General features: G+C 34.9%; 3 protein-coding genes across 3 annotated transcripts; 2 read left to right on the forward strand and 1 right to left on the reverse strand.

Annotated features, from left to right (window-relative positions):
- Positions 1–17,859: 17,859 nt before the first annotated feature.
- Positions 17,860–72,151, reverse strand: LOC113228418 (homeobox protein unc-4-like). The gene is made up of 4 exons (XM_026461716.1): positions 71,935–72,151; positions 34,962–35,134; positions 19,312–19,451; positions 17,860–18,966 (listed from the first exon to the last, which is right to left on the reverse strand). Exons 1-4 carry the CDS (start codon positions 72,149–72,151, stop codon positions 18,453–18,455), a joined length of 1,044 nt encoding a protein of 347 aa, XP_026317501.1. The 3' UTR covers positions 17,860–18,452.
- A 17,768-nt stretch (positions 72,152–89,919) lies between these two features.
- LOC113228625 lies at positions 89,920–90,339 on the forward strand. The gene has a single exon (XM_026461978.1). It carries the CDS (start codon positions 89,920–89,922, stop codon positions 90,337–90,339), a length of 420 nt encoding a protein of 139 aa, XP_026317763.1.
- A 36,808-nt stretch (positions 90,340–127,147) lies between these two features.
- On the forward strand, positions 127,148–130,852 carry LOC113228630 (V-type proton ATPase subunit e-like). The gene is made up of 5 exons (XM_026461985.1): positions 127,148–127,191; positions 127,294–127,403; positions 128,511–128,558; positions 128,874–128,961; positions 130,547–130,852. The coding sequence occupies exons 2-5, from the start codon at positions 127,300–127,302 to the stop codon at positions 130,571–130,573; spliced, it is 267 nt and encodes an 88-aa protein (XP_026317770.1). The 5' UTR covers positions 127,148–127,191; positions 127,294–127,299; the 3' UTR covers positions 130,574–130,852.
- Positions 130,853–144,179: the final 13,327 nt, after the last annotated feature.

The following is a 144,179-nucleotide window of genomic DNA, read 5'->3' on the forward strand; positions in this document are numbered from 1 at the left end:
CTACAGATCGTAAATATATTTTGTGCTTTTAAATGTATTTTACACCTTTTTTATGCACTCAGACACTTTTTTGTGCGTTGAAATTTGAGTTCAGATTAGTTGCATTTCCCCTGGGCCCCAATTCTGTTTTCTTGAAATCACTACACTGGTCATTGTAATTCCAGTGAGACTCCACCGAGGTTATATGCAATATAAGTATAATAAAAAAAATAAAAAATATATAAATATAATAAAAAAATTATGACAATATTTGTTATTCTGCTTATTATCAATAGCTGCCGTTCGCTAGCTAAAACGCGGCTAAATGACTAAATAATTCTTTGATATATCATAAAAATCCATAACCCAGTTTTAGAATATTGAAATTGTTTAATGATATTTCAGTATCATTAGGGTAAAGTCCGATAAGTCGAATACGTTAACTAATTTTAACAGTCTTTAAAAGAGATTTTTGTGCTCTACTTTTTGCTGTTTAAAACGGATATTTGACCATTTGTCACTTGGCCGCGTTTTAGATAATGGAAGGCAGATAGAGTGTCAGTGGAATGGCAGTGATGACATTCGTTCATTTCATCACATGCCTTACTAAAACTACGATGAAAATTACTATTAAATAGCGTAATTTTCATCTCGTTTAATCATATCAATTTAGTCATAACCAATTTAGTCTTCAAATGAAATATATTATAATGTTTGTAGTCTATGTCATCGACGTGCCACCGACTCGCCATTAAGTAGCAGAATACTAAAAAAATACAACTGCAGTTGAATAGTAATAGAAAGTGGAATTATCACATGTTGAGTCTCTGAGCTAGCGGAGTAGGCAAGTAAGTAAGACCCGGTGAATTTGCCGTGTCGGTAAAACTGCAGGGAAAGGCTGATGGCTGTACAGTTTATATGAAGCTATTTACATTACGCCGGAACCGGCAAGAATGCCGAGCACGGCATTGTTGTCCGGCAACACTGTCGCGTTTGTCACTGCGGACCGCCGGCAGAACGCCCGGATCGGAGTAATGTGAATAACGACGATAGTCCCAATAAATCATCAAAAGAGAATGCTGTCATTCGAAAATAATTGAAGAACTTAGACTCGCCACTTCTCAGTTGGCCCATTAAAAAACTTTCCCGTAAAATAGGATGTACCCAATGTTTTTTTTTACTCTATTAAGCCTTCTAAGATACCACCACAACATAGTAGCTAGATAGCTAGCCAATGACCGTCCAATATTCTTAACCTCCTCCTGCCATTGACATTCTAACGACACAAAACTGAGATTATTTAAAATGAGCAGACTTGGGACCCTGAACATTACACGGTATTTTAATGTGGAACAGAGATTCTATCTACGACTTTGTTCAATGTGTTGTGTAAATGCTGAGTTTAATGCAAATATTTTTTAATTGTGCTTTTCACTTTATGTTGTCATCAACGTGGCTGGGAACTTAATTGTATTTGAGTTAGTGAGGGATGTCCCTTATATTCTATTTCAATTAAAAGCAGCTTTTTTAAATCTATTCATGAGTAGGTTTCTTCTAGGGCTTTTTTTTTATAATGGTTTTCTTGAAGCCATTGTATCAATGATTTCAAACTGTTATTTATTAATTTTATTTCGTTTATGTAAGTGTACAGTAGACTGAATAGAGCACCGTTGAGTGATGAAATGCTTTACATATGTCATTACAAGAAAATCATGAAAATAATACGGACTACGTGAAACAAATTAAGCAATGTGAAATTTTATAACTATTCTAATTAAGCATAATAAAGTTAAGCACTAATTTCGTCGAATCTTTAATTCTTTCTCCTCAAAAGTTGTAATTTTGCAAATGTGGCTTTGTTACATCAAAGTTACGATATATAAAGATGAGTAATTGGTCACAAAATAACTGTCTTGCGGGATATTATACAGTATTACGTATTATCAGACTTATATTCTTAGTTTCGGTTTTTATTTTAATGTTGTTTCTATTTTTAACCGACTTTAAAATAAAGGAATAGAATAGAATTAGAAAAGAATAGAATAGAGAGGATTTTTCTAATATTGACTGGTCTGCACTGATTGAGGCTAACACGGTAAATGAGAAGATCAACATTTTTAACAATCTGTTAATAAAGCTGTATGACTCTCATGCCCCACTCAGACCAGTGCGCGTTAAGCATCTGCCTGCGCCTTGGCTTACACCATCAATAAAGAAAATCATGAAACGTAGGGACAAGGCCAAGTCAATCCTTAGGAGGTTTCCAGGTGACGATAATTTGCTTTCCTATAAACGGCTGCGTAATCTCTGCAACAGACTGTGTCGTGACGCCAAACGGCGTTACATCCATTCGTCGATAGAGGGCTTGTCTATGGGTCAAACCTGGAAGTTCTTGAGATCACTTGGTGTGGGTAGAGATCGTGACTGTACTGTTGACTTACCTGATCTTAATTCACTCAACAAATACTGTACCAACTCACCATTTACAGTTGCTGACTCTATCAAGACTTCCACACTCACCTCTCTGGGCACTGTTGCACGTCCTGCTTATGAGCCTTTTTCTTTTCGCGAAGTCACTGAGGGGGAAGTTAAGAAGAGTATCCTATCCATTACTTCCAAGGCCGTGGGTGAAGATGGTATTTGCCGTGACATGCTGATACCTATCCTGGATGACGTTACATCCATTATCACACACATTATGAATTGTTCACTTGCAACTGGCGTCTTTCCTAGCGACTGGAAGTTAGCCCACGTTATTCCCATCCCTAAATCCGCTACTCCCACGGCTTTCTCCCAATTTCGTCCTATCTCCATCCTACCATTCCTGTCCAAGGTCCTTGAAGGCACTGTTCATAAACAACTTTTCTCATTTGTCTCTCGTTATAATCTTATAAGTCCATATCAATCCGGTTTTCGTCCTGGTCATAGCACAGTAACTGCCTTACTTAACGTCACGGATGATATTCGCCACGTCATGGATAACCGATTGTTTACCATTATTGTGTTACTGGACTTCAGCAGTGCTTTCAACTCTGTCAACTATGACATCCTTCTTGCCATTCTCTGCTCTCTTAACTTCTCCCCTGCTGCAATCGCTTGGTTTTCAGACTATCTCCGCAATCGCCTTCAAAGGATCAAGCATGATGACACTTATTCTGAATGGTCTCCTTTGACTTCAGGGGTACCTCAGGGTGGTGTACTTTCACCTCTTCTCTTCTCGCTGTTCATAAATGAACTCAGAAAAGTAATAACTCCTCCGTTCCACTTATACGCTGAGGACGTGCAAATTTATAGACACTTTGATGTAGCTAATACCCTTTCTGCCATTGATGCTATTAATAAAGATCTTCTTGTGGTGAAGTCTTGGGCTGATGCGTTTGGTTTGCTTATAAACCCAATGAAATCACAGGCAATAATCGTAGGTAGCAACAGACTTTACTGTAGGTTGGACATTAATAATCTCGTCAAGGTTTCGTATAATGGAGCGAGTCTTGCATATGCTGATAATACAAAGAACCTGGGTCTGATAATCGATCATACACTGTCTTGGAGACCGCAGGTAAATGAGGTTAGTCGACGCATGCATTTTTCCTACCATTCTCTCAAGCGGCTTCAATTCTTCTTGTCATTCAATACCAAGGTTATGCTTGCTCAGTCTTTACTACTTCCTCTTCTCGACTATGCCGATGTTTGTTATTTGGATGCTACTGAGGAGCTGCTTAACAAACTGGAGCGCCTACAAAATCTGGCAATCCGTTTAATATTCGGTTTACGGAAATATGACCGTGTCTCGGAATTTCGAACTAAGTTGAAATGGCTACCAATCCGACTTCGCCGAGATATGCACGTTCTTTGTCTCCTTTATAAAATTCTACATAACCCCCAGCTTCCTCATTATCTGTGTTCCCGTTTTTCTCCCTTATCCCCCAGTTCCCGCCCAAAACGTACCTGTGACACTAGATCACTAATAAATCCCCAATCCAACTCGAAATTCTTCCACAACTCTTTCACGGTAAGCGCAACTCGTATGTGGAATAGACTGCCTGCTAGCATTCGTGACAGTCCATCGGTGGCACCTTTCAAACATAAATTAAAAGAGCACTACCTGTCGAACGCGTTAGATAGCTAATAGGTAACATATATTATAAAGTAGTAATTTGTTTAGATTATAATATATATTCTGCTTATGTTTGTATTTATGTATATAAAGTTCATGTAGGTGTGTGTGTCTGTCATAATGTATATATTATCATCCTTTATATGTACATATATATTATTTATATTTATATATATATTTTAATTAATTTATTTTTTTCACTCACATTTGAATTTTAATTTTATTGTACAATAATTAGTCCCGCAGACTTCATTTCTCACTTAGGCTAGGGTTGGCTGGAAGAGATCTCTTCTAGAGATAAGCTCACCTTTGTATATGTCCTTTATAACTTGTGTTTCATGTATTTTTTCTTTGTGCAATAAAGAGTTATTATTATTATTAATAGGTTCTCAATTCGAATTTTGAAATTTTTTTATGTATGTTACACGATTTGTGAACTGATTTTGATAATTCTTTTTTTCTTGGAAAGAGGATGCTTCAATATTGGTCCCATTTAAACTTGAAGAAAATATTGCACCTCTAAGGGTGGCAAACTAGGGGTTGACTCTAGTTTCGCGCATTTTCCGGAAACCAATTTCAATAAAACTTGGCAAATAGATATCATTCCACGAACTTTTGAGGTCGGTTTGTTTTATAAAAAAGCTGTAACCTTTCATCAATGTATGACTTTATAATTATTACGTGGGTTCCCCTTATTTCAAACGGATAACATTTGTTAAGTAAGATTTCGCGATATTCAAAATATTAATTTCGGTAATATTTAATCGCATTTTAGCAAAATTTCCATTACCTTAAGCGGGTAGCGCGAGTGGAACATCAAGCGAGGTGGTATAATCACTTCATTATGCCGCCGCTCGCCGCACGCACCCTGTATTGTAACCATGATCACGGTAATGTGAAGACGAATTCATCGTTATGCAGCCTGTTAAAAAAATGTAAGCTACACAAGTGTAGGTATAATAACAAGTCTTGAATGTGCCAAAAGAAATCAAGAAACGTTTAAGAACGAATACGTAATTGTTAAGTGTTATGTATAGAATCACATAGTGCTACAGTGTTCAGAAAAATTGCACATGTATTGGCACTACAAACTTATTACAATTTGCATAAGGAAAATAAAGTAATATTTTAATGAATATAAAAAAAACTTAACATTCTTAAAAACCCGTGCTTTTTTGTCTTTACTCCTTGATAATTATTTGAATTTTAATTATTGACACTTTATTTATATCACTTTTTTCTTGTATTTTTGTTCTTGTTCTATGCGATATGATTTGAGAACGCATTATTTGATCATCAGTACCTACTATGCAAGAACAAACTGGATTTATTTGAAATAAAAAAGCGGCAAGTAAATAAATTTATTGATTGATTGTTTGCCTTGATACGTTTACTACAGGTCTTGTGTGCCGTCAATGTTCACGTTTTTTTATGAACACGACGAATACTCGAAAAATATTTTTTTTGTTAATTTCGAGTTATATTATTATTCAAGATATTTAAAACAAAAAAAGTGAATGTTGGTCTCAATGTTTTCAGATTAATGTTCGCCCTACAATAGACCGGTAGTGTTAGAATAGAAATTGTGAAAAATTACTCCTTGTTAAGTCCACTAGCAGCGATCGCTTGCGAGATACAACAGCGAATTCACTACACGACCATTCCGGGGTTTTCCTACGAAAATTACTTAATTTTATCGTAAGTAAAACTAAGTTAATACATTACTCTTTTCATAATAGCGAGTAATGGCGCCAAAAATAGCACATTTTTTGTAAGTTACGTGTTCCATAATAGTTTCCAAATGCTAGCTTTCTTTAGGAAAATAAAGTAAGTACACAAAAATTATGAGTTGTATTTTTGTGGCTTTATATCTTTTTGTTATTCAGACTTACCACACTTTATGTTGTTTATTAAACAACAATAAATAACAAAAATGGCTTAGAGCATCATTACTGTTTTACTAACTTCCTCCAACATTGTTATGAAACATAGCTACAAGAAAATAACTTTCAAAATATTACTATTTTTATTATTTAATTAATTAAATATCACAGGTAAAATAAACAAGATTTTCTTCATTTTGGAATGAAACTATTTCTTCAGATCTAAATCGCGTATCATATTTATTTTCTCAAACAAACCAAAGTTACAAAAACTAATTTTTCTATATTGTTCCGGGTCTGGGTGTTTGTGGTACCATCGTTGTTTTCGGTTTGCGTAACACAAGTGCTTTACTTATTTATTTACTTATGGGATCAAAGTAACGTATGTCACGTTGTCTAATATTTATTTATTACTTTATTTACTTCCAATGCGTAGCAGCTAAAACTCAAGAACTCTTTTCTTCACCTTTTCAATGTGGTTACAAAACCGTTTCTTCTGACGTTTTATTTCCGGTGAAAACAGAAGTTTAATTTACTATAATGTAATATGCCTCATAAAGCGTAATATTTTTACTTTTCATATTGAATTTTTTATTTATTTTTTTAACACAAAATACGCATTTGTCCTCCAACTCACCTGATGGAAATTGACGATGAGGACGACGATGGAGCACATTTGACAATAGTAAAAAGTTAACTGCTAATATTAACAATTTACTGCAATTTTTTGTATAGTTTGGTAAACTATTATGTTTATTATATTTTTTTGTAATAAGCTATAATATAAAAGTGTATTAGAAGGCGAATAAGGTAACTAATTGTGTCTGAAAAGCCGTTTTCTCTTCGCTCTTGTAATTGGTTCGCTATGACGTCTCAGTAGCGTGTCATAAAAGCACCGGAGGCGTTGCTCCTTGCGCACGCGACGCTGAAATTGATTCGGCAACATTTCATTACGAGGCTAGTTTTATGTAGCTTTAAATGTTACTTTGGGTACTGAAATTATTGCGCAATACCTGCCTGCTTGCGGAAAGTTCCAATGGCAGAAAGGTTCTAAAAATGTTATTCGTTGAACTTTTAGACCAATATCAAAAACTGTTTTTTTTATTTCTCTTTTTTATTAATCACATTAAAATTTCTAATAAACGTTTTGATTGATTAAATGTATGGTTACAATAAGCAGTAAGCGTAAATGAAAACTTTGCACACCTTGCTACAAGCTGTGTTCTTTCTCTTCTGCTTATTGAAGAGCTTGGCTCTCAATTAAGTTATTTTTTAACTTGGGAATCAATAGAGTAATCACCAACTATCTCTGTTCAGCATTCCAACCAAGGTTGTTGCTGATGCAGATTTCTTACATATCAGCGGATGCGGTTGCAGAAGCTGATTTTTTAAATTTAGCATGGGCAAATGCTGATGCAAATGCTGATTTTATTTATTTAAAGACAAAATCGTGAAAAATTTTAAAGATCTTTATTGAATCTACATGAAAGAGATTTTTTAATGATTTTGTGATATGTGTTATAAAAAAAGGAACTTGCATAATATCAATCAGCTTGCCTACCTTAGTATGATTAGCAAATTTTCTCAAAGACGACTCAGCTATTTTTGGACTTGTAGTCTGTTTCTGAATATCCGCAATGGACATTAGCATCAATCAATGCGGAAGCTGATGTCGATGCGGATATTTTAATTTATGCGCATTATCCGCGGATGCGGATGCAGATGCTCATATTCGTAACAACCTTGATCCTAACTATGAGTTCCTGATACGACATGATATTAATTTTTTCGCTATAAATTAAGGACAGTTAATTTCTCATTGCAAAATCTCGAAGGCCACAAAAGATAATAATATAAATCACTAAATTCTCCTCTGGTCGCTCGTTAACAAACTACTAAAACGTCAATAAATATTTTTTAAATATCTTATAAGGTTGTATATAGTTCAAATACATTTACATAGAAATGACTAGGGTAAATTTATCAAAAGCCTATTACTGTTATGGCAACACATTAGTGTATTATAATTTTTATGAAATGTACAATTGTCCATAGCATTCAAAAGCGTCATTATAATAAAAAACTTTCCTAATGTAATGCTGAGCACGGTATCTGAATCAGATAAGGGCAAGTTCATATGGCGAGCAGGGCGATCCTGCAATTATAAAGGAATTAGCCCAAAAATTGCGCCTTGAATGGGCACAAATTGATATAATAAAAACTAGGCACGGTTAACGCTTGCTTGTGAGGGAATAGGGGTGTTAAAATGCTTGTATTTTGGGTCTAGTTGTGGTCAGAGTCAGGTTAGGTGCTCGTATAAGATATTTTTCTTAAAAATATATGTCTAACGAAATATGACTTGAGTTATTAATTATTACTTGTATTCGTACAAACTGATGTACATAAGATTAACTCAAAAATTAAATTTGAACAGTGTTAAACACAACATGCAAACTAACAAACATTTTCTTGCCAAGAATTATGCAGGCAGTATAGGTGCGAAACCTGTCACTAAAATTGTGCATCATTATTGCATACCATCAAACATACATTACTTAATAATAAGTATTGTTGCAGATTTAATTTACATAAAGAGGTTTACGTAAAGTGTACTATTGACGATTTTAGACAGCCCTAAAGTGAGGTGTCGCCCAATAATTAAGTGATTACGCCGGAGCGCGTGTCGGTGCGATTTGTATCACTGTGGGGCAATCATTAGTGGCAGAGAATGGCCCACGCTTGCCCCCCTCGCGCTTGCCGTTGCTCACAGGGATGGAATTTATTCCTTTCAATTTTCGCTAACATTTTCCTTTTTCTTTGAATAAATTTAGCACTTTCCCCGTAAACGATACATGCAATGAAAAGGCAATTTCCTTCTACATAGAAGGTCTCAATAAAATCTTGCATTTGTTACTTTTTGTTTCAAGAACATATTTTCTTATAGTTTGAAGCTCGTATAAGTTTGAAAAATAAACCTCAAATCTCCAAACATCTTGAATAAGCCTTAAGCGTATCTCATTATGACTGTTCGCAAGATGGCATGATTGTCGGGCGGCTTCGTAATATCGCCGAATTGAATCATTTGGATATGAACCGCTCATTTGAATACTCTATAATTACTTTATAATTTATGTCTTCCTAGTAACATAGGTGTCAAATTATTACATTTCCATATATACATAAATTGGGTACGTAGATAAATCATTTATTTGAATAATGCTAAAAATACATTCACTTTAAGTATACTGGAAAAAAGTTACATAATTTAAAATCAAGGAAATTTATATCTTGTTAATTTGACGTAAAGGTGATATTCGCCAACTCGCCATCTATATCAGTTGTAGCTAAGAAGAAGGAGCACGGATATAGCCTGGAAATACCTGCACATGGATAGGTACTGGTGTTACTATGAAAGTCTGTATTATGGAAATTACACAGTCTGTGTATTTATTACCTGCGTAACTGTTTGTTACACAGTCATGCCCATTGAATTTTACAATTTTACATATCTATTTACAAATAAGACGGATTCTTATTTACTTATCGCTCCGTAGACGAAGGCATATTAATTTAATTTGACTATACAATTATAAATGGAAATCACTAGATTTATGTATTTGTAATGAATGCTTTTACACATATGTCCATTTGGTTCGTTCTACGTTTCTTTGTTCTTGGTCATTTAAATAAAAATGAATGGTCGATGATATAATTTTAGTTTAATTACTTACTATCTCTATGATTTTTGTGTTAATGTGGATTTTTAATTATACACGTAATTGAGGGAGAGATAGAACAGATAGAACATGATTTGTTCGATTATTCACAGCTTTATGTTAGTTTGATCAAAATCGAAATTAAGTAATTTAGTACTACCATGTTCACTAATACGTAATGTGAGCATAGGTACAAAGTAAAGCGAGTATAAATTAAATACGCAAAATTGAGTCCCAGTGATGAGGAGCCTAATATACTAGATGCGTTTCATTTTTCTATAGCTATACTAATACGATGAGTAAAACTCTTAAGAAAAGGGACTGGGACTCCATGTGCCTTTTCTTACATCGAGGTCGGTTAAGAAAAGGTACTAGAACTCCATGGGCCAAGGGTATACGAATTCGAAGAGTCCGAATAAATAATTGAATTCGAGGCTTTTTAATCTTTCCACCAGCTCAACTGAGGAGCCAGCTCACTTGCTAGTATTTTGGAGGTGGGACAATGCCAGTAGCTGATCTCAAGTCCAGGGAATGAGAGTCATGCTGTCAGGCTAAGTGACTAAGGCCTAGCGGATGATGTCGTTGATAGCTAAATGCCGCGCGGTACGGCCGGCGGGGGATTAAGTGGCAGGAAAGACCGTGGCACTTAAGTCTTTGCTGCAGAAACAACAATTAAGGAAGCAAACAGTGACAACATGGCAGAGGACTGCATATGGTCTCGGCGCTCAGGAAATAACTATCTCAAAGGAAAGCGTGTCTATGGCCTGATTTCCATCTCGATGCATGGTCTAGTGAGGTACCTACTGTGAACGATCAATAAGTTTCTCTTCCATACAATATATTAAAAATTCGGCATCTACATCATACAATAAGGGAGTCACCACATTTATCGGCACGGTATCGTCTTAAGCAAGCAAATATGGGGACTCCCTAATTCGTTTATTGAGATTGTTTTTGTTATAGGTTGTTTTTGTTACTTTTTATTTTGCGTTGATGTTGGTCCAGCAATGTTACAATACATGAGTTGAAGGTAGGTACGCCAGTCAGGATTGTTGCAGCGTATCCAATGTAAGCGCGTTAATAATTTTAAATGTGGCAAATTATTCGCCTAATGAGTCTACCGCGTCGCCGTCGGTGCACTTTGACATACGAGAGCGAAGTAACGACACGTATTTATTTGACCAATAAAAACAAAAACAAAAGCAAAAAGGAAACGAAAACGAGTTTTACAAAGAATATTTATCGAAAATTAAATAATATTGAACTCAAATTTGAAATGCTGGAATTTAAATAAAGTGCTACTTAATGCATTACTTTTATCAAGTTTGGTATTAGAGGCCAAATGAAATTAAACCCCAATTTATACAATTCAAATATAGAAAGTATTTTTGAGTGCGTTAAATATTTATATGTCCCGAATTATACGCCCAATGCTTGCGGTATGCCGGTGCGCTTTGATACACGAGCCCCGTGTAATGTCGTCTCGATCCACCGTGACATTTGTCGTTTCGGAGTAATTAGTCAATATTTCTGTATTTTATGCAAATTTCGCAATGTTGTACAGTAATTTCACTCATTTTATTGTACACGTTCAAGGGATAAATTCCAGGTTTATTAAATAACGCGATAAAAAAGCGTCACATTTGCTAGGTTTCTTCCTCAAAACGTGTAAAGTTTAAACAAAGCACAATCTAAGCTTTGTTACGTGTTTATTATTCCTTGGTTCATTCTAATCTTCAATAGTCTAGAACAGTATCGTCCGTCTATTTTTCCAATCATTCGTGGAGAATGAAGAGGATACACTACTGTATCACGGCTAGCACGATAAGGCGCGACTTGAGCGAGAGAACCTAATAAAGTGCGAGATGTCTATGCGAGAATAGCAGTATCTCGCGCTTTGTCGCTCTCGCGCTAGTCGCATCCTATCGTGCTAGCTGTACAGAAGAGGTGTGTGGATCTTAAGTTTTTTCATAGCCAGTAAAGGTTAAAATTGACCCTGGACGGGTAAGCCGTTTAACGTGCGTATGGAAAATTTTTCAGGAGAGCGATTTAAAGTAATTTTTACGTAACTCTAATATCGATTTCTTAGGTTTTCGCGATTGTTACACATAGGAAATGAAACTATTTTATTTCCTATGTGTAACTAATGTGTAATGTTCCAATATATCAGTCAACCGTGACCATGGGACCTGTAAAGGGCCCGAAACGTTGGTTTGTTTGAAAAAACAAATATACGCGATTTAAATCCGGAAAAATAGTTTCATTTCTCATATCATAACTCTAATTTTATTTATTTAATGGAAAACTAGGATGTTTCAGTTTTCAGATTTTTTTCCTTAACGTGTTTACAACGCAGCTTTGTTTTTGTAGCTACGACTATTGTCATTTAAATTTCAACAATAACGCCATACAATTTAATCAATATTAAATGTGATTAATCAATATACAATTTAATCAATATCAAACTGCTTCCGTGGTCAAACGATTATCAAGCTGGTCTGACACGCAGAGGTCCCGGGTTCGAATCCTGGGCCGAGATATGTGTATGGCTTACATTTAATTCTCTCGTTAGTTTTCGTGTATTTTGTGAGCTTTATTATTTTGTGATAAAGCTTCTACGACAGAGCTTTTTTTAAATCCTTCTAGCCGCAAGCTCACCACCAGCTATGTTGTGTCAGTTATAAATTCATGGCAAATCTGTTGATTTGCAATACATTTTCGTGTTCATAACCAAACACACAATGTCAAGGTCTTTCTAATTTTATTTTAGTATATTAATTTATATATTTATTTTCTTGTGTGGTTTAGTTTATATTACTTTTTGTTTTATTTGCTTTCAGAGTTTGTGTATGTTGTTCGTCCCCTCACTTGAAAAAAAAAAAATGTAGAGGACGCTGCAATGTTAGTCAAGTTAAAACAATTTCATAAAAAAAGATTATAATAGTCTAGTGTCAATTTGAAATACTTGTAGCTAAGTCTTGGCGGTTGCGTTACACAAGACACCACATTGAAATGTCTTAAACAGAGATGGGCAAGCGCCCGGGTTTTAAACCGACACTTTGTTAACGCCAGGCTTAAATCCCAGTCAGAACCCATTAACGCACGAAATCGAGTTCAAGAACTATTTACAACGATATATTTGTCGTAAATCGTGTTATGTTCCAATGTAAGAATGATATTATTACAAAATGTTCATTCTGTTAAATCGATACTCTTGGAAATCGCAATGAAATAAATCGATGCAAAAAATCGTTAGATCGTATGCACTTGAATCGATTTTCATTTGAAAATCGAATCGTAATGTGCATCCTTATAACAATACATCCCTAAAGTAGTGAGAATCCACAAGATTAAATAGTGGATATTGTGTGGAGTTGCGTCTTTTTCGTCAAAAAAAAAATTTTACATCGAAATTTGTAACAGTTATGGAATTATATCAAATTCCGTGTTAGTTTCTTTACGACCATGATTTTCGGCAGAAATAGACTATAAACTTTGCTTATAAGCTTTGGGTAAAATCCGGGCTAAACCATCTTTGGTCTTAAACGATTTAACATAAAATCTGACTCCCTTATCCAGTTTAAAGTAGGGCAGTATATATACGTACGTAACGTAATAAGAGAAACAAGAAAACAGCCGTGTCTTACGTACATATTTCCCAGAATCATAACCAGGACTATCGGACTTTTTTTTTCTACTATCGGACATTATTTATTTCGTAAAAATTGACAAATTATTCTGAGCTCGTGTCACTAACTCATAACCATTCTTTTTTTATAATAAAATAAGTGTGCGTTTGACGTCCATCTCACCTGATGGAAAGTGACGATGAGGTGTCGACCTCATGCATTGATAGTGCATGCACGTCTAAATGATGCATATTCATTCACTCCTTGAAAAGAATCAAGTTACAGATTCAGGGAATTACCTTGCAGGCAAGGACTTCCATAGCCGTTCGCCATATAAATGTGGAAACGTAATGCTTTGTGTGTATCTTTGGAATACCCACAACAGGGGGGTGGAACCTCAGCTTACGTCTACTCCTCCGATGATGAAGGTGAAGGCGGAATAAAATCGTGAATTCCATCGCATACTTTTCATCTTGTAAAATATAGTGTAGTAAATTCCATATCTACGACGACGTACTTTCTAACTCGCTAGTTATACATTCTATCAGAATATCTCTAACTAGCACTTGTAGCGAGGCGCCAAACGTTTTGCAAATTGTTGCCATCGTTATCCATCCATCTTTGTGCGCAGGAAGGGAATAATTCAGATCAGAACGAGCGCTGACGGTGGCGCGGCGAATCTGTAATCGGCTTTTATCGCTCACATCTCAGAATGCCTGTTTTAACGGCTTTATGAGTTGGTATACTAGAGTGTGGTAAATATCTATCTTGTAATCTTCGATTTCGACTAAGCAAAGACGAAGATCTAGGGTTATCGAATTTACAAAACGTACTTTGCCTGAATTTAAGCGAGAAGCTAAATTAAATTTTGAGTTTACTTAAACAAAGTTCGTTTTGTAAATACCAAAAACACGCTTAGCTCGCCATCTCAGCTTAGTCGAAATTAAAGTTCGTTTTATAAATCTCAACCTTAATGCGGTGGTAGAGCGGGGTAGGTATAAACGTAAATTATATTCGGTGTTACTCATTATTGATGATTGATTATAGCGATAAATTTCCAAAATATATAGTTTTGTTAATCAACAGCTAGTAACTGTATAATTAGGACAAAATCAAAAGTTCAAGAAGTTTTTCTGTGCTCTAAAGTTTATGGTATAACATCACAGACCTTGGATATCTGGTGTGTGTATAACATATAAAACGAGGTCAACTAGTTACTTAAAGTGACGGTATTTCTGTAATCCTCAGAAACGTAGCATTGATTTTTGTCCATAGAACGATTTTTAGGTTTTTTGATTCCCTACATCCTCCAAATAAAAGGAATAAAAGTGTGCATAACATATATTTTTTATAATAACAAGTGACGAGGCGAACAAGTCATATGCCTGGTGGTAAACGACACGCCTATCCTATATAACAGTTGCAGTGCCACTCAGAGCCTTAAATCGCAGTGGCTCTGCCACTGCGTCCGACACCCTGAGACATAAATTTAAAAGTCCCATGTGCCTGTAATTTCACCAGAAGGCTTACACTTCCAAACTGGAACGCTGTAATGCTCACATTACTGTTTGGCGGCAGAAATAGGTAAGGTTGAAAAAACGCGACTTTTAATGTAGGTGACAAAAATGAATTGCTAAGAATTAAATTATTAGCCTATAGTGAATACTACGTGAACTATAAACTAGTTCATTTAGATAATTTTTAGATATGAATCAAATCATTAAAAACCTCGAATAATATAATGCACCTATATAATATACATGGAATTAATCAGGCAAAATAAATATATATTCCATATAATATATATGGAATTAAACAGGCAAAATAAATTTAAGTAACACCAGCACTGTATTTTTTTGTATTTTATTTTATAATTTATTTATTTTTAATGCGGCTATGGCAAAGGTAAAAAGTTTCATGCTTTTCACCAAAATCGAAGGCAATAAAATAAAACAAACACAGCTCGCTTTTAATGATGTTATATTCTGATTCAATAAGTTACTCACATAACATACTTTTTACATCTTACACAATGCGATATTAATTTACAAATATTTATCACATCCCGTCTTCTGCATATAAATTAACTTAATTATTTTGTACCTATTAAATATTGTTTTCGACTACAATGTACATTTTAGGGTATTTACGTAATTATGTTACTATGCTTTCAGTAGACGTGTTAAGTCTTTATTATAATTTAGTACAACTTCAAGAACATGTTGTTTGCAGCATTAACTGTAAAATATCTAAATAGTAATAGGCGTGAAGACGATTGTTGAAATAGAACTGATGCGATTACTCGACTTTAATCAAAGTATAGCATTGTCATTGTGAATTCTTCTTGTGTTTGCGTCCAAGTAATGAGCTTTCTATGTCTGCACTGTATACAAAACCAAGTAAAGACCCTTATAGTGATCAACTTATGACTATATCATTAACGAAATGATTTTGTATCATTACGTTTCAATCATGTTCAACTTCAATATTAATTAATTCTATCAGTTGATAATAATGAGGTGAAATTAAAATGCTCTTTTACATATATATAGAAGTTTATTTATATAAATGGAAGTCGTCTAATCAGTGGTATATAGAACAGTTAAAAACAATATGTATAGTCTAAGTAGGCTTTGATTTTTTTTATTTTGTCTAAGTAGGTTCGTTTACTAGGTAGGTACATACGTTTATTAGAATTTTAATTTCACATGAATTTCAAGGAGCTTAATTATTAATGAAAAATCGGGAAATTGTAGACAATATCCATGACTAATCAAAGTTGCTGGACGTTGTAGATCCTAAAACAATTCAAAGTATGTAGTACATATTTTGATTTATGGGAGAGTGCAATAACTACAGAACTTTTGACTTGGAAACAAATGAACTTAGGTATTTAATTAAATGCACAAATTACATCATCCGAATGACGACGCGAGCCAAGTAAATTATAGGCTGACCAAAACATTCATGAAAGTTATTATTATTACCGATCGAGTTCTTAGGTTTTCAGTATTGTTAAATATAGGAAATAAAACTTTTTTTAGGATCTAAATTGCTATTTGTTTTTTCAAACAAACCAACGTTTCAGGTTCTTTTCAGGTCAGCTGACTGTGATGGTAAAGTCATCAATCAGTTTTGTCTAATATTAACTATATCTTTAAGTATACCTATTGAAAAATAGGGTGGTTTGCATTAATATTAGACATAACTGGGTGATGACTTGAACATCTCAGTCAGCCGTGATTATGGGACCTGTTAAGGGGCCGAAATGTTGGTTTGTTTGGAAAAAACAAATATACGCGATTTAGAAAAATAGTTTCAATTCCTAAAGTTATTACCTACTCAAATTTTTATGTATGACTGTACACTTTGTGGTAAATATGGTACGGTCAAACTCATAAATCGACACGACCATGCTCGGCTAATTGCGGCCTTATCGCTTCGCATTATGCGTTCATTAATTGTTGCAGTTTTAATGGTTTACGATTCCAACGAACTCCTTTAATTTATACGCCAATTGTTATATTTCTCATTTATTTTCCAATCAACGTTTCAGCCTATTATTTCTAACTACGATTTGCATTACAATTGTTTCATAAACTTTTATTGCTTCTTATTTATTTAGTTTACTAAAATAAAGTAATATGAATGAACGGCATACGTTTTTGTACAGAAACTGTCGTGGGAAAGTGGATTTAGGTACCTTACTTATAGTTTTTCCGTTTTGTTGCTCACTGAATCCGAACTTAAGTTGGTTAATATTTCATTTTCGTAATGGATGTTAAAGAGACTGTTACAAACAATGATATAGTTTTTAAGTTTTCAATAATATTATTTTTTCCGTTTGATATAAACATCGCAGAAAGTCACAAAATATATTTACACGTATGTTTCCATTCATTTAGTAGTTTTAGATAAACTATGTTGTGTTTTTGTTCTTCGGTAATCTTTATGTTTACGTATCAACTGTTATTATGTTTTTGTAAATTAAAAATATTAATGTTAACTAACAGCCAAGTTAAGAAAACAATACACATGCTTTACGGAGATAATTTGAATTTAAACAGAATTTTAAATAAAAAAATATATCAGACCATATTTGAACAGCAGACATAAGATATGAACTTCTCTCTGACCTGATAAATTCTAATGAGTAGTTATTAAAACTCAATGCAGTAAACACTACTTAAGAACTGTAATTATGAATATGGATGTACTAAGTTTCTTTTATATTTCTTACGAGTGTTCTTAAGCTACGCTACCAGCTGGTGCTGGTAGCGAAACTTGGTTTAAATAAGGCCAATGCAATATTTTTTAATACTTCCTGACGAAACCTCAGGAAAAATGATTAAATGGCTGATTTTAGACCCATTATGATTGAACAGACAGTTCTATTTTTCTGAAGAAAATTCCTCCAAGATTCTTATTTTAGGAATATTTTCGTAACAGCATTGTGAAATGTACCCGATTATTATAATTTTGATGTAATTACCTTTTTAGCAAATTTATGTACTCGTAATCAGTTGTATTGGTCAAGGTTATTGCTTTTAATGTTTTGGTCGATCTGTTGTCAACAATAAAAATCTAAAAATAGCAAAGAAAATAAAATACGACACGATCAACAAACAAAGAATTAAATTATTGCCCCGAATCGAATAAAGAAAAATATATTATTTTATAACATCCATGAAAAAAATAAATAAGAAGACAATCTATATACACTAGAATCTATATAATACAATCCTAAGCCTAATATTCACACTGGATATGTTAACTGGTACCTATGAAGTCTTTACTGAAGCTGATTACAACTAATGATAATTCATTAATATTAAAGCAAAGGAACATTTTACAAAATGCCTGTTTAAAGTCCGTCCTGACACTTTATCGATATATAAATAATACATTATATCCCATTGGTCCAACCAACACACTGAAATCCGAGTTTATCGTTACTAACATTTCATTCACATATACCTTTACACTTTAGGGTGTGATCGAAACCTTATTCTTCACATTCTCGAACAGGGCATTCTCTGGTTGTACCAGGACGTAATATAGTAATTCACTGTTGTTAGACACAAACGATCTAAGAGCCTCTATAGTCAATCTATCTAAAAAGTCACTTTCACGTGTTAAGCAGTGATTCTATACTGAAAGGATTATGTTTTCTTGTTCCCCCGTTTTTGGACAAATCCTGCTCGGTCGATGTGCCTCCGCCACTTAGGTCTAAAGAGACGGCCCTGCCAGAATCAAAGTCGAACTTTTCGAAATTTCCGGCAGAAGTTCCGAATTGTTTGAAGAATGATGATTGGGGATCGGGTATGGGGCTGAAATTGCGTCCGGAATGTGCATCTGATGTTGAACTGTCAGAATTGTTTATTCCGTCAGCTCCAGATGGTGCTCGTAGTCTCCCTTGCAGAGAAAAGTCTTCAGGCGCTGAGTCCGGACAAGAGTCGCCACCTACAACGTCGATCATATCCTCTCCATCCCCATCATCCGAGTCAGAATATACTCCGGTATTCCTGTGCTGAGCAAGGTACTCCGCTTTCAAAGCTTCCAAGTCAACAGCAATGCCTTTCGCTCGCAGCTTTCTTGCTTGGCGTTCCAATGCTTTTGCCAGCTTCTTTCTTCTTCTCGCCCTGTTGGAAAAACCAATAGGGCCTAATTAGTAAGAACCTTATAAAACAGTCATAAAACAGACTGTACGTATGTACGAACGTATAATTTTGTAGAATACTACAAAAATGGGACGTAATAAAATAGTTCTTTGTAAATTTTTGTACCCATGATGCAACCCTATGTCTATCTATGGATACAACCGATGTTTAATAACAAAACCTATTTCGAGCGGTGCTATAGTCATGGTTTATATTTAAATAGTACCTATGCCCTTGGCTGTTACGTTGTAAAATATCAATAATACTGAAAATACTGAGTAAAGTGTTAGAAGTTGAAGTGTAAAATGTGGCTTGTAAGCTGCTCACCTCTCTCTAGCTCTAAGCTCGTGCGGTGGGATTGGTTCACCGGAGCAGGATTGCGGGTGCGCATTGTGCGCCGGCCGCCCCGGGCCTTTCTTTGTATGCTCTTTCTTGCGCCACTTTGCTCGACGGTTTTGGAACCAAACCTGATGGAAAAGAAATACATTTATTTAGAAGCGGATATGCGAACAATTTTGTCTAGACTGTAGTATCAACCATAAAACACGGCGATGACAGCATAATGGTCTAGAACGGATTCAGGACTTCGCGAAATGTTTGTGTGTGAAACCGATAACTCCATAAAATATATTAATATATTTATAACATAACATCGTGCTGGAGTGGCCTATCCAGTCTCCGGACCTGCACACTATATAAAATTTTGGGGTTTGTATAAAGTACAAAGTCTAGCGCCACACAAACACCAAGTAAGAACTAAAACGTCACCTGCATCAAGAATGGTACGCTAAACACTAAAAAGCTTGTCAGTTCTCTACCCGAAAAAATTCTGCCTTAATTAAGGCTTACCTATCAAATCTAGATTTAAAAAAAAAAAGAAATGAAACTATTTTTCCGGATTTAAATCGCGTATATTTGTTTTTTCAAACAAACCGACGTTTCGGGCCCTTTACAGGTCCCATGGTCACGCTTGACTGAGGTGGTACGGTCTTCAACCAGTTATGTCTAATATTGATGCAAACCACCCTATTTTTTCACTATAGTTACAATAGTTATTAATTAAATACCTTATTTTTAATTTTACAAACAAAACATTACAATTTACGCTATATTAAGTTTTACAAATTATTTTATTGAATGTATTTTCGAATGAAAAAAATTTTTTTAAAGAATAAATATTAGTATCAATGTGTACAAATTGTTTCAATTTGATTTTCCCCATGAAACTGAAACTTATCGTGGGTGCTCAATACTTTTAGGTTATATGTTTGTTTTTGAAAGTTGAGTAGCTACGGTACCTATTATAGATATTATGTCTTTCTCAATGATCATAAAAATATCAGATACGTTAGTGAGGAGGACGATATACTGTGTTTTTTTTTTAACTGGGACAGTATGGGTTAAACTTAACTACATATCACATTGGGCAGTTTAACTACATAATGCAACATATATTAGATAAACATACAAACAACACTAATTTTTCGTATATGTGCAATTAATATTTAGTGCAAGTTTTAATTAAAACCTTATACAATATATCTTATACCATATTTATGCTCATCTAAAATTACACACATAGGTACTGTGCAAATGTTTAAACATATTCAATAAAAATGAACTTTGTTGTACTGTACTAGTCTCTGTGATACATGTAGTGCAGATGTATAGAGTACGCAAAATGTATATATAACAAACTATAAAGTTTGTAATGTTATGTCAAAGCGTGCAATATCTTGTGAATGGAAAAACTGATGTACAGTCGATGCCTTAAGATACAACATCCTAACTATCTATTTGGTTCTGAGTAGTTAAGTGTGAAGAAGTGTTTAGTAAACTTAACCTTTAACTTGTGAGCCGTAAAATTCTTTTCGATATAACTACCTTGTTGTATCATTAGTGTATGACATTTTGAAATACTTTTTGAGCCAATTTGATTTTTAATTAGATATAAATACAATTTTTATCGAAAAAACTGGAATTCCTTTACACTTTTCTGTCGAAAGCATAAGAAGGCTTTTAGAACCAAAAGGTGGGCTAGGGGGTCAGATATCTTAGGGTACCGACTGTACATACTTATGTCCTTTGACATTTTTGTTGGATTTGTAAATGAATGTCTGGTGATTGATAATAATGATATCAGATAACTTTGTGACATTTCAATTGTAACCAGTATCTTGCATTCCACCTTTTTATATTACGTTTTATATCACCAATATTACATAATTTAAAAAAATTAGCTTTCTTTTTTCATACAATAAATCACATTGTATTGAAGTGTTGTGTCTTCACCGCAAATCAATGAATCGGCGTTTCATGCACAGCGTGTATATGAACGTCGTATCCAATACGCTAGTACATAGATATTGATATTTTTATGTAATTATTTTTCTAGGGTACAGGGTAATTACAAGGACTTCAGAAACAGCGGAAAGAAAATCATCATTTTGCGTCATATTTTCATTGTTTACGTAATGTAACATTAGTGTTGCAAAAGGGTTAAATAATACTCAATAATATCATGAAAGAATTTGACACCCTTATACTTAATCATCAAAAATATTGAAATATAAAACAGTGTCAATGACATCAAGTCAATGAAATTATATATTTAAAAAAGGCAGATAAGTTACTCTATCTGCCTGCAAGTCCTAGTACAGTGTTTTTTTGTAATTTCGTTAGAAGAATGTTTTGGCTATAATAACAGCAAAATAAATTTATTCGTTTTTCAATAGCAATAGCTAATTTCGCAAAAACAATTATGATTGGATAGAATTTTTCAATGTCAAAGGTAAAAAGTAAGATAAACATAAAACACATAACATATTGTTAACCTGAAAAATTACAAAAAAGACGAAAATATTCGAAAGCTAGACAAAGTGCAATCAGTCTGCATCGAGCAAAGGAACGAACCTGATATTTGTAAAATTGCGTAATTTTATTGAAATTTGAAGAAAAATACCATCGTGTGTATTTAGAAAATTAAGAAGACATGAACTGTAAACATTTTTTTCTTCCTAGAACAACGTCAACAATTCCCTGCCATGTCTCAAGCTTCTAACAGGTGTCTTGCTGCTTGAGGTACAGCAGTACATCGCAAAAATATTAGAGTTCAATTAAAAAGACATCAAGACATAGGCGGTACGATTGAGCATCTTTTATGGGCCATAATTAAGACATATACATTAAAGAAATCCATCAAGAGAGTCGTCCTTTTGTAGCACACCACACGTCTAGGTGCAATTATACGTTTAAGGGCATCATAAAGCCTTTAGGTGCCGCATCTTGTTTAGTGCACAAAGGTGCGCTTGCGCCGGCCGAGCATCAATTGAGACATTAAATCTGAATGCAGCGGTGCGCATTTTCATGTAAATTAGATAAGAGCACAAGTATATGCAACCCAGTCTGCATCACGTGCTCTCTAATTAAAATTTATGGAATTATATAGCTAACGTCCCAGTGAAAGTAAACAGGATATCGTACAAACTTTATTTCCTTTTCGTGGTACAATGATGAATGACTCCGAATCAATAACTTTCCTACTGATGACTATACGTTTCTAAAAGGTAACATTCAATGACTTTTGACTAAGTATAAAATTTTTCATGTAAGTAGTTTACAAATGAATATTAATGTTAACCAAATACAATGTGCCTGAACGTTGAAACATTCTATTAGTGTAATCTGTTACAGGTAGGCTACCCTTCATTGAAAAAATACCGTTAGAAGCACATGTGCAGGTTAAGTGGAGCATGTGCCGTCCAATTTTACGAGCGACCCATCGCGTTTTATGGCAACCGGGTCCCGGATTAATTTGGATTAATTTAATAAAATTAAACCAACGTTTTCGCACGACGTCGACGTCATAATTATAATCTGTCAGGGTAAGCGCGCTCCATTATTGTGATCTCCTTGTTTATCGCCAATGTATTACTGGAATGAGCAGAAAAGGACGATTTTACAAATGCAATAGGGGTTTGTTTTTGTATTGGTTTGCATTTTCGATTACCGCAGGAAGGTGACCGTTGGATCGATCTATTTTTTTTTTGGGATTACCACGCTTGAGGAGTTGCTATTTAACTCTGTATATAACACGAATGCGACTACTTGACTGAAATATATGTAATTATTATAAAACTATGATAGGTATAGATTATATAATAAGTACTCAATAATTTTAAGTACCTATAAGTGTTGCAATTTTTTCTGGCAATTATTTTATGTTAGTAATAAAGAATTGTATTTACCATTTAGTTAAACTTTCTATTCGCATTTAAAGGTAATCGTTGAAAGTTATAATACCTCACTAATTAGTAGTTTTATTATTGTGACTGTGGTTAAATTAATGTTCTTATACGTGAGCCTGTCTAATCCTAAAGGCCAATTAAAAGTACTGCTTTTTATATAACAATAGAATTAAAATTAACAAGACTAAATAATTTAAAAGCAAAAATATATGCGCTTTTCGTATAGAAAATTTAGATAGTTTAACATTGGAACTGACCTGGATCAAGTGTCGCTTACAAGTAATATAAATTAAAGATATCAGGCGTCACACCTATTGATTACATTGTTTAGAAAAGTTCCTTTACTACTAGGAACAAAATTTATTGTGGGATTCATTGTCCATGACACCCTGACCAGAATCAATTCAGAGAAGATATTTTTGTGAACTGGTTCTACCAGGTATGAAAGCCAAGAGGCTTGAGATTCGATGGTTGGAATATAAAACTTCAACTCGCTATTGTTTAGCTAATTACGCAGTATAATTAATTATACTAGTGCCAAAGGTAATTAATTTTACGTAAAAAAAATCATTTCAATGTAAACATGCTTAAAACATTTCCGAGCATAACATTACTCTGTTAAAATCCAGTTAATCTAGATGCAATACTGTAAAAACAAGGCTATCTAAATGGTAGTAAATTTACTATATATATATTTTATTGATCGTTATTGCGTATCACAAAAATGTCCATGTTTGCGTAAACATTCCCATGCTGTTTTAAATCATTTACTTGGCTCATATAATAAAGCCAACATGTTTCTGTTGTTTGTGGAGAGTACGAGCCCCACCTACTGTGGGGTCGGCCTCGGCATGAGGCGCGTGATCGGACTTAGATTACGGGGCGTGTTTACGCTGCGGGATACGCCATACACGGAGCTCGACCAGCCGGCAGTAATGAATAGTATATTCAAGAAGTGGAAGAAATCTCAACTTTAACAATTGAAATAACGTATCATTTAGCGTATTGTATGGCAGCCATATTGAAAATTGCGAAAAATAAATTTTGTCCGTACAGATAAGACGTAGGTAACTACTTATTCAGTAATATTCCATTAGCATTTTTCAAAATGGACGCTGTACATGCGTTTTTAGGCGACAGATAAAAATTTGCTCTAATCCGACTGAAAATTGGTATGTATGGCGGCCGTATTGAAAAATGGCGAAAACCTAATGGAATATTATTATTATAGGAATCTCTTCAAGACTGAATAAGTAGTAGTAGTACTTACGTCTCATATGTATGTAGTCTGAGACCACAAATATAAGAATATTGTCATTGCATTTACAAAGTATTTACATCCGACTTTGGTATATAAGAAACTAACCTAACGTTTTAATCAAACCTTCCCCGGGTCTAATCGAAATACATTGATTACGGGATTGGCTTGGAGCGGTAATAGTCGACCTGCTCCCTCTCTAATGAGTCAACCGCATTTCTCCTTGCCCTCCCTTAGTCATTAATAGTGGCTGAGGGAGGTGTGTGATTATCTCTCTTTTACTTGGAGAAGGAAAATTGGTTTTTATATTGGGAAAGTGGGAGCTGTTTATTCTTATTCAGGCTTTGTTACTTTTGTAAGGAAAAATCAATATTCATTTAGGTGTTTATTTACTTATTCCACATAGAAAACAATATACAACACACACACATACTTGATGAAATAAGTAAATTCTGATGTTTTAATTATGTTTTCTCACTCATGCCCGGAAATGTATGCATTACTTTCAAAAAACGAACACGGAAAGTTTATCATTTATGGACCGTGGGACATCTTCCCGGTCAAGGTCTGCAAAGTAAGTATGAAAATCCATTACTGTCCCCTTCTCTAAGCTTTTAAATCTACCTACTAATAATGAACTATGTAAACAGACAAAACAAAAACTCATACAGCCAACTGCCCAATGTTTATAATTGCGAGAATTAAAAATACCAACTGTACCGCTTACTTAAAAAAAGAAATGGCGGTAACGTTTAAACTAAAGTGTTTTGGTATTCTTTTGTTTTTTCGTCTTTTTTCTATTTTGGTCGCGAAAATGAGTGCTACTAAGAAGAGCGATAACGACAATACAGTAGATATACATTCAAATACATCATCCGAAGTTCAGCAGACTACTATTAATTTGCCTGGAAAAACAATAACATTTTGTTTTAACAATTGAATTATTTAAATTTTAATGTCAATTAATATTTTTTACTTCATCTATTATACATCTTCCTCTCTGTAGTCTTTTATTATTTCCTCACATTGTTTGAGAAAACTTCTATATATGCATCGGCGGGAACGGGGATTGCTTGACCCATATAAATACAAGACCTCGCAGGCGCTCATCCTTGTAACTCATACTCGTCCAACAATCCTTTACTTCCCGGCCTCTGCAATAATGTACTATACACAGCTATTGTAACAGAGTCAAAATAAATATAGATGTACATCCAAATTTTGTAAGTATATGTACCGATACCAAATAAAATGATATGTACCGATACCAAATAAAATGATATGTACCGATACCAAATAATAATAATAATAATAATAATAATAATAATGTTTATTTCCTCACCAACAACCAAAATAATAACAGTATTACTTAAGCTAATGTATACAAGAAATCTGGTTGTGGATCGCTGGTGCCTGTGATAGGTAATAAAATTACCTGTGTTACTGGTCACCAGGGTTCCACTCGGAAGCTATGTAACGTGCTTATTGCTCAGTAACAGCAAAACTGACTATTTTAACAATTTCTATTGGTTGATGTTAGTACTTACTTAGGAAATAGTGTTACTTAGAAAATAATGTGTGTGTGTGTGTGTGTGTGTGTGTGTGTGTGTGTGTGTGTGTGTTATGTGTGTGTGTGTGTGGGTATGGATTACTTTAATACTTCTAAAATTTTTTCCGTGTCAGAGTATGTTTGCTTGAGCAGCCATGCTTGCAGTGTCATTTTACACTTGTATGTGTTAAGATTGTAAAGCGATAAGATTTTGTGTAATTTATTATAAATGTGAGGTCCAAGAAAAGCGAAGAATCTACGGCCAAATGATGTCCTGATGCGTAGGGATGTTGCTACGAGATGATTGCGGCGGATGTCTTCCTGTCTGTACTGTGTAATAGAGTGTTGTCTAACAGCAGAATCACTAATAAATAGTTGCCTGACTGTCATCACCTGGCAGTATTCGTATAGATCAGTTGTGGGAAAAAGGCGTGGCTTAAAACAACACACCTTCAGCACTGCTCTCTGAGCGCGTTCCAGTAAAATGAGATGTGTTCCAGCAGCACCCCCCCACGATGTGATGCAATAACTCAGTAAAGACTGACACAGCGCTAGATAGACCATCTTCATAACATTCGGTTCAGCAGCTTGACGTAATTGTTTGAAAATATAAATGAGTTTGCGTATGCGGCTAGCGATATAGTCGATATGTGATTTAAATGTTAGGTTATGGTCGAGTACAACGCCGAGATATTTTATTGATGTCACTTTTTCAATAATATATTGGTTGTTATGTAAGGGTGGGGTGTCGATTGGTTTAGCAGTAATTTGTAAAGTTTCATTATCAGGTATTATATAATTGCGGATGGTAAAATGAACTACTTTGGTTTTAGTTAGATTTAAAGTTAGAAGGCTGTTGTTAAGCCATTGTCTTACAGAGTCAAACCCAATTTGGGCAAGACGGTACGTATCGGACATGGTTAAATAAAATGAATTACTGTTAAAATTGATTTTATTGAATATCATGACGTTTTCAACATGAAGCCACCCACGACGTCCCACTGTTGGGCACGGGTCTCTTCTCAGGCGAGAGTTTAGGCATAGTCCATCACTCTGGCTCAATGCTGGTTGGGGTCTACACACGGTTTCCAAAGGTTGTGAACCTTGAGGAAAAGCTCATGGTAAATTTCAAATTAAATTTCGCAAATCAATTCTGAAAACCTTATAGGTGCGAGCCCGGATCTTTTTCTGTGTTTGGGAGGCGGTAGGTAAAACCATTAGAAAAAAAATGCCCATGTTCATGACATTCATTTATATTTTGTGAAATTACTCTTAAAAAAAACCTTTGATCTCATAGTACTCAAAACCGCATCTGTTTGCCAAACTAGGGCCACCGCTCTACCACCTGAGCTTCAGATCGAGTCAGCGATATCTTATTATTAGAATTTATACATGTCTTTCAATTATAATGTAAAGGCAAGGAGAAGTGATTTAAGTTAACTAAAAGTGTGCTTAATGCACGTAGGGGAATCAATTCAGGTGAATTGACTTAACGCAATGTTATTACTTTCTAGCCATACCTAAGTGCAGATAACGTTTCAAAAACACGCTCACATACACAAGCATCCCCCTATGCCGTTACAATGTTGTTCGTTTTCTCGAAACAGTTGACTATCGGCGTTCTTACCTATTATCGACACTCGAAAAGACCGGCATCAACAAATAAATCCCTTGCGAATTGCCTACTTACAAGTCGAAAAACGACATTCATACGGAAACCATTTGTGGAAATCACATTGTGGTTGCGTTCGACCCCTTAGTTGGTGTAAATAAGTCGTCCCTTCTCGAGACATTGACTTCTATTTAGAAAGAGGGGTCTTAGAAATAGAGACATAAAAAGCGATTTATATTTTTTTCCCACTTTTGTAGAATACCAGACACGATAATTGGCAGACTGAAAGTTTTTTGCTATCGTATATAAGCTAGTATTTAGTAGCGGAAGGTTGGAAGAAGGAAAATGTCTTGGCTTCGTAACATCAGGGAGTGGACCGACATCAAGACCCTGGAACAACTGTTCAGGCTAGCTCTGGACAAAGAAAGATATAGAAAACTGACTGCCGACCTTCTATAATGGAGAGGCACTTGAAGAAGAATATAAGCTATTATACAGACAGTGAAAAATGTAATAAAATAGTCTAAGAAAAAATTGATGACGGTGTAATAAAAGTAAATATATGTAATTTCTGTTAACTATAGCATATAATATGTTTACTTATTATACTTAGTTTATGATCACGGGTCCAGAAAAGTTCTCTGGTCACGGTGCTGGCTGAATTCATTATTGTGTTGAATTCAAAGAATATAAACCTTTTAAAATTAGATAGTTTGACTATATGACTTTGATAGATAGATCTGTTAGTAAGAAAATAATTTGAGAAAAGTTACTATTAAGAAAATATTCTTTATATTATTGAAAATGCACTCTTTTTAAATCTTCCACAGCTATAATTTCTAAAACATTTTCAGTCCAGATCAGCATATTTCTAACAAGCATTTACTTTGACAAGAAAATCAAATTATAAATGAGCTTATTCAAAATACGAATGTTAGTTATTTATTAACTTGAATGACTTCGACCAAGCATTTCAATTTATATATAAACGAGTTGATCACTAAACTCAGTTGCACACGCGTGAGATGCTACGTGAGTGTAGATGATGTGTGCGTAAATAACATAAGTTAGGCAGATGACAAGGTGCTGTTGGCTCCGTCACCCAGCACGTTTAGGAAACTTGTTGCTGTCTGCGAGTCCTATGCCGCGTCACATGGTTTGGTATATAACGCAAAGAAGTCAGAGGTCATGGTGTTTCCGGCAGGAAATAAATGTCCTACTGTTGTACCACCGATTACATTGAAAGGGGTAGCTCTTAACAGATTGTTTAAATTTAAATATATAGGACATTTAATTAAGCCTGATCTCAGTGAGGATGATGATATGGAGAGGGAGTGGAGAGCTTTGTCAGTAAAGGCCAATATGTTGGTTCACAGGTTTGCTCGATGTTCTGTTGCAGCAAAGACAACCGTTTTCAAGGCTTACTGTTCTTCTTTTTACGCGGGTAGCCTGTGGAATCGACATACATAAAAATCGAACAATTCTCTACGCACTCAATACAAAAATAACTTTAGGATGTTGTTGCGGCTGAAGAAGTTTTGTAGCGCGTCTGCAATGTTTGCGGAAGCGAAGACAGACTCCTTTTCTGCCATACTACGGAAGAAAATCGCTTCTCTTTTAAAAAGACTTCGCAACAGTAGCAACAGCATCCTGATAATGATTGCTAAGAAAGTGGAGGGACCTCTCATAAGGCCCCTCATAAATTTTACGCGATCTTTGTTTAAAATAATTTACTAACATTTATAAGTCTATTTACTAATTTAATATGGATTTACGTTGTCCGAAAATAAATAGATTTTTATTATATTATTATTAAACTACCGAAAACTTTTGTGCAAATAAAAACATGGAAAAAACCGAATGCAATAACTGAAAATTCGGAAACATTTTGCTGACGTAATACTATCCTACCAACTGAATTTATATTTTACCGAAAACTATTGTTGGCCATTTTTATCGTAAAGTAAAAATTTGAAAGCGACCTACTAAGGTCGCTTTGTGTACTAACACATGTGTACTAACACATTTTATAAATTTTGGTGTTGGTTAAATTATTTCATTATAAGAAATGCCATTATGAGTGACAGCGTTTCCCATAAAGATCCAATGGTCTATTAATACTTAATAATTATTATACTTAGTTAACCGAAAAGTTGTATAAGAAGAGAACTATGGGCGTCGTAGAAATTCGTCAGAAGCCGATATCCTTAGGGCATCTAATAAAAATTCACAAGTTGTGGTAGGGAAGGGCCGTGTGGTCACCTGTCGTTTCATGCTCGATTAATTTTTGACCTTGTTCACTCGTCCAGCCATGATGTTTGGCAAAATACCCAATTTTGATACTGAATAACTTATGAAGATAAACGTTGTTGAAGTAGCATTGAATCAAATTCGTGCTTTTTTCTATCTTGGACTGAAGTTTGTGCCTTTGAAACGCCGTAACTGTAACGTTGAAAATAGCACTGCAAGCAACTGAAAAGCCAGCACAACAATGTAACAATTTGTAAACTGTTTCACTCGAGGATTGCGAAACACATTTTTGCAACTTTATTTCATGGTGTTGTCGTCTCTTTTGTCGCTAAACCTCACAAATTGATATTCGAACGGTGTGATAGAGACAGACATAAATTTCACACGTCCTGCGAGATCGCTACGTGCAAACTCAGCATTATTTCAGTAGGGCTGTCATATTATTACAATTTTTAAACGTAGGGAGAGTTAATTTTGGCATTTGTCATACATAACGGTCTACGGTGTACTTATATTTACATTTAAATTCAGTATTTGATTATTTCAATGGGACGCTAAATTTACTAATTACATAATTAGGTCACTTAGAAGAACCGCCATTTATGAATTAATGGTGTGGACTGAGACGTTTTTAGGAAATCGTACGGAGATAGTGGTACACAACCATTCACTGATTGCTCTCAGAGATTTTAAATGATTACGCTGACCTCTTTTTAGTGAATGTGAGAGCAGATTCTATTCTTATGTAGGTTAGTATGGTACGATAATCCGCGGCCACAAACTTCTTATTTCGTATTTATTAGCTGTATGGACTGCTCAGTAAGCTTAAATCCCATAGAGCATGTTTGGTACGCGCTAGAGAGATTTTAGATTTAGTTAGTTAGACAACGCTAATGGAAGTATTGTTAAAATCTTTTTGAAAATTTGAAAATTAATAGAATGCCACATTATCTTAATTAAGTTACCTAAATAAAAAGAAAGACACGTTTGTGGGCAAAACTACGATACGTTATTTTTTAATAACAAGTTGTAAATTTTTTTTAATATATTTTTTAATTTTAATATGAAACAGAATATGAAAAATATTACATTACATAGAATTAATTACACGAATCAATCTCATGCATTTCCTTAAATTTAAATGGGTCACTTAAAACAGTGATACATAAGGACCCGTTATTTCGCATACCTACGTAATCTACCTGAACAAGTCCTATTCAATTTTAAGTGTTTCATGTAATTATTTCGTACTGTACTTACGTATATATATTAATGAAATGATATATCCGTACCATAATATCTATCTATTCATCTGCAAAGATATTAATAGGGAACCACGTCATAAATCAACAGTTACTTATCATTCACACACCGTCAATAATTGCCACACTAGGTCGAATGGTTTATATAAACATGAAACATAGTATCTCATTAAGAGCAGTAATTACATTAAATCACTTTGATACGTAGCTTGTCTCGTTTGCCACTTGCTAGTGAGAAAATTATTCATGACTGATAATTTGGCGCCTCGGGACAGCCCTATGAACATGCTTCGTGTCTATCTTTTACCGCTAAGCCTAGGGCGGTGAACGCGGCTCAACTTCGATAGCGACGCACCGAGAGAGACAACACTAAGCGGAAAACTCAAGCTAAAGATAAGGACGCAACAATCTCCTTAAATTTTATATTCTATCCGCATTTTGTCGCCTAAGCGTTCCATTTAGTGTTCCATATTTAAACCTCGCGCCGTTCTTTTTTCTTCTCGACTGAGCGGAGAATGTAGGCGATTTTCTATTTTATTTTTTATTTTTGGGGGTGTACCCAGCCAGCGGTGAATGTGTGCAGAATACTGATGTGTGCGTGCGACCGCCGACGCCCTGTTAGGGAATGAAATTGGCATATAAATGTAAATTTTATGCTATGAATTTTAAAATGAAGTCGATATTTCCACGCTCTCTGTACACCAAGAGGCTCTTTCGCAAGTTTTAAATAGAAGAAATTAGATTATAAAAGCCATTTTTGGCTAAAAATGAGCTTTAAGCGATTTTTTTAACGCACATTGGATGATTATTTTTCTCTATGACTCTCTATGTCTCATGGTTACCATTTTTCAACATTTACTACAACAATTACAATGTTACGAAGGGTTCAAACTTTTACAAAAGCTAAGTCAAAAACTGTTTGTTCTTTGCTTACAGTATGAACTGTCTCCTGATAATGAGCCATTCCACAACGTAAAAAAAATCACAGTAACTTTAAGACAACGTGAAATATACGAGTATTTCCTGCTAAAATGGAAATGCTTTGGGGAAAGAAATAGGAATCAAAGAAGAGGAAAAAATCCACTTTAGAGACGCAAACAAGTCACTTTAACTTTATTGAGCTGTAATCGAATTGTGACGTCCCTGCGAGCCGAAGCGCGCTCGAGGTCGGAGCGTCGGGATCTGCAGCCATCCTTATCTGACCTGCCCATTTAAATCTATGCTATTCAATCGTGCCGTCTCACTCGTGTCCCAGGGGTGCCGGCGAGATTGCAATCTTTTGATTTATACCAACTATTAGGAGTGGTGCGGGATAGTCTGTCTCTCGGAACGAGATCCGCTGTGATAGCGCTGGATAGTACTGATTATAGAAATGAATTTACTTCCAACTTATCTCGGAAGAAAAAGTTATATTTTCATTTATGGCCTTCATGAATTGATAACTTGATACTATCTAAGCTATAAAATCTAATATTCTGTTGTTATTCTTAGTCGCTGCTTCTGAACAGGCTTTATGGATTTGCCTTTTGCCAAAAACACTTCTTAAATTAAATTCAAAGTAAACGATATGTTTACGTTCGATTTAGTTTTGCATTATCCGCATCTCCCAGATTTTCCGGAAAACAGAATTTATGAAAAAATATATTATCTCAGGTTGGGTATTACTTGGGCTCCTAAAGGTTGCATAAAAAGCTGCGGCCGGTGGGCAGGTCCCCGAAGGCCGCTTAGCCTGGCAGGCCCGGGAAAAATAAGGTAAATCGTTCCTCATTTATATTGAACAGAAACCTTCAGCTTTGTACGCCTGGTGCGCACGATAAGTATAATAGAATTTATATTTCCAAAATATTTTTTTTACAATTTAGAACTCCCGTATGCAAAACGCATAAGTGTTTGGTAAGTATATTGACATTTTGTTTACAACCTTTTCGGTTGGAAGTGATTACGTCACCAAAGTATCTAGACATAATATTCATCATCATGACTTGAACTATCATGTATATCCCACAGCTGGGAACAGGTCGTAACTAATGATAATGAAAGGTGTCATTCGCAAGTTTTTTAAAGGTTTTAGGCCCTTTCGACATTCAGGTTTTATCACGCAGGTCTTATTTCAGACGCATTGCACGAATCATTTACGATTTTATTTAAAAATGTCCTCGTTGGCCCAATGGTTCCCATTACGGGTGCTGGTCCCGGGTTCGATTCCCGGTTGGACATATTTGGGAAATGAAATTTTCTAAATTGGTGCTTGTGAATTCTTGTGTGGTGAATTCTTTTTTTTATGATTTCAAGTGACGGGGAGGGCAAGTCGTGTGCTTGGTGGTAAGCGACACGCCTGTCTGAATATAGGTTTTTATTGGCGCCAATATTTCAAAATTGCAAAAATATATTTTGACCGCAAATTATTATTAAATGCCGATTTTCAGTCGAATTAGAGCAAATTTTTATCTGCCGCTGCATACAAGCGTTTATGAGTAATATTACGCCATTGCCATCCATACCCATTGTTAAAAATATAGAATAGGTTGAAAGTTAGTAATACATATTAATCCTTTTTATATACTGGATACAAATATATATTACAATTACAACAATTTATCATTAATAAAATGAAATCACAAATAGGAATAACAAATATTCACAAGAACTTAAACATAACTTTCATCGTGTTCACTTCCTACGAGCAGCTAATTCGCCGCAGGCAGTTAATATAGGATATATTAAGCCCCTCGTAAAAGTGGTCTTACAAAGGAAATTAAGACGTTAAGTGTGAAGGCGCAGTGAAGCATCTTCATGTGTTCCTAATAACAATATTTAATATCCGCCAACTTCACAAAGGCTTTGTTTAACTGCTGACAATAAAATGATGGTCATTTTCTTAGAGTCGTTTTGTGACTATGCATTTCCTCTTGCTTGTTGTTAAATTATATGTTAAAGTCGTTATAGCAAGTATGGGATACCGTACACATGGGCGTACTCATATATAGATTTTATACGAGTAAATTATTGTTAAAAAGATTACTTAATCAAAAACTACTCACGTATTAATGTGAGATCTAATTTTATACTGTAGAACTGTTTGCGGCTTACGTTAAACAGTAACATGAAAAGTGTAACAAAAAATCCTATATACACAGAAATAATATCTACCCTATGAAATATTTACACTATGACAAATTAGCACCTACGAGAAACTGTGACCGATTGGCCACGGAACTAACCGGCGGCATTGCGGATTGATCTTTACTCTCGCTAAAATAGAAGCTTACGACGGCGAGCGTTTACCTCTGACTGTCGTAAAGGCTAATTTTGACTCTGGGTTTCGAGGATAAATTTAATCGATTACGAAGTGGATTACTTTTAATATTGTTCGCATATTAAATTTACCATTTATAAAAGTTACGTTCACTAAAATACCAGACCAACAATAAATGGATGAAATTAGCTCCCTGTGGTAGGGTTCATATGCTAAGATAGTTGCCGGTCTTGGCTTAGTATCACTGCTTTCTTTTGCGATTACACGTTATTGAATTTTAATAGCAGTAGAACTCCTTGTGAAACAGTTCGTCCAGGAAAGTTATATCACCTAACCTACTTTTTTACCTTTGCACCCTTACCCTTCCAAACCGGAGCTCAGTAATGCTCATATTACTTCTTGGCGGCAGAAATAGGTAAGGTAGTACTTCCCTGACGAACTCTTTCACAAGGAGCTCTACTGCTCTAAAACATTTCTTCTTCCTTATGTTTGTAGAATCATTATATACTATATACACATTGTAGTTAATGCAGGAGTACTTACAGCTACTCTGCTCTCTTTGAGGTCGAGTCGCATCGCCAGTGCTTCTCTCATGAACACGTCAGGGTAATGCGAGGCGAGAAAGGCTCGTTCCAGCTCCTCTAGTTGCCAGGAATTGAAGTTAGTGCGTGACCGACGTCTCTTGCCACTGTCACCGTCGTCATCGCCTACACCACCTACAGAGAAAAAAAAGAGAAATATAGCGCTGTTTTATAAACCAAGTCAACAGACATGCAGTCAGTCAGACTATAAAATGACAATCTACAAAAATTAGTTTTCAACTCTCCAGCAATAAAGAATCAAATGAAGGTTTATATTCTCCCAACTTTAAACATTTCCAATCGGCAATCACCCACCTTTGTTGAGCCACAAGATTGAAATGAATAAGACATAATCATAAAAGACACCGGCAGCTAACAAAGTCAATTTGGACAATTCCTGAGCCGTTAAAACAAAGCCGCGACCAGGGGCTCATAAAAAAGAGATAATCTCCGACAAAGCGTCGGAACAAGTTTTTGAAAATAGAATATAATTTCTAATTTTCTCTCGGTGATTTTAATTAAAAATGGTCCCGGGAGAGAGACGGCTACATGGAGCCGAGCCCGGGGTTGGAAAGGGACAGCTATAAATTACTCGGTCTACCCTCATAGGGGCTAAATAAATTAGAAGTAATTAAGAGGAGCCCGCTTCTGTTTTTTGAATATACATATACCGGTGGTTTGTAACTTTGATGATATTGTGATTTGCTTTTAAGAACCTTTGACATTAATCATTCTATCATAATTTTAATAATTACTGCGTATCTATAACTTGTAGAGGTAATAGACGTCCAAACTACATTTTTAAGTTTTTGACGTGGCATCTAAACGAGCTTATTAACATTGCAGACTGTAAAATTTCGAATGACACTAACAATGGTTCGTTTATACGAAGTTAATTTATAGCTCAGAGCTTGTTATTGTTCCGTTATGATAGATGTGATGCGATGTCGCCTTAAGAGGAGTCGTAAATTACGTGGGTGCGAGGAGGACAGATATAGGCGTCTAATGAGGGGAGTGAAAGAGATGAGTACGGTTATTGTATTAAAACAAACGACCGCCTTGGGCCCGCAGACAACAGTTTTGGCGCGCTTTAATTTAGTCTGTTCAATGTTTTAATGCCACAAGGGAGACGCGGGGTAGTGGGACGGGGGTGAAGGGGTGGCGGGACTTACTAAGTATCTATTTGAGGGCTGTATAGGGCGGTTAATAAATTCGTACAGTTAATAATTCTACTCCGTTCTGGCTGTTTTATTATGACGGCGCTAGAGATAACAGTTGGTTGTCAAACTAAATGAAAATAAAAATGATTTTCTGTCGTAGACGGGTTACCTCATTTATAGTAGAACCACGTGCTTGGAAGCAAAACTACGCTTTGGCATAAAATGCATTTGTTGGATCGAGCTTACATTCAAATAAAATTATAGATTCAAATAAACATTTATTTACAATTATTTAAATTATCCATTTGAAAATTCACTCAAGGATGTAGAACAACAAAGCTATATCAACAATTTTATTGGTTACGAAAATATTTACTGAAACTTTACAAACTCTATACTTGCCTTGCCATTGAAAAAAACAGAAACTCAGAACAAAACTCCCGTCCACATATGTATTGTCTGTAGCCACTACATTGCAAACCAAATCAGACAATATGAGACAAAAGAAAAACCTTTAGCGCAACGTGGTGATAGTAACTACTACTGCACTATCCCGCATTCGAGGGAAGATAATATTTTTATTTTATTCATAGAGAGACTATCGCACATATCCAGTCTGATTAAATGCTCTTTTATTCAATAAATTCAATTTTATTTGCTACGCCTTTTACATTTCTATTAAGGAGTAGAAATGGGGAGTTATTATGGGTACATAGAGTTCTGTTTCAAACTAATATTGTAAATGCGAAAGTAATACTGTTTATTACGTTTTCACGCCTAAATCGCTGAACCAATGTTGATGAATTTTAGAATAGAGATAAATGGGACCTTGGAGAAGAACTTATTACAAAAATAGATCTTAAAGGGTTTCAAATAGGGGACGAAACTTTGTATGGAGGACCAATAAAACTATGAAAATTAGTATTATACAGTAAGTCACTCGGAGTATTTATTCTAGGCAGACGACGTCGCGGGCACCAGCTCGTACACAATAACATGTAAAGCATATTGAGACGCTGTTATTATTAATTAATAACAATAACGCACACATTTATAGCCCCGCACTTATAATCCTGTATCGAGGGTGCCAAGGACTGGATACAAATATAGACAACCACAAATTACACCCAAATTCACGAAAGAAATGAATGTAGGCCATGCAAATATTTCTCCCGGCCCGGGAATTGGATACGGGACCTCTGCGTTTCAGTCCAGCATGGTAACCGTTCGGCCACAGAGGCAGTTGAATTAATTTAATTGTTTACGAATACCAACTAGCGCAAGTTTGGATAAGCAAACATTTTTCGCCTGTCCTGCTATCAAAGTAATGTAATGTATCAAACCAATGAAGCAATTAGTTTAAAACTTTTCCTACCACTCTCACGGCTTATAAAGTCTAAATATTAAGAAGCGAAAATAAACTCTATTAATAGAAATATTTCTATAATAAAAAATTCTAACTCGAATTCTTTTGTATAGGTTTTTGTAAGTAGGATCGTAAAATTCCCGTCCCTGTCTTCTTGTTGCAAACAATCACGAAGTACACCAGTGTTGCCAATTGCCATCTCGTATCGAAATATAAGTCATAGGACAATTTATTTATAGCGAATATTCAGAGATGCTATCTAAATGTGCATTTTGTTGCATTGTCTTTTCCGAACTTTGGCAAAACAGTTGAATTATGAACAGTATCTTTCAACGTATGAACCAAAATATATCTCTCTATGTTTATTGTACTATCTAGTCAAAATACTATACATATTAACTGTGTACTGGTAGTAATAATAAGGTTTGACCATATTTGCAGCTAAGGATCGTTAATATGATTTTTTTTTGCATAGGTAGCAATAAATTTTAAGATCCTAGTAAAGATTATTCTTTGCATAGATTTTGTAAAGGGCAGTAAAAATATTTTTGGATTTGTTTTTTGAATATTATCAAGTACGAGTACGATAATGCCTTATATATATATATACGCAAAAAATATTGTATTTATACAGGTGTAACAAAAAGGTTGGACCATATTTTAGTTGAGGGGGTCCAACCTTTTTGTTACACCTGTACAAAATACAATATTTTTTGCGTACATATATAAGGCATTTTAGTAGACGTTCATTGTTGATTAAAATGTTAATTCTTCGATTTAAACAGCATACTACGTTTCAGTAAATATGGTACTTCAAGAAGGGCTTAAATAATTATATCGTAACACTGGTCGTAACTTGCAAATGATATCGACTCAATTACAAGAAAAGTCGTATCCAGGGCATCGCATGAAAATCGCTGCGTAATCAAAATATTGGCAGACCAACGTATTGCTTTATAATTTCATTATTCTGAGAATCAATTGATCGCCGATCGGGGGACGGACTCGGGTGTAAAGTTTTGTATATTTCCTCGTAATAAGATACCATTGTAACGACCTATTTGAAGCCAGTGAAATACGACGCTTCGTAATTTCGGCTCTACCTAAATTTTCACACCACTTAATAAGTCGGTCGACAGTCAACTGTCATTTTCCAGAAATAAATTAAATACGTAGATGGTTCTCAGCGAAAGTGTAAAGATTGGTTTATTGGAAATGAATTATTGGTGTGATTATTATTGATACCGTGGTGGTATAAGTGTGATGACTACATGTAAATTTGAGACAACAATGTCTCGGAGCCAAAACTGTATAAGGCTCGTTTTACATTAAAGTCACTTTGAATAAGTGCTTTTTGTATGGTTTTATAACACATTTTTTATGAGTTTATTACGAAAAGTTATTGAAATGTTAATTGTAACATCATTTATCAGTAACCGGTGGGTTGGCAAGCCTCTTTGAATAACAAAACCGCAGCCTGGAGGCAGGTCGGCACGAACACGAAATGCCTAGACGTGCCGTCAATTAGTCCACTCGGTCCGCTCGTCCCTATAGGTGCGTTTCATTATAAATAAACTTTGTAAAGTACAAAGTACATACTTTGTAAAGTAGGTGCGGAAATAGTATTACGAAATTTCGAAATTGGTAAATAAAAACTAGGCAATGGAGCTAAACTATACTGCTGAAGTACCACCTACTTATAAATACTTTAAACCGAGACGTACCCAAGTACACATTTATGTATAAATGTAATTTGTATAATTAATTTCCTTTTGCGAGATTTAAACGAATACAAACATAAAAACTGTATAAAAATTCCCAACATGACACTCCGTGCGTTCCTTTAGGCTGGCTGTCTCGACGCGGCCCGTGTCGGTCCCCGCCTATAATTTCGCTCGATCCCTGGAAATTAATTTCCGAAATCACTGGCAATAATAAAGTTATAATTTTGAACTCAATAGGTACATACCTGCCCGCGAGGACAGGCACGAGTGACAGGGACGGATTTGGGAAGGCCAAGCGATCAAGTTTTCTTGCACCAAAAATAATATATTTTTTAAAGGTTTTGATATTTAAACAGTTTTGTAACTGTAGGGCTCTTTGTGAAAGAGTTCGTTCAAGGCAGACTGCCATGTTACGCATAAATTACAGGCTCAAGGGGCTTGTCAACTTCAGTCTCTGGATGGCGGGTGTTGTGCAGTACCTCTCAGATCTTTTCGATATAAAGCTCTGTGCGGCACTGCAACTGTTACAGACAAGAGTATTGCTTACTAACAGGTGCACAACTTGTCCGTCATGTCACTTGGTATCGTAAAAAAAAACCTATATTACTTTTACAGTAAAGAAGGGTCGTGTGGTTATCGTATATCTATATCTGAATCAACATTTACGTTCCGCTCTTGGGTTCGAATTTATTCATAGGAGAGACTGTTAGTATCTCAAACCTGGCCCGACACAGACCGAAAGCCGCATTATGTCTTCGAATGTTGATCCTTTAGCCCGTTAACTAATCTTTAGAACTTAATATTGGCCAAAAACTTTTGTAACTTATAATTGAATCGAGTGCGCCCCTGTAAGACTGGATGAAGACATCTTGTCTCGGAAAGTGGCTCCATTAAACGCGGAGACGCGGTCGATTCTGCGAACCGAACTTGCGATGCATTATTGAATTTTGTACTGCCTTTATGTTTATCAAATTATACTTTACATTACCCTGTATTACACAGAAAGTGATAGGAGAGGAGTTGCTTCATACATATTTTGTTAATCTCCAGCAAAAGTAAGACTTTTATTACAGTTAATATTGTGACCAAAACAATTTTTTTGTTTTATGGATACAACCAAAGACAAGGCAGCTGGTATGTGACCTATGCACGGATCTAAATTTTTTATTATCAATTTGCAAAAAAGAAAAATTGTATATGCACTGTTAGCTATATTTAGGTGTAATATTATAGATAATTTCGTATTGAAAAAGTTAGTTAATGTTTTTTCCAGGATGCAGATACTTAATCTCAATATTTAGGGTCCTAACTAACAACCAGTGCTGGGAACGCATTGCGTTTTCCAACAAATGCAGAATTAGTGACCCTTTTGTTACCGCGACTGGTAACACAAATTATTTTTGTCCTTGTTTATGTGAAGTGTTTGTTTAAATTTAATTCTATATTCCTTTTTTTATTTTTTTGTGTTTTTTTGGTTTTCTTTTGTTTTCGTTTCGTATTTTTTTATTTATGTTTTATTCTTGAATGTTTTGATTGTTTTTTGTGTCCTTTTAATTTTTTTTGTGGTAAACGAATAAATTGGTTTTCTTTCCTTCTATATACTTTCTGTCTAATCAGTAGCTTTTCTCGCAAAGCTCGTTAGGTCCCTCTGCAACCTATTCTACTAATAGACTTTTCTATTTCAGATTATCAGTGAGCAAAACCAATGGCTCAGAATAGCGTTCTAAGCTCAATAATTGCTATCTACCGAGCGGCGGGTTATTAGCGTATCGGCATTATTAGTAATATACATATCATTTCAGCCTCATTAGAGCAACAATTACCCACATATACAGCATTTTACTGCGCGCTTACAAACTCTGTGGTTTACTATAGACTGTTAAGGTAAACGATGGCTTAATATCTCCTTTATATAGACATAATGTTTACATAAATACCGTATTGGAAAAATGTAATTATAGTCTTTTGTTAGCTATTGCATTTATTGATCATCCATAGTTTGTTGGAAACGCCAATATTGTTTAGAATTCATAATTCTTGGTATCTTTGAAGTAAATTTCAGTTCAAAACTTGAACTAAAATTATAAAATTATTAAAAAAAAATTTAAGGTATTGAAGTACGATTTAGAAAGAGTTCGGTTAGAGAAGTACCTTGTATATTTCTGTCGCCAAGCAGTAATGTAAGCATTAGGTACTGTGTTCCGGTTCTGAAGGTTAAGGGTGCTGGTGAAATTACAGGCACATGGGACTTGTCAACTTATGTCTCAGGATTACAAGCGCAGTAGCAGTGCACCTCAGATGCTTACGATTTAAAGCTCTGAGTGTCACTGCAATTGTTATGGACAGGTGTATCGCTTGCCACCAGGCGCACGACTTTTTCGCCCCATCACGTATTATCATATAAAAACAGGAATTTATTTTGAAAGTAAGAAATTAGTAAGTAAGTTCAAAGTCTGTATTTTAACTAAATGGTTGTTGGTATTGCAGCCGTAACCCGATCGACTGATAAAATCCGCTCAAACAAGCCCTATTTTTAACATAACGCCAACAAAAAATATGAATAGAATACGCCTATTTTTCATATAAATCCTTGACGTGTAATATTTTGTGCGGCCCATCTCAGTTCGGGATCGAATCGCCCGCGGCCGCGCTCCGCATTGGAAGATTGAAACATGATAAATCGGTACTACTATACCTCCACATTATTATACTATACCGATCATTTTAACGGCAATTTTATGCCCGTGAAAATAAGGTGTAATAAAATTTTAATATTCTACGAAAACAATATTGATTGGTCTGCCCTTGAAAGACACATGATGAAAGGTAAATGTTATGTTTCGGATATTGCGCCTTTTGTATAAGGTCAAGATGATTAAGAAAATAGTTTCATTGTCGAATCGTATGGACATAATTTTTGTTATAACCGATTCCCGAAGTAGGTATTGATTAAATTGTATTATTTAAAATACATTATATATTTCAGAGCGCACAGATAGCATTATGTTTAAAAAACTTTTTCTTATAATCTCAAGAGACGGGACGAACAAGTCGTATTGTGCCACCACAACACGACTTGCGGCACGTTTGTCCATGACAGTTGCAGTGCCATTCAGAGCTTTAAATCACAAAGATTTGACGGGACGCCACTGCACCCGTCACCTTGAGACTTAAGTTGACAAGTCCCTTGTGCCTTACCCTTCAAAACTGAAAAGCAGTAATGCTTGATTACTACTTGGCGGCAGAAATAGGTGAAGCGGCAGTATTTCCCCGGATTAAGTTTTTTCTATACATATAGGTATTACTATTTTATAAGGACTCTGCAGTGATGACGCCAATAATGCCAATCAAGAATCAATTATTAGAAATTTAAATCCTAAAACCATATCGCAACATAGCGAGGGTGACAAGCCTAATAATTTCTTAATAATATGTACTCCTCAATCGATTTTTGATGTATAACAATCAGTTGGTCTTTTCTTACGAGAGTGAGCGATTCGGCCAATATTATTATAAGGACAGTATGCGATACGTGCTACTTTGTAAGCGAATACTCCATTTTTTAAATATAAATTAATGAATTATAATTACACTGTTATTTCTAATGTAAATTTAATTTAATTTAATTCTTAATTATTTACTTCATTAAAAATAATAATTTAACGTTAGTAAAACTCAATTTAATTGTTATGTAATGTAACAAGTATAGTAAAATTTATTAATGGGTGTATAACTAAATAAAGAAACATCTTCATTTTTTATCTCTACAATGACAATAACTTGCAATATACCGTAAACATTGTCACCGTCATTGGAAGTGGCTGTTTACCGATTTAAGAGGCAATTGTGTTACCTATTATTTACTAAGTGTATACTGCTTGTGAGACCAGTCAATCATGGAAGTTTCGACCTTATGGCAAGCACGATAAGAGTTATGCCAACTAACATAAACATTTTAATATAAAATGTAAGTGGTGTTGTTAGAGTCGCCAGTTTGCACTTTGTAATATAAAACGGCACATATTCATAACTTGGTACTCGTATTTATAATTATTAGGGTTGTTTTAGCATTTACTTATGCTACGGTGGCTACGGAAATTAGGTTATACAATCAAGGATGGTTATAAAGAGCATTCAAAAAAAAGACGTAAAATGTAACGTTAACACAGAACTTAAATTCGTTGTAAAGTAAAAAAGTCAATTAGAATTCCTACAGCCATCTATATTAGAAAATGACAAACTTATGAAGTTTCATACAGTCACATAATTCCACTTTTGATATCATATGAAGTTTGAAAACCTAAATGAAAAGTTTACTGGAAAAGTACTGGCACTTTATCTATTTCTGCCGCAAAACGGTAATGTGAACCTTATTATGTTCCAATTTTGAAGGTGCTGGTGAAATTACAGCCACATTGAACTTACCAACTTATGTCTCAGGGTGACGGCGCAGTGGCAATGCCCCTCAAATCTGTGCGATTTAAAGCTCTGAGTGGCACTGCGACTGCTATGGACAGGCGTGTTGCTTACCATCAGAAGCACGACTTGTTCGTCCCATTACTTGATATTATAAAAAAATTAAGAATAGGTTGTACGGTTTTATGCTAAAGCCGGTAAAACTTTACAAAAATGACTTATAAATACACCAAAATTAAACATCAAAATTAGCTTGAAATGTCACAACTTTAATGGTGCAATACAAGTTACATACCAATGATCACTAAAAAGTGACGGAGCTTCCCCCATGACTGATTTTAACTATTAATATGTCTGGTGTTAGTAGAGATATTGAAAAACAAATTTCGGGTTCATACTTGACACACTCGAATGAGTTGATTCGACAGTAAAAACATTGAATCATTTTTTTAATCTTACTTTGTTGAGTAGATAGCAAGGTTGATATCTGATAAATGTATTTATTCAAAAAAGCTTATTATACCAATTTGCTCAGTTTAAATTAATAAATTTTGAAATTATCAGTTAAATATAAAAGGTATATTTATCTCTTTTTAACAATGTTGATGGTTTGGTTGAATCGCTTATAATTACCATATGAAGGTATCATATTTTAAAAAAATGTGTCTATCAGCTTGCGCCGTTTAGTTAAGAATTATTCATTATTTTCTTTGCACATTTGCACCTATTTTAGAACAATAAGAAACAAATGAAATGTCTATAAATATTATAATGCCACATACTAACTAATTAATATTAATTAGGTTGTAGATATTTGTTGTAGAGAACTAACAATAGTAATTCAAAGGGGATGGTTCCCCAAGGATCCGTCCCCTGGCCCATAATCGACGCGTACACTCTACCGCAAATAAATCTTGTTTGATATCGATGAATTCGTAAACTGTTTGTAAATACAACAATTGATCAGTGTTAACTTTGTTTGATGTTCAATTGAGAGTGATATATTTGAAAACTTGGTATTTCATTAATATGTTGATGTTATTATTATTTTCAATAGTTTACATGGTATAAGAGGCCTTCAAATTAGACGCTTACTTTTTCATACAATATTTATAAGCGTAGCTGTAGCGCCACAATCGCGCCACGCGCGCACGTCTTTGCCTAACTAGATATTATATGAAAATTAGTAGTGGCGCGGCAGACTATGTAATAGACTCTTAGTGGAGTTGGACTGGACATTTGGTTAGACGTAGTGATGGCTGCTGGAGTAGTGGGGGCCAAGACAGGCTGAAGAAATGGGGGTAATCCAATCGCACGCTGAGACGACGATATAGAGAAAGCTTAACCAAAGAGCATGCACAAAAGAACTCATTTGTGATGATGAGTCGAAAGATGTGTATCAGAATCGCAGCATGTGTAAGGCTGTTATCTCTACCTGCCCTGATGGGAAAAGAGCGTGAAGTATAGGTATGAATGTAAAATTCACAGCAGCGCAATTTACTATAAAAGGTTTTATAAATTTGTAATAATGTTACATTTTTTGTATCTATTAATTTATAATAATTTCTTGGAAATTTTAAAATTGCAATTTTCTAACAGGATTCATGTACTATCAATGTGATAGTTTTAAAATCAATTTTGCACAAGTTGTAATTTTTGTTTTTTATAATAATAAGTGACGGGACGAACAAGTCGTGCGCCTGATGGTAAGCTACGCGCCTTTCAATAACGGTGGCGGTGCCACTCAGAGCTTTAAATCATAAAGATCTGTGTTACAAGTACCATCTACCTGTAATTTCACCAGCACCCCTTCAAAACTGGAACACAGTAATGCTGAAAATAAATAAAATAAAATAGGTAAGGTGAATGCAGCAATAATGAATAAATATATAATTATAACATTTTTACGAAAAGTGTACATAAGAATGGGTTGTACGGCTTTGTGCCAAAGACGTTAAAACTGTACAAAAATAGGGTATAAAAGAACATCAAAACTACTTTAGTAGTGCTATACAAGCTATATACCCATAATCGTTTTGATAATAACTATAATTTTTTTATTAAATAAAATCGACCACAGAAGTTTATGGACTTACATCTATTTGCAAAATTTTCATTTAAAAAAATAAGAAATCGAAAAAATCTATCCTAATTTGTCACCCTTAGTGGTGGAATATTTGTGTTTATAAATGTCGGAGCAATCGCGTAACATCGAATTGAGAACCTTTTCTTTAAAGTCAGTTAAAAATTAATAAGTATAATTTGTACGCTTATTCTTTTACTAATCGAAACTAACAAAATTAATTTATTGTAATGATTAAGTTCATAAGAACTGAGCACTGAAATATTGTTTTTGTAACTGTCGTGGGCAACCATGAGTTACTTGAAGCATAAAAGGCTTCAGAACAAAAACTCAGTGCAATAATTGCACAACTTGCAGAGTGACTCGCCTCGCACATTAATTATGTAAGCAAACACAACACGTTTTTGTACCACCTAATTGTTTTTAATAAGTTCGTTGCGTTGTTACCTCATCACGAATAATTGTCTAGGCAAATCAACCAAAATGTCACCCCAAAATTGCTTGTAAGTAGGTAAAGCAACATTGTGCGTTCATAATATTTACCCAGAGTGTTTATCTTAGTGGACAATTATTATAATTTTACCGAATTTCTGAGATCCTACGTTTTTTTGAAGGTTGTTTTTCGATAGAGTAATTTAAAACTTGATATTCTTGGATAAACTCAAATTGGACAAAAAAATCAAACCAATTGATGATTGGTGATAAATTTTTCACCGATTTTGTTTTCCCGTAGGTACTTAGAATATATCGTCAATATTGAATTAAAGGTGGACACAATTCGTATTCTAATTTTTTTTTACATCAAATGTACTTTTTGTTATGATTGAACTGCCTCCGTGGCCGAACGGTTACCATGCCGGATTGCCACCCAGAGGTCCCAGGTTCGATTCCCGGGTCGGGAGAAATATTTGTATGGCCTACATTTATTTCTCTCGTAAGTTTGGGTGTAATTTGTGGTTGTCTATGCGTGTGTCCATGGCACCCGCGACATAGGGTTTCCCTAGTGCGGGGCCATGTCGAGTGTGTGCGTTATTATTATTAATATTAATTATTATATTATACCTAGTGACGCGACGATAAGTCATACGCCTGGTGGTAACCGACACGCCTGACCATAAAAGTTGCAGTGTCATTGAAAGCTTTGAATCGCAAAAATCTTAGGGGTTCCGCCACTACATCGTAACCCTGAGACATCAGCTGAGAAGTATCATGTGTCTGTATTTAAAACAAAAAATTTAAAACTTACAATTACTGACTACTATTATATAATAAAATATATCGAAACAATGATAAGGCAAATCATAGCAGCTGTAACAAGCAACGTGGCAGATTTGCTTTGAGTTATCACCCCCGAGAGAGATGTCCCGTGCATTTCAAGTAGACTTATGTATGAACGACCACGCGACGTGATATATACTAGCAGTATAATCAGGTCCTATTAAACCAAGGTTTTCTATAGTTACTAAAGGTGCCATGTATCTTACATTGGAAACATATAACGGATGTTGTGGCTTTGTAAATATGCAGCGTTGAAACTAAATAAAATTGTACTTATCATGAAATTGTTTGTCAGTATACCTATGCAACCACATAAAAATGGGCATTTCTCCAAAGCCGCAATTTTCTGTGTCCATGCACTAAATTCTGCTTGTTTATCAAAACAAAAAATATAATGTAGAATATAGGTCGAAAGCTAACTGGAGAGCACAAAATCTTCCCAATAAACCTTTTGGACCTAATGGAAATATCCGAAATATCTAAAACCTGATAACGGTGACGTGTCTCGAATGCAGAATCCAACATAAAGTGTCATTTGTCTTAAAATTGAAACGATCGATCAGTTCACGTATAATAAATTAGAGTTATAATATAAAGATAGTACTTATAATCTGAATTTCACAATAAACCAAACAATAGTTTTATCACAATACCAAGATTGGTGCGTGTCCCAGGCTCAGGCGGGAATTCGGTGGTCGTTACTAATCACATCTACTACTACACATCACAAGTGAAGCATTTTATTTAGAAGCTTAGCAATTCGTTCTTATTATTCATCCCTCACGCCTCTGCGGCTGCAGAGAACAGGTGAATGATTTGTTGCCGATTTTAGCACTTTTTGCATGTAAATATCTATTTTGGTGGATTTGGTCCAGGTTGATATTTGAATTCGGTATATACGATACCTATTTCAAAAACAAAATTTTATGGTTGTATCTAATATTTTTTATAATATGTGTAACAACTAGAATATAATAACAATATATTGGTTTTACAAGTATTGTCGTTTACGAGTAATAAAAAAAAAAATATTTACTGAATCCCGTGGCCTTGGCTTCGGTGGATTTTATGCCACCGAAGTCAGAAAAGCTTCCATTGAAGCCGTATTTTCTTTGAAAAGCAAGAATTTTATACGTAATATTATTGATTTTCACAATTTTATATTACTACTTGCTTCCCACTGAAAATGAATAAGGAAAATCAAAACAGAAAAGAAAAATTGTAAATCAAGAAGATGAAGGAACGTGCTAGTAAAACAAAGATAAAAAGCGAACCAATTACTTAGAGGTATGCGAAGAAAAAGCGGAAGGAAAGATTTTGAAGTTGCGTGAATTACCTCGTCGTGTATGAAAAGTAATGAAATGTATTAGTCGCACAAGTTCCAAAAAATTGATTGCTTTTGTAACTACGGATGGCGTTCTAATTTTTTTTTAAATACTTTGTGTGATTGAAAAAAGGTTAAACTGCCAAACCTTGAAACTGATTTGACAATTAATAATCATAAGGCGAAATGTGTTTGCGTTGTTCTGGTCATTTTATAAATAAATTTTAGTTTTGAAAGCTTCATTTAATAGTTGCCATATTAGTAAATGTTTATGTAGATTAGTGAGTGTTTCTATTGCCCATAATATTTCATACAAAAATTGTGCCTTTTGTTGAATTATTCTGATTTCGGCGGTAGCTGAATTCGGTGGATCAAATATGTCATTAACTACTTAGAATCTAGTTGCCCAATTAACGGAATCTTATGTAAGTTTGAGTTCTTTTTCCTTCTCGCTCAACGTTTTTCCTGAAATTAAGAAAAAAAAATTCGACCACCGAATTCAGACTACTTAGCTCTTCTAGGAGAAATGCCCAAATATTTATTTTTTAGCAAGAACCTCAAGGACCCGTTGACTTAGGTCAATTTAAGAACCCTTTTAAATGCAATAAAAACACATCTTACGGTGCCTTCAAATAGACGCTTCACTCGACGACTCGTTCATTCATAGACTCTTGCAGAAGCGCTACACGTGGCGAGACTGTGGCGCGACAGGTGAGCGTGTGTTTTTAGTTCATTAATTGTGACTGTAAAAGTGGCGCGCGCGTATCACGACTGTGGCGCTGCAACAACGCTTCTAAATATTGTATGAAATTAATATAGGCGCGGCTGCAGCGCCACAGTGGTGCCACTGCAGCGCTTCTACAAGCGTCTAATTTGAAAGCGCCCTAATTTAAGGCATCAAATTTAAATATGAATACGAATTTAATTATTTATTTGCGCCCTTTTTTAAGAATAACATTGAATATTTGTAGTGTAAATCTTAAAGATAATAAGGATTTAGGGACTAATTCATACAATTATCGTGTGCTAACTGCATTTACATAAAGCAAATCTAAGCAAGCTACAAAACGGAGAGATTTTGAGTTGTATCTCCCGCGAGGGTCGTCTCGTGATTTAAATACATCTTACTGTATATATACATAGGACAACAATGTTCAATGGGGTACTGAAACATTTTCAAAAGTAAGGAGCGAGCAGCTAAAGTGCTATTGGTGAGATGAGTTAGGTATGACCAATGGGAAGAATACAACATGGGTCGGATCCTGTTTGCAAACAAAAAAATAGTACCCTTGTTAAAAAGAGCCCGATGTCGTATGTCAAAAGTGCTTTCATGTAGCTAATATTATCAGTAAAATAATACCAACTACATGAAGAATACACTCTCCTACTTAAACAAAAAAAGTTATCAAATAATTTTGTTCGCAGAATCTTTAAACATCTGTCCTGAAAAGTTTTCATTTTGCAGACATCGCCTTATTATTACTATTACACAAAGTATGCGATATGTACTCGTAAAGCGAAAATAGTAATGCATATTAATTAATATATTATTTCAGTGCAACATAATTGGGTACAAAAAACAGTTACGGTTGACTGAAAAAAAGTTCCTAATTATGTTCATAAATTTTGTGAAACATATTTCTAAGAAGTAATAACATTGTGTATTAAACTCAAAGAGTAATACTACGAAGTTATTGCACAGTTTGATAGATAGAACGTGTCAATAATTGAGTTAAACTAATCATTAAATCATTAACTAATGTTAATGAAATCGTTAATGAAGTACGGTTGCAATGTGACATGTGGACGTAATGTATTGTGGAGCAGTTACTACTCACTGGGGAACGATGAATCAGTCGCCGTACTCGAGTTTACGCACGCAGATTAATGGTAAGAGGGACTTTGGTTAACTGTTTTGAGACCCTACGTAATGCTTTTTTCCCTATCCTATGCACTGTCCCATAACCGGGCAAAAGTTCCTTTTTTTTGCCACTTCCTACTGTTTTAGGTTTTTCTTATCTTATTTGTCCGAAGTGAAAAGCATAAATATAGTTGATGTATTTGAGGCTAGAAAGTTGTGGTAGGATAGAGCAAGGTGGCGTACCGTGGTCTCTGCCTACCCTGGGGGACAAGGGCGTGAGCATTATGTACCTATGTAATGTATTTCCCTCGTTTGTTTTGTCTCCAATACTTTAACCATTCTCGGTTTCTTCTTTTATCTTAGTAATAATAATATATTAGTAATAAAATAATGCAATCAAATTTATGTAATCTAGTAAAATTCAACAATCAAGTAAAACTGCAATCAGTTTTAAGTAGCAGTAGAGCTCCTAAAGAGTTCGTCCAGGGTAGTACTGCCACCTTACCTATTTTTACCGCCAAGCAGTAATATCAGTACTTAGAATAATAACGTATAGAATGATAGTTTCATATCAAACGAACTGTCACAAGTGAGGCAAAAATTAAATTCATGTAGGCTAGTTTTAGTAGTAGGTTAATTATCGGTTTTCGTGAATATTTATATAAAAATACATGTTGAAACGCGTTACTTCCTAGTGGAATCTGATGTTAGTATCTATTTTATGTTTGTCTGACGTATTTTTACAATCATTTACCGCACATTTCGTCATTTTTAGCTAAGTTCGCGGTGCAAGTTGACCTTGAGCACTGAAGGCCCGCCCGCTCGTGTAGGCCCTTTGGGCGCGCTTCAATTTGCCTCACTTAGCGTGTGCGGACTAAGTTTCTTTGCGTTATTAGTCTAAGTATCAGTATTACTGCATTCCGGTTTTGAAGGGTAAGAGTGCTGGTGAAATTACAGGCACATGGGACTTGTCAACTTATGTCTCAGGGTGACGGGCGCAGCGGCAGTGCTCCTCAAATCTTTGCGATTTAAAGCTCTGAGTGGCACTGCAACTGTTATGGACAGGCGTGTAGTTTACTATTAGTCATTGTCACAGAAATAAATCTTAAAAGGGTGAAATAGCGGATGATAGTTTGTATGAATGAGTACAGAGTACAAAACACCGACCTCAAAAGTTCGTGGAACTTCATCTATTTGCCAAGTTTTATTGAAATCGATTACCGGAAAGTGCGTGAAACCGGATTCATTCCCGAGTTTGTCACTCTTAAAAGTGGAATATTTTCTTCAAATTTAAATGGGACCGCCACAGAGGTACCCTCTTTCTAAAAAAAAATCATTAAAATCGGTTCACGAATGTCGGAGTTATCGCGTAACATACATACAAAAATAAATATATTTACATAATTTTGAAGTCGGTTAAAACCATTAAAACTATGAAAATTTCTGCAGTGCAGTAGGCTACTCGAAGTACTTACTTTGTCTACTACACTCTCATAATCGTAATTGGCACAAACCTCAACAAAATTATCAAAACTTATTGCCATATTATGTAACTCGCGACAAAACATGATATAAACAAAATGTACAAAAGACACCAGGCATAATAAACATCAATTAATTGTTTATCAATAACAATATAACACTCAAAAGGGTCCGCTATCAGTTTGCCACAACTTACTTTAGATTTATTGCTATTGTACAATCGTATCACTGCCCTTTATTTTAGGCTTTCTTACTTAAGATAAACAAATATGGACTTCATTTCACCAATTTTATAAGGACAAGAAGTTATTGACATTGATAAGCGTGATTTGATTACTCAGATTTACATGATCACAATTAACAGTTAGTAAGAATGAGATGTTTTTTATAGCCATGTACCTGTATGCTTAAATAGTTTACTAACGATGATTAACGATTTCACATACATAATTTTATAACTAGCCATACAATTAATTAAATTAAAATTATAAAGAAAATAGTAATAACACACACTCTCTCTCAACAAGCCCCGTACTAGGGAATCCCTGTGTCGCGGCTGCCATTAACACACACATAGACAATCACAAATTACACCCAAACTCACGAGAGAAATAAAAGTAGGCCATACAAATATACTTCCTGGCCCGGGAATCGAACCTGGGAACTCTGTATAGCAGTCCGGCATGGTAACCGTTCGGCCACAGAGGCAGTTCAAATAAAAAGAATAGTATCATTTGTGTGCGCGTGTGTGCGGTATACGCGCGTGTCTGTGTGTGTACGTGCGTGTCTGCGTGTGTATGCGTAAGTAAATTTGCAAAATATCTAGGAGTACTGTATAACTATTGTAATATGTCCGTGATGGATTCAGCCTCTTCATATAATTTCATATAGGGGAAGCGGGGCAGATTCGTACACTTTTTTTTAACTTTAATTTCTGGCTACTAAATGATATTATAATGAATTTTTTTTGTACCTATTTGATGATATAACTAATAAGCATTACTAATTTAATCTTTTCTTACATAAATAGCATTGAATAATTGAAAAATTTAGATTTTAACAAAAAATGTGGATGGTACTTTGATACATCGCTTGGGGCACTTAAAATGTGTGTGCCTCCGCTCTTGATCTATCAAGACTACTTTTTAGGGCACCGTTTGAAAAGTATTATTTGTAATATAGTCTTGGAAGTAGAAACACAGGAAGAAGAGCTGACTATAGCGCAAAATGTATCTAGTTCACCTCTTTACAATGACTTGTTGAAACAGTTTTATATTTTTCGTACAAAATAACTAATACCTAGCACTATCAAGTGCTAGGAATTAGTTATTTTGTACGAAAAATATACGTACCAAACTGCACCACTCACTAGTGTATAAAAGTACCCCACCGGCCAGTTTAGAAAAGAAAATTTATTAAAAAAAACATTATACACTCTCTCAGTCACATCCAATTCTAGTTATTGAAAACACTAGTTTACTCTGTATTAAGACATAAAACCCTGTAAAGTGAACAAAACTGCAGTGGCACTCGTACTTGTCTCGCTTATTTTTTTAGTTAACGGCTGTGAAAACACTTTGTGACCTGTCGAAAACGGCTAACTGGTGAGCTGCATCATCGCATGTCTATTACTCATACGTACAAAGGAACGTTTTAGTATTATCACAACTAATATTATGTTTGAAGATTTGGAGATAAAGCAGGTGTATGAATGTGTCCCCTGTGTTAAACTGCCCCGCTTCCCCTACTTTGCCTAAAACAAGGTTTAGAAATTGTACTTTTTGTCGATGGCATACACTATAATGCTTGCCATCGTGGTGAAAGGATCGGTATAAGGTACTCGCCGATTGTTGCTCAGGGTCCACCAGACGTAGAGGAAAGAGGAGGTACCTGGTGCGGGGAGGCTCCTTTCGCGCACTAGACATTGTACACTACTGATAACCAAAAACATTGCTGGGAAAACATTGTTGGGAAATTACAAAGCTCGAACACTAAGAAAAATCCTTCGATCCAGCTGCACTCGAACCAGCGTCTTCTAACAAACCGTGCTAGACGCTATGCCAATTAAGCCACGGAACGAACCAACAGACCTTACGAAATTTTGTATTTGCTTGTTGCAGATCTTTGTTCTTTGGTTTTTAACGACTTTTTTTTCGTAGCGCCATCTGTGAGAAATCTATTTCTTCACTCAGGCAGGTACGTGGACTAGAGATGTCGCTTAAACAATTGTAATTTTTAAGTTTTTTTTTATTGAATGTCAATGGTTCTCCTTGATATTCAATTGCTGGGAAAATTATTTAAAAAAAATTTCTCTTATAATACAAATCGAGCACGTCATCAATAATATGTTAAGAGATTTTCAGTAAATCTATTTATCTCTATGCATTTTCTGGGAATTAGTGCACTCAGAAGTTAAATAATTACCGGTTTGTTAATTTCATTATTCATAGGGTCGCGGGTTCGCAAAAGTTAGGCACTGGTAATTTGATAGAAACAGAAATTAGTAATGAATAATCATATTTAATGGCACCTTCGTGGTTTCCAATCATACTTGATGAAGATTTCCCTACTCGAATGTTGCAATTGTTGTATGAACATTAGAAAATACGGCACAGCTGTGGAGTACCTATTGGAGGTACCTATTAGGTATCTTATTACCTTTATTTAACTTAGGCCTTCTCAAGGCGAAGGTGAATAGACATTATTTATTATCGACATTATCGTCACTTCCCATCAGGTCAGATGGAAGTCAAATGCGCACATATTTTATCGTACAAAATATGCTTGTCTTGAGTAATTAAATCATTGTAATATTTTTAAAATAGAGTCACAAAATTGGAGCCAAAGTAAAAGGAGAAAAAAGTAAATATTAGGTTTTCAAGCTTGGAAATAAATATTTACCGGGTACAATGTTTATAAAGTTAAATCCTATTAAGAATTACATAGTTTACTTTATGATTATAACCAAAACAAATTGTGAACTGACCAAAAATCCTAACGGGTCTGCGAGACCCCTCTCCTTTAAAACACACGCATCAGGCGTGACGCGGGTTAATTTTATGCTACATTAATACGGGGCTCTTTTAATAGGGTTAGTTATGGTAGGGCCTGGGCTCCCCTGCTTCTCAGGGCAATATGTTATGCCTCGAATGTGATAGGATTACCTCCTTGTTGTGATAAGCCGCTTGGATACTAGCGTTAAGATTGCTAAATGCAGGGATTTTTGTTTTTGTAAGCTTTAGCACAGAAGAAACCCTATTGTAGGAAGTATACTAAAGTAACAAAAGTTCTTAGATGATGTCGTCCCCTTACACTATTGATCTTAACTTACAATTTTGACGGAATATAGTTATTTACATATTATTTCGATCGAGAATTTCATATTCTATGTTGTGAAGTAAATAATTCATTTGCGTCGTAGGTAATTGTATATTCAAGTATTTGTTATTACGAGCTAGTTCAAAAGGCGCTAGTAATATGGACTAGCGCTTAATAAATAAGTATATGTATATTCAGAGATAATCGAGGGACTAGAACTAGCCAATATATATCCGAGGTAGTTAGAGGTAGTCAATACACCTCGAGGGCTTACATTGGCTTTTAGCTCGAGGTGAAAACTTTACTTTGCATTTCGATTGCGAGAAAAAAATTCAGTTGTTTTCGCTCTACAACAAAATTATGAACCTTAATTCTGAAGCTTTCGCGTTATTTTTTTCCAACCAGACACAGATACAACAAACGCACTAACGCGGGAAAATAATATGGCTCCACCGTCTATGTGGAAAAGACATGGAACTAAAACCGACCGTACTACTGGCTGTTTGAGTTTGTTCACTCGAAGTAAATTAAACAATTAGGTACTTTTTACTCCCTAGGGATTAAGATCAAAGGATGCACTTTACTCCCTCTACGTAAGGACATGATGATGTACATTTAGAGCATGAGAAGTGAAAAAAATATTATTGCATCAACAATAAAATTTTAAACCCTGACAAGCAATAGAGGTACTTAAGTTCACACAACAAAGTTTATATTATCATGCCTATGTTTGTCATTGCAACCTGTTATGTCAAAGTAACAAGCGATACAGAAAGTATTAAACCACCTAGCAGGTAGGTTATATTCCTACAAGGCTTCGATTTCTAAGCATATTTCAGTACCAAACGAGCTGCATGTGAAAGAGTTCGTCCAAGGAAGTACTGCCACCTTACCTATTTCTGCCACCAGTAATGTGAGGTTTACTGCGTTCAGATTTTGAAGAATAACGATGCTGGTGAAATTACAGGCACGTGAGTCTTCTCAATTTATGTCTCAGGGACACAGGCGCATTTACCTTACCTATTTCTGCCGCCAAGCAATAATGTTAGCACTACTGTGTTCCGGTTTTGAAGGGGTGCTGGTGAAATTGTAGGTACATGGGACTTGTCAACTTATGTCCCAGGGTGATGGGCGCCGTGGCAGTGCCCCTCAGATCTTTGCGACTTAAAGCTCTGAGTGGTTGAGACGTGCGTAAATAATGAGGCGCACGACATGTTCGTTCCGTCATTGGTATCATAAAGAAAAATATAGTTTGACTTTATTCGGTTCGAGTAGTTACCATTTGAAGGAAAATCTTAGCACCACGATTCAGTATTTGCAAAAAATGGGTCTATGCCATCTAGCGGATTTTCATAGAACTACAAAACGCCCATGGTGGGTCGAAAGTTGTTACATGGTTTATTTCCATTGCTAGACACACAAAAAATATTTGACAATTAAAATGTACTTGCAGGCACAATGCGCTTATGTTTAATATTGATGTATTGTTGTAGACTTTTGTTGCAGCAAATAAAAATGTCTAACAAGACATTTGTCACTTTATTTGCATTTTTTTCTGAATTTTTATCTTGTTGTACATTTGGTTTGGTAAAAACTTAGAACTACTTACTTGTGCCAGATTAATTATAATTGCAACCATTTAGACACAAGAAATTTAATAATAAAACAGCTCTGACTCATAACTTCAAGTTACAATAAGAAAAAAACAAAACAATAAAGAGAAATTATCATCGCACTTTTGTCATACCCTCTACATTCATTTATACATACACATATTGCAGCGTAAAATTACTTATTCTTTTTTTTTTCACACAAAAAACGTGGGTGACATTTTTTTATCGTATCCCACAGAAAAAAATGTATTCATGAAGAATCGATTATAATTCTATTATAATTTATTCATGAAACTCGAATGGATTCGTTTCAAAAACAATAGAAGTGCTAGGAAACATTTTAATTTTGTACTCTGTGACTAAATTATTCATCATAACGCTTTATTGTTTCATTGTACTTGCATATAATTTATATAGTTTTTCAATTTGTTGTGTATGTCTTAGGAGTATTAAAATTGTAATAACAATTGTACAGTTCGTCAGACGTACCTACCTTTCTTTTAGTATAATAATTAATTTCGTAATCTATGGTACGTAGTAGTAGTACCTACGTAGGTACGTATGGATTGTTGATTATATGTTTGTTTGATATTGTGTCTGCATATTTGTAAAGAATGTTGTTATACACATCCAAGAAAGACACAACAATGTGTAATAACTACTACGTCCCACTATGAACTAAATAACTTAATTGCGCAATTAAAAAAGGTTATATAATAAATGTTGCGGAAGGCTTATTATACATATAACTGATTTTGGGGACACAACTATGATACATGCAAGATTATACTTAATAAGAGGCCGTTGGAAATATCCAAAACTCGTTCCCTGGGGACCAATAGGTGTATCAACCAGAAAACCGCCAAACTTTCGCATATTGGCGCGAAATCACTCTAGTCTCCCGCGACCAATTGATAGAAGGGGTTTGTGAACCAAAATGGTACAGTGACATTCGACTTTTGTAACTTGAGCCGTGATAAGCAATAAGCCATTATTAAAAAAAAACAAGCAGAACGTGTGTGAATATGATCCGACCCTCGTTCGTTATTGTAAGCTTACTTATCTAGTATTTCTCATTGTAAGTGAATGTTTGTGTTCTGTTTTGAGAAATAAATGTCTTAAACCGTACTCTGAATCTAATTGTCTTCTCACAAATTACCTAACTACCTAAGAAATGTGCACACTCTATTGAAATTCCGCAGGAACATTCGAATGTCAGGGGTCAAAATACAGTATTAGTGTGTAATATGAAAAAGTAAATAGTAAAAAAGCGCGTCGAATTTGATAAATGCGTGTTTTGGGCACGCGTCATGCGATTCGTTCCGCGTGGCGCGTGGCAAGATGGCACGTAGTTTTCAGAGCAATCATATTTAAATGCACTTTGACATATGAAGTTAAGTGAAGGTTAGTATTTTGTACAAAACGTAGTAAAAAAGAGATTAAGCAGCATATGTCTTAAGATATATATGTTCATATTTGAATTTATACCGTTTCAACAAACAGGTAAAATGGCAGTGTCCTGGGCATACCTCTCGAAGAACCGATAATACATATATGGGGTGAAACATCGGAGTGGAGAATACTGCTCGACAAACAAAGTGTAGGACACGCTCTGACCAGATGGAGTGACGATCTGCGAAAGGCTGCTATAGATGCGACAAGCTGATAACCAAGCCAAAAGGCGCCTTGGGTGAGACCTATGTTCTAGATTGATGCTGACAAAACAAATATGGTTATACACTTTGTTCATTCAAGTTCTTGTCAATAACAAGATACTAACAAACTCGCGTCCTTTTATAAAATTAGTATTTCAGCAAATATAAAGGATGACTGATAGCTCAATTTATTTTTATGAGGTCTCCATAAAGCAAAAACAAGCAAAAACATAAAATGTGTAAGCAAAATACGGGCACCCTTAAACAACAGCTGTGCTAAAGTCCTTGAAATCGCGTCTTGGTTAATTTTAGGACACCGTCTGTCTGGGCACCCCTTACATTACAGGGTGTGAGGAAATGACCCCTGAAATTGGCTCCCGCCCAGTTGGATTGCACCTTGCCAGCTTGACTTGACTAATAGGCCTTATTATGGCCACTCGGCGTTTGTCACTTGTTTCTGGTAATAGAGTTGTTTGTGTAAAACTGCGTTTAGTTTGCATATGACTGTTATTATGACAGCTTAATTTTGGTGCTCAATGATCACTCCCTCGTTATTACAAGTAAATTAGTATACTATTAGTATGCATCATATATGTGTTTTAAAGTTGATGTCATAAACAATAAATGTTTAAAATAAACCTACATCGTCTACTTAGTTATGGATTACTTAAATAATTTCGTTGTTTATACTTATATTATATACAACTGATAAAACAATTGGACGAAAAAATATTCATAAACAACCAGATGGCAAAAATTAAAATAAAAACAGTTTCTAATCCTTTTAAGTAACATCATTGTCGTTATTCAAGATTACTCGACCCAAAAACGACTTTATAAAGGACATTCCGACTGTGATAAAAAATAAATAAATATAAATCAGTTTGGACCAGTCCACAGAAGCCGCGACATTAAACGTTTTTGTCCCAATTTGCCACGGACAATCCTTTTGGAAATGGTAATAACCTTTAGCATGTATAACAACAAATCCAATGTATTTTATCTTGGTCTTGTATTCGTATTATGTATAATTATTACTCCATTTCGCTGAGAATATCCAATAAGACATATAGGTTCAAATTGATAGTTAACATAAAAGGGGCATGCACTTAAGAATGTGTTATGATGATTTTAAAACGTGTTCGTACGTAAACTAACAAGTAACGACGCTTAAGTGTGATCACAGACCCTGTATTTGAACGGCATACTTACATTGTAATGTACAATCGGCGACAGATTAGTCAGTCGTAATGAACCACAAAGCAATTAAAAAAAATTATACAACTACCTACTTATTGACTAACTGTTCATTGATCACTTAAAAAATTACGAAAAGTTTAGACAATCATCCCATTTAGAGTCGGTCGGTGTTGCTTCCTCCATTCCTCGTAGTTCATAGCCAGCTTCTTATAGCTGATATTATATTTGAGAAGATAATAAAAGGTAATATAACCTCAGTACAGAGTACTAAAAAATCGACCTCAAAAGCTATTCATTCCCTAGTATAGTTCCCTAGTAAGAAAATATTCCACCTCAAAGGGTGGCCCCTTTGAGGTGGAATATTTTCTTCAAATTTAAATGAGACCACTACAGAGGTACCCTCTTTCCAGCAAACAAAGAATCACCAAAATCGGATCACAAATGCCGCAGTTATCGTGTAACATACATACAAATATATATATAAATTCGAATTGAGAACCTCCTCCTTTTTTTAAAGTCGTTTAAAAGTGAACAAATAAAGAAGAAAAGTACGTGTTAACGCAATATCGTCATCCACTAAAACTTTTTGAAACAGGATATATAATAAAGTCGTTAAAAAGCAAAAACAAAGATCTGCAACAGGCACACTGAACAATTCGTAAAGTCCACCGGTTTGTGCAGTGGCTTAGTTGATATAGCGTCTGACACGGTTTGCTAGAAGATGCTGGTTCGAATCCAGCCGAATCAAAAGATTTTTAATAGTGTTCGATATTTGTATTAATAACTATTATAACAAACTAGTGGAGTAATTTCACAAAATTAATAGAATATCATGGTGAAACATCGTGACATTCGATAAAAACTTAAAATTAACAGAATATATAAATTTTTGTGTAATTGTAAGTATCAAACAAATGAACGTCTATTATTTACATATACAGTATACTAAGAGCATAGGACTATTTTTTTTTTTTACTTCAATGAACTCACAAAAACATGGTGAAAATGAATCTGTATTTTTTTAATATTTAAAATAATTCCAGATGATTATTAATATCATTAGCCCCGTCGCTTTTAAGTAAAACGATCATAGTTAGAAAATACTGTTTGAAGAAATGTTTAGTTGCACCTTGCAGCATTCTTTTTTGCACCATTACGTATTTCTACACTTTTGTATTGTTAAAACGTGGTTGACTGTACATATTTTTAAACCGCGTACCTATATTTTAACTCGATGTTTAAGGCCACTTCTTGGAAATCGTTAAAAATATTACGAGTCGCAAAATATCTTAATTTGGGATTTCGAAGCCTCGAAGGGAGGCAGTTTCTCTAATTTATGCGTGGTTCCATTTCGGCCTCGTCGCCCCTCTGGCTACAATGGGTTAGACAGGGTTCCCAATGTATTAAATTTTTTAGGATATTTTTATATTTTATTACAGTATTTAGATTTAATACAAATTTTGATAACACGGTTTGTTTAATACGTGTACACAATATGTATTGTAGCTCTGAATCGGTCACTGAACACTACACAAATGTTTTAAATGCCTTAAGGTAGTTTCAATAGAGCGTTGTAATTACAGGTTCGATAGGACCGCAAGAAATTAAGTAAAATGAATTTAGATCACATGAAAAATTGAACATAAAAAAACCAACCCTACAAGAATTTCGTGACATTTTTAATAGACATCCCTATCGCTCCCTTTATTGATGCACTTTTGACTAGTTGTGATTCTTGTTTATTACCCATTTAGTCGGGACATTACATCGGCGGGCGTTTGTTTGCCACCAAATGTATTGTTACGGATTATTTTGTTTGTTTGTCCCATTATCCAATTGTTTGAGTTGTGGTTTTTCATTTTCTATGTACTGATTGATCTAATCAGGTTTGATGCTTTTAACCGATTATAAAAGGTCAAAGCTCTAAATTTTACGTGCAATTCCTTTTTAACTATTGTACTGTTGTAAGTTAGACTAGCCTATAAGCGATTTGTTTGTACCTATTACTTAGAGTGTCATCTTATTTGAATACCTTCAGTCATAGAATAATGTAAGTAACTCATAAATATAGGTATGAACATAGATTTCATAATTATATTAGAATAGTACATTTATTGGCAACTATGAAATAAGTGACAATTCTGTGCCTTGTGTGACAGTAATGACTTTTGGTTTACGTCATACTGTCGTAAAAATCAATGTTTATTTTTTTTGACTCTTTAACAATTGGGAATTATTTTAATGTATCCGTTTCAGTTATTTCGGATGCTCATGTTAACTTCGGATACAGCGGGGGAAAATAGCAACATTTTGCAATTTTTTTTGAGTTTTTGGTCAGATATTGTACATACTTAACAAAAACTTGATATAGGAAATGAAACTATTTTTCCAGATATAAATCGCGCATATTTCTTTTTCCAAACAAACCGACGTTTCGGGCCCTTTACAGGTCCCATGGTCAACCATGACCATGGGACCTATACGCGATTTCAATCCGGAAAAATAGTTTAGTTTCATTTCCTATGTGTAACAATCGCGAAAACATAAGAACTCGATAAAAACTTGATACATATAAGTAAAAAATGTTATGGTATATTAGTTATAACATAAAAAGCTACAAGCGACAAAACGTTTAATACCCGACTGAAACTTCTTTTATTGTATAATGAATTCTACAGTGTCAATGAGTTTCTTTTGAAACTATTGCAATTTTGTTTTATTTGACTTCGGTGTTGTATTTAGAGATGCAGTAGTTATACTACTTTATTTTATATTCATTATTATTGTTTGCGTTAGTGACGATCATATTATCTATCCTTTGACATTGTATTTTTAATTTTAATATTGTGTCATTGATAATATGAAATAAATGATTCTATTCTATTCTAAACATAAGGAATTGTTCCGACGTTCGTAACGAAAACGTTTTTGGATGGATGGATATGGATATTGCACTCTTAGTGTAATAAGGTTAAATCTGCAAAATGACAACTTTTCAGGAGACAGTTATAGGGACTCTACAATCGAACTTAGTCGATAACTTTTTCATGATCAAATACCAAATTTCACATATTCGTCATTTATTTCACGTACTTCGTTTATTTTTATGACTTTGGATGACTACATGGGGGGGGGGGGGGGAAGCTTATTAAAACAAGCGTATTTTCAAAGTTCGTTTAAGGATAAATTCGTTTAGGCCTCTTGTTCACCAAAATGTACATAATGTGTGAAGTGATTTAGTCCCAGACATTATTATTCCTATGATCACGTACCCACCCAGTGTACATTATAAAGAAAACATCGCGTTCAAATTTAGTGCTATAATATATTCTACATTTTCTTAGGGTATCTAGAAAAAACGTCTTTCATACAAAATTGAGGTCATACTTGCTTGAGTGAACCTGACGCATGTAATATATTTTGTACACTGTAATTAATGTACATTAGGCGTTTAGCGCTTTTCCCGTTGTACGTCGCTAGGTCTTAGGAGGTTAGGATACATGTGGGCAAACAAGTTATTACAACTATACTCAATTCTAAATCATCATCGAATGAACGAGAATAAGATTTGCAATTCAATCATCTCTTCTCCTTCAAGTGCCTCTCCATTCTTGAAGGTCGGTAATCAGTTTTCTATATCTTTTTTGTTCAGGGCTAGCCTGATAGTTGTTCCACGGTCTTGATGCCGGTCCACTCCCTGACGTTACGAAGCCATGAAATTTTCCTACTTCCAACCTTCCGCTTCCCAGCTACTTTGCCCATCATTATGGTGTGCAATGGATGATATCTGTCATGTCGCAGTATATGGCCTAAATAGGCACTTATTAAATACAACGTAGTTATTAAAATGAAGAATTGACTTTTTTGTATTTAAATATTTGTTTTATTGATTATCATATTTTTTTATATTATGTTTGGACTACGATGATATTCATAACATATATTTGTGAAAATATTCCTCCAGTTTGTTGTTATAATTTGAAGGTAGAAGAAACATAAAGAAAAAATACTTTGATCCGGCTCGAATCAGCGACCTTATCATACCGGGGCTATTGCTCTATCAACTGAGCTACGGAACGAGTCAGCAGACCTTACGAATCGTAAGAACTCGAATCGTTTTAACGACTTTTTTGCCGTGGCACTACCTGTATAAAATCTATGATTTTTCTTTTTCTTCTTCTCTTTTGATTACAGTCGCCCGAGGCGTTATACAGAGGGCAGTCGCATATTAACAGACTCCACACACAGCGTTTCAGTCATCATATAAAATTTTATACTTTTCTTATTGTGTTAATCTCGAAATCTCTTGTAGTGCGTTTTGTAAAATATCGAGCAAGAAGTTAATCATTAAACTTTTTGTTAAATTCACATAATATATTTTTCATTTATTTTTTTTCGATAATTTTAGTCTATATGTCATTTTTAAAGGCTATATTCAATGTTTTATGTAATAAGAATGTTCTAATGTTTTAGTTTATTAAACATTTCCAGTAATTATTATATTAGAGAATCAATCTCCAATACAGCTTTAATAATTTTTTATAACATCCCGCACTCAAGTATATTCAATCGGTTAAAAATTGATAAAAAATGACCTAAATGAAGTACCTATAAAACATGAACAACGACAAAATACTCTGATTGCTTCATTTCCTGAGAAAGTTACGCGGAACGCAACCGTTATTCTTCAACAGTTTAAATATTGAACGTTGATTGAACAAGAACAATCCTGTTGGTCTTTATTGACCATTGGGAGCATAGACAATCGATTCCTCGTCTTTGGTTTTTATTTTGAATAGCTTCTAGAAATAGCTCCTATCATTGGAAGTCACCAAAAGCGTTTTTTTTTTCAATACTTTTTTATTTAAGCCTACGATATCTATGTACTAGTGTCATACTAGTGTACTAGACGCGGCGTTCCATACACAGGCTTGTGTTTCACTGATGTGCGGTGAAGACACAACACTTCAATATCATAGATTAATAAGCAACAGAGTGTTCTGACTACATAATAACAGAGTAGGGATAATATGAATAAATTAGTTACTATATATAAATTTTTAAAATATAAAAAAGACTAAGTTGCAAGGTCTAAAGATCATAATATAATAAAGGCCTTTCCGGAAGGATAAATATATAACATAACATCAATAATTTCAAAAAATCGATTGTTTATTTTTTCCTTCACTTGATTTGTTTTTCTTTCGAGTAATATAATTATTATAAATAGTAAGCGGAAGGCCCCTAGGTGGGCATAATTGAAATATATTGTGCAACTAATAGCGACTTTGCCAGGGGTTTTACGTTAAATCCCCAGCTATGGATAAAATATCACTGGTAAACACTCAATATTATCTGCCTGGCTAGGTTATTCCCAATAGGTATAGATGTCATGTCTGTCCACGGTGCTACGGCACTTGTACTCTTTGACAAAATTCAATGATTTACCCTAAGATTTATTACATCTTTGTGTTTATTTGACCTGTTGAATTAAAGTAAAAACTATGACTTAACACTTAATTATTGAAACAAATAGTGAAAATTAAAAAAAAAGGCAAGTCGTAAATAATTTATTATTAAAAGCATTTGCTATCAATTTCATTTGAAATTTACCATGCACTTTTCGGTGGAGGACAATATCTTGATGAAACTTGTACGTCAAACGTTCACAACCAACGGAAAACGTGTGAAGTCGCCAACCTGCACCTGGCCCAGCGCGGCGGACTATGGCCTAAACGGCTGAGAGGCGACCCATCTGAAGCAGTGAGACATATAAATGGATTGATGTTGAATGTACTAACGGACGTCACGGCTTGACGGTCATCGGACCCATACTAAAACTGTTCCCCAATTTCAAGAATACTTATAAAGTATATTATTATGATGGTTTGCTAAATAGATTATTTGCAACTTTTTGGTACATTCCGTTTCTTAAAAAAATACTTTAAGAAACGGAAACTTTTATTGAAGTTTGTTTCTATAACGCGGTTTGTGGACGCGGGTGGACTGGAATGAAAAAGCTGTAAAACGAAGAAATTAATAATAATAATAATTGCCAGGACATACCGCTTCTCCCATTTAAAAATTGAAAATTAATCTTTAAGTCCTTGGGAAAGGCGAGAGTCTAAAATAGATGTAATAATAGTAATAATAATTTGCAGTTTTATCTTGATTTTAAAAACTACACCTACGTGTAAATGTTTTTTCTCGCTTCCGACGAACGTAATCCTGATCACATTCCCTCATTTAGTGTTTATGTATTTGAAAAAATCATTACATTTTTTGATTATACCAAGTGACGGGACGAAGAAGTCGTGCGCTTGGTGGTAAGCGACACGTCTATCCATAGCAGTTGCAGTGCTACTCAGAGCTTTAAATCGCACAGATTTGAGGGGCATTGTCACTGCGCCCGACACCCTGAGAGGTAAATTGACAAGTCCCATGTGTCTGTAATTTCAACAGCACCCTTATGCTTCAAAACCGGAACGCAGTAATGTTCGCATTACTGCTTGGCAGCAGAAATAGGTAAGGTGGCAGTAGTTCCCTGGACGAACTCTTTCACAAGGACTCCTACTTGCAACTAAAATTATTAAAGTCTGATCTGGTCTTAATTATTATACAAGAGATCTTAATCTGTAAATTTTTATTGGTTTGTTGGCTGTGCTACACCAATAAATTAAATAAAATCAAAGTAAATGCAGCACAGTATGGACTACTTAATAACAGTGGTTATTTGAAGCTTACATCACGAATATTAATATTAATGTTCTCTCTTTTATATAGAGTAATGTGTATATAAATGATATTTGTGATGATATTTATTACAAAAAAGAAAAACAATAAAGTAAAGAATTATTACATCAAATAAAGATTTAATTACATGTTATGATCAAGTAAACGCAGTAACACTTTTTATAATTACATGTATACTATAAAGAAATCGTAATTTTTATGTACCTGTACTCGGAAAAATACAATTCTACATATCGCACTGTTAATACAATAGTGTATTAACTCAAAAAGTGTATTTTCTCAGAATCGACGAAAAACTTATTACTCGCTCCCCGTGAAAGATCTGTGTAAATTTATGTATAAGTTATTTCCTACTTGCCAGATATACATATTTAAAAATAAAGGAGAAAATAATAGTTTCCTATTTTTTAATAAGGACAATTTTGGCCAGAACTAGCTCACATAAAGCGTGTCTCATTTTGAGTTAAGTTGTGAAGTATATTTTAGTTCTTTTTTACAATATTTTAACAACGATTTTATTAACGTGTAGAGAATCAAATTTTACGTTTAACTATGGTATATTCTTGCATTTCACATATTTGGAGTTATAACACTATTGTAATAGCAGTGCGATATGTTAATTGTAAATTTATCATAGTTCCAGGTAAAAAGTAAAATGATTGTCGAAAATACACAACTTTAAGAATTGACAGAGAACAGATATGAAATAATATTTATTTTAATTATCGACTTTTAGGTTTTCGCCATTAGTACGTATTGTTGGTAATGAAACTATTTTTTCGATAAGTCGTGTATGTTTGTTTTTTCAACGAAACAGCCGTAACTATGAGATCTGTAATGAGCAAGAATATTTGGATTGCTCGAAAAAACAAATATACGTAATTTAGATTCGAAAAAATGGTTTAATTTCCAATTTATTAGGTTTTTAATATATGACCATCAATAATGATCGTTAACTTAATTTTAACGTTAATTTTTCTTATTTTCCCTTCTCATTTCATATGAATATATAATACATGTGTGAAGTAATCTACACTTCAAAGCTACAGTTATCAAGTAATAAAATATCTAGCACAAGTATTAATCAATTTATTATATCACTGCCATTTAAACTCTATTTTATTGCGTACAAATAGACCGACGTACTATCGTGTTTTATAGCAAATCTGTAGACGATATTAATGGCTCATTGAATTGCTTGTTGCATCTTAATTTTGCGATAAAAGGTTGTAAACACGCGAATTAATCAATGAATATGTAGGCAATTACATCTCATTGATAGTTTAATAAAAACCAATTAGGGTATGCGATATTGGATTTAGTGCAAGTGGACTTAATTAGTTGAGTGACTGAAATAACAATATCTAACGTCAGTAAATATTACTATAGTTTCTATCAAGGGACTAAAAGGAGCCAAAATATGTACCTGTATCCAAAGTGGTTAGCCACTGGAGCTTTAGCGAAGGTGTCTATTACTTCGAGGGTTTATATTGGCTTTTAGTATTGAGGTGAAAACTTTATTTTTCACTTCGATTGCGAGAAAAAAACTTCAATCGTTAGTAACGCTCTACAACAAAATCATGAACCAAAATTTTGAAGATTTCTCAATATGTTTTATCCAACAGACACAGATACAACAAAATCATGAACGCTTTCGAAATCGTTCGAAAGCGCTAATAAATTGGAAACTAAACAATTTTTCTGGATCTAAATTACGTATATTTGTTTTTTCGAGCAATCCACATATTCTTGCTCTTTACAGATCTCATAGTTACGGTTGTTTCTTTGAAAAAAAGAAATATACACGACTTATCCAAAAAAATAGTTTCATTACCAATAATACGTAGGTAGTAATAGCGAAAACCTAAAAAGTTGATAATTAAAATAAATATTATTTGGTATGTTTTCTGTCAATTCTTATAGTTGTGTATTTACGACAATCGTTTTACTTTTTACCCGGAACTACAATTAACTTACAATAAACATGTCGCGCTGCGATTACAATAGTGTTATAACTCAAAATATGTGAAATTCAAGGTTATATCGATAAGTGCTACGTCGTGTCACTGAAATGGTCCACATACAACACATAAACACACTAACGCGGGAAAATAATATGGCGCCACCGTCTATGCGCAAAAGGCACGGAATAAGAACGAAAGTTTTAGAAAAAAAATCATTTATTTCTTGTAAATATGGTACACTAAAATCAGATGTTACAAAATTTAATAAACTCAGCATATTTTGCCAACAAGCCGCATAGAAATATTAAAATAATAGTAATTCCGTTAAAATATGAAAATTCGTTAAAATGTCAAGTTTTAGAACGTAACATTTTCGTACTGAAAATGGTCCACACACAAGCACTATTTTTTATTGAATTTCCAAAGCGCAGCGATCTGTAGGTTTACTTACTTTGATGAATTATTATAATTATCTTGTTTATATATCTTTGAGTGTTGTTTTAGTAGTAATTACATTGTTTACTTATTGAACTTTTGTCTTTTGGCACAAACTAGAGCAAGTACTGGTTGTTTGAGTTTGCCTAGGTCACTCGAAGTAAATTAAAAAACTAGGTAAACTTTTTATTCCCTAAGCATTAAATGATGCATTTTACTTCCACTCTGTGAGGCTATATACTGACGTACTTTTAAAGCATGAGAAGTGAAATAATTATTTATCCTACTAAGTGTAGTTTTGACTATTATCAATTTTAAGTTGCAATTTGTTTCAACGTTCGCATGGGAATGAAATAGTGAAGGGATAGAGAGAGTTTTAAAGTGGTTGTGAATCGTTTCTTGCAGTTTTTAAACTTATATGTGCACGTTTCATTTCCACTACACCCATAAATCGTTTCTTTATAATTTGACTTTGATAGTATATTTAATACTTGTTTGATTTTAAAATTCCTCCCATCTTTAGAAATAACAGGACCATATTTCACGACTTAGCACTTATTTAGGAGAGGCAATAAACACCATTCATATTAACGAGGTTTTTCTTTAATAACCAAATAAATCATCTCGAATTCTCATATTCATAACTACGATATTAGAAAAAAACCTATTGATATTTCTATTAGAATCGTGATAAAAAATGACAATGATACAGAGAGCGGCGCGGGAGTGGACGGCGCGGCTGGCCGAGGTCAAAGCCTGGCTGTGGAGCTATGCGTCATCCACAAAACATTTAACATCCTAATTTCGTGGGTAACACCTAAGCGCTAGCGCCGACAAAAGACTCGATAAAATCTGGGTATCGATGCGGCGAGCGAGCGTCGTACGCGCAGCAGGCGGCCCCGCCGCGCAACTAATAACTTACATTTGGATTACGCTCGTTAGCCTCTTCGCACCTTGCCTGACGTTTATTTTTTATTAATATAAAATTTATTCCGACCCGAGAATATTTGGGCATGAAGACTTATAATAATATTAAAGTAATAAGTTATGACTGAAGGGATAAGTGTATCGGACGCGACAACGTATGCAGGCGCATTATTTATTCTGTTATTAAGACATTACTTTTAATCTTCTTAGGTCAGCTGGTTGGCTCTACGGACATGACCCTTACACATGGACAGCCCTCTCCTGAGTGTTTAATCTAGGTGTTTTATTATTGGATTACAGTCAATGTGAATAATGCGACCTTGTTGGCAGCCGGTCGATTGAGAGTTCAAATACGATTACGGATTAGTGCCGGTTTCTTAATTCTTTAAGTGATTACGCTAGCGGTCTTGCACCAATTAATGAAGGTGTGCAATGAGCCCGAAATGCGATTTAACCGAAAGATCAAGGTGAGAGGATGGTGATATTGAGCTATATTACAAGAATACATTTGTAATCGCTGTCGCTTGTCGCATTTAATTAATTGTGACAACGCAACGTGATAATGGTTGTTTTGACAAAGCAGTTAAGTTCGCCACACCGCTGTGGGTGCAATTACAGCTGTGAATGTCAAAGGAATGCGTCATTATGTCTTCAGATACATGAAGGTGCATTTTGTTCGGTAAGTGAGCGGAGAAAGGGAAATGTCGCTGGTAATGTAGAGCGGAATTTGCCAGTAATTGTTCAATTTCTTTCTGGAATATTTTTTTTTGTAAAGAATCAGTTATGTTATATTAAAGATTTTCTTCAAACGAGCTGTGTTACGAATTTATTTTAATATTATGTTTTTTACGTAAAGACCAACGTACGAAATGGCGTATTAAAATTAAAGAATTCTTAAAAATTTCATCATATACATATATGGCTAAATATGTTATGTAACCAATTTACTCTATATAAATATAAATTTAATAGCAGACAATTGTACTTACTTATTTTATTTATAATTAACTAAAGTGTTAATTATAAAAATCAAATCAATTAATATTATATTTGATTTTTATAATTAACACTTTATTAAAGAATATAGAAATAATTTAACGCGTAAGGTCAAAATACACATTATTTTATAAAAGGAGCAACATCAGACTGGACGGCATGACGTTTTCTTTCTAAAAAAACAAATGATCGAAGTTGGATTCCTTCATTATTTATATACTTTATTGTGGAAATTATATTGTACATATTAAAAATCTAAAAAGAAACAGCTCTTTCTGACGGAAAACACAAATTTAATTACAAGTATATAATTACGATTCGTTAATTTATTGTCGACAGAAATTTAATTAAAAAGATATCATCAAAATTTTTTCTCATTTTGCTAAAATTATTAAGAGTCTTACTTTGAAAACAATGCGACATTAACTATGTTAAAAACGGGTATAAGAGTAAATTAATTCTATTGATATCGAATGGAAATTAATTTGATTCTTCTATTTTCCTCTCGAAAGAAAGAAATAATTTATATTTATTTCATTTGATTCTGGTTAATATAGATAATACAGATAACGTAAAAAAGTTCGTTAACAAATTTATATCACCCTTCTATCAACCTGCTAGACGCCTTTAACGGCAATACTCTCCCTGTTGAGAAAGCCCGTTACCAGCAGTGGGTGTATTTATACTGATATGAATATGAAATAAACATAATTTTATGACTACAATAAAGTAAACGGATAGTATAAATTTAAATGAACAATAAGCTAAGAAATACTACAAAACTAGAATTTACCGTACTGTAGTATAAAAGTGATTATAGAGTTACTTTAAAGGAACATTACATAAATGAACATAAAATTACAAGTCAAATTTTTGGCTCTAAAGAAAATAAATATTATCTAGTAATATATACTTTCGAAGGAATATAGGTATATGAGAATAATATGAGCGTAACATAAAATTTAAACAGCCTACATATTTTTCGTAAGGATTCAACAAATCTAAAATTAATGGTTGTGTTTTTAAAGGCAATTTTGTTTTCATTTTCTTAAATTTCTTTTTTAAAAATATTAGACTCAAAACGTATAACTGTGTATGATAATAATTGATAATGTTACAATGGTTTGCTTTACATTACTGAATCTTTTTAAATGGTAAATATGTGAAGGGAAACTGTAAAGTTTCAAATAAAAAGAATATTATATTTATATGTTAGCTAAAAGATAAGCTTAAAAGATTTTCAGAGTATTATAAAAAAAATAATAATTATTCTTCATTGAGAAAGATGTTTTTGAATATTGTTCATTTTTAAAATATAAAAAATAAAAGACAGTCAGTCGTGTTGAGTTCCTTTCAAAGCTAGAGTAGATTTGGGCCTACCTTTGCTGCTGCCACCATCCTCATTGGAATCTTCGCTGGGTGGCCCGTGCGGCGCGCGCGCCGGCAGCGGGTGCGGCAGACGCGGGCGCGCGAGGAACGGCGGCGGCACGCCGAAGAATGGCAGGAACGGCGGCCAGGTGGGCCGCGGGGCCAGCTGTGCCGCTGCCGCCGCGTACAGCTGTAGCCCCGCCGGTAGCCCGCTGCCCTCCAGCACCATGCCGCCGCCGCTGCCGCACCGACTACCCGCGCCTGATATCTTGCCGCCCGACCACTGCACTGCCCTTACCGCCGTGACTCCGACAATATACCATTTCCAACTGTCATTTTAGTATCACTCGATCAAGTCACGTCCCCGAACAAAATCAACACCAGCACTGCCGCGACTCAGTTATTTTTCGTGACATGTGATGCCTTCCGTCGCTGTGTTTACTTCACACACATTTTCCCGATCCCGGAGTGAGGGATGTGCGCTCACTAGGCTTGCCGAGCCTGGCACTGAGATGGCGCGCCGCCGGAGGGCGGGGTCAGGCCCCCTTACCCCCACCCAAGCGTAAATTAATTCCCCGCCTCTTTCATATTATAGATTTATTCCACTGACAGTACCATGAATTCGCCTGGTAAACGATGTTATACCTTATGTCGGGAGTTTATAGATCGATTTTGAATGGTGGATAATAAATTAAGGCTTTGCGCGTATTGAATTAACGAAGGCATAGGCGCCGAGCGTAGGCGAGTAGAAATAAACTTTATCTGTGTGTCGTAAAGTATATTAAGGCATGAAATGGTGGGTCCGCTTGAGATTTCCATGGCCTGTGCCGGCGGGGTTGCGGGACGCTCATAATCTTTTTTAGCCGCATGGCGCGCGGCACAAACAGACATGTAGGGAGAATTCTGTAAGGAGTTATGTTATGGAAAGCAACCACAAACGTTTTGTCGATTTCCCCGTATGTAATAAGGAAATATGTATTGGCATGTAACATCGGCGTGTACAAAAGATTGTTATTGCTACGATTTTATAGCCTGCGCTGCAAATTGGTGTGGTTACTGATGAATGACGTTATTGCTAAATAATGATCATATTATGAAAATTCTACACTTCTATACTAAGTATAATAATATGCTATTTATTTATATCAATAAATAACCATGTATAGAACAAAGTTTAACATCTGACTGTTATTGAGTTGTATATTTTTTTGAGTAGATACTTTTTTCAAACTACAGTCAAATAAATTAACATTGTAAGAAGAAGAGAAACTCATAAATTGCTTTGGAGATAATGGTAGTGTATTTCACGTTTAGAATTTGACAGGTGATAAGCAATCAACATCTAATCTAGCGGATGGAGCATTAGGTAAGCATTGTTGTCCGTCCGTTCGTCTGTCGGTACAATAGTTGCGTAAAACTAGATTACCCCGGTCGCCGGCCAATCACTCTAATGGCTACAAACTATCAATCATACAAAATTAACACGTTTCAGATTATATTTTTGACAGTGATGAATCATAAGCGACCGAAAGGCAATCAATTTCACAACCAATTCCTTATTCCATTAAATAAAAAAGTAATAACCTAATTGACATAAATAATAATAAAATATGTCAAGACAGCGTAACGATCGCTCGGACGCGACATGACAGCTCTATCAGAAATCTCGCACTGACTGTACCGCGTGTCCCGCCCCTCCATTGTGGAGGAGCCGCTCGCGTTTCTGATTAGTCCGTTGCTGTGGAGAGGGGCGAGGTATGGGAGGGGCCAACAGCAGGGGGTGTTAGGAAAGCTTAGTGTTGCATGAATTTAATTAGTGTGAGGAGCACCTCAGGCGCATTAGGAGTCGCGATGGGCGAAGCAATAAAAGATATAAAGGAATGAGTATAAATTAAAAGTTAAATAGAGAGTGCCGGTCGAGAGAAAGAGAGAGCTGAGGGGAGTCTTGTCGTCTCTGTTGCGAGGATGAGTCTCTCGTAATTGTTTGACGGTCTTATTAGTATCAGTTAATGTGGCGCTCTCTTTTTCCCGCGAATTTAATTACTTTTTAATTAGTGCTCGCTTAATGAGAGTTTCGCTGCGGGCGTTTTGTTTTCAGCGATTTTACTGGCTGAGTTTTTTTCTTGATCATGAAACGGATTAGAAACAATTTTTTTATTTGAACGACGTTTGAGTTTAAACTCCGATAAGAATTATCAATTTACGACTGTATAATTATTAGATGCGACATTTAATTAACAATTTACATTAGATATAATAAAACCTGTATATTGTATATGTTTGTCACAGTTAAGCAATATCATGCAATATACACTCGATAAGACGTAGACGTAAATTAAGCAACATTACAAGTACAATCATCCACACAAATCGGTTGCGTCTTCAACATAAATTTAAAATAATATTGACTCTACAATGGACTTTAAAGTCAACATCTTACAGGAAAATGCTGGGAAATTCCAAGACCGTTGTATTTACTGCCCACATATAGCACATAGGTCTTCTTGCTTAGATATGAAGTTTATCTTATATCTCGCTCGCTCCTATCGGTAAGTGGATATATCTCTCTCATGTTTGGATATTAGGCGGGCCACGCACGCGTCGCCCGTTACTCCTCATTACGGAGCTTACAGCGTTATGTATTGTCTGCCGGGAATGGTACGCTTTAGTTGTTTTATTGATGTATTGCAAGGGTTTACTGCCATTCTCTATTTTAACATTTCTATTGCAAATTCTTTTGGAGAATTTTCTCGACCGAATCTTTTTTTTTGGGAACGAGTTCTTGTCCAATTCATTAGAAAGGGATATTCTTACATATTGAACATAAATGAACAATAGGAAATGAAACATTGACTGAGTCAACCGTGACCATGGAACCTGTAAAGAAACTTTGGTTTGTTTGAAAAAACAAATATACGCGATTTAAATCCGGGAAAATAGTTTCATTTTCTGTGTGTAACAATCGCGAAAACCTAAGAACTCGAAATGAATGAACGACTTATTTTTAAAAACAGAAGAAGGCTCTCCTTCTCTGGAAACGAAGCAAATGAATGAATAAATGAACGAAAAAGAAGGAAAATATGATGTTTTGTTTCTGTAGGTAATGTAAAACAAAATAACTCAAAAACGCTGTGTCATGAGTTTAATCATTAGACTCACTCCACTTCATTTACAAAAAGAAAAAAGTTTTAAATTTTTTGTTCTTTTTGTGGTGTAAGTGCTTTTGTAAGTTGCCCAAAATACATCTATTTGCTTTTTACCTAGGTGTATTCAGTAAGTGAAGCGGAAGTTATCAAAGCGCAGGCTGCGGGGAGGGACTTGATTGATGACATAGAGGGCTGCAAAGCCGATATGGCTTTGTTTTAGCCTTTGCTGCCATCGAAGCAAAATGTTTATGATTTTCGAATCTAATATTATTAATGTTATGTACCACCCATGTATAATATGTATTATAATAATACATCGTAGGAAAACAAATTTACTTAGGTACTTCCCTCTGTATCGAGTTCGAGAGGTTTTCGCAACATAGGAAATGAATTTAAATATTTGTTTTTCAAACAAATCAACGTTTCGTGCACTTTATAGGTCTCATGGTCACAGCTGACTGATTGTTTACTTATTAAAATCTGAAATTAGTAGTGTGAACCACTTTTCCGCTTGCATGTACTTGCAAATCGACTCTACTCATGAACAGAAGAAACACGTCAATAGATTGAGAAATTGGTGGGTGGATAATCGGGCGGTACACAACTTCATTAAATTGGTCTCCATTTAAAAATGACATATTTCATTTTACTAGAACTACATATACAAATATATTGAGTGGAATGGATATTGCGTTATTGACAATATCGTTCCCAACGAGGTGAGGTAATAATAACAAAGATTAATATTTGAAGCAAAATTATCGGAGCTAAATAATTTACTCAAATTTGTCTTATGTAGAATATATTATATCCATCATTGCGAAAACTTTTTTATACTGCTTAACTTTATAATAATTATAATAACGCACTCACTCAACACAGCCCCGCACTTGGGGAAACCCTAGGTCGCGGGTGCCATGGACACACACACACATAGACAACCACAAATTACACCCAAACCCACGAGAGAAATAAATGTAGGCCATACAAATATTTATCCCGGCCCGGGAATCGAACCTGGGACATGTGTGTGGCAGTCCAGCATGGTACCCGTTCGGCTAAGCAGGCAGTTATGATTGATGATTTATGGTAACTTCATATACCTCTTGTTCGTCCCGTCACTTGAAATCATAAAAACAAAATATTTCTAAATTATTTATTATAATATATATAATAATATGAATATGTAGTACGCATTTCGTTATTATTTATCTGATTGTGATAAAATATTTGTGACATGTTGTGCCCGCAAAAGTCTTTCCTTTTTTTGCAAAACTAAAAGGTAAATATATCGAGTTCTTACGGTAGTCACGGTTGACCTGATTCGGAAAAATAGTTTAATTCCTATAAAAGATAAATAATTGTCTTTTCAGTGGCATTACAACACTGGACAGTTAGTATATCGTTCAACTTTATAAAGTTTAAAGCAGGTACAAATATTTTCACCCTGAACGATAGTTTAACACATATAGTTTTATCAGAAATTACAGGTGCTTCTAAAAGCTATGTAGTCCCTTCATATAGGTCATTTGGTTTGTTCATAGAGTCAGGATAAGTCACATCCCTAGTAGAATTGCTGAAAGTGAAAAACTTTTTTTGTAGGAAATATTTAAGAATAAGAAAAAATTGTATGTAAACAATTGGCTATTTAAAGAAAAAAAATCATTCTAATGCTGTGACGTAGGTGGACTATATTTATAGTCACTTATATTCTGGAGATCGAATAATTAACTTGTCTCTATAAGACCTTTACATCACCAATCCATTTATATTGTCTGCCACTCTGGCCTCAATCGGGTTGGAGGATTTCATACGTTTTCCGAGGTTTGAAGTTAAGGCTAAACCTGCTTCAATTCTCTCTCTATTTTATTATATGTATTACAAAACATATGTATAGAGCGGCGTAGTCGCATTTTGTGACAAAGCTCTTTAAATAAAGATAAAAAATCTGTTTCTACTTCACTGCATCTAACGCGTCCCCTTTATCGATAGTCTTGGGTAATATTATGTCTGTTATAGAAGACATTGAAAGTTTGTTCAGACTTTGTTGGGTTTTTTTTTAGACTGGAGTGACCTTTGATTTTAAAGGATGTAAACGACAAAATTATTTTTTCAAAGCGGGCAAAAAGCAAAAATAATAATAATAATTTCACATTGTTACTTTTTAGTTTTATTTCCTATTTTTTTAATATTTATGGACATAATACTTTAGAATCCTTAGCTACAAAATGTTATAAATAATTTTTAATTTTTACTAATTTCATAATATTTTTATACAGGGTAATAGCCTCGAAGGACTATATTAACAACATTATAAACAACAACTTTTGTTCCATGATTTGTATTAATTTTTGAGATTATATTTTCATACAAAAATAAATAGATTTAAATAGATCGCTCTAAACGGTAATAAATTATTGTGTGCAGGTCGGGAATCGTCGAAAAGGATGATTACACGTTTAGTTACTTTACTAAATAAAAAACTTAAAAGTTTGTTTTTGATAAATTTGTTATGTTTTGTAAAAAGTCATAGAACAAAAGTTGTTGTTTAAGATGTTAGTAACATAGTCCTGCGAGTTTGTTTGCATTTTAAAAATAACCCTGTATACAACGAAATATGTAATATGTGGCATACCCCTAGAAATACTCGTTGTGTACGAAGCATGAGGAATCACGGTCAATCTTGATAAAGTATTTTGAAAAATATGAATTTATTGACCATTTTGTAAAAGGTTTAATTTTTTTAATGTTTGGAAGTGCTTACTCATACTTTTTACTTTTAAAATTTAATAGAATTATTGCAGCGATCGATGTAGTGCAATAATAAAATTAACTTAGTACTGTGAAACACGTTATTCTAAAGGGACTACTTAAGTTAGCCTTTTCACGGTGTCCTTTACTGGTTTTATAAGAAGTAGTGAATTTGAAATTTTAAGTCACATTCAGGAAGTTATTAGATTTTTTTTTTATTGAATTGATATTCAATTATTTTTTATGTGAAATTACTCCACTAATTTGTTATGATTATTAATACATAGATCGAACAATTAGAAAAAATTTCTTCGATCCGGCCGAATTCGAATCGACGTTTTCTATCAAGCCGTGCCAGACGCTATGCCAACTAAGCCTCGGAATGAACGTCTTTTTAGTCGTAGCACCATCTATGAGAAATCTATGAAAGCGAAGTGAAGGTGACGAAATTCACCTAATTAGATATCTTTACAGCTACCAGTCCCGGTTAGAGATGTTATATATATATATATATATATATATATATATATATATATGTTATATTGTTGCAATATTTTCGGTGAAATTTAAAACGGAAAGGATCGATTGTAGAACTTCAAAGCATATTAATAAAAACCAATCAAATATATTTAACACTGTAGCTTATTTTTATAAATGGTTTTTATAGACAATTACAAAAAGTTTACATGCATAAAGGAATTTTGTATCTCTAGATATACATACTTAAGAGTTCCATAACATGTTGTTTCGATACATACAGCAGCTAAGAATTCCAAGAAAGTTCTTTTGAGAAAATATTTTTAAAGCTAAAAAAACAACGGCAAATAAATAATGATCATTGAAAATCTATACCTATCCCTCATCACCGCACTTGTGTTGTTTTGTTAGTGTACCTTGATTTCAAACTGTTTTTGATAGGGATGATTTTGAAGTTTGTTTGGCAGTCGACATATTTTTTAATTTCAAAGTTATATCAAAAAATCCAAATCTACATCATAGGTAGTATCATATTCTTTACGACCAGCATCTTTTTTTAAAATTAAATTTATTCTAAAATTGAAAGAAAATTGTGTTTATTGTTGCTAAAAGCCAAAGTTATGTTTAGATTGAGAAACTTTAAACAAGCAGATCAATGCGAAATAAAATATTAAAAGGGTGTTGTATAAATTTAGACCAAATTAGTTGAAACGTCTTTTTGAGATTATAATTAAACTTAAGAGTATACTCTTGTCGGTGGAGCATCTTCAAGTCATCTCTCTTATAAACCAGCTCCGTGACGTCCTTTTTGAGATGTAAAGTTTTAATCAATATGAGAATTACAATTTTTGGGGGCCTTTCTTTATATGTAAATGGAGTAACTTCTTTGGGTTCTCAGGTAAAAATGGGTGTTCCGCAGCGCTCAATACTTGGACCTTTCTTGTTTCTCATTTATATTAATCATCTAGCATTCTTTGTTAAGGACCTTTGCGAAATAGTATTGTTTGCTGACGACACATTCTTGATTTTCAAAACACACAGACATAACGTTAATTATGACAATATTAATGATACCCTTTCAAAGGTAGTTTATTGGTTTAATATTAACAATTTATTGCTCAACGCCAAGAAGACAAAGTGTGTCAAATTTGAATTACCTAATGTAAAATCGACTAGCCCAATCAAAGAAATAAATGGAAAAAAGTTAGACCTTGTCAATAAAGCTGTCTTTGTGGGAGTGACCTTAGATAGTAAACTTCAATGGTTTCCACATATATCTTCCTTAGCCAGCAGATTAAGCTCTGCTGCATACGCAGTCCGTAGAATACGTGAGCTTATCGATGTTGCTACTGCTAGACTAGTTTACTTTAGTTACTTCTATAGTATAATGTACTACGAGATTCTCATGTGGGGTAAATCGGCAGATATACAAACCGTATTTGTGTTGCAAAAACGAGGTCTTCGTTCTGTGTACCGTTTAGGTTCTCGAGTTTCTTTCATGACTATGGTATCACAGTACATTTACTCAAATATTTTGTATGCCGTAAAAATATACATAATTGTGTTAAGAAGGAAGATGTCCATAATATTAACCTTACAACTAACTCCAAAATTATGGTATGACGATTTCGTTTAACTAAAGTAAGCGATTCTTTAATTGGGAACTGTATACGTTTTTACAATAAGATTCCGGAGCATATAGTAAGTTTAACATTTCCTAAGCTTAAAACTTACATTAAAAGTATTTTAATTGAAAAGTCATATTACAATATTGTAGACTACGTGTTAAATAAAGATGTGTGGAGAGACTACTAGAGTATACTAGAGTCTAGATTCCACACAGATATTATTCAAAATGTATTCTATAGCATTTAAGTTTAAATTTGAAAGGAGCAATCCCTAGAGTTTCTTGCTCGTTCTTCTCAGGGAGGTCAGCGTAGTGAACGAGCAGTAGCTTAAAAAATGGCGTTGTTTTCATGTAAAAATTTTACCAATGGCAAAAAAGATTATTTGAATTTGTAATAATAATAATAATTGCCATTGCCCGAGAATACCGCGTCTCCAATTCAAAGATTCAAAATTAGTCTTTTAGGCCTTGGGAGAGGCGAGAGGTTAACATAGATATCGAATAAAATAATAATAATAGCGCAACACAACCCTGTATCGCGGTTGCCATGAACTGGACACACATATAGACAACCATAAATTACACCCAAACTAACGAGAGAAATAAATGTAGGCCATGCAATGTTTACCCGGCTGTATGGCAGTCCAGCATAATAACCGTTTGGCCACGAAGGCAGTACACGCACGTACAACTAAGATATTATTTATCTCAAAATTGCTTTAAGTTATATAAATATTACCACAGACCACATATGAATATTACCTATTGAATTTCAAAGCGACAGTGTTGCCCAGTCACTTTAAAATTAAATCGTATACGAATGACATACAAAAAAAGCGAAATTTTGGAGACAAATTATTAATATAGCGCAATTTTGAGATAAAATATAATATAACTTTGAGATATAAAAAACGAAAATTTTGAGATAATACTATGTCAGTTGTCAAGAGCGATCTGTATTTGAGGTTTTTATTTCATTTGTCTTCTTAGTAAACGAATATTCAATTGGGTCCAACCATAGATATTTGGCAAACAATGCTAACCGGTCGGTAAATTTCACAGTCCAAAAGGACAAAAAAACGTGAAATTAAAGGGAAAATTAATTATTTTCCGATCTTCGACTTACATACTACACGTTATTTGCTTTGCGAGTGAAATGATACTGAAATTTTACTAATTACTCCCTGTGTGCACTAGGAGCCTACCCGCACGTTGTTCCATTCCTTTCCTACGTGTGGCGCGCCTTGAGTAACAATCGGCATCTTTAGGTGCAATGTGAGCGTATGTTTCCTATTGAAATTCAATGTATTTCATTAAACAAATATAAATAAATATTAGACAACATCACATACGTACATAACAGTTCGTCCAGGGAAGTACTGCCACTTTACCTATTTCTGCCGTCAAGCAGTAATGCTCACATTACTGCGTTCCGATTTTGAAGGGTAAGGGTGCTGGTGAAATTACAGGTACATAAAACTTGTTAACTTATAGCTCAGGATGACGGGCGCAGTGGCAGTGCCCATAAGATCTTCTGAATGACACTGCAACTGTTATGGGTAGGCGTGTCGCTTACCACCAGGTGCACGACTTGTTCGTTCCGCCACTTGGTATCATAAAAAAAAATCTACGTTGCTCATCAGAGCAAACAACTGAAGTAAATAACTAAACCACGTCTGTTATGGAAATCTGAAACAACGGCCATACCACAACACCCAGACCCGAGACAATATAGAAAGGTTAGATTTCTACATTGATCCGACCGGGGATCGAAACCAGGACCTTAGAGATGGCGACACCATGAAAACCGGTATGCAAGCCTCTTGACTACGGAGGTCATCAAATATAGGTGTGTTGTACTTACCTATATAAATTATATAGGTCATTAAATTCATCTTGTCGCGTTGATTAAACTAAAGTTTAATCTGCTTCCCTTGGGAAGATCGAGTAAGAAATTCTAAGGGTTGCTCTTTTTACGATATAAAATATTAACAATAAAAAGTAACTAAAAAAATAAATAATAACACATACACTCATAGCCCCGCACTAGGGAAACCCTGTGTCGCGGGTGCCATGGACACACATATAGACAACCACAAATTACACTCAAACTCACGAGAAAAATAAGCGTGGGCTATATAAATATTTCTCGCTGCTCGGGAATCGAACCCGGGACCTCTGCGTGACAGATCAACATGATAACTGTTCGGCCACAGAGGCAGTTAAATGTCTCTTTCAAAACGAATAACTTATACAGTAAATGGTAGTATCATTCTACCACCATAGCCCATGTTTTACACGCATAAAAGTGAGTGAACATTAAACTTTAACACGTCTTGTTGTAATTGGCGGTGTTTAGCCGAGCGCAAATAATTACGTTGAGTCTCTTTACGTTGCTGCTGTCTCTATTTACTGAAACAGATTCCGGACTGGGGCTTATTCTGAAACGTTTGTTTATGAAACTATTGTAGGTGATTATGAGCTTTATTATTTTTAGCAGCTAACTATTAAAACAATCCATCAATTTCTGCAGCACTGTGTATGTATCTTTCTTTCCTAACATTTATCAAATGGAATACTAAATATATATTTTTAACAATAATCTAAAATTATTTGGTACAACATTGTGGGAAAAAGTCTTAAACAAGTATGATATTCTTCTCCCATGATTCTGATGAACGACGTATGTTGATTAGACTGTTTCTCTAACTAAACTCACTACCTATATAAACCCTCAATAATATTGGTTACAAGCAGAAGAATACCATACTTGTTCAAAACTTTTTCCCCAACTGTCGTACCAATTAATATCGTATTATTATTAAAATGTGGCAAAACATTAAAACATTAAGTATTAACATGCAACAAACCTATTGGAAAATAAACTAATTTTTTTCTAGTCTAAAATCGCATGTTTTCGTTTTTTTGAACACATCTATATCACTCATTCGTAGGCATGGAACCAGTAAAGAGCCCGAAACCTAAAGCCAAAAACCGAAACATTGTTTGATAAAACAAATACATATTGCAATTTTAGACTAAAAAGACATTAGATGAACTCGGCAACTAAAGTATTGGCATAACTTTATTTTGATAGAAAGAATAACAGAGTCATTACACAGTGAACAAGGCGTTGATTTGAAATTTTATATTTAGTAGCACACAGTTGAGTTCGAATTTTGAATGTATAGGAAGCCATTGTTCGTATTTGCAATGTGCTTATATATATAGTACTAAGTATTAAATACTTTGAAAAACAGCCCACATATTCGTTTAGACAGTAGATTCGTCAATAAGAAATTTCCGAGACGATCCAGAATAAGTCAGTTGGAGCATGGAGCGAAGCCACCGTCCCCCTACTCTCCCGCCGGAAAGGGGGAAGCTATTAAGCCAAGCCAAAACTAATTTAAATTAAATCCTAGTGAATTACCCGACGAGGAAATTGTCGAGCGTACCCTTGGTGCTACGAGAAGAGTACTGGCAGGAACAGAAGTTGTTTAGATTCTCTTCGATTCAATAAGAATTTTTTATTTTAAAAAAATCATTGAAATGTAAAATACTTAATCACAGTACTATGATTCCCGATATATATTGTAAGATTTTAATATCAAGAATGGCTATTTATTTTATTTTACATTTAAAAATTTCACAAAAGTCAAACTATAATAAAATACATTGAAATTACGTAAGTAAATTAAATACTTTTTTCTATAATACCAACTGACGGGACGAACAAGTTGTGCGCCTAGTAGCGTTACACCTATCTATAATAGTTGCAGTGCCACTCAGAGCATTAAATCCCAAAGATTTTAGGGGCACTGCCACTGCGCCGTCACCCTGTGACATGAATTGACAAGTCCATTGTGCCTGTAATTTCACCAGCTCCTTTACTCAACGAACCTCGAACGCAGTAATGTGAGCATTACTGCTTAGCTGCAGCATTAGGTAAGATTACTTACCTGAACGAACTCTTTCATATGGAGCTCTACTATTATTAAAAACTTTTGTTTATTCCATTATTTTTTAGCTGTTTTATTTATTAATTATATTTTTATGTTAAGTTTGAATTTGTTTTGTTTTACGCCTATCATCAAACAATTAACACGAACACAAATCTGAAAAAACATCTCGTCACCACAGTACCATCTATATTGCTTTCGGGCGGCGAGGCGCGGGCTTCAGGGCGTCGTTACATGTACCATTTGAATATTATCTAACCCGCCCCCCTTTTACCCTCTTTCCCTCTAATTCACCCTCTACTCTCACCCACAAGAGTTTAGACACAACTGCCTCAGCGTTAATTAATGCAAATTCGAGCGCTAACAAGATTATGAATCCGGCCTTTTTGCCACATTTAAGCGGTAAGTAGCTACATCTGCATGTAAAGGGCGTTGCTTAAAGTAACTTCAATCGCTCTTGCGTGTAGTGGGAAATGTTTGGTAACTTAATTGTTGAGAATATTACAAAGGTAAGGAAGGGTTGATCTACTAGATATACGTAGTTGTTATCTCTCCATATTTGTCGTGTATTTTCAGTTTCAATTAGTACGACCTTCATATAGTATCGCTAAATATTAAGATAATATGAGATTGGCGTTAGCTTTTACCTGTACATTACTTCGGCTGTAATAGTCAGGCCTCTTGACAGTGGATACCTAATGAATCATAATTTATTCAGTACCGTTTTCTAATGTCCATGCTTCAAATGATCTTGTTTTGCGGAAGTTGATAATTGCATTGTTAACCTATTGCATTGAAATGTATTTATATAAATATTATCATAATTCGTATTTGGTTACGACACTCTTTATTCGAATTAATTATTACCGATGTTGATAATGTCAGAATCGAGCAATAAGTAATTATAAGATGTAAATGTTTCTTTTTTAATGGTGTATGTCGTATAGTCATACTTACACCATTATGTCGTATAGTGCACTTATAAACTAATATTCTATTACATATAATATCTAGAGAATAATTAAATACATACCCTTTAATCGTCGTTACATAAAAAACGAACCCTTACTAATGTTTTATAAATATTGATAAGTGATAACACAAGATGGATGACCGACACGCGGCGCAATTGATTTCGAATACAACACTGTGATTGATAGTCCGACGTCATGATGGTGACGTCACGTAACGTCATGGGTCACGCCTGCCTGGGAACGGGTTAGGGATAATGTTGCTTAATCGTTTCTCTTGACAGTTTTTGGGGTAAACCCTTTAGATACACTTCGTTGTTAGAAGTTCTAGTTGCGATGAAACTTAGCGCTGCTCTTGTAGAGTTCATAAAAATTATATTCTTGTGTTAAGTAAACATGAAACATTCTATGTTGCTGGTTAATATAATTTGTAAATGGGTCAGGCTAAAGGCTTACACCACGCTCAAATTAACACGTCTCACGTCTTATAGACATACGGCGTCCCTAACGATCTTGGTAGAAATATTTATAAATTATGAATACAAATATTGGATCCAGCACCTTCAGCATACCGTGCCTGACGCTTTTTTTTATAATGTCAAGGGACAGGACGAACTAGTCGTGCGCCTGATGCTAAGCTACACGCCTGTCCAACAGTTATAGTGACACTCAGAGCTTTAAATAGCAAAGATCTGAAGGACACTGCCACTGCGCACGTTACCCTAAAACATAAGTTGACAAGTCCCACGTGCCTGTAATTTCACCAGCACCCTTACCCTTCAAACCAGAATACAGTAATGCTGACATTACTGCTTGGCGGCAGAAATAGGTAAGGTGGCAATACTTGCCTGGACGAACTCTTTCACAAGGAGCTCTGCTGCTACTAACTGAGCTACGGAACGATCTAGTAGACTTTATGAATTATACTGTGCTTGTTGCAGATCTTTGTTTTTGGTTTTTAATGACGAATGAGTGTGCGAAATTTATGAAAGTTTTCCTTCACTCAGCCAGGTACCTTTGCAGCTACCAGCGGCTGACTAGAAATGTCGCTTTAATAATTGTAATAATTAAAAAGTCATTCGTGTAATAATTACAAAGTAGTTCGTCATTTGTATTAATATCATGGAAGTAAAACATCGTGATATTCAATAAACTTAACATTAAAATATTTTTTATTGAAATGATATCAATTATTTTTTTCTGAAATTACTCCACTAGTTTGTCATACAAAGCTCGAACACTTAGAAAAATTCCTTCGATACGGCCGGATTCGAACCGACATCTTCTAGTAAACCGTGCCAGACGCTATGCCAACTAAGGCATGAATTGTGCTATGTGCTTGTTGTCGGATCTTTGTATTTGGTTTTCAAATATTTTTTTGCCGTAGCGTCTATGAGAAATGTATGAAAATATTTCGTCACCTAGTTAGATACCTTTACAGCTACCAGCCCTGGCTAGAGATGTCGCTATTAACTCTTTTTTTTAAATTGAATAATATACAATATTTATAAATTTTAAAAAAATTTGGATGGAATACAGCTGCACGTTAGAGACGCCGTGTAGCTCTGGTACGCTACAATATCAAAATCGTATGGAACACCGTATTTTGGTGTGACGGGTTAATATTGAATTCGGCTATCATTATAGAATATGGATTTATGTCTGCTGCTAATGAATCAAAGCTGAAGCCATTGTTACTTCACATGAACACAACTTTGTGCCAGCCATAATATAGATTAAGGCTAAGATTTATAGAACGAACAGTGACTTCGACTAAGCAAAGATGGCGAACTAAGAAAGTTTTTCGTATTTACAAAACGAGCTTCGCCTAAATCTAAGCAATAAATGAAATTAAACTTTGAGTTTACATGGTAATTTCTTACTTCAACTTCGGCAAAGTTCGTTTTGTAATAACGAAAAACTTGCTTAGATCGTTATTTTTGCTTAGTCGAAGTCTAAATTTGTTTTATAAATCTCAACCTAAGTGTAAACGAATTTCTCATAAAATGTAAGGTACGGGGTACTCGCCGTTCGAAACAATTTTGTATTTAATTCCTAATTTACTTAGACATAAACGTGGACGTTTTAAAGACAGGCCTGATAAAAGGTCATCCTCAACCGACGAGCGTGAACGAAAGTATAAGGATCATAGCAAGTGGAAGACTGTGGTCTTTGCCTACCCCGACAGGAAAAGGGCGTGAAGTGTAGATATGTTAGGTATAGCTATGAGATCATTTTGACATGTGTAGATATAAGCACACGTGCAGAGGACAGATGCGCGAGTTAACCATGATAGCCCGCCAGGGACTTGGTCTCGAGAGGCGGGGGACATGGACGCTCAGTGTTCCAGCTTTGATTGCCTGCCCGCTATGGTTTATCGGTATGAGTTAACCGTAGTTTCCTTTAAACAACAACCTTGAACCTTGAATTCAAAACTATCAAGCTTGCTAACAACGGTAAACTATAGCTTGTCTTTTTTGAAGAATTTTAATCATTATTTTTCCTTCTTTCACGGTCTATCGATACAATTGTCGACAACTACTATATGACTATTTGAAATTTTGTGAAAACTGGCAACCCTGCAAATATCATTTAATTCCCACTTAAAGAAACACACTTTTTCTGTTATTTTTCAAAATGTCTTTTAGTAAATACTTTGGCAAGTATAAATATTGGTCGTAAATTGTAAAGTCACTATGTCATAGAACAGTGGTAAATAATATAAGCTGTCAAGAATTATTTTTTTTATATAAAAACAGTGTACACTAACGCTTCATAAAGTATAGGTATAGTCAATGTTTATTAGAATACCCGCATTGAAGCTGATTTTATTATGATAGCGATCATTAAAAATGCTCGAAATTTTTTTTTGCGTTAAAACGAATGTTGTGAACTAAACCACAGGAAATAAGGTAGCGTGGATTTACGAGTCATCCATTAGTGTTATGTTCCAACAAGCTTAAAAATATATGTTTAAGAAACGGCTATTTAAAAGCAACAATCCATTCATAAATAGAACACCTTCGAATATGTATAGTTATTTGTAATAAAATTAGTCTCTAGTATTGTTTGTCGACTACATTTAAGTGGTAGTTATTATTACGAACTGCATTCCACTGTTATTTTTCAGTAGTGATGGTATAGCTCTTGTGACTGCGCCATAAGAATAAAGATTTTGAGATATTGATAAAAAGGATTTATTTTTTATTTCATGTACTCTGAACCTGTTAGGCAAACAATTTTTTACTTAAATAAATGAAAGTCGTAAACTTTGGTTTAAACTCCTTCTGTGCTTAGAGCACATGCTTAGAAGTGGGACGTAAACGTGTCGATAAAATAAAAAAATGCTTACAGTCCAGAATATAGTTTTTAATTTAGTAACTCGCATTAAATATATCCGCTCAAGGGTTAATTAAGCTACAAAGAGAACCGCCTGTTATCAGCCAAAAAGTTTTTTCATCCATTAACCCATTTAATGCTTTGCCAAATAACCGAAAACACATGAATGACAGGTGTCAGTTTAACAGCTTTTATTGCATTGAGATAATGTCAATTGTAGATAAGTAAAAAGAGGAACAATGTCCGTCAGAACGGCGCGACACATGTTTCAATTATTCTTATCGACCGCTTATCTTTATTTCGGCAACATTTGACCCATCTACTCGACGTTGACGTAGTCCATTCCCGTCTTCTTTAACGTTCCCTATTCGTTTTTGGGTACTGGAGCGTCAATGTACGTTACAATTAGGGTAGATGACACTGAATAGTTATAAAAGATTATCGGGATGTATTCACCCGCAATCAACACCGGCTTTTGTTTTGATTGTCGCATCTGCTACTAAATTGGGGACTGTAAGTGTAGAAAGTCAAGGGTTTAATGGAACTGTTCTTTTGAGTTACAATTGGCAACCATTCTTGTCATTGGTGACAATAATATGATAATTAAATCCATTCACAAACCGAATTAACTACGTTTTACTCAATGAGATTATTTACGTCCTGAATACACTTTAAAAATATACATCATAATGTATTTACGTAACCTTGTTACAAAATATATTGTACTTGAGTTAGTAACCTTAAAAGCTAATAACAAAAATGGCGCAAAAACATATAATATGGCGGAAAAGTGTAACGGGAAAATTAAGAAATATGGCGCCCCAACCGATTCGCCACTCGTCCAACCGATGTCATTAGTGCTCGTAAATTTCGTTGCAGAAATATATTATGTGGGATGAAAATGCATTAAGTTATATGTAAGTACTCTCACTTATTTTGCTATAACGAATGGTACCAGTATGAAGCTTCACCCAAACTTTAGCAATTTTAACTTCAACGAGAAGTATTGAAAGAAATGCTGTTTTTAACCGACTTTAAAAAAAGAGGAGGTTCTCAATTCGACAGTACGTTTTTTTTGTTGTGTTACGTGATAACTCCGGCCGGCCGGAACCGACTTTGATGATTCTTTTTTGTTAGATAGAAAGAGGGTACCTCAGAACTGGTCCCATTTAAATTGAAGAAAATATTCCGCCTCTAAGGGTAGCAAACTAGGGGATGAATGACTTTGGAGGTCGTATTTTATAGTACTCTGTACTGAGATTATGAGTATTAGAAACACTTGAATCGCAAAAAGTAAAACGTCTTCTAGATCACTAAAATCGGCTTTAGTCATTAAAATTAAAGATCCGTGAAGAATCCGTGAAATGTTATATGGTGCGGCAAAATCGCCTAACATTGATTGAAAAATACTGGAAAGTGAGGTTGTTTTTTTTAACCGACTTCAAAAAAAGGAGGAGGTTCTCAATTCGTCAGTGTTTTTTTATGTATGTTAAGCGATAACTCTGCCATTTGTGAACCAATTTTGAAGATTCTTTTTTTGTTGGAAAGAATCAGATGTGGTCCCATTTAAATTTCAAGAAAATATTCCACCTCTGAGGGTAGCAAACTAGGGGATGAATGACTTTTGAGGCCGGATTTTTTTTTAACCGGAGGTTAGGTTAGGTTGTTTGTAACCTTTCTGGCGAAAGGAGCTACATGAACGAGGTGACCGACTGGCTCCACGGGAAATGCAGGGTCATCGGTCAGAGATTCGCCAAAGTGCGGTATCAGACTGTGAGGAATCACTTACGAACCCCAGTGCCGGCCACAAAACCATTGAGGCTATTCTACCAGTCTTAAATAAATGGCTAGAGAGACGGCATGGTACGCTTACCTTCCGGCTGACGCAGGTGCTCTCGGGACATGGTTGTTTCGGGAAGTACCTGTGTCGAATAGCCGGAGGAGAGCCCACGGCGAAATGCCACCATTGCATGTGTCTCGAGGATACTCCTCGGCACACAGTCGAGGAATGCCCAGCGTGGGCGGAACCGCGACATGACTTGGTGGCAGCAGTAGGCAGCGACCTCTCCCTCCCGTCTTTAGTGCGTGCTATGGTCGGCAGTGACAGGTTGTGGGAAGCGGTGGTGTCCTTCTGCGAAACAGTATAGTCGCAGAAGGAGGCTTCGGAACGTGATAGGGAAATATCTACCTCCCTTTCTATCCGAACAGGGCGCAGGCGACTGCGTGACGACCTCCAGCCCCCGTAAGATGGGCCCATGAGCGGCAGTCTTAGGGGAGACTGTCGCTCATTACAGGTGGGCCCGAGATGGCGGCGTACGTGTTCCACGTCCGCCTCTCAAGACGGCTGACGGGGAGGTAACATCCCTCCCCGAAAAGCGAGACGGGGTTCGACTACCTGTCGAACCGCTCACCGCCGGGGTCCCGGAAGAATGGGGAACACCGTCAGGTTTTAGTCGGTAGGAGTCCGACATAACCCTTCGTCTCCCTCGGGCGGAGGGTATCCATGAGGATTTCCTGACGTTAAAAAAAAAAAAGATTATTTGTAATCTATTGCGTCCTAACGCTAGGCAAAGGTTTGAGGTTTGGGTATTAGATTTTTTCTTTGTAATAATTACACGAGTTAGATCCGAAAACACTAGTTTCACAATAAATATTGATTAATGACACACATTTCGGTTAATTACTGTAAACAATAAATATGAATTATTATTTATTATAAAGATATTATGAATTATTATTTATTCTAAATCAGATGTGTGCACATTTTTATAGTAATAACTTAATCTCTCCTAAACAATTAGGTTTCACTCGGGGTCGCTCTACAACCGATGCTGGCGTCGAGTTGATTAATCATATATTTGATGCATGGGAAGTCTCACATGATGCTATTGGTGTATTCTGTGACCTTTCCAAAGCTTTTGATTGTGTGCACCATGATACACTGGTCAGGAAACTTCGCCATTATGGTGTGGCGGGACGTGATCTCGACCTTCTTAAATCGTATTTGCGTGATAGGGTACAGAGGATCGATGTTAACGGTACGAGATCGTCAGGATCTGCAAATAGCATGGGTGTCCCTCAAGAATCAATTCTAGGCCCATTTTTATTTTTAGTTTATATTAATGACTTACCTAGCCTTATGGAGGGTATAACACATGAGATAGTATTGTTTGCTGATGATACATCCTTATTATTTAAAGTTAATAGGCACCAATGTTCCTACGACGATGTGAACAATGCTATATCTTAAGTAGTTGATTGGTTTGCTGTTAATAACCTACTTCTGAATGAGAAAAAAACAAATTGTGTGAAATTTACATTACCCAATGTTAGAGAGACGGTTAAAAACATTGTAGTTAGAAACGAAAAATTGAATCTTGTGGATACAGTTGTATTTCTAGGTATATCGTTAGATGCTAAATTGCAATGGGGTCCCCATATAAGTAACTTATCAAAACGGCTCGGCTCTGCAGTGTACGCGATTAAAAAAATAAGGAAACTTTCAGACGTCGAAACCGCTAGATTGTTTTACTTCAGCTACTTTCACAGTCTAATGACATACGGCATTTTGCTTTGGGGTAATACCGCCGATATCAATAGAATCTTTGTCCTGCAGAAACGTGCAGTTAGGGCAATTTACAATCTGGGCCCCAAAGTATCTTTGAGAGATAAGTTTAAGGAAATTAACATTCTTACACTAGCCTCACAGTACATTTATGCAAATGTAATTTATGTTAAAAGGAATAGTAATTTATTTATGAAAAATAGTGACAGACATACCATTAATACGAGGAATAGAAATAAAGTAGCTTTTCTTGGTAGTCGTCTTCACAAAGTCAAAAAATCATTTAAGGGGCAATGTATACGCTTCTATAACAAGATTTGCCTTTCACGAGGTTTAAAACTATTGTGAAACAAAAACGTTATACTAAAGGTTATTATACAACTTCTGCGTACTTGGATGACAAAAATCCGTGGTAGTAACCCGTTTAGCTCATGGAGGTAGTCTCGATCTCTGATGTTTAAAATAAAAAAAAAATTGTGAATGTTATTTACAAAGAGCAACCCCTAGAGCTTCTTGCTCATTCTTCTCAGGGGAATCTGCCTTACGAATGAGCGGTAGAGTTTAACCATTGTGACGATTTCAAGTGTAATAATGCTTACCTATGAAATAAAGATTATTTTGAATTTTGAATTTTTTGAGCAACTCGTGAGCTTACATTACTAGTATTTATGTGATCTGTGTTACTTACTCATTCTTCTTAGGGAATCTATCGATTGTGTAACAATTTGATTATTGAACAGTATTGACGATTAGACAATTTTAAATATTTATAGTTTTTACATTAGTAGACGTCCAAGATCACATCACCAATACATATTATAATTAATATAATCGTTGATTTTTTAAATGGTTAATTATAACTTGAAATATTAATATGTTAAATAAATTTATTAATTGTAATTTATAATTATATGTTACATATTTATATATAATTGTAGATAATGAAAAACTTAATTATTAAATCACTTTTTATTGCTACGTATGCTATTTAAATCCGAGTTTGGTGTATTACAAGCTGATGTATGTATATACAGAGTAAATTTGAGACGGGACAGCAAGGCCAGCTACCATAATCGTTGTAGTTACAGGAAAACTTTTCTAGAAGACTTTCCATGAATTTTGAAGATATTTTGATTGGCATTCAAAGATTTTCATAAAATGGTGCAGTCAGCAAAATAAAAGGCAATTTATATAAAACTTTTTTATGCCATTCGATCCAGCCTCTGGTAATTATCAATAGTCACTATGGGACCATCTGAGGTAAGAGTACTGGAAATGTCAGATCTCGCAAAAAACTTTTTGCCATGCATTTTATAGGGACATATTTAGTAATCAGTTATTCAAGGTAGTTAAGGAAGCTAACAAATTAGTCTACAAATAAGAATTAAGTAAAACCAAATTATAATCATAACATTCTTTTTTAAATTTCGAACAGCTTTGTTTTGTTTTGTTAATAGAGAATTGTCACTTTTAATACGATTTTTAATCAAAATATGGAAACAAATGAATTGGAGTAAAATTTCAGCCGCTACTTGCTCTTTGCGGAATAGAGCGAATCCATGCATCCGCCAAGGGGGCAATCAATTCGATCACTTACTATCATATATTTTTTATGTCATTTTGCTTTTCGTTATTGTTTTTATTTTGAAATACATAATACGTATACAATTTGTTAATTTCCTTAACTACCCAGAATAACTGATGACTAGATATGTCCCTACAAAATGTGTGCTAAAAAGTTATTTGCGATTTCTGACGTTTCGAGTACTCTTACCTCAGTTGGTTCCATAGAGACTATTGATCCTTACCAGAGACCAGATCGAATGGCATAAAAAAAAGTTTTGAATAAATTGCCTTTTATCTTGCTGACTGTGCCTTTGTTTCAAAATCTGTGAATGCCAATCAATATATCTTCAAAATTCATGGATAGTCTTCTAGAACCGTTTTTATTTAACTACAACGATTAAGGTAGCCGGCCTTGCCGCCCCGTCTCAAATTTACATCCTGTATACCTAGCAGAGAAGTGTGTGTAATCACAGCAAATAAAAAGTTAAAACAAAAGTTTTAAGTACCTACTGTTAGTGTACTACGAATCGTGACATTAATTTATTTTATTTTGTTAGAAAACTTACTTTGCGTCATTAAGGATTAGTTTTATCGAAATAAGAAATAAATCGATATCATCATCATCGTATAAAACTGCTGACAGGCGAAAAACATCGTTTACGAGAAAGGACGTGGTTTTGTTTTGTTTGGATGTGAAAGATTATAATATGTATATAATTCTTATCAGTCACTGGAGTGTCGTCTCTATGTTAAATCTTCACAGTAGTGAAAATCTAACACTACTTATTTCGTCTATTCCTTATAGAAAAGGCTCAGCGTTACGAAGTAAATTAGGGTAATATTGAGTGAAATGTAGGGGAAACTCCCAGGAAATTCCAGAGGGGGTGAGGCAGTTTGTGCTAAATCCCTCAACTGAGGAGGGGAGGGAACTAAGTGGCTTTTCATTTTTCCCGGCGCGCCCCGTTTTTATTTATTTTTCATCGCCCCCGGCCGGGCCGCATTATATCGGCCGTTTTGTTTATTTTTATTACCTTATACACCAAAATACTGCTATTATTTTTTATAGAATATACAATGAAGACGTGGAGCGGCCGCATCTAAACTGAAGAGGCGAGAGAAATTTGCGGAAATACACTGCGGCCAACGTAGATTATTTACTTTGATTGCATTGTGACAGAACATTGTTAATGAAGCTGCAAAATCATTATAAAATCTTTCGACATATAAGGTATTAAACTAAAATTGGAAATATCTTTGTTTACGTGTTTTTTATCTTATATTTAATTCTTTTTATGAAACGTACGTACGTACAGCACAGACTTTTTTTATTGACAAAATACTTTCATTTTTATTGAATACTAGCTGGCCGCGATTTGGTTTCTGTAGAATAAGTAAGTACGTCGAGTAGCCTATTGTAGATCTCCATATTTGTATGGATATATTTCATTCCCTATATCACACTCGTTAAGATTAATTTTTGTGACTGAAAGTGGCCTATCTTCTTCTCGTAAGTCCCATCTATCTCTATACCAATATACATCAAAATTGGTTTAGTGGTTTAGGAGTGAAACGTAACAGACAGATATAGTTACATTCCCATTTATAATATTATATAATTATATCATGATGTTTTTTCTACTATGGCATTCATGAATTGTTTTTTAATACTTCAGTATACCGCCAGTTTGTTATTATTAATGATAAAAAGTTCGAACGAATACGAAGAAAAATTCCTTCAATCCGACTAGAGACTAGATTTGGTAGCTGTAAAGGTACTCGCTGAGTACTTTCTTAAGTTCTCAATAGTGGCGCTACTGCAAAAACGCCGTTTAAACCAGCAGCAAACCGCACTATTTGTACAAGTATTTAAAGAAATACACGTGGATTTATTTTCTAATACATGACAGTATGACAAGGTAGCCAGAGGTTGTCATAGCAAATTCGGAAGAAGCAGTCGATTCAGCAACACACCGGAACATAAAACAAAATTGAATGGGTGGGTTTCGCTGACTGTCCGCCGTGTTTACTGTTGTCCACTACATTTTTGTTTACGTGATCTCCCGAAACTTGTTATGCTGAAAGGGAACAAGATACAAGTAACTTAATTTATTATGTAAAATAATATACGTACCGACATATATATTTTTTCTTTATTATTACTATTTGCAATCAGTCACCACACTATGATTAAATTGTTTGAGCGTTTTTTGGCGTTTGAGAGCGAGGAAGCCACTGCTTCAGCCTCCCTTACTCGTCGAATAAATGCTATCGTTTCAGGCTCTTAATGTTGCCACCATCAACCAATGATTTAGCGAGAGGATTCGGATGAGTACTGAGCCGATCCCTGTGTTTAAGTCTATACACGTCCTTTACTTCTACAAGCGTTGGAATCTCCAGGAATTTGTTGATTTCTGTGTTTCTGGTGTACCTAGTGGCACCATTGACAGTTCGAAGGATGTTTACCTACAAATGGCACTCATAAATGACGTCGTAATTAGTAGTATTCGCAACGAGAAATTTAATTATGCTGAATTTTCTTTTCGATAAAAACCTGTCACTAAAACTGTCTTCAATAGGTGTGTTTTAAACGTACGTTCACAGTACGTCAATTGGTACGTTTGTACGTTTTGACAGCAGTTTGTATTAAACTGTCCAATGTTCCGTTCAGTCATCGGCTATCGAATGGTTCCAATTTATCTTTTACTTTTGTTCGCAAATATTCTTTGCAGTTAAGTGCAAACGAACATTTTCAACATAGAACACAGTGTGACTAAATTAAGTGAATCTACAAATTACTGGCTCCGTGGCCGAATGTTTACCATGGACCTCTGCCACGCAGAGGTCCCAGGTTCGATTCCCGGGCCGGCAGAAATATTTGCATGGCCTACATTTATTTCTCTCGTGAGTCTGGGTGTAATTTATGTTTGTCTATGTGTGTGTCCAAGGCACTCGCGACACAGGGTTTCCCTAGTGCGGGGCTATGTTGAGTGTATGCGTGTGTGCGTTGAGTGTGTGTACTTATTCACATTGTATACACTAGTAACGCTTGGGCTATCGAGGTACAAATTGTAGTAAATATGCATTAAGCAATGTGCACGTAAGTATTGTTTTATAATTAATTTATTGCAAAGAAAGAAGCAAGTTAATTTGTCAAAGTAAATATAGGCAAGCGGCTACTTTCGCCAATGAATAACTTTTGCGCCGTCTTAAGGGGTAACGTCTCTCGGGTACGATACGCGCGGCTCTCGGCAAAATTTATTCGTATTTTTAATTTTCTTTTCTACATTAAGCATATTTACTATACTTACTATCTCCTCTAATTAAAATTAATATGGTTTTATAGTATAAATAATTTATAAAGTAACGAAATGGACCTATAAAATACAACTAAAGTAGTGGTAACGATTTTAAAAAGCTATTACTCCATTATCATTACAGTTGTAACAACCAAATCCAAGACATAATCTATAGCCCTAACGCTAAATAATGATTTTGTACCACAAATCTCTCGCGTCGCACACAAATCCTTTTGTCTAATTTACGAGCGTCTGATACCAACAAACATATCGCACGGATCAATCAGTAATTAAAAGCGAATAGCAACAGCACAGTCGTCGACTAAAGTGCTAATCCTGGCAAGCCCCTGAGGACAAACACCGGGCACACGCCGGCCGCGTGTCGACCCATTACATACGCATTAAGGAGATATTTGGCTATTAGAGGACGGTTATCGCGTTATCTTCGGTATCGACTCATCCTGGATTAGATAGTCTGGGAAAGTGGGAAAGTGAAGGGAGTTGGATTTCAGTTTTGGTGCCGGACGTACTTGTTATCTCCATGATGAAGGTTATTGCCGGTATTGTTCTTGCGACTAAAGTCAATGATGGATTTATTGATGATAATGAAAAGGGAAACTGCTACATGTACGGGGTTACCTAGAAACAATAAATAAAAGGTAGGTAGGTATATATTTTACCAAAAAGCATTATTTGTTAAGCTTTATGAATTTCACGCACACAATTGCACGGGGTGCGCGAAGGAATCTCCCCGCAGGACGTACCATTATATTCTTGTACACGCCGATTGAATTAAAATTGTTACTACAATAATTAAATTATAGTTTGATAGACACGGATTGATACAAATTATATTATGTTGTGTATTTCAATCACATTATTTTGTACGTGCATTGCGACGAATTTTTCTAACGATAAAGAATAAGTATTTCGAGACGTGGACTTGTTGTGTCTAAAAACACAATTAACTTAACAATCTAAAAAGTTAGGAGCATTGTGCAAAAATTAAGCTGTACACAATAAAAATAAGAGTCATTACACCACTTTAATAAGAAACATTGCTTCCGATCCCTGACACCGTCAAATTACAACAGCCAAGGGGAGGACCCACTTAAATATGAATCATTTCATTATAATACCGTATTCAATCCGAGTAAACCTCACTTCATGTTATTGCAAGGGGAGCACAGATATAAAAGTGTATTATACGCGCAGTAAGTCCCGTGGAGACGATAACTGACACTTAATACCATTGAGCGTGACCGCATTACACTGTGATCTATGGTCCGCGAGATCCGCCACCATATCTACGTATCGCGCGTCTAAACTAAAGCGAAACTGCAACTATTATCTGCAGACCTTTACATTTTGATGGTGCGAGCAAATATGTACGTTTTCCTTTCAGGAATAAAGCCGAATCCAAAAATCCAATATTTGTTTTTGTCCCATGCTGCTAGCAACATAGCCGCGAATTCGGGCAAAATTGTTGTCGTGTGCACCTTTTTGTGTCGTTTTTTCTACGCCGTACTGTGCGGAAGATATAGGATCGAAAATTGAATGGATTGTTGTGCATTTCGCTGTTCTATTAGGGGAGGGCGAGGTTTTATGGGAAAAGCAAATTCGGCACGTGCCATCCGGTGGAATTAGCTCTAATACTTGCATTAATAAAGTGTGAAATTGCCACAGTCGCTTGTGTTTGTTATAATTCTCTATTAGATTTTTGAGCGGTCGCCCTAGGGTGTGGGTTTACTCAACGAGAGCCAAATTAGATTGTTTTTAGTTTGTATAAAATGATGATTCCTTAAACAATCTTAGAACATGATGTTCTTCAATATCAAAATAGAACAAGCCGACAAAAACTTTTACTAAAAATACACAGTCATGTTTGTGGACATCAGATAATTAAATATTGAACATTTTTTTCGGCTTGTTAACATTACTTTAAATTGAAAATAATGTTAAACGCAGCGTTAAAGAACGCATACTTTTATACCCTGAAATACCAACGAATGCTTTGGTAGAAATGGCTTTCGACAATACTTTAAACCTAAATTTTAATTACACCACAACCACAGTTGAAGCGTGACTTTTAGGTACTTAAATGAAGTCAATCAGTATTTAATTCCGGTGCGGTTTTACGGTCGGAACGTTTTATTGATTGCCCGGAGCGGCCAGTGAGCCGCGACGCTCGGTACTGGATAAACAAGGGCCAAAAAAAATAAAAATGGCAGCCAGGCACCGCCCCCTGCTGCGTCGGCGGCTACCGTTTCCAAATGTCATTCTCAACTGCCCTAAAATTGGTGATGAGCAATCGACAAATCGATATCGAAGCAAACTCTATCTTAAACTATGGATTGATCGCCCGAGACAGGTTGGTTTATGTTTATGGTGTAGCCTGCAACCAAATGGGCCTTTAATCACACATCTTCAAACAAATTTGGTAACTCTATCACAAAATTAATTGGAATATTTTACCTACTATATGCTATCAACGGCGTATACTAGACCAATTTCTACAAATGATAATTTTTACTTACTAGATCTTACTTTCTTTGAGAAGATTATTTACTTTATAGGAAGCCCATCACTAGCAGCCCTTCCTATAGGTAAGGAATCCAAGCCAACTAGAGCAGTAAATCGATATTCTTTTTTAGTCAACCGTTTTTCAATTCTGAGTTTGGTGGTATCGTTTCGAGTTATTCAATTTCTTCAGCTAGCCTCATTCGCCGTGGTGGGATCATTTCATTTGAAAGATTTTTTCATTAATTCAGAGTCCAATTTAGAAATCATGAATACTAATTACTCATGCTCATAAATTATAGTTAAAATATTTTTATTTTTAGATTTTGTTCTAAACATTCTGCTATTAGACACTTATTCGCAGAATGATTTTGTTTTTCTTGCCCAATATCCTTATATTACGTATATGTAATTTGTAATAATTAGTTCTGGATAATCATAAGTATCAGGTCATGAAAATATACATACATATTTTTTTTTTTTCGTATCTGATATGCAAACAGTATTATAGTAACAGTTCCTATTACCTCCCTGTGTTCGATTTCTATTTCTACAATCGATGGATCGATAACCTCGCCCGGAAATTAGTCACGCGCATTCCTGACGTTTCTTCAACGCCTGATAGATTTTCCCGAAATCAAGTGCAAGTTGACATCATTCACTATCGTTTTGTTTTTATTTTTCTTTTCTTACAAGTTCTGTTTTGCTTTTTAATTTTCTTACGTCGAGAAATACAACATCAATTTACCCAAAGACTTCACAGGTACATCGTTGATTTTACCCGACTAAATCCCTCGGCTTATTGTTACTTAATGTTATTAGTTTGACTTACAGAAGTGACATAGTGTCTGTGATCAAAAAACATAGTGTGATGTGGCATACAGAATACGTCAACGCAATGCATCGACTTTCTTGTTTTTGTATGTTTGTTTGTAATGCTTAAAAGAATGTCTAATTAAATCTGGCTATTGAATTAACAAAACCTTTCCATTGATTGTTAAACCATTAAATCGTACATAAAACAAATACTAACTCAAAAATTATAAAATTGAGAAAACACAATTTGAAAATTAAAAGAAATACTGAAAGAGTCTTATTTCAAATAAAGGAATGTTTTTTTTATTTATTCATAATAAATAGTTATTCAGTATAAACGAGAATACAAATGTATTGTTTCCATCGGTAATATTCTGAACTTTCAAATCGTGTTTTCACAATCCCATCATTTTTGCGCTACAACCATTGACTTACAAATAAATGGACGACGGGTCTAATACAAAAACCACGAAAAAAATGTCCCAAGTCAAACTATTTAAACGTAGTGACATTTAAAGGAATATGAAAAAGCTAAAACGTTGAATTTAAATTGTAATGTCATCAGAGTACTGTCTAATTTTGCTTGCTTCGCTGTCAGTCGAACAAACGAAGACTACAGCGTGAATGACGCTCTGTATACGATTTTGACGCCCTATAAGTTCAGACACTTTTTAGCGCGGACCCGACGTCCATATAATTGTAAGTCAATGGCTACAACAGTATTTTTGTGTGCGAAATGTTAGTGTAGTCAGATCTAAATTTAAATAGGCAGAGGCAGAGTTTGAATACCTAAATCACATAAAAAGTCTCTAAATTTGAAACGTCAATCCTTAAATTTCTTGTCAATCAGACTATATCATTATGGAAACAATTACCCCACTTAACCGGCTCCCTGAGGGGTAGAGATATTATGTTTTTAGGCCACATCACTAGATACAAATTGGTGCGTCGGAGTCGATGCCTGCGGTGTTCAATCCTGCGCGCGACAGGGGGCTGCGCTGTGTCGAATTAGGTGTCCTTGTTTATAGGTGTTCCATAATATCGAACGGGACATTATATTTATCAGCGAACAAATATAAATATTGTAACAAAACCTAGAGCCCTTTATTAAATTATTTAAAAATTGAGAACTAGCTAAACTTGAAGTCAATAGAAATAAATGTAGTTTGTGTGTATGTCTAAATAAATGCACAAAGTGATACTTATTGAATTTAGTTTTAAATCACCGGTCTTAGGTGGTTAGCAAGTAGAAGTTTGCATTATTTTCAAAAGACAGAAACCTTTTTTGTCTTTATAGCTGAGCTGCACCTATTGTTTAGTCCTTGGCAAATTATTTTTCCGCCTTCCTTATTGCAATCTGTTATTTTGGGTACTGAAATAGGTAATATTTATTATTATGTAACATTATGTAACATTATGTAACATTATGTCTCCAACATTTGAATAATTATGATAACTTTCTCCATTCATTCATACTATTATAAAACTTACCGTTCTTCGTTTCTATAAATTCTTTTTATCAATTATAATCTATTCTACGGGATATTTCACGGAGAGTGTCGATGGAATTGCACGATTTGATTCCGCCTTCACCTTTCCAGCATCGAGGACTAGACGTAGGATTGGATTCCACCCCTGAGTTGTGGATGTTCCAAAGATTCGTACGAATATATTTCGAATGGCTGTGGAGTGGAATACGTTGCTTGCAAACATATTCTCTGAACGCTATAACTTGGACATTTTCAGGGCGAGAGTGAATAGGTATTATCGTTGACCTGATCGTCACTTTCCATCAGGTGAGATGGAGGTCAAATTATATTACTTATTATATCATAAAAAAAGAAAAATAATCTACAGATGGATTTTCTTACTGCAATCTCTCTTAAGTGTGTTCTTTTACTAACTAAAATAGTGTTTTAACTAAAATTGTGTCTCAAATATTCCGTAACTTATGGAAGCTCTACTACGTGCAATAGAATGTCGTTCTTCAGTTCAGTCTACAAATTGATTTAGAATCAGTTTGTCCGTATCGAATGAGGTGCAAAGTGATGACTATTACACATTCCACCTCATTGTGTCATTTCGTTTATATTGAGAAGTTAAATTAAGGTTCATTTGCTAAGTTATATTTTATTAAGCTTCTTACATTGACATTAAAATGAAACCCCGTGGCTTGGCTTCAAATCAATATATACGTATAATATGATGTAAATCACTTAGCCTATCTTCACACACACTTCACAATATACCTCTTTTCCTGATTATCGAGAACATCCTTGTTTTGGTATTACCTTAAACATACTATATTACGATTTCTTGTGGCTTTATAATGTTCATGTTATTTTACAGTTTCACATACAGCACACACATGAAGCTCTTAAAATAGTAGACAATTTCATTTAAGTTTGTATGATATAGTTCAGGAGAAAATAATAGATTTTTTCTAAAGATATTTATTGCTTACTTACTTATAACGCGCTGTCCTTTATAAACACACAAATATTAACGGTAGTATAGAAGAAATGTCAGCTAAGGATAACGTCGCACTCTGTATTATGCTTCTATTTTTTTGAGTAACTCATTAAAAAGTAAGTTCTGATCACGCGAAACCCTTCTTTGTCCACGTCTACAATCGTGGAGGACATCGCTAGAGTATTTGCTACTATCAACAAGATCTGCACCGATGGAAACTCCAGGCGGGCTTACGCCCAGACCTTTTTGCGCACGTCCTGCTCGTTATGACTTATTGATGAACGATATTTATGTGAGTTTATGTGGTTGCAATTAAGATCATGTTAATTGAGTCTGAACTACTCACCAGTATTTACGTAGTAACAATTACATAATCTGTGCCTTTGTTATAACATGAATTTTTCTTACATTGTTTTGATGAACTTAATAATGTCAGACACACGATCCCAAACCACTATAATATAACAGTTTCGGTCAATATAATAAATTCTTAGAATATTGAGATATTGTTTTTATTGTGAATATACACATACGTCACTATGTTATTACATTTTTTTTTTCAAATACACAATTAGAAATATGTAAAAAAAAATATGACGTTCGTATAAAAACTTTAAACTGCTTTGAATACAAAATTTTGTACTTAATTGAAAATAAACATAGTTTTGTTGTTATTCAATTTAAAGAGTTTTATTATTTTATTTATAGCAGTTTGGTTAATCTGTAAATTTATTGTTACCTCTTAAAGTTGGTCAACCAAAGCATCTCTACAAATGTTATAATAGGGGTTTAAATATGAAATTGCCGATTTATTTTACTGGCCACTTTAAATTAAAATTAAACCTGTATGGTGTCCGATTTCAGAGTGAAACGTTTTTCACACGAAAAGTAAAACATGCTTAACTTAAAAAACATGATATATTTGATGTTCGACTTTCAATTGTTTTTACATTCAGCTTTTAACGTGAAGATGGATACAGCGAAAATCTGAGTACCTAATTTTCGAATACGAATTTCCACATGGAGTTAACGTAGCAGAAACTGTCAATGCTGTATTTGGAGAGGATACGGCATACGCAAATACGGCAAACGCCGGCAATACGGCAAATTACGACTTGAAGAAAGAACCACGAGGAAGACCAGTCACAAATGTAAATAACGTTGAATTGAAGGTAATGATGGAAGCCGATCCGTATCAAACTACCACGAAACGTCATGGTTTAATGTTAGCATACCCACAATATGACATATGGCGTTTGAATAATGACGACGGAACTCGCAGCAAAACAGCTTCACCGTTATTGCTCTATGATAACGCAACACCTCACACTGCTTGAGAAACAGTTTTACTACTACAAGACCTGCAGATATAAATTATCCATCATCCTACATATTCGTCGGACCTCGCCCCGACCGACTACCATTTGTTCCCGCAATTTGATTTTTTTTTTGTATAGAAATAAAATTCCCAGGAAGCAATACAAAAATCCCTTCACACAGCTGTGGAGTCCAGGTCTCCAGACTTCTATCGCAAAGGTTTAAATGACCTTCCGATTACATGGCAGAAATGTATAGACAACAAGGGAAAAAACTTTGATTAAACAAATATATTTAATCTTAAAAAAAATTGTTTTAATTTTTCAGTGCGAAACGGCAATTTCATACTTTAGCCCCTAATATAAAATGTATGGGAGCGTTTAAAGTTACAATTTTCGATATTTCTAGATTTTTTTTTTTTCAAAACTATTGATGACGTTTTTCCCGTCAGGTAGCGTACTGTCGATATCAATTTAAAGGTTTTTGTTATATCTTATATTTACGGAACAATCACCTAGTCATACTTAACGATTACATCCTGTATAACATTATGGTATGCAATAAATTATTGAGTCAAAAATATTGCATTGTTTTCTGTGTAGATGTAAGCAATAATTAATCTATAAATGCTAACGCTATTGACATGAGGTATCTGAAAAATTTCTAAATAGTGCTTAATAACTTTTGTTACATAATAGCTTCCTAGCCATAAATCAGAAAAAAAAATTCTTAGACATCTACATAACCAGAAAAAATTAAGTTCATACGAAGTTACGAAGAATACTTTCTGTCACAATGTACTAAAGGAGATTCAATACAGAAAATAACCCTTAAATAATTTATTCACAATCATATTCAGTTTAAATCATATGTCGTATCAATGTTACACAGCATTAGTAAGTACCAAATAACGACGAAGCTTGCTGGAGTTCTCGAGCATTAATTAGAATTGTACTTACTTGTAACTCAGTTTCAGTACTCGGCAAATACCGAATGCAATTCACTGCATGTAGGTAGTTACGGGAATATGGTATCTACCTAATTTTAATTTTTTTTTATTTAAGGCGCCAGAATAGACGTCAAACACAAACAATATAAAGAAAAAACACTTAAAAATTAATACAGTAGGCATAGTCGTGCCCAATCATAATGAATGCCATCTTGCTATCGATAAGAAGAAGAAATTATTTAAAAAAATAAGAATACTTTATTCACCTTACAACAATGCAAGAAGTAACCTCTTAAAATCAGGGACACCGCAATTAGAGAATCACGATTAGTACATATTTCGTTGTAATACCCACACATCCTGTACAGAAAATTATGTTATGTGATACATTATTTCTTATAAGGGGTATACTGAATAATCGTTAAATACGCACAGTCCGAGTCGGAGCTATGAATTTACGAAACTTTTGTCTTTGTAAAGAATACGATTATTTCAGTATTACACAACCGTAACAAACCTATTGTTCTTGACCATTTAAATGAATTGGAAGTCCGCATTAGTCGGTATGATGGGTTATGGCTAACCTTATAGGACAAAAGTGGGTTTATATTTGAATTTGAAGCGACATTTTCGATATCGAATGCTTGGAATAATTAATTTTAAAACGAGTGAGTGCGGACATTGTTTCTTAATTACGAATGATTGTGCATATTTTTAACCGACTTTCAAAAAAAGGAGGAGGTACTTTAGATAAGTGTAAACGTAGTCGAAACTTTAATCTCGAATTACAATAATTAATATCTACAACTATGTATTTTTCTTAAATGTTCCATCTCTATAGATTTTGAACCGATTTTAAAAAAGGGGAGGTTCTCAATTCATCTGTAAATTTTTTTGTATGTATATTACGCGATGACTCCGGCATAATAATTTGTGAACCGGTTTTGATAATTCTTTTTTGTTTGTTGGAAAGAGGGTACCTCTGATGTGGTCCCATTTAAATTTGAAGAAAATAATAATAAATAACGCACACACTCAACATAGCCCCGCACTAGGAAAACCCTGTGTCGCGGGTGCCATGGACACACACATAGACAACCACAAATTACACCCAAACTCATGAGAGAAATAATTGTAGGCCATACAACTATTTCTCCCGGCCCGGGAATCGAACCTGGGACCTCTGCGTGGCTGTCCGGCATGGTAACCGTTCGGCCACGGAGGCAGTTAGTAAAATGTTCCACTTGTAAGGGTGGCGAACTAAGGGATGAATGACTTTTGAAGTCTGTTTTAATAGTACTCTGTACTGATCATTAGTACTCTATACGCGAAGTATATAATGGATGGATGTAACATTATGGTAAACATTATGGTATGCAATTTTTCCCATTAAACTTAAGTACGTCTTAATCCAATGCTTGCAATGCAAAAGACACATTGTGTTAAAATTGTCTAATCAATTTAAGCATTGGTTTAAGACGTAGTTTAGTGCAAGTTATATAACTTATATAAGTTGAATGGATGTCCTGACTATCATTTCGCGTAAAGACAAAGAATTGATTTTAGTAATTAGCAATTATCGTTTGCTATTATTTTTAGAATCCTAACTTGTTCTTTATAGGTGCTTATTGTTAGAAACGATCTTGGCTTTTTTTTCAAACAAATAGCTGCTTTATTAACCAAATAATATTGTTTTTGGTCGAAGTCTCCAGATTTTCAAACATAAAGTACTGAAGCTACGGGTCTTTTGAAGCAGTTTCAAAGTGAGATTAAGAGGTAATTTCAATAGCATCATTTGCGAGGAAATTACTAGTTGATGATTCGGAGCGTTCCGCGAATTGATTGATCACCGGCTGCCGTCGCACGCGCATACTTTCGTTTAGACCTGTGCGCAGTTCGCGAGAAGCGTTCATAAGTAATATAATAAGGGAGTTAGATAATTAAAGTTATGATAACTTGTAATTGAAGTTCGTATTTTTCTCAAAAATAAGCATATTATTGACCGACTTCGAAAAAGGAGGAGGTTCTCAATTCGAACGGATATTTTTTTTGTGTGCATGTTACGCGATTAATCCGACATTTGTGAACCGATTTCGATTATTCTTCTTATGTTGGAAAGAGGGTACCTCAGTAGTGGTTTCATTCAAATTTCAAGAAAATATTCCATGTCTAAGAGCTAAATGTCGCCTTGTTTCCACAAGGCGACATTTAGCAGCGATGCAAATGCGATGCAGTCGCTAATCGTCTACCTTTACCACGCGCGCAACTTTAAGCAGCGCAGCGTCGCAAATCGAATATAAATCGCAAGTGTAGCGAAGCAATCACACGTTTAATGAACTGATCACTCAGCAATCACTCTAATTGTGGCAAATTACAGAATAAATTCGGTTTACTGGATTTCACCCATTTTCCGTTAATCAATTTCAATATATTAAATAGATGTAATTCTTATCACTACGTAAGTGATGGGTAAAGTTCTTAATTAAAAATCTTATAATTAAACTCTATGTGCTTGTACAATTACTATAAAGCACAATGGTCTAATTTTATGTTAGTAAATTAGGAAATATACTTTTTTATAATATCTAATGACGGGACGAACAAGTAGTGCGCCTGGTGGAAAGCGACACGCCTATCCATAACACTTTCAGTGCCACGCAAAGCTGTAAAACTCGTCACCCTAAGACATAAGTTAACAAGTCCCATGTGCCTGTAAGTTCACCAGCACCCTCACGCTTCAAAACCGGAACACTGTAATATGAGCATTACTGCTAGCTGCTTGACGGCAGAAGTAGATAAGGCGGCAGTACTTCCCTGGATGGATTTCACAAAAGCTCTACTGTTACTAAAATTATGATACTTCGAGTAGCTCCAGCTTTCTATGTAAAAGAAGCTTTATATCGTGATAACTCAATTATCGCTCGACGTTATTAAACCCTAATGATCTTGTCTGAACTTAATAAATATTGAGAAATCGCTGTGTACTATATTAATCGAAAATTTGGTTTTTTTTACACCGACCACTTTATTTAGTTTTTTTTAACGATTTTGACACATTAATTCTTTTCTTTTCATGTTATTATGTATTACAATGGTATAATTCCATATCCTCAATACAAAGACAATACATTTTTTTTAGTTCACTTTCACAGCTATTGTAACTTAAAGCAATTATTACTATTATAGTATCCTCAGGTTACTTAATTTTTTAATTGCGAATTCCAACTTTTTAAGCACTCTTTAATTAACTTCAAAAAGGAGGAGGTTCTCCATTCGCCTGTATTTTTGGGTGTGTAGGTATGTTATGCGATTACTCCGACATTTGTGAACCAAATTCGATTATTCTTTTATTGTTGAAAAGGAGATACCTCAGTAGTGATTCCATTCAAATTTCAAGACAATACTCAATATGTGGGTTTGGTAAATTAGGAGTTGAATCCGGTTTATTGATTTTTACCTATTTTTCGACAACCGATTTCAAAAAAATTTGATAATTAAATGTATATTCACAAACTTTAGGAGGAGTTTAAAAATCCATTAAAATTCATGAAAAAAATTATTATTTACTCCCAAATTTTGGGATTTCATTGGGAATAGCCCACCGTTTGAGAAACAGTTACGGAGTCCAAGTAGATCAAAGAAATATAGAAAGTAACTTTTGGCATTTTGTTTTACCTTTTTTTTGCATCTAAGGTTTTTCCTAGACTTATGCGTCAATAGGTAACAACAATGGTCTCTACCTATATATGTATCTATATTGTCTTTGGAATTGAAGAAGACAATTATAGATACCCTTTATACAACCAGTCAGAAAATGAACTCACATTACATATGATTTTCTAATACAAACATAGTACGCATAATATTATCGCGCATAACGAGCCAATTGATCAGAAACAAATGAATGTCGCTTTCGATTGAATTGAATGAACATTGCAATAAATCTGCAAATATCAATTGTTAATCAGTCATCAATGAAAGGGCATAGTATAGAAGTCAATAGAACGGAAACGTGTATCAGGCAAAGGGCAAGTATTGAAAATAGGACAAGCTTTAGATAAATAGTTTACCAATTAATCAATACATCTAATATTTCGTTTTTAGCTAAGAAATTTTGTACTTTAACAACGGCAATCGTAAGTTGGTTAAAGAAAATGTTTTGTCTCTGCCGACGGCTTCCAGCGTTCCTTTGATGAATGAGCATTTGAACCGAAATGTTACAAACGAACTTTGATAACGCTTTGTACAATGCATTATTTAATAACTTAATTGCTAAGTATTGATTTCGTGCCCTATGTGTAATAAGGCCACATCTGCAAGATGACAACTTTTCAATGAGAGAGGTTTAAAGATTCATCGATAACTTTTTTACACTTAAATAGGAGAGTTATAAAATTTCACAAATATATAATTTTTTGAATTTCAATGATAATAATATATATAAACATAATTTTGACAACTCTTTTATGATAAAAACACTTTAGACATATCGTCGCCTTACTTTCTCAAACTCGTATCTTAAAGCACAAAGTTACTGAAATGCAAAAAAATGGATTGCAGATACATATTTTGCAGGCTGATTTCACATCACATTACCTTCAAAATTACACACTGGCTTTTACCTATTCTTAAAGCAATGCATCCAAATTAACACCATTAATAAGAAATTTTAAATAAATAGAAAGTTTTGCCATGTCCTGAATAATCACTCTTTATAAAATACGAGTTTGAGAAAGTACGGCATCGATATGATCACTTGGGACTTTATTATACCAATGATACGAATCAGTCAACAATACGAAATTTTAATATAATATATAAAATATAAAATAAAAAAAATATAAAAATTGTAATATCCAGGCCTTAATAACAACACTTACAATTCGTTACGTATGTCTTATTATGAGACGCTAGTAAAATTGTTTAGTAATACAAGGTGACTGTGTGGACGTGATCAGAATCTATTTTTTCCAGCTCAGTAAATTATTGCAATTTCATTAATATAATGTTTCTGAAATATTTACCGCAAAGCATTTTATTAGTAAATTGTTATGAACCCAAATTAGTATTGAGATTATGGACACCTTAAATTTCATGTTAAAATCTTGTTGAAAACGAACCGAACAAAAAAAAATTTAAAAATATTGCCTTAACACTTTTAAATGTATTGGGATGTGTTCCTAATGCGATAGTAAGTCATTATTAACTGTGTCATTATTAACTACTCGACCCCGCAGTCACCCTGTACAATTAATTGTCATAGCTCTTGTAAAAACTACAAGCAATCACATTATCGCCTAAGTATTAAAACTACGTGTATTCTGTGTTACTGCATCGGCCCTTAACGATTGCATCGTAATATTAATGGCCGGTAGCCCGTGTCCATTAATCAATCGCTAATTAAAGCGTGCGCGCAATATATTCGCGCTCTCTCAGTTAACACCAAGATCTACAAAGATAAAATGCAAATTCACGTGTCCACCATCATCTTTTATCCAGTCTATCCTTATCATACCTATAGTTTTACATATAACGATATCTCTCTTCGACGTAAAACATATTTTCGCGCCAGTCGAAACACCAAAAGTCATCAATGAAGACGTTACAAGATTATTTTCTTAACAGACCCCGTCTCTTTCACTCTTCAAAAAGTTATATTAACGTCTCTTTCTCCTTAACAAACGGCTCAAAATAAATAAGACAAGGATTTCTCTTAATATTTATTCGTTTGGAAGGCAAGTCGTTATCTTAAAGGAATTGATTGCTTTTCCTGACGCAGTTGGTTCGCTGATAGATTGTAATTATTTCATTATTTCACACTTCGTATGGTTGCTAATGGAAATATTCCATCCAACGTACGGCTGCTTTATTATACATTCAGTTTTTGCATTTTGTTTTTTTTCTGTAACCAAGCATTTGTTTTTACTGCTTAAGGCAGTTTTGTAATTACTGTGCTAATGTAATATACTTCACCACTTATTTTTCTTTTTATGGATTTAATTAAACTACAACTTCAATTTACTGGTCTTACGCATATAAATAAAGTTAATTTTAATGAGTTTTAATATTCCTATCTATAAAACTTAACCTTGTTTACAAATAGTTCTTAGATACGGCCCATAAGCCATACTAATTGTAAGACAGAAACTTTGATTGCTAAAACCTACATTAGTTGTCTGAATTAGGATTTAGTTTACGAATCCAGCTCATCTAGGTCGAGCATGAATGGCGATGAGTCTATTGATAAAATGAATAACTAATAAATACTGATATATCAATGTTATTCAATGAACGCTAATAATAAAATTAGCGATACAACACTATCGGTTAGCTTCGCACAAATCACTACGCTCTGTATATATTTTACAGGCCAATTAAATTTGTCGGCCGGCGGTGTGCAGGAACGAACGATTTTATTTGACGATTATTTATTAGGACTGTATTTATTAAGCAATTCCGATATGAACTGGACATTTGGTGTGCTATAATTCAATCAAGTGTACAGGTTATAAGTACATAAAAAAGAATTCAGAGATAATTCCAGACCATTATGAACTGGTAAAGGGCCATAGTAGCCCAATGGTTTGACCTACGGCGGTAGGTCAAACCATTTGTTGGTTTGACCTACCGCCACTCAAGCAGAGGCCGTGATTTCGAATCCGGGCCTCTGAGTTTTTCGAAATGTATGGGTACAGGAACACATCGTGATGAAACCTGCACGTTGAAGAAGATTCACAACCCTCAGAAGACGTGTGAAGCTCCCAACCCGCATTAGGCCGGCGTGGCGGACTATGGATTAAAATCTTCGCCTAAAAGGAGACCCGTGCACATCAGTGGGACGTATAAATGGGTTGATGATGATGATCATGAACTGGCCACTCCTGGTGAGTGCTTTGTGAATGATTTTTCGAATACATTTCTTTTCTTAATAAGGATTATTGCGGATTGTATTTATTTATATTACATAAAGTGCGTTTATTGAATTCAATGGTGTAATTAATTCATTAGCTGGTTTTCAACAAACTTTGTCCTATTGTTACATGAAACTGTCGCAAGCGCATTGGTGTCAAAAGAGCTGTTAGCTACAGAATAAGCATATCGTAACTAACCCCGGGTTATCGCTGCATCCATTTGGACCATTGCATCCGTTCGTTCCGATAATGATGCTTACAGTACTGATGTCCATGATAGTGGGATAGCCTAATTATACTTGATTACGCTTGCTTGGTACTTAAATATTCATAAAAAAATGCTATAAACGTAGAAACTTTATCTTTTAGAAATTCAAAGGCTTGTTGCTTGTATGTATTTACTGATAACATTTTTATTTAAAAAACCGACCTCTAAAGTTTGCTTATCAGCTTTTTTATTGGAATCATATTTATTTGCCAAGTGTAATCGGTTAACGGAAAGTGCGCAAATTCCTCCCCAAGTTTGGCACCCTTGGACACCTGCAATATTTTCTTCAAATTTAAATTGGATCAATACAGAGGTACCCTCTTTTCAAAAAAAAAAATCAAAATTGGTTCACAAATGGCAGAGTAATCGCGTAACACACACAAGAAAATACAGTCGAATTCGAACCTCCTTTTTTGAAGTCAGTTAAAAAACGCAATACGAGATATCTCCTTTACTACATGTATTGTTTTTCCTCTTATCAGATATTTAAACCTATTAAATGTTTTCTTAGGTTTTATGGTGCACAATTCCTTTAACTTTTATTGAACTCAATGAATTTTCTACAAAAAGGAAATCCTCCGAATCTCTCTGAAGCGGAAACACAATAACCCCCCTATAGTGCATTTATTCGCCATTATTTTTCACTATATCCTCGCTATCCGAGCAGGCCGTGCCGTATAAATCGGCTTGTCCGTTGGTGCCTCCGGCGCTTTTGATCTGGCGCGCCCGCTTAAGTTATGTGTCCCTGGTGGCTGGACAGGCTGTGATACATGTTTGTAGCTATGGTTCGGATTTTGTGTATTTGATACGTTTCAGTGCGTAGAGGGTGTAATATTAGAAAACTTTGTTAAATACAACGCCTAAAAACGGTTCAAATTTCGCCCTATCCAAAGTACCTAACTTCGCGAATATTATGCATTGTTAATTTACGTTTATGTAACAAGATTTAAAGACCGCAAAGAAATTACCAACCCTAAAAATAGATGCAAGTATAATAAGAATAACATTATTTTCAAACTGACGAAGGACCTGGGAACTACACTTAATAAAGCTCGAAGAGAATCGAGACCCATTCCGTAGCTCCCAGCGTAAAGCCATAATTCAGGGAATTGCCGAAATGCGCCACCGAAATTGCCCATAAAGATGATTCATAAGGCACAACCAATAGTTTTATTGTATCACTGTTCTACAAAATAATGGAACAAATGCCCACTATTGGAATTCTAACAAAATCTTTTTGAAAAACCTGAAACCGGTAAAACCTTTCTTAACATAAAAACTGTAAACTTTGTTAGCATATCGAAACTATTCTTATCTTTTTTAAATGAGTAACAGTTTTTTTCAATTTAGCAATTTTTTATTTTCTTCTTTATAATATCATGTGACGCCACGAACAAGTCATGCGCCTGGTTTCAGAGAGAAGGTTTAAATCCCAAAGATCTGAGGGGCACTGCCACTGCGCCCGTGACCCTGAGACATAAGTTGACAAGTCCCATGTGCTTGTAATTTCACCAGCACCCCTACCCTTCAAGACCGGAACACAGTAATGCTGATATTGTAAAATGAAAACTACTTTTTTATGTATATATTATAGCATATCGATACCAAAAGTATCAATTAATGTAAGGGACAAACCCCGGTTTATTAAGTGAGCCATAAAACGATTTTGTTTTTTAAAATCTGTCTATAACTTTTTACTGTCTGCTCCAATTTTGATTGTGTTTAGAACAAAGTTTCTTACAATTTCCACTTCTTTCATAATTTTATAAAGGAATGATTTAGGAATGCCCAGTGGTTTAAAATATAGCATGTCACTTACATTAAAAAAAGATGTTTAGTTGTGCCTTACGTGACTAATACTTTATGTCTAAACCATCGAGCATAGTGTAAGCAGGAAGAGAAATAGAAAATATACGTAATTCTATTCTATTCGACTAGTTTACACAAATAAAATATCTTTTTTCTTTGTTTTTTAATGTAAGGGACATGCTATATTTTTAAGCCACGGGGCATTAATGCATTTTAATACCAATCAATAGAGCGGGAATTTCCGAATCCAGTAATATATGTAACTCACTTTCGACAAAATGTCCCTTACGTTAATTGATACTTCTGGTATCGATATATAGCTAATATACGCAATAGTTTTTGTAATCACAAAAAAATGTCAAACAATGACAATAGTATTGTTACACCTACATGTCATGTCGTCTCATACCTAGATACTAAGCAATTAATTCAATAGCATTAATTTAAATAATAATTGAGTAACGCAAACATTGATAAATGTGTTTCATTATTAGTTGTGGGACCAAAACAAGTTGCGGTCAAAGGTGAGTGATAACGGTCTTGTATTAATTTGCTAGCTTAAGAGGACATTGTGTACAACACGGCACATAAATTTACCACCAAACCTGCCCACGATACATAATATTATGTATGAAATCCATTACTGGATATGAATCTTCAAAAATATGGTCATAATTGCCAGTATTAACAGTGCGTTGACCGGGCGCCGCAGAGAAGGAGTATTCTAAAACACAATGACACTAGGGAATATTTTTATGTACAACTCATAGTTGCTTTCTACGAAATCTGTAACAATAATACACACACTCAACATAGCCCCGCACTAGGGAAATCTTGTGTCGCGTGTGCCATAGACACACACATAGACAACCACAAATTACGTACAAACTCACGAGAGAAATAAATGTAGGCCATACAAATATTTCTCCCGGCCCGGGAATCTAACCTGGGACCTCTGCGTGGCAGTCCGGCATGGTAGCTACTGAGGCAGTTTTAATTGATATAGTTGGTGTGAACTACGTACATAAGAATTTAAACCGATATACATCTTAGTTATTCACCAGTAATGCCCATATACAATCAATAGGTTGTTTATTTATTACAAAAATGTTGAGGTAATAAGTTCGCACCTTTGGTACAACAAAGCCATATGTGATCATACGAAAATGTTTTTATCACGTGAAAGTCGTATAAGTATTACGAACTAGACGGAACAAATTATGTATATGTAAAACTTTATAACTCTCCAATATAACCTTAAAATAGTTATCGACAAATTTCGTTCGAAGAATCTTTCAACCCCTCTACTGAAAAGTTGGCTTGTTATACCAAGGGTGTATAATAAAGCCAGTTGGCTATGTTATACCAATGTTATAACATATTTATAGTACATATATATATAACAATGTTATAGTCCACTTTAGTGCAATGTATATTTAATTTCAGTCGGTGTAGGTTCGTAACAAAAAACTTCGTGCGGTATTCCTAATTTTGTAGTGAAAGAGGAATCTAATATCGTATAGAAATATTTATTCAATTATTTTTTTATAATATCAAGTGACGGGACGAATAAGTCATGCACCTGATGGTAAGCTACACGCCTATCCACACCAGTTGCAGTGCCACTCAGAGCTTTAAAACGCAAAGATCGGAGGGGCACTGCCGCTGCGCCCGTCACCCTGAGACATAAGTTGACAAGTCCCATGTGCCTGTAATTTCACCAGCACCTCTACCCTTCGAAACCGGAGCGCAATAATGATCACATTACTGCTTAGCGGCAGAAATAGGTAAGGTGGCAGGTAATTCCCTGGACGAACTCTTTCACAAAGAGCTCTACAAAAATTTCGTGCGCTTTTCGATAAGCTACAATCCTGTCCACAAAAGTTACAATGCCACTTAGAGCTTTAAATTACAAAGATCTGAGAGGCACTGCTACAGCACCTACCATCCTGAGACATAAATTGAAAAGTCCCATATGCCTGTAACTTCACCAGCATCCTCACCCTTCAAAATCAAAACGCAGTAATGCTCACATTACCTACTGTTTGGCAGCAGAAATGGTAAAGGTAGGTTACAGCATTTCCCTTGACGAACTCTTTCACAAGGAGCTCTGTTACCAAACTAAACTACTATAGGTTCGTTACTAAAGATTTTGTGCGGTATTCCTAATTTTTTAATGAAAAAGGAATCTAATATCGTATACAAATAAATTTCATTCAGAATCTTGTCAAAACTTATCTATGGCTCATAGAGCAGTTCGCATCTAGTGAAGACTTAATTATCTCTAGCATTTACCATCGAAGACGCATTTACTAACTAGTTACATTACAAAACCAAACTGTACAAACTTGTGATAATGCAAGACTGAAGGTTATCGATAAAAACCAAGTAATAAATTTAAGAACATTTAAAAAAAACTCGCCGCTGATAACAGTGTTTATTGAATATTAATATCGGTTTCGACGCAATTAACAACTAGAGTGATCTGTTTTTTTATAGGTCGACTTCAGGTCAGTCTTTTTATAGCTCCGATTAACTCTTTTCCAACATTCGGTAGAGCAGGTTCGTTTATTTATTATGGTTTTACTTGATTTTATGAACGATATTATAATATAGAGAGATGTACGCGATTATTACACATAAGAAAATCCTTGGTAGCCTATTGTTTTAATCTACGAAATTAAATTTGAAATTTACCATGATTTTTTCGATGGAAGAAAAGCATCTTGATGAAACCTGCACGTCGAAGAAGGTTCACAACTTCGGAAAACGTGTGAAGTTCCCTACCCGCATTGGGCCAGCGTGGCGGACTATAACCTAAGCCCTCGTCTGAAACTAAACCCGTGCCCATCAGTGGGACGTAGAAATGGGTTGATGGTGTAAGATGTACACATGAGAAATGATACTATTTTTTTGGATCTAGATTGTATATGTTTTTTCATACAAACTAACGTTATGGGCTCTCTGTCCATGGGATCTGTTAAGGGGTCGAAACGATGGTTTGTTTGAAAAAAAAACAAATATACACGATTTACTTACATCCGAAAAATTTATTAATAAAAATTAATTTATAATTTTTTAATGTTATTCAGAAAGTTTGAATACCTACTTATATAGGAAGAGAGCATAGAATAAGAAAAAATAGAATACGAGTATTACATTTTAAAATATAATATCAGAGGATAATAATAATAATCATTAGAAACAGTTAACATAAAACAAAATAGTTCAAATAAAAAAATATTGTCCAAACCCAACGATCGCCCAATGTAAATCAAATTACAGTTTTTTCAAAAGAAATTGCTCTACAATAAAAGTTCATTGTCCAATAAAACGAGTTGCAATAGGGTATAAAATATTTCGTCGCTTGGAAGATTCTTTCATTTGTGGGTATTCTTGTTGCGAGATTGATACGATACGATCGCGATGGGCAAAGTATTTGGTTTTCCTAGATTAAGGGTTTAGGCACAAGAAGAAAAGAAAGACCGAGAAGAAACTCTAATTTCTATTTGTAATGTATAATATGTACATGAACAAAAAGATAAGCTATTATTAAGTTCAATATTTTGTCTACGACGATGTCTTACGAGACGCCTGGTTGACAAAATAGCGGTCAAAAACGATACGCTAGTGACGTCACACTCGGGTATGCAGGATACAAAGACACCTATACATTTTTGTGTTACTAAGCATCACATTATCATAAGCAAGAAGCGTTTCCAATTAGATACCTGTGACGTACACTATCTTATTTTTTAATTTCAAAAAGGTGTAGTTATTGTTACAAAAGTATCATGCGACAATAAAGCCAATTATTTAGGTATAACTTAATATCTTATATAGTACCCACTGTAATTCCAGGTAAGTTCTTCAGTCCTTACCGAGACTATAATTACAATCATTCTAAATCTAAATCAAATAGTTCTAGGTAATGAAATGATCAAGATTTTTTAAATTTAAACACATTTTACGTCACTAACGTTGATCATAAAATCACACCCTTATTGTAATAAGGCATCATCTGCAAAATGAAAACTTTTCACGACCGAGGTTTAAAGGAGTATTATAAAACTTCACTTAAACAAATTTGTTTCATGTAGTTCATATTATTTTTCTGACTTTCAAGTGACAACAGTGATAAAAGCACTTTTGACGTATGATCATTCATATATCATTGTGGCTTATTTATAATATAATGTGTGTAAGTTGTGCGGTTATTCCGACATTTGTAAACCGATTTCGATGATTCTTTTTTGTTGGATTGGCTTCAATAGCAAATCCATTCAGCAAATTTGAACAAAATATTCCATCACTAAGGGTGGCAAATTTGGGGCTGAATACGGTTCATTGGATTTCATCCATTCTCCTTTAACCGAATTCAATAAACCTTGGCAAATAAATGTAACTCCAATAAATATAACATAAATAAACGTTATGATGACCTACACTTACTGAAACATCTATTCAACAGTGTACAGTAGAAAAAAGAAATTCGTACAACCTGAATCATCAATTACTATGCGTAGATTTAATAATTACCATCAATTTACAATGACATGGGTTTCTTGCAGGGAAGTCCTTTAAGAAGTAAGCAAATAATGAAAGAAAAATTTTAAAAAGGCGCTATTATATGATATTACATGAAATTAAGTACCTTCTCACTTGTACTTTTTTTTTAAACATGCCTATGCACCTGATGGTAAGCTACACGCCTGTCCATAACAGTTACAGTGCCACTCAGAGCTTTAAATTGCAAAGATGTAAGGAGTACTACCACCGCGCCCGTCACCCTGAGACAACTTGGCGAGTCACGTGTGCCTGTAATTTCACTAGCACCCTTACCCTTCAAAATCGGAACACAGTAATGCTGACATTACTGCTTGGCGGCAGAAATAGGTAAGGTAGCAATACTTCCCTGGACGAACTCTTTCACAAGGAGCTCTACTACTACCTACTTAGTTATAGTTATATATTAAGAACTGCTTATATTTGTGGACGAGCGTGCTCGCCAACAAACTGTTTCCAAATTCCAAATTAAGAAAAAGCTAACCTGTGTTTGGGCTCAAATGATTCGTTTTGACGAGGATTCCGATATGCGTTTCAGTTATAGTTGAGGAGATCGCAGTAACAAACACAGCGAAAGTGGGTAAGCAAACGGATTTTTAGAATTTGAAATCCTTTTTTTTTTCTATAAAAAAAGTTATAAAATATTTTATAATATAAAAAATATTAGTCCAAACTAGTAAAATGATGTGTAACAGTAAAATAGTGTAATAATTTCAATGTTCATCGATTAAAAGTGTTTTCAATATTATTGGAGTTTTATGTAATTATATTATTCCTATAAATATTAAATCACGAAATGCAAACGAAACAGCCCGTCGCGGGGTGGGTTTGTGAATGGGAGAAACTCTTAACCCATCTTTCATCAACTAAACCCAAGAGCTATACAAGTAAACAAGTTAATCCAGTGTTAATTCCCTATTGAAACACATTGTAACACCTCCCTGTACCTCACATATCATAACCGCTTCCTAGCAGTGGTTATAACGCATGAAATCCTAAATAAGATGCCGAGCCTCGCCTCCGCGGTAGAGTTGTGTGATACTATTATTTGTTCACAGATAAATTACTTGAACATCAAAGGAAAATATTTTGAGAGGATTTTTATGTTGCTTAAAACCTTTCAAAATTCTACGTAACGGACTGGTCTAACATAACACCTACTATTGAGAGAACACCCTCGCCAGGCAGTATGTTGGCCAGTCACTGTCTGATTTACACTTTAGTAGATATTCTGTGTTTAATTTGAAAATAAAATATGTATGACTTTATAGATGTACTATCCAAACTAATATCATAAATGCGAAAATAACTCTATCTGCCTGTCTGTTACGTTTTTACGCGTAAACCGCTGAACCAATTTTGATACATTTTATATAGGTATAGAGATAGATGGAACCTAGGAGAAGGACACAGGGTACTTTTTGTCACAGAAATAAATCTGTAAAGTGGTGATAATACGTATGGAGAATCAATGAAACTATGAAAGTTAGTTTAGTACGGTATTAATATTGGCTACTCAAAGTACTCATTCTACGCAAACAGAATCGCCGGCATCAATTAGTTTAAATAAACTGAATCTTGATACGCCCAGTTAATACTACATAACCATAGTACCGAGTAGCAGTTAGTATCCGCTATAGCACCTCTACACCTTTTGATTTGTAGCCTTTGTTATTCTCCATTGTGCTGTTGCCCATTGTGCTACTGCCAACACTACGTTGTAGCGTTAATACGCGACGCTTGATCTGTTTATTGCCGTCTTGAAATATTGGCCGACGACTGTCTCGCTGCTAATGTGAATACACACTTGTTGAGAAATGAAGACGTGAAGGAAATTATAACTGAAGTTTCTATATGATTGCTTTGCTCAATGTTGTTGGTATGGTTATACACATATTGGAAAAATAGTATTTCAGTGCTGATTTAGATTGAGACTGAGTTGAAATTAGAGAATTTACAAAATGGTCAAGGGATTGGAGAGAAGTAACTATTGCTTGCTACTGGTACAAAGATTGAACAAACACAAAGAAAAATAATAATACAAAGTAGTGGAGAAGTAAGTAAGTTAAGTAGCACATTAGAGCTCCTTGTGAAAACGAACTCTTTCAGGGAAGAACTGCCACCTTACCTATTTCTGCCGCCAAGCGGTAATGTTAGCATTACTCTATTCCGGCTTAGAAGGGCAAGGGTGCTGGTGAAATTACAGGCCAAAGGGACTTGTCAACTTAAGGTCTCAGGGTGACAGGTGCAGTGATAGTGCCCCTCAGATTTTTCCGATTCAAAGCTCTGAGTGACACTGCAATTTTTATGGATAGGCGTGTAGCGTACCATCAGGCGCACGACTTGTTCGTCCCGTCATCTGATATTATAAAAAAATATTACCACAACAAATATAAATATATAAATAAAATATCAAGATATTCAATAAAAATAAATGTAGCATAAATAGGTAAATATTTAAAACCACAGAAATCCACTGTTAAGTAGTCAAATTTTACACACCGTATCTCCCTGGAGTGTTCTCTATTGGAATGTGTTCTATTATGTTATGATACTGAATAGAATAATGTTTATTTTATTCTTGAAGTAGAAATCCTCGTGTTCAGTGCAGAAACATCATACATTGCTGCAGCAGCCCGGAACATAACGCGACTGCTGGAATAAATCTCAGTTGATTTATTTTTATTCGAATGGTAACACAGAGCGCGCATACATCTCATGCAGCCGTTACCGTTCTTTATTCAAATTGTTTTCCTTTATTTTCGGCCAGTTGCGTAACAGTGAAATTGCATGCACTTTGTACGGTTGTAGAGCGAATTCAGGTTTAGTAAACTGAAAATAGTACATTATTGCAGAGGCCGGGAAATAAGGGATTGCTGGACGAGTATGAGTTACAAGGACGAGCGCCAGAGAGGTATATGTACGAGTCACGCAATCCCCGTTCCCGCCGAGGCATGTATAGTATTTTTCTCAAACGATGTGAGGAAATAATAAAAAACTGAAGAAAGGAAGATGTATATAATACGAAAAGTAAAAAAATATTAAATAATATAAAAATTAATATACACGTCAACGTTTTAGGACAATTGCTAAAAGAAAATGTTATTGTTTATCGAGGCACGTTAATAATAGTACATAGTCTACTGAACTTCTGATGATGTGTTTGAATGCGTATCTATTACTGTATTTTAGTTATCGCTCTTCTCATTAGTACTCATTTTCGTGAACAAAATACAAAAAAAGACGAAAACACAAAGTAATGCCAAAACACTTTAAATGTTACCGCCATTTTCTTTTTTTAAGTAAGCGGTACAGGTAGGTATTTTTAATTCTCGCAGTTATGAACACTGTGCAGTAGGCTGTATGACTTTTTCTTTTGCCTGTTTACATAGTTCATTATTAGCAGGCTTAAAAGTTTAGAGAATGGGACAGTAATGGATTTTCATATTTACTTTGCAGGCCTTGACCGGGAAGAAGTCGCATGGTCCATAAATGACAAACTTTCCGTGTTCGTTTTTTGAAAGTAATGCAAACATTTCCGAGCATGTTTGAGAAAAAAGTCTTGCCTATTTCTGCCGCCAAACAGTAATTTGAGCATTACTTACTGCGTTTCTGTTATTAAGGACAAGGGTGCTGGTGAAATGACAAGCACATAGGTCTTCACAACTTATGTTACAGATCTTTGCTATTTAAAGCTCTGAGCGGCGTTGCAATCGTTGTGGACAGGCCGCTTACCACTAGGCGCACGACTCGTTCGTCCTGCAATTTGATACCATAAAAAAAGACAGGAGCCATCCTGTCTTTTTTTATCTTCAAATACAGATATGAATACTCAAGAGAACAATGCCTAAGTTCCATATACAGTTCTCGACCAGCTAAACAAAAGTTGGGTCACCAACTTTTGTTCATTTATTCATCAATCGCAGACAGGGTTTCATTTACATTTCCATATAAATTCTAATTTCACTGGTTTGAATTTTTTTTTAAGTACGGAAAATTGACTTATGCAACATTTTTTGACTTTATATTAACAATTAATATCATGGTAATCTGTAGTACAGAGTTAAATATTACAGTGAGGGCCACATCAAAGGTAACAAAAACTACAATAGACACATCAAACAAAAAGAGTGCTTAAATTATATGATTGTTTGAATAGTACTTAAAGGACTTTGAACGAATTTCGAGTTCTTAGGTTTTCGCGATTGTTACACTACACTAAAAGTATTTTTATTATATAAATTGTGTATATATATCTAATATTATATATACTATAGCTAAGGAGTCTGAAAAGAACCGAAACGTTCGTTTATTGGAAAAAGCAAATAGACGCGATTTAGGTTCCAAAAATTAATTTCATTTTCAATTGAATGCATTGTAAATATTTATTTTCAATCTTAGTTTTCAGCTTCAAAGTTGTCAGTAAACAATTACACATCGAAAAAAATAGCTTATTAGAATGATGATGTATGACACACATTAACATACGATCATTGAAACAACAAACTAAATAACTTTTTGAGCTAATAATAAATAAACACTAAGATTTTTTTGTATCGCGGGTGCCATCGATGCACTCATAGAATACCACAAATTAAACCCAAAGTCACGAGAAAAATAAATGTAGGCTCGGGAACCGAATCCGGGACCTCTGCGTGGCCGATCAGTATGGTAACCGTTCGGCCGCGGAGGCAGTTCTTCGAGATTATTATTAATGTTTATTTTTACACAATGAAGTTACGTCATACGGAGAACAGTTTGTGAAGGATACGTCTAAAATATAGAGTCAATTAAGTTTTCAGCTCAAAAATATATTTGGGGATTTAAAAAAAATCCTTGAATTAAATAACAAAATTATTAACGGGCTTATTTGAACTACGATGTGTTATTATTTTTATTTTAAAATGTGCATTGTTGGTGTTTTTTTTTTTTTATCCAACACGCAATTAATATACTTTTATTTAGCAATGTATGCTCGGTTACGTTTTATGAAAATGAACAAATAGTGATCATGCCTATTTGACATTATTCTTGGTGGGGACCCTATTAATGAATTAGTGAGTTGATTTCAATTATTTCCGTGATATAATAAATAACATTGAATAAAATATGTCGTTGTTCAGACGATATATTTTAACGTCGATTCTCGATTTCACTGATCGTGTCCCATCACTGGTTCACGAAGTTTAACATGTGTGGTGTTATTCTAATTTAGCAAATTTTACGGAGTATTTGTCTTAACATTGGAGTAATCATGGCAAGTGTAAATGAGACTTTAAAAAATGGCAAAATGTAATTTTGTGCTGTGTTCAAAAATAAGTAGGTATCTATAATGCATTCAAAAGTTTTCTTATGTATTTTATAAAACTTATCTCGAAGTTTTATAAATGAAATGAAAATTATATGATAACATATTTTAAAATAGTAAGTAAAATACCTTTTCAACCGGTAGCGAGTTTGTGAGTTCAAAATGAATATTGTCTTTTATTTTAAATAGATTTGTTTCACCAGTGAAACGAAACAATACATCGAAGAAAATATGCTTCATTTATTCCAAAGTTTCGTCATTAATTTCGGAAAAAAAGAGGCATTTTCTATAAATTTATTTTTACGACTTGATCACAACAGTGCTACACCCTTGTCACAAAATAATTTTACATAACCCCTTTGTAATCTTTTAGCGCGCTGGAAAGGCGTTCCAAAATCGAAATTCAAATCATGGCACGGGCGTGGCGGGCGGAAATTGAACCTTTCGCTTGACCCGCCTGTCATAGTGACAGCTGTCAAAACCGACCATTACCGCCCCTACCCTTTGACCGTGAAGATTCTGGGGGTTCTGGAGTCATATTTGAATCATTCTCTTAGTAACATAGCTCCTTTCTCTCGAGATTATGCGGGTACTTACAAGATCGGTAAGGATTAGTAGAGAATTAAAATGTCATCAAAACGTGACGTCATGGAAAAAAATAGTTCTAACAGTGATTTAGAAAGTTCTTATGAAGCTAATGTTTGCAAGTATGTTTAATCTTTAAAAACATCGATCCTAAAGTACTTAAATTACGGTTTACGGCGTCTTGATAAATTAACAATACCTACCTCTCGTTTACAACTATACCATTCCGGCCCATTAGTTATGTCAATTAAAATTTTTAATAAATTACCAAACCCAATCAAACACTTAAATAAAGAAAAAGCATTTGTAACACGAATAAAGAATCTATTAGCAACTAAACAATACTATACTGTTCAAGAATACCTCAATGACAATATTTAAACTATTATAGTTAAACTTCACATAATATATACTAAAAAAATACAAATAAAAAATTAATTATATTAAAAGGAAACCTAAATACATATTCATAGACAATATAAAATAATAAATTGCTTCAATAAGTATTTTTAAACTATTAAAAATACAAATTAAATAAATCGTTTATATTTTAAAATAAATAATGCTTAAATACATGTTCAAATATATTGTAACATAATATATTACTTCCATAATTATTTCTTAAATATTAAAAATACAAATAAATGAAAAGGGTATATTTAAAAATAAAAAACACCAAAATACGCATTTGTATCGATTATAAGATAATATATTATTTCGATTTCTAAATTCTTGAAAAATCAAATAAATACAAATAAATAAAAATAATTTCAATGTCATTTAAAAATAAATAACACTGAAATACATCATATCTATATAGATTATAAAATAATATAAGTAGTTTGAATAATAATTTCTAAATTATTAAAAATGCCTCCCTCTCATTTTGCTGTGCCCGACAGGGTCCATAAATGATCTTTGTATTTTTATAACATCTTGTACACATTATGGAAAAGCAATAAAGATTGAAATTGAAATTGAAATTGTACGTACTTTTTTGTAGTTAGTCTTATATTTAAGTAAATATATTCGAAATAATATATTTACTAATATCTCGATATAAAATGTTATATTTTAACTTTGCAAACAAATATCCACAATTGACGGCGTGATAACCCACATCGTACGTAAAATAGGAACTTAAGAAATGCTTAAGAATCAATTTTGACCCGGGAGGTCAACATGAGATCAATGAAGATAGCGTTTAGCAGGCTATAGTTTGAGGCTTCGCCGTAAGTGCCCATCATGGAGCATCGATATTACCAATAAATTCGATGTACCGTGGTACCAATAGATAACGTCCTATGATGTGGTCGCTGTACGGCTCTTCCTTGAGGTTGGCATATGTGAACTAGGCTTTTAATCTGTGTTTTAAAATTAACGTCAAAGGTGTTATAGTAAATCTAATGTGATGGTTTTCATGGGCTCAATTTTATAGCTTTATTAGCGTTAGTTAACAGAAAAAACAACGTAGACTTAAAACAATTCATATAGGAAGGCGTGGATTAATAGAATCGATCGTAATTTGTAAACTAGTGCCATACGACATAACATAGAATAGAACATTAAGAGGCAGCCGGATAATTGGTGCAAAAATAAAGGTGGAAGTGTTTTAAGGCAGGCGCGTGCATTGTGTCAATTCAGTGAAAAATTGTGTAAATTACCATTTCTTTTGTAATACGTAGTTTATAAAGTGTAAATAAAAGGACCTTGATTGAGTATTGCATCATTTACTTCATCGAAACGTTCTCCGAAACAAATATACCGGTTGTTGTTGTTTGTAAAATACTAACAACCTTGTAGGACTACATTACTAAGATCATAAACAACAACTTTTACATGACTTTCTACGAAACATAATAATATATGTACCAAAAATGAACTTTCAAACTTTTGTAATACTATCTGATACTTTTTAGATCTGTATTTAGTATTAAGGTAGTAAGTTCAAACATGCAAGCGTCCTCCCCGACGACTCTCACCCCTGCTCCGGCGTTTTGCATTGGACTGGTATTTACGCTAGCACTTTCTTTGTTACCACACAGAGTTATCACCGTTCAGAGCAATATATTTAAATAGTTTTATTTTCTGATGAATAATTATAACATAATAATAATAACGCGCACATACTCATAGCCCCGCACTAGGGAAACCTTGTATCGCGAGTGCCATGGACACACACACAGACAACCACAAATTACACCCAAACTCACGAGAGAAATAAATGTATTCCATACAAATATTCCTCTCGGCCCGGGATTCGCACCCGGGACCTCAGCGTTGCAGTCCAGCATGGTAACCGTTCGGCCACGGAGGTAGTTCATTCAAAAGTCATTCGAAAAAAGATGTTGTTTCTGATGTTAGTAATATAGTACTGCGATGTTCTTAGTATTTTACAAATGTACCTGTATATATTGTACCTTCTATACTCCATTACTGCAATAGAAACGGCGGCTTTTGAACAAAGACTTCACTCAAATGCCAAAACAAGAAAAGTTTTGAAGAGTAATCTGTTTCCTTACTTACTGCACCGTACTTTTGTAATGAAGACATACTGTTCCGGGCCCCGCCCCCCCTAAGCGGATAATTGAGTCATTATAGGTGCGCGCGCGCGGCCGTTCTCCCACTATCTGCGATCGAGAGATACTACGATCGATCGGCCTCAGGTACTTTAGTTCGCCGCGCTATGAGGATCTAGTTATGGATTTTTTATTGAGTAAAAATTAAATATTATAGTTTGAGTTTTTGTTGAAAGCAAAATAAAGACGTGTAGATCATATCGAAATGGTTTTATTTTGTTATATAGTATAACCGATTTTTGATAACCGAACAGTGTCTTCGTTTAACTTTTAATGCGTTGTTTGATCTCTCATTCAAGTTTATGTCTTCGCTGTCATAAAGAAAACGTGAACAATCTTTTTAACAGAAAGAAGATAATTTATTTTTAAATGTCAATTGGTTTGAGATGAGCTGTCTAACAAATTCTTTGTTAAGCTTTCGACGACTCGTTTAATAGTCAACAATTACTATTTTTCCCGCTTTACGGAAACGGTAGCATTAATTTTGGTATTTTGTAGTTGTGTTTGATTTAGAAACAGACCTAATGATATATGATAATTTTTGATATACCTAATGATAATTTTTATTTTAAAGTTAACTATGGCTGAAGGGAAGCATTTCATTCCGATTTATGTTGTCACTGGTGTTCTCGGGCTGGTTTTTATATGTGGACCGTTCATGGTGCCCAAAAGTGAAAGTCGAGGGTGAGTAGTCCTTAGTTTTCTGCTGGTACAATAGGCAGAAACATCTAATAATAATTACCCGCTCAGAGCGGTGTCTTGTGCCACAAACCCGTAACAAATGCAAAAGTTTTGAACAATATTTCTTGAAAATTATTAATATATACATATTAGACAACGTTATGTACATTGTTCTGATCCCAAAGTAAGTATTTAGTAGCAATAGAGCTCCTTGTGAAAGAGTTCGTCCAGGGAAGTACTGCCACCTTACCTATTTCTGCCGCCAAGCGGTAATGTCAGCATTACTGTGTTCCGGTTTTGAAGAGTAAGGGTGCTAGTGAAATTACAGGCACATGAGACTTATCAACTTATGTCTCAGGGTGACAGGAGCGGTGGCAGTGCCCCTCAGATCTTTGCGATTTATAGTTCTGAGTGGCACTGCAACTGTTATGGACAGGCGTGCAGCTTACCATCAGGTGCACGACTTGTCCGTCCCGTCACTTGATATTATAAAAAAAAATGCTATATACTTACTTGGGGCTAGAACAAGGTACAGCAACGTGCTATGTTATGGTAACCGGAAACAACGGTGGTACCACAAACACCCAGACCTGAGACAATATTAAAAAGTTAGTCTATATTGACTCGGCCGGGGATCGAGCCCAGGATCTCAGAGTTGGCGACACCATAAAAACCGATGTTCAAGCCACTCGACCACAGAGGTCGTCTAAATATAACACATTTCAAAAACAAGTTTATTTTAATTGAATTGAAAAATAAGTACTTATTGGAATACTATTTATGTGAGTAACCTATTATTTTACTATTTCATTAAATTCGGTTTAGTTAAATTGAATTTATTATTGAAAAAAATAAAGTCATGAAAAGTCCGGGTTCGCAGAGGTCCGGGTTCGATTCCTGGGCCGCGAGAATATTTGTATGGTCCATATTTATTTCCCTTGGAAGTTTGGATGCAATGTTTCTATTATAATTTTTGGTTGTCTATGCATATGTCCATGGCATCCGCGATACATGGTTTTCCTTGTGCAGGGCTAAGAGTGTGAGCGTTAAAAAAAGATGGGCCAGTTTGAACATGTCCTGCATTAGTGATCCGTGTATAATTTTTTACAGGATTACCCGATGCTGTATAATGTTAACTGCATTCTGCATGTGGTTATTGTAAGTGACTATCGTTATTTACACAGTATTCTTGTAACAAAGAAAAGAAAAAAGCATAAACTAGTCAGCCGCTGGTCAACGTACCTGTCTCAGTCAAAAAACTTTCATAGATTTCTAGCAGATGGCGCTACGGCAGAAAGTCGATGAAAACCAGAAACAAAGATCTGCAACGTAGTAAAACATCATGATATTCAATAAACTTAATATTCCAAAGCATAAGCTATTTAGAAGAATATGTGCCCCGAGTTCGAACTCTGGCTCTGGTCAGCAAAATAGAACTTTCCGTTTATTAACTCATTATTTTTCACTTTCTAGCTGGATTACTATTTATGTATCACAATTAAACCCTCTCATGGGGCCCCGTATGGAGAATACTACATTAGCTTGGATGGCTAGTAAATGGGTAAAATGTTTTTGGATATCTAACATTACGGTTTGTTTTTGCGTGCAGCTTGTTCTTGTCAACCAAATGGCATTTAAAGGCTAGGTCGTGAATTTATTACAAACAAAAAGTTTTCGTTTTTTTCCGTTATTGCGCAGTATTATAATTTTCCTATGTTTATTTATATATTTGCTATTATTACTATTTCTTACTTACTTTATTTCATTTTCTTACAAAAGTTAAAATATATAAGTAGATTTTATTATTATACATTATTAGTATTCAGTGTGTAGTGTGTTTATTTGAAATATTTCTATTAGAGGATATTCTTGGTTGCACGTCACACCCTCTCCAAATTTTAAATTTGTATCCTAACGCTGCCTGGAAGATATTGCTACTTAGCAATACTGCCGCCTGTTGTACATTCGTTTATTATGTGATACTTTGCATTACTGTTCTGTATAGTCATTGTAATTTTTAACGTGCAATAAACATATTTCATAGCAAAAGACCAAGCGGTCCAAGTATTAAAACCAAGGTCCAAGTATTAAGTATTAAGCGTCACCGCTTGCAAACCGACTGTTTTAATACTTGTATCTAAAGCTTCAAATTTGCCGATAGTTCGGGAAGATTTACCAAAGACCAATGGAATATATACACGATACCTACATAAATTAGTTTTCTAAAACTCTTCGTTCTGTCGAATGAACTTCTTTTACTAAAGACGTAAGGTCACATCCCATCAAGCTGCAGCACGACTACATGCCGACTGTACACCGACTGCGCGACGACTGCGCTCTAGCTGTATTAGAAATATGTAGTTGTGATGTAGTCGCGATTCGGTTGGCATGCAGTCGTCCCTCCAAACCGTTTTCCGACTGCAATTTTGCTGTCGTAATGCAACTATTGTTACTGTGCACTACTTTTTCTTTTTTTCGGTGCACTCAGACAGAGTGGTCAAGGTCATCACGGAGTATGTTTCTTCGCGGTCGTTTTTTATTGATGTTAACAATGATACGTACTTACAATTACTTTACATTCTTGGCAGTCGTGCACTCTAAACCCTAAAAACTTTTGTTTGATATGGCTCGTGTAGTGACACGTCATCACGCCATCTCTCTCGGTTAGTGGACTCCCTCGTGCACTCATGCAAAGGACCGCCCACTACAGACTATTTGATCGGTCCACCGCATGGGTGACCTTTAGCACAGTCTAGTGCCCTCCACCCTGCTCAGCACGACAAGACGCTCTATGGACCAAAGAATTTCAGAATGCAAGTTTTGTATCACGGTAGACAGACGCTGTTTGATATCGAGTTCTTGGGGTACGGAGGTGTTTCAACGAAACTGTCCACGATATTCTAAGCATTTTTCTCCAGCATCACATTTCCAGAATATTTATCATCTTCTTCTCTATTTCACGGAGCATACATCACTCTGCAGCGTACAGAAACTAAGTACTATGCAGTACCCAAACTAATATTAAACTCTAGAGCCACCCTTTCAGTGATAAGAAATTAATTGTCAACCTTTGCATGTGTTTTAAATCTTTAAGTTGTGGTATTTTTAGTACAAACGAGAATGTTGTAAATGTTTTTTCGTTACAGGGCCTCGATATAAAAAATAAAACATAACATACGCTAACATAAATAATAATACATACGCCCCCACAACATATCCTACGATATCGGCGAAGATCAAAATAACATTTGTACGAAATCATTTATCAACGCTGATTCCCTTTCCATTTGGAGTCCCCTTGCTCACACTGATGTACGCCACCCGTAAGGATGCTCACACGGTATAAAAAAGCCCTATCTGTATATCCTACATGTATGCGTGAATGTATGGTTTTTGCATTACTTTTGGTAATTTAGTTTTTTAAATTTAATTATTTTAGTTGTGTAATTGTTTAGTCTATTAGTATAATAAACGTATTATATGATTTTTTCTGTGTTTTTTTATCGTCATCATCATCCACAGCCTGATTTCAACCACTGGTGGGTATAGACCTCCGAAGTTCGTGCCATCCACCACGGTCCCGTGCTAGCCGCATCAATCCGTGTTTTTTTATACCTCTAATTTGTTACTAAGAAAAATACATACGACACTTGAAATGCAAAATGGCGTAAACGATACTTTTGGGTCACATTGAGTTATATATACCGTTGCAATCAGAAATATTAGCTGATTCCAACGGAATATATAACTCAATGTGACCAAAAGTGTCGCTTATCCCATTTTGCCTTTCTAGATATATATAACTATTCTTGACCAATAACACGCCATGCTTATCGATCTCAATGTTAACATCGATCTGGTGACACAATCGGCGGAACACAAATTTTTTTTTTTAATGTTAATAAATTTCCGTAATGGGTAAATTCAAAATTAATTTTGGGGAACACCGGGACCATGAAATATTTGATATGGAGTAAGTCAGTGTATGGAGTAGACAATCTATAGAAAACCTAGTTAGTTGTGATTTGTTTTACAACCTACTTACGCGAAATAATACTTATTAAGTATTCTTTTTGTATTTGTTTTTTCAAATAAAATAACAACCACCATTTATAAGCATTATTTATACTACACAATGTTTATGTTAACATACCATTAAATCGCTGTGACCGTATTTGTCGAATTAAATGATAAAATGATATTTCGTATCGTTGATCTACCATTCGTATTAATGAATATCACAAGACGAATGTATAGAGAATAACATACAAATATAATCTCTAAGACGTATACTTTTAGACTGGCTGTGTCGCGTCGCTCATTATGGGTGTAAAATCGCTATCGCTCTCGCGTCGCCAGTGTATTCGCAACCCTACATTGTTCGGTGGGCAAACTAATGTGTTCCAGGGGAATATCATCTTGTGGGGAGATGTCATTAATACTTGTTGTCGACGACGGCTGATTAAAATTTAATATTTGTATTAAATCTCCGACGCTTGTTATACACAGTTTTGTTAATGTTTAATTTTATATCAGTTTATTTTTTACACATAATAGCGCAACACAAATATCCTTATTTTCATAATAGAATTTCCACTATTCCGTCCTCCTTATCAAAGTAACGTAACTGACATTTTTGTTTGCGAAATTTAATTATTAACATATCTGCAATTAGCGACGCAAGATCTACAACCCCTATAAGCGGTTTTTTAATGTCTTATTTAGTTTCAGTTTTATTGTTAAGCAAAATCAGTGTAAGTAATTGACATATTATTCAAAGAAAAATTAACTTTAGATGCCAATATCACGAAATTTACCAAAATGCAAATTCTTTAGGTAAGGTCAGGCATAAGGAGGGTAATATTTTTGTTTTATGCGTAAGCATTATACGTAATATTTGTCATTGAAAAATGTATTGATTGGAAATTAGATTGAAATAATATTTCGTACGTAAGTATTTTGGAGACGATGAATAATGAAATGAAATGATGTTTTATTTCTCAATGACAAAACAGGCTGAAGAGTAGGGGCCTTAAGGTTAATACAACTCTAAAAATTGGTCAGACTGTTTTATGAGAGACTGGTGCCCGAGATAGGTATAGAAAAACCTGAATTACGGGTAAATAATAAAATAAACTTATCAGTGATTTTTCCGACATGAAAGTTCCAGGTAACTTAAGCATAAGTATCCATTGCAAACTAGGAACTGATTATATAGTTAGGTATCCAAAGGGCCACATTATATCTGTTTCATTAAAGTCATAACTATGGGGTTGGCTGTGTAAACTTTTCCCATAAGATCTGTGGACCATGATTATTAATATTATGAAATGAAATTATTTAATTTATTAATATAAAGACCGAACACTCGGAAAAAATCCTACGAGTGTTCGATCTTTGTATTAATAATTATAACAAACTAGTGGAGTAATTTCACTTACAAACTAATTGAAAATAAATTTAATATCAATAAAATTTTGAAATCGTTTATTTTCAGACAATTGTAGTCCATAATACAATACCGAGTTATTCAAGTATAAGCAGTTCCATCAGATTTTACAAAACACAAATCAAAAAAGTAGCAAACAAAAACGGAGCAAACATAATTAGAGAGCAGTCTCATACAATGAAGGATGATCCGGCAGTCAACACTACCAGCTAAAAAGCGAGGAATATTATTTGTACTGCCACGGATACGGCTTAACAATGAGGCAGCTCTCTTTCTGAGAATGACTTGAAAGCCATCCTTGTAAGATTCCGCGAACATGCCTGATGCGCTGTAGCACCGTGGCAACCCCAACAACACTCTAAAGGCACTGTATTAGTATTTAGGAATATCTGTAACATTATTTAATTTATATTACAAAATACACATATTAATTTCGAAATATCAATTGAGAAAATAAAATCCATACGCGTGAATTTGCGAATCTTCTTTTTGAGAATTATAAATTTACCTGCGGGATTATGAACTCGTGATATCACATTGTGCAACGTTCTATATTTATTTACATGCTAAAGAACTCCCACTATTCCTTGTTCTTAGATACTTTATTGGTCCATAATTCATGAACAAATAATTTATAAAAAAAAAACAAGAATCGAAAACCAGGTTACAATCGCTAGAATCATTGGATTCCAAAGGTCGTCTCAAGGCTCAATTGTCACGACGGTTTACCGATCTTTTGGTATAAAAGCAACAAGAAGCAAAGCACATATCTAATCTAAAGGAGGAAGCATGAAGTGTGATCTTTGCTTAACCCTTTTAGCACGAGAAAATTATTTTTTGTGATTGGATTTGATGTTTCATTTTTTAAGCATTTATGTTGTTCACATAAAATATAACAAAATATGGACTTATTATTAATTATTAATTAACGCAAAATACCAACTTATCGAGATCTTTTTCGTCGATTCGTCGTCAAAATACTCAAGAAAATAATCAAAGGGTGGGCAGCAAGTTCCAGTCGTGGGCCGTCACAAGGGCGAGATGGGTACCTGTCACAATTGATCCCTATCATCATATGACCTTTGTCTCCACTTCCTTGATCTATGTGATAACGGTGTATCAGCCGAACGACTTCGCCTTGCTGATCGTGACCGTTCCCAAAAAAGTATGGCTTCGAATAGATGATGATCGACCACGACTTTGTTGAGCATCACGGGTACTTGAACAGGTACTATTAGAAGATCGACCAAGACTGGATAATAGAAGTGACTGTGAAGAATTCGGAACACACTGAAAAACAACTGATCTGGGCTGGATCCTCCGCCAGTGATACGCCTTTGCCACCAGAGACTCCCCTCTGGTGGACGCGGACTTGGGTATGGACTCGCTGGGGTTTGTGGTTAGCTGCAGAGACGGACATGTTTGTCTGCCCCGGTTGGGTGTAGCCGGGGCGTCTGTCTCGTGAGCAGCTAGTGCGTCTTAGTAGCGACCTAGTTGAGGGCCTGAAGCGAGGAGACGCGTGGGCCACATGAGTTGCCCTTTAAGTTGGAAGCTATGTCCGGATATTGCCGCAGAACACTGCGACTGGTATCTCCGGCACTATGCGCAAGAGCTAGTAGAGGATAAGTAGATATCCTCCGGTCTCTCCAGCCATTTAGGTTATTGGGAACTGGAGAGATGTCGTTTTTGGCGTCGGGAAGTGAGCGTGACATACAGCTCCTCCACCAATGAGGAGATTTGGTAGTGGACTCAGAGTCGACGGCTTAGCGGTGGCAACCGCTAGTTTTGCAATGCGCTCCGCTACCTATCTGGAAAGTAGGGAGGGCACTGTACGTGCACCCGGGGCGGCTCACCTGAGGCTCTAACCTCTCGAAGAACCGGATGAAGACAAGTGACAGAGGTCTGTGACAATCCTGTACACTGGCTGGTTTGGGGTCAGAACCTTATAAGGTTCCTATGCGCGCACAGGTTATGGTGCCCTTCTCGTATACCCTCAGGGTCGGTAGTGAACTATAATCAAAACTAACGTAGAAAAATATGGAGCTGGTCTGGCTGGTGAAGGTTTCCGCTGATCGACTTTCTGTATACAGATACGACTTTATTAGATATACGGCTGCGAATAGTCGACCTCCAACCACAACTGCTGATGACTACCACGACGACTAGATGGAGACGATATGAGAGCATTAAATCCAGGTTTAGGTTCGATTTCTTCTGAGCTGTTAGAGGAGCTAGAACGTGACCATGAAGAGGACCTATCACTTTCTATCTCCTGTTCTCAAATTTTAAGGTCAGATTCACCTAACTCCGATTTGTCAACGTTTCCGATGATTTGAACAACCAAATAGCATGTTAATGTCCCTAAAAACAAAAAAATTAAGTAAAAAAAAAAACTAATCTAGTCATTTCCATCATCACAAGCACGATAAGTTTCCGGAACTGGCCACTTACATAAACAATATTTAAAAAGTAATAACAACATTTGAAAATGGAGCTCTTTGGCAGTAGAATCCAATTTGTTTCATCTGACTGTCACTTGTTTTTGCATTGTGGCGTCATTTTAGAAATTGGCTGTCTACATCACATGGATTTAACTCGTGAAAATTTTCGTAGTATCATTTTCTACGACTTTAAATGTAATTTAACAGCTCAGCGGAGCTTCACTCGGCTTCAAACAGCTTTTGGCGATGAAGCACCATGCAAGACGACTATTTATAGCTGGTTTGCACAACTTTTTTTTTATCTTGTTTATTTATCTTGTCAATTACATTTTTTTTACAAATAAGATAATGTTCTCCCAAACTTCATAAAAGTTTATCGGGATAATAACTCAAACACGATCGTGTGACTCTCAGTGACGAACTTCGTGATGGTCGCCCGTCCTTTGCTGTGAACAACAAAAACATCGATGCTGTGCGCCGTATGATCAAAACAATCAGGCATGTGACATACCATGAGATTCGGGCATCGTTAGGCATAGGCATGAGTCAAATATAATTAATACTAGATAAACATTTGGGTGTGAAAAAGCTGTGATCTCGGTGGATCCCACACAATTTGACTGAGGCTCAAAAAACGGATCGCGTCACTTGGTGCAATGCCATGCTTACCAGATTCAACGAAGGTGCGTCAAATTTGGTGTGGGACAGGTGGCGAAACATGGATTTATAGCTATGATCTAAAAAAAGCAGCAATCGAGCGTATGGGTCTTAAGATGAGCCGAAACCAACCAAAGTGGTGCTCGTGCAAAGTATCTCTAAACGGATGACAGCTTCTTTTTTTAATAAATTTGGTCATGTGGCGACTGTTGCTTTGGTGAATCGTTGTACCATGAATAGTGATTAGCACACGACCATTTGTTTGCCGGAAGTTATTGACAAACTCTGTAAAAATAACCATAAACGCCGTATTATCTTGCACCACGATAATGCCAGTTCTCACACGGCCAGACAGACAAATGAATTTTATTTTCAAAAATTAAGAACCAGTTACGCGGTCAACGATTTTCATCGCCCGAAGAAGCTGTCGAAGAGTATGAAAAATATGTTTCAGAGATTGTCACGGAGGAGTGGCATAAATTTTTCCAAAATTGGTTCAGACGTATGAAAAAGTGCATTAAGGCTAACGGAGAATATTTTGAGAAACAATGAATTCATTTCTGGCCATTTATTGTATTTTTTTCTTATTCATTACGGAAACTTATAGTGCGCCCCACGTATTATATTGTATGTATGTTACTCCATAAAGTATATATTATGTTGGTCATGTGGTGTGGTGGCCTGAAATAAAGTACTAAACAAAAAAAATAAAATGATGCAATCCGTAAATTCATAGGAAATAATTATAACATTTTTATTAAAAAAAACCGACCTTCAAAAGTTTGTGGAAACATGTATTCGCCAAGTTTTAATAAAATCATTTAACGGAAAGTGGGTGAAATTCAATAAACCGCATTCATTTTCTAAATTACCACCCTTAGAGGTAGAATATATTCTTCAAATTTGAATAGGATCACTAAAGGCGCCCCATTTCCAACAAAAAAATCATCAAAATCGGTTCACATGTGTCGGAGTAATCGCGTAATATACAAAAAATTTTTTTTGTCGAATTGAGAACCTCCTCCTTTTCAAGTCGGTTAAAAAGAATTGTTCTCAAAAAGACAACGTTTGAAACTAACTTCTGATTGCCAATCCCTCTTCTCTGATGAAAGTTTCAAATTTATACTAGTGAGTACAACTTATTAACTATTTGATAAAAATATTTACTGGTCCAGAGTCTTAGTTAAAACTCATCTAGTCCCGTACCAAACCGTCCCGATCTATTTTTTGCCAGAGAGCCGAATTCACGCCGTATTGCGCGCCACCCTATCTAAATGATAATACGAGAGCCCTTCTTACAATAAAAATTATTGCGGCCAGTTTATTTTATTACACTTTGTATTGTCCTCAAATACCTACGCAGTGACAACACCGCGATCCGATTGTGGGGCCCCTTGAAATAGAACCCTATTATGAAGGGAGAGGAAAAATGTAGAGTAAATCAGATTTTGGGCTTTGTTGAATCATGCCTTTACACTTGTCGACTAGGATTGCATAGTCGTTTTGCTGGTATGTAGGTACGTTGATAATGCGACTTTAGCCTAAAATTGTGAATGAGCAAATCAAAATTGGTAATCTATATTCTTTGGCATTTTAGGTTTCTAAAATACCGGCGTTAGAACGATATAGCAAAATTACGAACAATGCAGAATGGTAATAACGTAGTTTGCTTTATATATACAGTCATTAATTACAAGTACACATAAGGTGTATAATTTTCCTTTGCCAAGAACAAGAAAATTGCTGTTATGCCTTGATCAAAACCTACAATTTGTTAGATGGAGAGTCAACCACAATTGCATAGTCCTAAATGAAGTGAACCCTATAACTTTCAACAAATAGTTATTTCACGCCTTTACCCTTTGACCAATTTCCCAATACCTTTTCGATTCGTCGTATTTACATTTGCTTTGGTGCAAATGTTTTTCAGTTTATTGCCAAAATCCCTAAGGGGATGGCAATCGTATCTTGTCCATTTTGCCTTCTCATCGAAGACGTTTTGTTAGATGGAATTTTGGTATAAGTATTTTATTCTGTATTTTAGTATATTTTATACAAAAAACAGAATAAGTATTTATTTGAACTAATTCTGTTTAAGTTAGCACCCAAGAAGGGGGTTTGCTCTCGATTAAAACTGCAACAGCTCTGCAACCGCTACCATTTCTAGTCCGAACATTAGCACTTTTTAATGGCAGCAGATGTTTAAACAGAAGCCACTATCAAGCGATGCAATAATCAACCACAAGACAAAGGCACCCTTCGCTATCTCCCTGCAAGATCGCAATCACCGCCGCCATATTTGATGCCAACATTATGAATCAAACTCCCGCTTTTTTACTTTTTTCCATTCGCTAGGCACCGGCGTCAGATCTCACAGCCGATAAGTTCTTTATTATCCTGGATGATTTTTTAATCTGTGCTGCCACTCGTGTTTCACATTAGCACATTGTTGCCATTGTGGGTAGTGTAATAAATGGAAATTGCTAACGTGTGAATATAAAAATGTTTGATTATGTCTTCCCATATTTGTTTTGGAGCGTTTAGTCTGCTCGTCCTGTACTCTCGTTCTCCGTCCGACATCCGTCCGAAACAATTACTGACAAATAAGTAATACTTGACCAAATTAAAAGACGCTTGATGCTAAGAAAGATTCAAACTTGACATTGTTTTTTAATTTTGTCGAATATTACTTAATTGACAGTAATTGTTTTGGGCCGATGTCAGACGAGAACGAGAGTAAACCCCGAGCCGCAAAAAAAACTAAATTTGGCGTTAAGTATGGCGTATTTTCTAAAAATACCTTTACTACCAACTACTTAACACACATTACTTACCTCCGGTGCAGAAGGGAGAAAATTGGAAAAACAACGTCGACGCTCGCTCGAACTCGGTGTGAGTAGATTTTCCAATTTGAAACTCGTTACGTAGAAGTCTTCTGTGTCTTTTTCACTTGGACTTGGCGATTTATCGGAGAACTTCGCGGCAAGGACCAGGACGGATGAAAATTGTCAGCGGGAGTTATTTATTGCGATTTCTGTTTGCGTAACACGAAGAAAAAGGAATTTTTGTGAGGAAGAAAATATTTGTGTAATGTCACTGTGCACACCGAAATGGAAGATGAAATAACACCAACTGACGTGATTCCTATTATAACGTTGGAAGATAGTGATTAAGTACGCTATGGAAATGGGAATCGTCGGCTCACGTTCTTCATAAATGTATCCTAAACACACCAAAACCCGATCCAAAACTAAATTAACTATGTAATTATTTGCGCAGCACTAGCGCGTAATGGCGTTACTTCCGGTTGGCCACCATTAGCGCCCATTTCCTGTCATTTCCGGCCACACCAGTGCGAGCACCGCACTGCAGACAATCCTGACAACTGCTTCAGTCTCTACTGAAAACTTGACTTACAGCCAGATTACAACATTAATTAAGTCTAGCTTCATATGTCGTGTGTTCTGATTTTCACTTTAAAGTTTTAGTTAGGATTGAATACATAACATAAACATAGAAAAATATAATACCAAATATTAAAAAAACGTTTGAGAAGGCTTAATAATTAAAAATTATTGTAGAAGAAAAAAGTTAAGTCTGTGAATCAACAATCGCACAATTTGCATACTTTTCATATTGAAATTAGGGTACAAAAAGTAATAGACATAAAAATGTTATTCTTATAAACGTAGAATCGCCAACGACAACACTAGGTAACCACTCTTTGCCGAATCACTTGATACTCTGGCTTAATGGACTTAGCAAGGCAAACAGTACTAAGTGGCGGAAGCGCCGTGATTGAAGGGCTACGACACGTCACGTGACCAACACTTGAGCGATGGCGGCGTGATGACGACGTACCATTTACAGTTTGATAATTATTGATACCTGTAGGGGAGGGCACGCACTTCCTTGGTGCTCCTTTTCGCTGCATAATGGATTCGCCCCGTATCATCACTGTTTAACAGGTTTTTGTTGTAAAATCATATTAAAATGCAAAATTAAGACAACAAGAATGGACAAAAGAGGATTTTTTATGAATCAGAGACAATTTTTGTTATGAAATCATATTAAAATCCAAAATTAAGACAACAAGAATGGACAAAAGAGGATTTTTGATGAATCAGAGGCAATTTGGTTGTTGTGAATTTATTAGCAAAGTTTTTATCATCAGTAGTTTATTTAAATTACTCAAAAGGAACGGACTAAAAAACAGGACGACTTCATCGCAGAATTCACCGTAATTATTACAAACGAGACAAGCTTCTGTTACGGCTCTAATGCTCCTGATTACCACCCAAATCACGAAGTGGAAAAAAAAAAAGATGTCTGCCTTGGACGGGGCGCAATCACTCGATGGATGGCTCGCAGCGCCGCAGAATTTTAAATGACTATATTTTTATTATATTAGGAACCCTGTTGAACCGTGATTTGTGGAAAATCATTCGAATCTGTTTCCTGTTAAGCTGGTATACTATTTAAGACAATTTAGGTAATTCATACATTCGCCAATAGGACCTTAAAGAAAGGCAGTTTCGTTAATTAATTAGCTCTTGTTTGCGATTTCAAAAAGAATTTTGATAATTTATTCTATTGAAGGAGAAATAAATGAAAACGTTGTTCATTTCGAAACAGTCGGCTTATAAAACTCCTACAAGAGATATTTTGTTACCACTTACCACTAAATATAAACCACAAAAAGCTCGTTTATATCAAAAACAGATAAAGATAACAATATAATGACAATGTCCATTATCGCGTACTCCACAGTTTACGCCAGCTCATTGACGTTAAATGAGCAAAACCACAAAATGCGAAAATGGCGCTGGCCGATTCACCATTATATTGATTTCGACGCCATTAAAACGAACCGGAAATTAAAAAGAAATAAAAACATATTGCTTTCCCGCGCGCTCCGAACTTCACCCAATTTGTTCGTGTTTTGTTTTTGAACATCGCCCTTTTTTATGCACCCAAAAACATCCTATCCGCATCTGCATCAAATTAGGAAACGCAACCCAAAATGGTACCTTATAAAGTTTCATGTAAATGTTTAGGGGTGAGCAATAAAAATCGTTCCGAAATTCGAAGAGCACGTGTAATATAGGGTAGGTAGATTTTATTTGGCATGCCATTATTGTCAGCGTGATATGATTATTATATTATCGGGCGATAAACGGGTATAAAAAAGATATATCGGCGCGAGGCAATCATCTCGGCGGGATTACGACGCTATTACACTGTTTCATGTGGATTTATCGGGAATACGCTGGGTTAATTAGATTTCCAAGCCGAACTCGTGTAGAAAGAGAATCTAAATTATGAGCTTTTGTACAGTCACATGTTATATCTACTTCATCTATTGTCGTGTTTGCAATTATATTGGTAAGTATCAGCACATAGCACCCACGGCATTTTTCATTTCATTTTTCATTCACGATTTTTTTCACGACACGCATTACGTATTTACGTAATATTATAGAAATAAATCTATGGTAAGAAACGTGTAACTGGTTGAAATAATTAATTGGCAGGTAAAATTTTGTTACACTTTATTCGTCATCACGCCTGAATTCCATGAAACTGTGACAATCTTCACATCTTAGCTTGGGTTCTCAAAACTCGCATGCGCTTAAATATGTCAGAATCTGAGTACCTTTGACTTCGTATTTTAATTCTTCTTCTTCGTTAAACGAAGTCAGTTACCTGGCATTTACGAGTAAGTCATAATCCATTCTACATTCGCTCTATAAATAGCCTGACCAATGTTGCCTTTTAACCAATGTATCTCACCAAACAGCGCCTTACCCCACAGATAATATAATCTTTAGCCAATAAAAGTTGATGATCAATCCGTACAAGTGGCAGGTATCCTTAGGTACCTTAGGGAATTAAAATGTCACAAATTCCACAAATAACACCTAACTACCGCATCAACCCGTACCTATATGTCTTACTATTCAGTAAATTAATTTCTGCCTTAAAAATAAAGCAATAACTCTCGTAAAGCTCACGTCGATCTCATTTTTGTCAATATAATTAGTTTGTTAAGTCTCTTTACTACACCCTGTCTGGGCCACGTATGTATCGTACAAAATTTTATTATAAGTCCATTTTAATGCACGTGTGGAATATGAAATAAATAAATACGTATTTCCTCTAAGTAATGGGTTTAGGCGACGACGCTAGCCTGAAAGCTCACATGTTTTTGACACCGACCTTCGATGTAATACAGTAGGGCTAGCACGATAAGGCGCGACTTGAGCCAGAGCGACATACAGCGCGAGATACGTGCTCTATGTCGTTATCTCGTAATCGCGCACTATTGTGCCAGTCCTACAGGTTTCCTCACTTTTTCTCTAACCATTATAGCAAATGCACAAGTAATAAATAATTTCAACAAATCGTTTCTAATGTTGGTATAAAAGCCACATGTGATTGTAAGAATGCTTTTATCAAATCAGTCATAACAGAATACGAATTACTTGAAACAAATTACGTATTATGTAAAATTATATAACTCTCCTATTTAAGCGTCACAAATGGCTTTGGTTGATTCTATATAACAGTAAAAGAGTTTAACCAATCACTTTGGAAAAAATATATAGTTAAACTGGTACTGATTAAGTACATGGTGTGAAAACACGATTCCTACAAATTTTCACGATTGAAAAACAAAACAAACTTACCTTGAAATTTTACAAGACAACTGCTGTATTCAATATGTATTTTACACATACCAATGATTTTTTTACTATCAACTGAACTAAATAGAATACGTTTAGTATACCATGTATAGTTAACAGCAATTGAAACTATACATTGCTGTTGGAATATCGTCTCCAGTGCAACGGAACAAGATCCATTAATGTGTACCTTGATGTGCTCTGCCGTCCACTAACTAAAACGCGGCTAAGTGAAAAATGGTCAAATATCCGTTTTAAATAGCATAAGATAGAGCACATGATTCTCTTTTAAAAACAGTTAAAATTAGTTAACATGTTCGACTTATCGGAACTTACCTTAACGATGCAAAGCTGAAATATCATTAAACAATTTCAATATTCTAAAACTGGGGTATGGTTTTTTTATGATATCTAAAAAAATATTTTGTAATTTAGCCGCGTGAACGGACGGCAGTGCTGCTGTCTGTACGTTTTTCAAATGGCTTTAATTTCGTCTGTAAAAAATTAAATTCTAAAAAAGACCAGTGTCCCAACCGCTCGATCCGCGCAATAGAACCGATTCAATACGGGAAAACTATGAATTCGAGCTGAGGTAGTATAGCCTCTTAAGCGTAAAAGTTCTCGACAAATTTCGTTCGTAGAACCTTTTAAAAATCTCTCCTGAAAAGTTTTCATTTAGCGAGGTGTGATATCGAAAAAAAAGAAATATTGGCGCTTGGATTATGCTAATACATTCCCCCAACTAGGTTACCACCGCTTTTTTTTTTGTAAATAAATACCGGCCTAAATATATACTTAAAATTGTCCTAGTTCTCGCTTAACATGTATAGATTAAAGGTCAATCTATCGGTCATTGGAGGATATTGTTTTGCAATAGATTACTGCAGTGATTGATACATGCAAACCACATTACCTGATAAGTCGTTAATGGATGGTAAATATTTGCATAGATACAATTCAACACAAAATCTCTATTGCAAGTTATTTGGTTAAGTGCTTAATATCTAATGAGTAATTTAATGGAAATTCAGATATATTTGTAGATAATGTATTACGAAATGTGAAAATACACGTGAGTGACACTGACAAGTACTAAGAATCGGATAAACGAAATGAAGTGTAATGATGTAAATAATTTTATTGCATTATAAAGCAGGGTTGTTGCGAATATCAGCATCCGCATAATCTACATAAATTAAAATATCCGCATCTACGTCAGCCTCCGCGTTGATTGATGCTGATATTCATTGCTTGAGTCGTGCTTAAAAGTTACGCTGAAATAATTTACAAACCTTCCAGAAACAGAATGCAAGCCAAAAAAGCAGCTAAGCTGATGCTTTTAGAATATAACTAACATAAAATTCCGCTACGATTAAGATAGGATAGAATGATTGTTTTTATGCAGATTGGTTCTTTTATTATTAAATGGCATTAAAACATTGAAACATATTTTATTACAATACCAAAGAACATAGCAGTATGCCAGCGTCACTGTGTTCCGGTTTTGAAGGGTAAGTGTGCTGGTGAAATTACAGGCACATGGGAC

This window comes from Hyposmocoma kahamanoa, unplaced genomic scaffold, assembly GCF_003589595.1.
Source record: "Hyposmocoma kahamanoa isolate Upper Pololo Valley unplaced genomic scaffold, ASM358959v1 232, whole genome shotgun sequence".
Lineage (NCBI taxonomy): Eukaryota > Metazoa > Arthropoda > Insecta > Lepidoptera > Cosmopterigidae > Hyposmocoma > Hyposmocoma kahamanoa.

Excerpts from the sequence above, each read along its gene's own strand:
- LOC113228418 (XM_026461716.1), bottom strand. The coding sequence starts at position 72,151 with ATGGTGCTGGAGGGCAGCGGGCTACCGGCGGGGCTACAGCTGTACGCG. Across the intron at positions 35,135-71,934 it reads GGATGGTGGCAGCAGCAAAG|GTGGTGTAGGCGATGACGAC; the intron begins GTAGGCCCAAAT and ends TTTTCTCTGTAG. Across the intron at positions 19,452-34,961 it reads TCAAAGAGAGCAGAGTAGCT|GTTTGGTTCCAAAACCGTCG; the intron begins GTAAGTACTCCT and ends CTTTTCCATCAG.
- LOC113228625 (XM_026461978.1), top strand. The coding sequence starts at position 89,920 with ATGCAGGGTCATCGGTCAGAGATTCGCCAAAGTGCGGTATCAGACTGT.
- LOC113228630 (XM_026461985.1), top strand. The coding sequence starts at position 127,300 with ATGGCTGAAGGGAAGCATTTCATTCCGATTTATGTTGTCACTGGTGTT. Across the intron at positions 127,404-128,510 it reads CCCAAAAGTGAAAGTCGAGG|GATTACCCGATGCTGTATAA; the intron begins GTGAGTAGTCCT and ends AATTTTTTACAG. Across the intron at positions 128,962-130,546 it reads CTTGGATGGCTAGTAAATGG|GGCCTCGATATAAAAAATAA; the intron begins GTAAAATGTTTT and ends TTTTCGTTACAG.